Raw genomic sequence first — 144,179 nt, forward strand, 5'->3', positions numbered from 1 at the left:
GGGCCCTGGCAGCGGATCAACCTCACGCAGACTGTATAATCACAGGGGACTTCAACACCAACCTATTTCAAGGCAATACAGAAGACTGTGAAGGGCTAACTCCATTTTCATTTGCAGAGGTTAAAGAACAGTTTAAACCACCAAACCAAGGCTACTGCGGTCTGGGAGAACTCTGCGTGCTGCAGCTCCACAGCGCGGGATTTCTGGTAATAAATGGAAGATCCAAAAATGACACTCCTCAAAATTGGTCTTGGACGAACGGCCGCAAGCATTCGTATTTAGATTACACCATCTGCAACTCGGCTCTGCTGAAACACCTGGGCAACTTTAGTATCCACCCGCGAACAGAAAGCGATCACCGACCTCAGTCTGTAACTTTTAAAATAAATCCAGAGTCCCACAAAACTGCCCCAAACTCATTCACAGGAACGCACTGTGACAACTTGAAGCGCCTAAGATGGAGTGACGACATAATACCCCTCGTCAAGGAGGCAAGCCAGGCTTTTATCTCAGACTGTTCCGACCCGGGGTTTTCTTCAGCCGAGGCATGGTCGACGCTTTGTGCACAACTGATATCCCTTTTTCCAATTAAACACCACCATCAGACGGACTCGGCCAGTCGCCAGCATTCAATCTCACGAGAAACAAGGGCGCTAAAGACAGATAGGAATTGCGCACTGCGGTCTTTAATGAAGTCTCCGGGAGACGCCGAGCTCCATAAGGCATATAAATCTGCACAAAAAATGTTCAGGCAGGCGGTCAAGAAAGAAAAGCAACTTCAAGAAAATGAATTCTGGTGCAAATTACTTTGGGAAAGCAAAAACTGCAACACAAGAAAATTCTGGGCCTTAATTAATCGTCAAAACTCCAGCAACTGCAGCTTTGGGTCAGCTAACATTCAAGAAGCCAGTTGGTTTACTTTTCTGACAGAGCACTTTAAGTCCCCAGAAGGAACAGCGCTTACAGACACGCGTGCTCCCAGGTTGAAGCAAACAGGTTCTAGCAACAGCTGGAGCAGGTCCACCGGTGGCTGGGACTCATGCACCGATGTCCTTCAGATCTCCCAAGAAAGAGTCACTACAGCATTGTTGAAAGCAAGATCGGACGGAACCCCGGGCCCCAATGGCCTTCCACAGACTTTATTTAAATCAAATGTACCATTTTGGTCGGGTCATCTAACTAACCTTTTTAACTACTCTCTCAGAACCTCAGTTATACCGGACTCCTGGCGTGGGGCAATAATCCACCCAATTTATAAATCAGGCTCCCACTCGTCCCCAAATAACTATAGACTAATTGCTCTCTTGGACATTGAGGCCAAGCATTACGCCGGCATTCTCCTGAGTGAATTGAGAGCATGGGTGGACGTGAAAAATCTGATTCCAATGACTCAAACAGGCTTCACTGCTAAATCCGGGACCATGACCAACTTATTAACATTGGCCATAATTGTCGACAAAGTTTGCGCTACATCCAGGGCGGTTTTTTGCTGTTTCGTTGATTTTAAAGCCGCCTTCGACCGAGTCCCCAGGGCAGCACTATGGGAAAAGTTAAAGAAATGGGGAATCCCACAAAAACTACTGGAGGCAATTATCCAGTTACATTCTGACACATGGGTTCAGGTGAAGCTGGGGTCCGGCACACATCTCTCCCGGAAAATCATGACAACCAGGGGTATCAAGCAGGGTTGTGTGCTGGCCCCGCTTCTCTTTAATCTGTTTATAGCTGATTTGCCAACAGCCTTGGAAGAAACCAACAGTCACCCACCAAAGATGGGTGGAGCTCCCATAAGCAACCTGCTCTACGCTGACGATCTAGTGCTCTTTAGTCTCACACGAGTGGGGTTACAAAGGCTTTTAGCTAAATTATACAATTACACTACTGCAAATCAACTAGAGGTTAACCTAAAGAAAACACAAGTGGTTACCTTCGGTAAAAAAAGAAAAGCAGGGGGAGGATGGATGTACAACAACATGAGTATTGCAGTAGGAAGCACTTAGGGGTTAACCTCGACTCAAGGGGCAACCTTGCTAAACAACGTAAGGAGATATCAGTTAAAGCTGTGACCCTACAGGTGACCCTCTCAAAGCTCTCAAAAAAACTGGCCGGCCCAAGCCTAACACCTTTGCTTGAGGTAATGAGAGCAAAAATTGGCCCGACACTGGCATACGGCATTGAAACCTTCAAGGGTAAACTAAATAAGATTTTAAACCAACATGTCACTAAAATCTACAAAAAGGTCCTCCGCCTGCCCAAAAGTGCCTCTGCCGCTCAGATTAGGCTAGAACTTGGCTTATTAAACTATGAAGTCTCTAGCACTGGCACGTTTTTAAATTTTTGCCATAAATTGAGACAAGCAGATGCAGGCTCACTGGAGTCACTAGTTTGGCTAGATATCATCAAGAAAAACCCAGGGGGCTCGTATGGTCGCCTTTTTAAAGATTCCATTCTAGAACTTTCTGCGGGCGACCTATGGGACCTTAACCCCAGCGTGTCAGTATTCAAAAGCACTGTCAAGAAAAGTGTTAGAATGAGTTCTCTCATTACTGATAAAAATCTCCTTGCCAAACGTAGACACGCCTGGGCTATTATGAACTCGTACGGGCGTATAGGCCCCGCATCCTATCTGGCATGCACGTATTCTCTGCACCTAAAACTTAGTTTTTTGGCCATCAGACTCGGTGACTGGCAATTTTTAAAAGATCTGCCAGGCTGGCGCCGTACGTCCGACGTACTATGGTGCAGAGGGTGCGGAAGAACGGTTGAAACAATGGAGCATGTGATCTGTCTCTGCCCAGCATTTACGTCACTGCGCAGACTCAAATTGAAAGCGGAGTGGAACAGGCTGGGAATTCGGTCTTGCAGGCAAGCAATTATCGCAGCCCTAACCCCAGAAAACACAGCCTTAAACATAGGCCTCACAACCTACATTCGCCATGTATACCGCCTCCTGTCGATAACCTAAATCAAATTGCAAGATTTTTAAACTGTTAAAAACCCTTTTTACCATTGCATTTTCCCACAACCTGTTGCTATTGAACTGTCGCTGCTATTTTCATTCGTATTCATTTTTAATATTTGTAATTATTTGTTAGCAGTTGTTGGTTCACAAGCTCATTACTGCCAATCACTGGTACAACAACTTTCTCCCCTACTAAAGTTAGTTTAATACTATTTGGATTGCTTACAAAGGGGAGTTGTATAATGTTTCGGACCAGTACCTACCTGTCGCTGCTTATGTGCTGCTAGTTTTTAAGTTTCTCTTTTACATTGTGTATTGTTGTTGGTGTCTCTTTTAAGGATGTTATTTTTATATCCAAATAAAGATTGTATTATTATTATTATACTGTTCCTGTATTCATTTTTGCATGACTCACATCACTCAGGCTTTTTGCATGATAACATCTAGGAACCACAAAAGGCAAAAAAAACAACCCTGCTCAACCTGGCGTTGAAAAAACTGTCTCATTACAAACAAGATAAATGCTCTTAAACATAAGATCAAGCCTAGCTAACAAATACAATATTAAACCAAGCTAACAAATACAATTGATCTATAATATAATTATGGATCATATAACTATGTGCACAAACAATTATCTCTATCATAAGCAGATATATGGAATTAATTCCACCTCATTCACAGCATATATACAATTCCCTCTCTTTCCTTTAAATTCTCATACTAGGGCGTTCTTTTGAAATTCCAACCAAAACTCCTTTTTGAATCAAAACACATCTCTTCAAATGTATTCTCTTCCATAATTCTCTTGTTATATTCTCTGTTAAATTCACTCTCATATTAATTTTATCTACACATATTCCTAATAGTATTACTTCTTGTATTAATACTATGAAACCATATAACACCTTTAGTACTTTTATTTTCTCTCAATTTTATAATTTCAGGAAGACAGTTCTTAGGAATATCAAGATCTATATTAGCTTCTTCGAAATTGTTCTGATAATAAATCAATGAGTTATAAAATAGTCAATATGAGAGAGGAGATTGAATATGTTACACCTTTCGTAACAGAAAGTGGGTAAGTGACCACACATATAGCAATCTGCTTAATTCAATATTTTCCTAAAGTTTTTTAACTGAAATATGTAAAACAATTGAATTCATCAGCATAATCATCTACATATTCTAATCTATGACTATCAGTAGAATAAGCTCAGCTCAATAAATTAGGAGTTGGACAAATATTACAAAAATATTAATGTTTTCCACTAGGAGGAGATCTGTGCACCAAGAGACCAAATAAGGTAGCTGAAAATATAACTTTTGTAATTATTTGGAAAGCCATGCATATTCCTAATTTCTTAAACATTCCTCTGAGCACTATATCAATGTACAAAAAGTAAATCAATTAATTCATGATAATTCAGACTAATCAAGAGCAAAGTTCAAAAGGAAAGCTTCAAGCTTCAAAGTAACTGGATAACAGTTCACTTTACTTTTTCATCAGGAAACATTCTTTTTTTTTTTTTTTTTTTTTTATTGAACATTTTTTCACCAAATTTTACATACAGGGCACGGTAATATGTTACATCCAAACAAAATATAATATTAATTTCACTTTTTCTTCTTCATTAACAATCCAGTCACAATAAAATAGATAAATGTAAATCAATCAGAAGCACTTCATATCTTTCTAGTACTTACAGTCTAATACATTCTACCAGTTTATAATGATAATTGCTCAACAGACAAGGAAAAAAAAAATATATATATACAATTAGATAGATAAGTAAATGAAAATTCACATTATATGGTCAAATGTACAGGAAGGGGAAAACGAAGAAATCAAAACCAGGGAGCTCAGGTACACTGGGCAGCCGAAGATCCGAGTGCGAACCAGAACAAGCCCAGACCGCAACAAGCAGGACCAAGCAACCGGAGAACCTAATAACCAACCTCGCAACTAGACCACTAAGCACAGTCGAAGAATCAGTCCTGAATAAAGGCTTAGGATTTGTACCGACAGCAAATCTGGATAAATTCAGACTCCACTGTGAACTTTCATCTTTCTTTCGGAAACTCAGACTAAAAGCCTTTTTCGAAAAAAGGCCAATTACTGAGGAGAACCCTGATCCAAATGAAACAGGTCTGAGAACCAAAGCCACTTTCACCCCTCCGCCACACTCGATACCTGTGGAAATTTCCACATTCGAGCAGGCTGTTTTCAATGAAATTGAGAATACAAAACCTAAGAAACAATTTATGAACCTGACTAATCAGGAAAGGGTCGCCCTCGAAACCCTGCGGAACTGTGAAACAATTGTGATAAAACCTGCAGATAAAGGTGGAGGAATTGTCGTGCAAGATCGCACAGCTTACCAAACCGAATGTCTTCGACTTCTAGCAGATGACAACAGTTACCGGAGACTGCCAATGGATCCAACAGAAGACTTGAAAAGCGAGATAACATCTCTAGTGGAATATGGAGAAACAGAAGGTTTTATATCCAAACAGGAGGCAAATTTCCTTTGCGACAGCGAAGGGAAAATCCCTTACTTCTATACCCTCCCCAAAATACATAAAAACAGGACACCACCGCCAGGCAGACCAATTGTCTCTGGTTTGGGATCTGTCCTTGAACCACTATCGCAATTTTGCGATTTTTTCTTCAAAGCCATGGTGCAAAGAACCAGCACGTACCTAAAGGATACAAAGAGCCTCCTACAGATTCTTGACCAACTCACTGTGGATAACGACACCATCCTGGTGAGTTTTGACATTGAGAGCCTGTACACCAGCATCCCTCAGGATGCAACGCTGGAAGTACTAGAAAGAGCTCTAGAGAAAGAAACATGGACATCAAGAACACCCAAAAACTTCATTCTCGAGTGTGCAAGGCTAGCACTGAAAAGGAATTATTTCGAGTTTGAGGGCCAAATATTCTTACAGACGGGTGGGACATCCATGGGCAGTTCTTTTGCTCCAAGCATAGCGGGTTTATATGTATTTGATTTTGAAGAGAAATACATTCTGAGCGATACAAACCCCTATAGCTCCAACCTCCTGATATGGCGTAGGTACATCGATGATGTGCTAACCATTTGGAAAGGCTCAGAGGAATCACTAACCTCTTTTTTCAACTGGATAAACACTCGAGACAATCATCTAAAGTTCACATATGAAAAAAGCAGTGACACCCTGGTCTTCCTAGACGTAAAAATCACAAAAAAAGATGGGAAATTGACTACTATTACCCACTACAAACCTACTGCCAAAAATAACCTCCTCCGTTTTGAAAGTTTTCACCCCAGACCCCTACGCGAAAACTTACCATACGGGCAATACCTTAGAATCCGTAGGAACTGTAGTGAACTGGATGACTACAAGAGCCAAGCCAAAGATCTTTCTCAGAAACTTCAAAACCGAGGTTACCCAAACAGAATACTGCAGAAAAGCCAGAAGCGCGCTCGTAATCAGCCTCGCGCAGCACTTTTGGAACCAAACGAAAGGGTCCCGGAAGAGATCCCTTTGACATGTGTTACAACATATAACACTATATCCAATGACGTGTCGAGAATAATAAAAAAGCACTGGAACATTCTGAATACAGGCAACCTAAGATGGAACAAACCGTTATTCTCTTTCAAAAGAGCAAGAAGCATAAAAGATGCGGTAGTGAATACCAGACCCCTAGCGAAACACCCTAGAAAAGAAACACAAACTAATCTATGGGGTCTACCTAAGGTAACTGGTCACTACAAATGCGGAAGTTGCAGTGTCTGCCCCTTTACCACAAATACCAAAACATTACAGTTGGAACCTAACAAAGTGTGGACAATCAGAGGACAGACCAACTGCAATAGCGAGAATGTCATCTACAGATTGACATGCCCATGCAACTTGCATTACGTAGGAATGACCAGTAGAAAAATAAAACTTCGCATAGGTGAACACAGGAGCACCATCAGATGCAGGAAGACAAATACAAAGCTTACTGAACATTTTCTGTCAGCAGGTCACACTGCTGATGACATAAAGTGGACAATAATTGAACAAATACAACCCGGTACAAACCTAGACAAACGCCTATATGAGAAGGAACAGAGGTGGGTCTATAGACTTTCCACGCACAAAACCGGTTTAAATGATAATATTCCGTGGAACAATGTACTGAGATAGGATAGAATCTAGAACCCACCAGACGAAGTCATCTTATGGCTGTTCCTTTTCTGTCATACCTTCCAAACGAAAATATTTTCCTATGTCCTGAAAGTAATCTCTGCATACTAAACACCTTGTAAATATTGCCCATTTACTCCCATGTATGTGCTTAGAAAAACGATAAAAAATACCCCAGAACTACGGCTCAGCAACATGAGCGATGTCCGCCCGATCACTGCACCTGTTACCATGACAATGTACACTTTGCTTTACTCGGGCTAGTCCTACAATAGTGTTCACCGATGATTGTGATTGGCCACAACCAGATCACGTGCTCACCACACGTGACCCGGCCACGCCCAACAAGGAAGTGTTCACATTACCGGCAAACAGGCACCGGAGACACTCCACGGGGCACGCCGAGCAAGAACCAAGTAGGTTAATCGGTCTGATGAACAGAAGCGACAAGTAAGTACTCTTGAAAGACCGCAAAGCGGGAACGATTGCCTGCATTATTTACTATTTCTTCCAGGGGCAACACTCGATTGTCATTACGCTTTGATCACAGCGCTGACACTGGAAACTTGTTTTTTCACCTACAGGAGACGGAATCCTGTCCACTTGGTAACGCTGGTGCCTATGAAGCGAGAGTTTCGCTTTCAAGCGTAAGCACCTAATAACCAGCCGCTTCAATATTCATTGAGACGGTCTTTTTTCACGACTGCTCACATTTATTTGGCAGCCGTTCACAGCGCAGCACGCTAACAGGTCACTCTCCCATTTATCGACCCCTGATTTTCACGTATCCCAGACGCCAAACCATACCGACACCCCCCATTTGGCGCCTGCCCTTTGATTGAAAGGCACCTCCCGGCATTTTTCACTATAGTTCTGTTGCCAACCACGCAATAGATATGTTCAAAACCACGATAGTGATATGCTGGTATGATTCCACACGTGGATATTATGATTGTCCTAATAATCATGAATATATATGTTATATGTGGCACAATCCATTTTGTCTACCCCTGTGTGTGACCCCTTCCTGTTTTTTGTTTCCCTGTCTTTTCACAGGTTTTTTCAAAAGTGAAAAACGCACCTTTTTGCACGAGATCCCTATTTACGATCTCTAAATTGAACTAGGGCAGGACGCTCCTTAGCGTGGGCGGACCACCCAGTTCAAATCACCCACGGTCCTGACGAAAACCCTTGAATCCATGTTTGGGTTGAAACATGTAGACCTTTTAAAACAATAGTTTTGTATATTCACATTCACATAGCACACTTTCGCTATTTTTATATATTTTAACACGACTTTTTGACACCAAAGCCTTCCTAATTAGGCAAAGGTGCCACACTTTATTTTTACTAAGGGTTCAAGCGCTCAAGAATAAATACTTGAAGTGAGTAGTGTTGGCCCTTTTTTATACACAATCTTGATAGTCTTGTACACATAAAAAACGAAACCAGCTCCACTGTAATCAGGTGTCGCAGCACACCCTGTAGGCACTCGGCCTATGGGGTGGGACCCCGATGATGAAGCATGTCACCAACTAGGTTGGTGAGTGAGGGGTCTTCTATAAGGATATGCTTTATCCAGTAACAGGTTGGGGCAAAATGTGCTAACCAGAGCACTAGTGCTCATTGTCAGAGAGTTATTATTCTCCCTACCCACGAGGGGTTACTCCTCTATTGTTTTTTTCAAATGTACAGTAAGCCTATGCAGTTCTACTACTAAATATTTAGCATTTTAGTCTATACTTCCTTCTTTCCACCGAGTAATGGAATCCCATATTTGCTTACCAAGCTTCCTTCCCTTTTTCCCCTTCCTTGCATATATCTCAGTCTCCATATTATATATTGTAAGTAATTTAGCCAGCCAGTGATGAAATGAGGGTGGCATAGGGTCCAGCCATGCAGATGCAATGCAGAGTCTCATAACAGACATTGCTACAAACAAAAGTTCCCCCCACCCTGCAGTTGCCCCTCATTCTCCTTCACTCCTCAGAGAATTATCGAGGGAGTTAAGGAAATATCAGTTCCTAATATTTTATTTATAAAGCCCTCGATACCTTTTTCCAGCAACTGCAGTTGGGGGCATGTTGCAAACACATGTACCAGATCTGCATTTAAGTTTCCACACCTAAAACAATTAGTTCCTGTTATACCTCCCCACTGAGCTATTTTTGCAGGAGTATGGTAGAGATGGTATATAGCTTTATAATGTTGTGCCTGGAGGGGCGCTGAGCATAACAATTTATATCCCCTTTCTAAAGACAAATAAAAAGTTTCCTCACTAATATTCAAACTGTTTTTCCATTTTTTTGCCCATTTTTCAGTATCATCTTCCTTTGAGATTAACAATTCAGAGTAGAATCTGTTTATTGTACAATCCTCCCCTGCTTGGATCACTTCCATTATTGAATTTTTACTGAAACCTGATGGTTCTCCCTTTTTATTGTACAAAAAGCTCCTTATTTGTAAATATTTATAAAATTGTCTGTTGTCTAGGGCGTATCTTGCCTGTAATTCAGAAAACTGATAGACCCCTTGCTGTCCTAACACATCTCCTACCCTTCTAACTCCTTTCCTTTCCCATTCTATAAATATGGGGCCAGCAAAAACCTCCTCTGGCAGATTTGGGTTTTCTTTTAATCTGGTATAGAAATTATACCTCCCTAGTTCAGACCGTTTAGCGAAAGCTTTCCAAACTGCATGCGCCGCGGTAAGCGTCTTGAACCGTGTCCTTTTGAAATAACTAGGTTCCGTATATTTCAACAGTACATTCTCTGCTTCTGACCCCAATAAAAGACCGTATATTGCCAATGAACCAAACTCAGTCCTACCTTCAGATTCTGCCCCTCCCACCAGACCTACCATATTTTGCAGGGCTGCTGCCCAGTAATATAGCTTTAAGTCTGGCAGAGCCCACCCCCCCCTTTCCCGTGGAAGTGTCAGAAACCTGATTGCCCTCCTGGTTTTCCCCTTTGCCCAGATACATCTATTAATCAAATGTTCAATATTCTTAAACACCCTGGTCTCAAATAATAAAGGTATTGCTCTGAAAAAATAAAGGAACTTAGGTAGAACTAGCATCTTTACTACGTTCGTTCGCCCCAGGATAGTTAAGTGTAAATTATCTAACCTATCCAGGTCCTTCCGCACTTTATTAATGAGAGGGGTTATATTCTTTTCCACTAAGCTATCCAGGTCGGCCGAAATAATCACCCCTAAGTATGTTCCTGCCTGAATCACTCGGCTATCTGTACAGATAGTATGACAATTTTTGATTATCTGTGTCTTAGCAGTGTTAAGTTTATAGCCCGAGATTTCCCCAAACCTCAGGGCCTCGATTTCAATCTGGACAATAGCCTCCGTTGGGGTCGGTGTAATCACTGCAACATCATCGGCGTATGCTAGTATTTTACACTGACCAGTTCGCGTAGGTAATGGAGTTATTGATTCACACATCTCTATTCTACGTACCAGTGGGTCCATGTACATGGCAAATAGCAGTGGTGAGCAGGGACATCCCTGCCTCGTACCTCTCCTTACCCGCACTTGTCCCGTGGACACATTCATTGATCATTGCTCAAAAATGTAATTGCTCAGTGTTTGCTTGAAAATTTCAAAATGTTTGAGTTTGTGTTTCTTCATTCTGTCTTCTTGTTTCTCTTTTTCTCCCCCATCTGGATTCATGCATTAAACTCAAAGTTGTCTTTGGGAATTTACTATTTCTTCATCTGGAGCACACACTCTTCTCATGGGACATGTATGGGTCCACTTCAGCAAACCTCCACACCTCATAGCCGCATTTGTCAACAGAATGCCTTGGTAAGGTCCATACCCTAGAGGCTTCAAGCAACACTTTGCTACATGTTTCTTCAACAGGATCAGTTTGCCTTGTTTCAGATCATGCCACTGTTAATAAGACGCAGATAGTGTAGCAAGATTTGCAGGATGAGAGCTAGAGCATACCGTATCAGATAGACATTTGCAGTAATCTAAGAGCAAGTCAACCGTCATTTTTATCAAAGCTATTGATGGTACAACTGGAAGTCTCATTGCTCTTTCTGGACTCATTTCACCAGCACTTTGTGGGATGCATTTCATGTTCAACAACACTAAGGGAATTACCTCTGGCCATTTCAGTGAGGTCGAGACAAAACTTTGCTTTGTTTGCTTTTATTACACCATTTAGCCTCTTTATCACTCCTTATGCTTCTGGATGATAACTACAGTGGAAATTTTGATCAATATTTAAATCTCTGCAGACGCCTTTCGAGGATTCATTCATAAAATGTGTGCCCTTCTCTGAATCATTGGCAAATGGCATTCCAAATCTCAGAATCAATCCCCTCATAATAATTTTACAGCTGTCAGTCTATCCCATTTGCATGTTGGATATGCCTGAAATTATTTTGAAAAAAAAATGACTAAAATATATTTTAAGCAATTGCATCTTTGCATTTATAAAACAAAGTAATCTAATATGCAGTCTTGTAAAATCGACCATCTGTTTCTAACTATGTGGCTTGTTGCTATATGTGTCCTTTTCCTGACAATACTGTGTTGACATAAAATGCCTTTCTGGGGAAAACAATCACAGTAACAGATCTAAAATAAAGATTAAACAAATCTTCTGAAAAGCCGCATCATCCCATCAAGTCCTACATGTGTCGGGCCACGTTAAAGCATCAGCACATGCTGTAACAATGAATCTGACAAGACAAACCTCCCATCTGCACTTTTCCACAAATCATTTTCATCTAGTTTACGTCCTGTTTTTTCTAACTTTTTCTTTTCCTCATTTGTTACCTTGCTCTGGACATTCTTGGGTTCATCAATAGATTGCATTAACACAATTAAGATCAGTTTCATCTTTGTCACAGCAGCCCTTCATTGCAAATTGACAGCAAACAGCAAATCAAGAATGTGAGGTCGATTGTATATTGTGGTGCAAGCAGAATTCATGAATTCATGCTGTGACCACTATTGGCCAAAATCATGGACTATACCAAAACAATACTGACTTTGGAAGCAAATGGTAATACTCAAATAATTGGATATGCAACAAACTTTGGTAATGACAATCAATTCTGCTGATTGTGCCAAAGTTACATTACACAAATATGATGCTTCCAATATGCATATTACCATGCGAACTGTACATGGTGCTCATAAATTAACTTTGATTATCTGGTTAAACATGAACAATCGACAAAAGAAAATCAACTACATCAAGTTGTACATCCCGAATGCCAGCTCTTTGTTTGATGCAAAATTCAGTCACATCAAAGCAGTCATTGTTACTATTTTGATTATTATACCAGTCTGTAAAAATATTCTGAGCTAGCAAAAGAGTACCAGGAATCAAAATATTTCACCTTTAAATTTAATTATTTGGTGCTGCAAAAATAGCCAATTAATGCTTTGTCAATCTTGAATCAGCTATGTACTGTGTCTTAGCTCTCATTAAAGATTTAGCTACTGAATGGGACACTAACGCCATTCCACCATCAAGCTATGACCCATCACAATAAGGTCCATTTAAGCAATTTCAGTTGAAACTGCAGCAATGGATTTCAATCCCTCTGGGAGTGCAGTAGTGACTGGATGCAATAAGTTAAAAAATGCAATTGGTCTTTTATCATTGCCGTGTTGATGTACAACAATGGAAAGTGAGCACCCTTCTTTCTCATAACAGAATATAAATAAGTATTTCTCATAAGCAGACATTCTGGGAGCGGGTGTAGTACAGAAAGAGTGTCTCAGCTCTAGGGAGAATTGCAGGCAATCATCATTCCATGGTACTGTTCCCTTGCGTCACTGGGGGTTAATCCCTGTAATGTCTTTGAAAATTGAGCAAAGTTGTGAATCTATTGAGGAGAGTAACCTGTAGAGAGCCACACGGGCTCTCCTATACAATGTTGCCAAACCAACACGCATCCACGCATACCCCGGGGCGGGCTCGCACCGGGGTATAAATAAAGAGGGCGGCAGACCGCTCAGGGTCTTTCCGGCTAACCAGCATACCAGTGCATGTGTCCCTTATTGTGAACCCCCTCTACCACGTGTTAGGCCCCGACCTGACACTCCACACTGGCGACGAGGCTGGCCTACCTTCACGCGTGCCTGGCTACCTCTGTATACAGCTCCACGGTGTGCTTGCTGCCTGCCGCGGAGCCCACCCGCCTGAACTCCTGTATCGGCCCCGGCTTTGAGGCCCGCCCACGCGTCTCCCCGTCGGGATTGCCTTCAGCTGGCGGGACTTGCCGGTGGGTCTGTTCGTGGCTGGCTGGCCCCGAGAGGTGCGGGTGAGTCTGCTTTTGCCCGCCCGCGCGCCTCTGTACAGGCAGAGGCCTGGAAGTGCTGGCGCACCCGTTCGATAAGGGGAGGAGCACCGCGCAGCACAAGCAGCAGAGACACACGTGGTCACTGGGAGGCCCAAGGCTCGCCCCCAGTAGCGCGAAGGCCACGATCTACACCGGCAAGTGGGGACGCTGCCCCCTGGCTCCAACAAGACGGCAGAGAAGACTACACACTGCAAACAAGCACAGGCAAAGTCAAGAGACTGAAAGAACACTCCTGGCCTCATTCCTGCAGCGCCCCAAGCCCACACTCATATTGGGCCAGGAAAGGAAGCCCCAAAACAGGGGGGAAGAGGGTCAGCCTCAACATCAGCACAAAGCGAACAAACCTTGGCCAGCCCAACCACCCGCGCAAGAGGGTTTTGCGCGCCGGGACCAATGCGAAGGAGCACAAGAAGGCCTGAAAGGGACTGAGTCATGTCCAACACAGTGCCAGGCGCAGGCCAAGATGGCGCAGGGCAGAATATACCAGCAGCGGTCGCCCCACCACCACCTGTGATGATCGCACCGCCACCACCAGGCCAGAACCAGGCTGGAGCCCCGACACCACCCAGCCACCTCCACTCGGGCGCAGCGCCAATTCCCCCATTTAGCGAGGCGGCGGATCCTGCGACAGCGGCGTCAAGATGGAAGACGTGGATCGGAAGACTAAACCTCTACTTTAAAGGCACCAGAGAGACCGATGGGACAGTCAAGAGGTCGCTTCTCATCCTATATGGAGGTCCTGAGATCTACGATCTGTTTGAATCGCTCCCCAATACTTGACCCGAGCACGGCGACGACGCTGCGGTCGCTGCGCTAGGCGCTCATTTTGATCCCCAACTCAACAACGACTTTGAGAAGTTCAAATTCAAAAGAGCGTGGCAGACTGGGTCAGAATCTGTGGACATATATTACACCAGGCTGCGCCGGCTGGCCAGCACCTGCCCGTTCACGAGCCCGAGGGAAGAAGTCCGAGACCAAATCATAGTGGGCTGCCGGTCAAAGCTATTGAGGAAACTCATTCTCCACCAACCAGGCATATCGCTAGATGAGATACTAATTCTAGCCAGGTCACACGAGCTATCGGACGCGAGAGCGGAAGAGATGTAGGTTGCTCTACGTACCTCGGTAATTGCACCAGCAATTGCTAGAACACCGCCGATCAAAGAGGAGAAAGATGACGCTATCCAGGGGAGACCCCCACGAGCCGCACCTCCTGAGGGAGCAAATGCGGATATTGGGGTGAAGCTCACCCAGCAACAGCAACGTGTGGAGCGAAAGGAAAGACGTGTCTAAAATGCGGGCGGCTAAACCACTTTGCTGCAGTATGTCGAGGAGGAAAGTACAGACCAGCAGGTCCAAGGCCTAGGACAGTATCGCAACACATTCATCAGATGTCGCTAGACCAAGAACTACCTCCCCCAGATAGTCAAGCCCAAGATAGGCGACCTCGGTATGAAGACGACGAGGACGATGAGGTCTATGTCATCTCCTACGTCAGCAGAGCATCCACCAAAAGGAGGCCACCGCCCATGTGCTCAATATCCATAGAAGGCACCGAGGTAAAAGCCCTCATAGACACGGGGGCCTCAGTAAACGTGATGGACTCAGACCAGTACGATAAGATGGCTCCCAAGCCACCCCTTGCACCTTCCAACGTGAGGATCTATACCTACGGCGGCACCGAGCCACTACCACTGAGGGGAGTAATACAGACGACCGTTGTAAATGGCGATTACTCCACTGAAACACATTTTCATATCACGGAAGGGAAAAAGGGCACCCTTCTGAGCTGCCACACGGCAGAAGATCTAGGACTCGTGTTCTTTGCAAACCAGGTGCACCAGGCACATGCAGACACCCTGTTGAAGGATTTCCCAGCACTGTTCCACGGTCTCGGAAAACTCAAAGGACGGAAGTTCAAGTTGCATATCGACACATCAGTACGGCCAGTAGCCCTCTGACACAGACGGGTGCCGTTCAACCTGAGACCCCAGGTAGAGGAAGAACTCCAGAAGTTGGAAGATCTCGGAGTGATAGAAAAGGTGTCGGGCCCGACACCCTGGGTTTCCCCGTTGGTAGTAGCACCCAAACCCAAACAACCGGGGGCGATCAGGTTGTGCGTGGATATGAGGTTACCCAATGCGGCCGTTAAGCGGGAGAGACACATCACCCCCACCATGGACGACATAGTGGCCGACCTGAATGGGGCGAAATGGTTCTCGAAACTGGACCTCAACTCGGGTTACCATCAACTTGAACTGGAACCAGCGAGTAGGTATATAACTACCTTCTCAACCCATGTAGGACTTCGTCGCTACAGACGGCTGAGCTTTTGTGTCTCCTCCGCCGCAGAGGTGTTTCAAAATGCCATACGCAAAGTGTTATCCGGGCTGAGCGGAGTAATCAACCTCAGTGACGACATTCTAGTATACTCGGCGACGCTGGAGGAACACCCTGCACACCTGAGGGCAACCCTTCAAAGGCTCGTAGACAGTCGACTGACCCTACACCGGTCTAAATGCTCCTTTTATCAGGAGTCGATAGATTTCTTTGGCTACACATTCACGAGGGAAGGACTGAAAGTTGACTCCAAGAAGGCAGAAGCGATCAAGGCTGCGAGCACTCCAAAGAACCCCACCGAAGTGCGCAGTTTCCTGGGCATGGCCACATACTGTGGCCGGTTCATACCTAACCTGGCAGCGCTCGCTGAGCCCCTAAGAGCCCTCACGCGTTCAGACCACAAGTGGGAGTCGACAGCAGCAGCAAATAAAGCTTTTCAGGACATTAAAGCAAATCTCCTGGACACGGCCGTGATGGCCTACTTCCAACCTCGTCGCAAAACCGAGCTGATTGTGGATGCCAGCCCGGTAGGCCTGGGTGCAGTGCTCCTGCAAGAACATGGACCGGAGGTGTGGAAGCCAGTAGCATACGCCAGCAAAGCATTGTCTGACACTGAGACCCGGTACGCCCAAATCGAAAGAGAAGCCCTGGCCATAAAATGGGCATGTAAACACTTCCACCTATACCTGTGTGGCCAAGAATTCACTGTGGTGACGGACCACAAGCCGCTGCTGTCATTGTTCACGGGGTCCTCCAGGCTGGCACCCCCACGGATTGAGCGCTGGGCCATCCAGCTACAAGGATACAACTTCAGGATTGTCTTCCGACCTGGTGCGCACAACCCGGCTGATTATCTATCACGCCATCCCGAAGCCACCGGCCAATGTTCCCCGCCAGAGGAAAGAACGGAAGCAGAAGAATTCGTTCACATGATCTCGCAAGCAGCGTGCCCAGAAAACATGACGCTGAAGGAGATTGGGGAAGCGACCGCAACGGATGAGACACTAGCGAGAGTTCATCATGCTCTGGAGGGAAACCGCTGGGCCCATTTTCTAGATGGAGCTCAAAGCCTTCGACTGGAAGTAAGCCACTCGCGCCAACAGTTGTGGCAAATCCGAAACGAGCTGAGCGGGGGGGACGAAGGGGTCATTCTCAGAGGACATTTGATCGAAATACCTGAGAACCTTTAACAGAGGGTACTAGCACTGGCGCACATAGGGCACCAGGGAATGGCCAAGACGAAAGCCCGCCTGAGAAGCAAGGTATGGTTCCCAGCCATGGACCGTCTAGTTGACGAGATGATACGATCCTGCCATGCCTTGTAGTGTAGTTCCTATTATCCCAATAGGCTCTGCGCATTGGAATAATATCTTCAATAGTATAGACGTAGGACAGAGGTTAACTAGGTCTTCTACTGACGATATTAGACTTAAAGTTTTGTGTGCCAGATAGCTCAGAGTTCACTAGAAACTTTCTCGAATAGGCAAGGAGGAGTTTAACCTCCCTGGATAGACAAGAAGGGATTTAGTTTCTGACAACCATAGAACATGACAACTTTGCTCTCCCTAATCAAGAGTATATCTCTAGAGTTGTGTGAAAACAAAAGACAATTATTTTACTCAGTCAGTACGTGCATACTTAGTTTCACCAGATTGTAGAGAAAAGGAAGAGATGGGCGTGTTCAATAAAAAAGGTGTTATTTATTGATCAGTCTCTTTTCTCATACAAGAGAAATGAATCGCTATGATTGCAATACTTATAGTTAAGTAAAGTGCATACAGTAAAAGCAGGATTATAAAATAATACTGTAAAAGCATTGATATGGTTTCTTAGCCATATGATACTTTAAAATGGATAAAAGTTATACATACATATATACATTGACTAATCGTACTCAACTGGTGCTTCTAACTACGCCTACCCCGGTGTACCTGACCTAAGCCTAATACGTGGGAGGGAGTAAATAAGTAGCAGTTTAAGTTAAGTTTGCTTTGCCAAGGGTCTGACTCAAGAATTCTCTGTAAGGGGTTAGTCAGTTCAGTACCTGGGATTTAGAAGGCAGGAGGGCTGGTATCTCTCTCTCAGGACTCAGTATCCCAGTTACCCGCGAGGGCAAGCCGGAAACGCCGGAGGCTGGATTTCTCTGCAGTAGAAAAGACAGCGTCTCTCTCAGCGCGTCAAAAGGGAGGGGCAGCGTCCGTGGGATTCCTGCATCAGCTGGGCTCTCCGGCAAGTAGCGCTGCTCCAAGCTCATCACCACCGTGTCTTTGCTTAGGGCAGCGTCGGTATATTTATACCTGAAGGGTGCCGAGTTTGACGTAAGGATGGACATAAAACGTCAGTAAGGATGTCATAAGAACTGGTCGTTCTTACATTCTTTACAGGAGTTCTCGAACGAAATCAAAACAATAGCTGCGGGGGATTTCCCAGGTCTGCTGGTGGTTTGGTTTGTTTTGAGAACTCGATGTGCTTTCTAGGGGGCTGGAGGAATAGTGCTTGCTTAATGTGATAGCATGCGCTATGACTTAATCTGAAAGCGGGTTTCTGTGCCTTTGTATGGATATTAGTGATTTATTAACCGGACAAGGGTCAGAAATAGGAGTATCGATATAGGTCCCTATATAAACACACTACACCCACTCCACGCATTTATGTACTTATTTACTAACCCAAGCAGTAGTAAACATAACTAACAGTGCATGTGTATACCGAACCACCCCAAAATACATTTTTTTTTCTTTGCATTTGAAAAATGGCTTATGCGAAATACACGAAATGAGTATAGGTACTGTGTGCATTCAAGCAGTATAATCATTCAAAAAAGAGATGCACATTTTATATCAGCATGAATGATTTGCGAAAATTACACATGAAATGGCTCTTAATACAGAAGAAAAAGTGCGAGACCACTTCATCACATATAAATACAAACACTTGTAAATAAGCTAGAGGTTGAGGTAATGTAATGTTTCTAGAGTTCCTAAAAATAGAAGCTCTGTTCTCTAAGAATAGTTTTACTTTAAGCAGAAGATAAGTGCAAAAAGGGAAATATTTTTGGATTTGAAAAAGTTCTAGTTTGTCAGGGGAGAAGAGAAAAAATAGTTCACAGTCGCTTTGTTTTCACAAAGCTGAAGGCCAAATTCAGAGTTATGGGGACGCTGTGTACAATTTCGTTTAAAGTCACTCTCTCTGTTCTGGTGAAAACATCATTTCAGACAGACTCTCGAAAAAACAGTCTACCGCTTCTGGTGAAAGTTCAACCAAGTTGGAAAATGTCGCTATCATGCAGTCGTGCGCATTTTCGCTTTCAGTGATGTTTCGATCAGCATTGCTTACAGAAGGCCGTACCTGGTTGATGCTGCTCTCATCCTGTACTTCACTACCCTTCAATCGTAGTGGTGAAGTCTCCACGAATGCCGTCATCAGGATAGGTAGCCGCTGGGGACAGCACAATGCATGAGCCTTTACTGGACCCAACAAAGTATCTGCATCCAATGGTACTTCTGATTGTAGTGTAAGACAGGTGTCCAACACACATTCTTCGCCGCATAGCATGCACCTCAATACAGGCATAACACAATTCTGCCATATGGGTCTGAACGAAAGAAACCAGGTCATATTCAGATCTCGTAGCCGGGCTAATCCAAGGACTTTAGTTATGCGGTCCCGGTAGCGTATAGCTAGGATTGTTTCTTCCATTGTTGCTGGAGTCTTGTCTGTGACAGGGCTTGCCATAACGAAGCAAGAGTAGCAAAAATAAAATGCCTGCTACTAGTCCCAACAGGCGTGGAAGTCCGCCAAAGATGGAATGGACGAAATTAGGAAAAATACCCAGGACTGCTTTGAATGGTGTCAACAGTCCCGAAAAAACGGTCTTAAATACACTCGCGATACCACTTGTATCAGAAATGTTTAAGATTTCGTTTAGCATTTCTGCGAAGTGTAGGGGGAAATTTGTTGATAACAATGCATGTATCTCACCCGTTGTCCTTGCAACTTGGAGATCATACGTTTCTTTTGATGACGTCAAATGAGTTGGCGTCTGTAGGAGCACAGTCTTCATTCTGCTTAAAGTATCAATTCGAATAGAAGAGATATTCAAACTGGGCCAGATTTTTCCCTCCCTGTCTGGAGTGTCATTCGGAAACAATACTCTCTCACAACAAGTGACCATGGAGCTCACGCTCACTAGATAAGGGTTTCCTGGCAGCAAGCCACAACATCTGTGATCCACAATTAGAATGTAACTCCCGTTAGAAAGTCTTCTAAAGAATGGTTCTATTTTCGTTGCAGGTGTGCCGAGCTGGTGACATGAAAGGTTATTTGAAGTCCCCTCACAGGCCCCATGTAAACTTATACCCTGACACAGAAGTATACCACTTAGTGATTTTTCACAATTGTTACCACTAAGAAATACACTCTGTCCTTTATTACTGTAACATGTGTGTGTTTAAGGTAAGTTCCATGTTGACTTAATGTATCCTTTATCCAACCTTTCATACTGGCCTGCCTGTATATATTTTTGGCAGTATCGAAACTGGAAAGTCGTTATTGGAATAGTTATGATTCCGTGTATTATCCATTCAATGACAGGTCGTTCTGACATTGTCAATGGCAATCTCTCAAGTTTTTCAATGCTCAGAATTGTATAATCAGCACCCTTTTGTGCCAAGCTGATTTGTGTATCAGTAAGGTTAAAGATACTGAATAATGACGTTGTGTTGATTAAACGCCAAGGCACGTAGCCTGAACGCAGATTTTGTAACGTCCAGCCAAGCTGTACAATAGAACGTAATTGGGACTGACCGTGTTGCAACATCAGTAAGTCTTGCTCTATTATATCGATTGCAGATGATACAATACTGTCCAGTGAATATATTCTGGAAGTCATTAACCCATTGTCTACAACAGAAAGTGATTTTTCCAAATTAACACGGTCAATTTCCCGTATTCTCTCTGCTGTCTCAATTTGAGTTTCTTTCCAAGCTTCGTTGTAAGCTGCATATATAGAGGCCGCTATGAAACGTTTTTGACGCTGTTTGCGTGGTCCCAACCTGAAATCACGCAAGTCAGCACCTTCTTTAAGTAAAGTCAAGTGTTGCTTAATTTCAACCAGTGTGGATGTATGTAGCCATTCGAGGCAGAGTTTCCCTATACTGTAAGTAGTTACAATCCCTGGATGTTGTCTCTGGGAGTATCTAGGGTCTGGCCTGGTCAATGTGAACCCCTGTATTTTGTTCAGGAATCTATCTTGACAGTTATTTGTGTCTGTGGGCCAGATCAACCATTTTTTCCAATCTGGATTCGTTCTGTATTGGTTTAAAATACGGGATACGTCTATCTCAACATCTGTAGTGCTATTACTGTCAGGTGTTGGTTTTGGAATAGACGGTTTGTTTAAGTCTTTAATTTTGGCTAGGCCAAGACAGGTTGTCTGTTGAATTGTATCATTCAAGAATATAATTTGTTCTGGGATCATGCAGGCTCTAAATAATGATTCTATACCTTGCACTTGCCAATCTTTTGTACCCCAGATCGTTTTTGTTTCAATATTATTGTTCCAGAAATCAAAACCGAATGTTTTCATTTTTTCAAAAAATGTCTCTGAATAGAATAATTTTGTGTTTGTAAGCATGGTTTTCATTCCTGTCCTATTTAACAATTTGAAATAAAATGTTTCTGCATCACTCGTGTTGAACCCTGAGAAATGAGAACATTTTTCATAAAATGTTTTTGAACTGCCTTTTGGCGGAGTAGCACAATGTTCCCATTGGTTATAAATAAAAATATTTCTAGGTTGAGCAGATTTATGCAGATAATGGTGACCATAGTGGTTGTAACAATACATCTGGTCATAATTAGATGAACCCTGTAAATAATCATGTTCTGTAAATTTAGCTGACATCACTAGATCTGACATCATATCATTAATACTTTCAAAGTCCCAATCATCAGCGAATGTGCTTGGTTTCACAAAGTAACTCAATGAAATCTTGAATTGATGAGGATACTTCAGGAGCTCGACTGGACCATAGATTTCGTAATCAGTTTTGTCCCATGCTACCCCACCGGGTATAGGATTGGCTGTGAAGTTTACTGAAGAAAGTTCTCTTTTCTCGATGTGTGAAGACTTGTGTGGTTTTAGGACCAAGTTGATTTTCTGACTTGCTGTGTCCATTGTAACATATTTTCCCTCAATAAAATGTCCCAAGCATAGTACCATGATGAGCCAAAGTATGAGGACGAATACACCTAGTGCCACCCCAATTTCAATCCATGGAGATATCAGATAGGTTTCTTTTAGTTGATGAAAAAGTTCCTTTGCTTTGTCTTTAAAAGTTGTTGTTGTTGGCTGTTCCTCAGGTTCACTTGGATCCTCAGAAGAATCATCGAAGTTGATGAAGTAGCCTGATGCTGTTCTGTCAATTGTTTCAATTGCTTCTGGATTCCTTTTTGCTTTTGGAATTTGCTTTGTTTCATTAGCATAGTCAGTGGTTACATCATTGTAGATTGGTGTTTCTTGATGTAAGAATTTGATTTGGGTTTCAAGAGGTTTTAGTTCAATGGCTTTGTTGTATAGTCCTTGTTGATTCACTGTAGGTTTATCAAAGGTGATTAGTCTCTCAGTTTGAACCTCTGTATTTGTAGCAAACTTTGGTGTTCTGCTACTTCTTGGGAGTCCACTTGGCCTACTACTTGTTATCGGCCACATGATTGTGGTTTAACCAGGTCGATGGATACAACTCGGTTCTCCTTTTTACCAGCAAGGGGCGGTAATACTACTGATCTTGTCCCGTTGATAGCCAAGACAGGTACTGCTTTTCTGTAAGAAGGCCCAAATTCCTTCTTTACCGCGATCTTCTCTCTGACCAGATCCCCGATTTTTGGAATCCAGACAGGCCTTGCTGGGACAGGTGGTTTCTCTTCAGTGGTTGTTGGCTGTTGTTTCAATTTTATGTTGCTCAGGTCTTTTCTTTTTTCATTTAAGTCCTGTAAAATAGCCAAACGATCTTTGATATCAAAGCATTTTTCTTTAACCACTGAAGTTTGACTATCGAGGTCCTGGATTAACATTCTAGTCCCAAACAATAGTTCGTATGGACTGAGACCTCTCAGAGAATTTCTTGGCAGATTATTAAGACTACGTTGGACACTTATTAAATGCTTGACCCACCCAGCTCCCGAACCTAATACCTTTACCATTATAGATTGCTTTATGCCTTGGTTTTTTCTTTACACCATCCCGTTTCCCTCAGGAAGGAAGTGAGAAGAGTCCCGCAATGTAATGCCCATGCTGGCCCTACCCCCCTATAAGCTCGAGAGCTAAAGGCAAGACTTTGGTCAGAATGTAGCATGCTCCTAGCGTATATGCCATTATAGACTCGCAAATCTTTTCATAACAGTTCAGACGTCAGCCGAGAGCTGGGGTCTACATTATAAGTGAGAAATAGTCTCTATATGTTAATATGACACATTATTCATAATGGGTTTTATTGTTTAATCCAATCTGGAGCGAAATGCCATGGTAATATACCGTCTCGGTCGCCACTGCGATCTCTGTTGCAGTCTGGGCAGTTTTTTGCAAATATGTGATGTTCCAGGCTCATTCCTGGCCACCAGTATATTGATTGTAATTCTTCCAGAGAATCCTTAAGCTTAATGTGTCTAAGACCCTCACCCATATGTGCGTCTGCTATTAACAAGACTCTCCTGTTCGTGTTTGGAATTACTCTATCCCCCACTCCAGGGATTTGAGCTAAAGGAACGGAGTTTGCATCGATTATGTATGTATAATTGAGTGGATAGTTGATGGGTAGCGCTGAGTAGTCGTCTTTTGATGACGTTTTCACCGCCAGCATTGTTTCCCCGTCAATGTATTTTCCTGAACGCTTTTTTGTAGCTACGGAAGCCGATTTAGTTGCTTCCGCTGTGGCTGTCTCAGCCAATGAATTCCCTGCAACGTGAACGCCATCACGCTGATGACTCAGTGAGTGTATCACGTGAGTCTTTGGGAGTTCTTTCTGTAAAAGAACTACTTGTTCCCAAAGCGATTTTTGCTTGATTGTGGCATCTGTGTCATCTTTGTAACCGTTTTGAACCCATTTCTGTAAATCGTTATTGTATGATTTGACGCAGTAATACGAATCGCACACTATTAGTGTCAGGAATTCGCGATCGGCATTATCTAGCGCCAGTTTTAACGCTATTATTTCAGTTTGTTGTTCTGAATTATTTTCTACCGATTGTGATTTTGTTACCAGAGGTCTCAATTTTCCTCCGCGCCACACGTTTTTTAAAATCTCGCATGTGGCGTTATAGGCTAGTTTTCCCCAAACTGAGGGTTGAGCATGTCCGTCTGTATATATTACACAGGCGTACTGTCGTATGGGCAGAATGTCGATTGGCAGAGGATATTCTCTTTCATATTCTAGATTTTTAAATTTTTTCATGTTCGGGCCAAAGTAGTATTTTATTTTGTCTGTAGCAAGGGAATTTTCCCATTGTATCCATTTTGGATTTAATGCCATAGTAGGTAAATTACATGGGCTTGTTAATGCCTCAAAAGCTGATTCTGCTGTTATAACAGTAATCCTTCTGCCTTGGGCCTGGGCTCTTTCCTTTGCTATAGCTGTTTGGACCGCATGTACAATGTTTTCCTTTATACTGAATGTTTTTTTCAGCTTCTGTGTACAAATGGGATTTGTATGCTATTGGTACCGTTTCTCCCTCATTAGAGGTTAGGTATGTGAATCCGCATCTTCCTGGGATGACTCGAATCCCAAGGTTGCGTGTGTTATCGTGTGTTTGTAGTTTTGTTTTAACTAACATGTCCGTTTGTAAAGATCTCCAAATTTCTGTGTGCTTTTGAGTCCAATTGATTCTTTTAAAATCTGGTTTTATTAGGTCATAGAGAGGTTTAACCCTCTCTGCGTAATTTATAATGTAAGTTCTTCCAAAATTCAGGAAACCTAGAATTGATTGTAAGTTTTTCAGCGTTCTTGGTGCTAGGATTAAAGCACATTTTTCTAAGAAATTGTCAGCCAGGCTTTTGCCTTCACTTGATAATTCATATCCTAAAAACAGGACAGTCAGATGGGCAATTCTTGACTTTTTGAAGTTGAATTTGTAACCCTCTGCTGCGAACCCAAGTATTATGGTGTTCACTCTTTTCAAATGAGTATCCAAGTCATCATCTGTTAGATAGATGTCATCGACATAAGATAATGCCTCATCATCATATATTTGTAGTAACTCTGCTACTCTCGCTGAGAATAATCCTGGCCTGTTCTTGAACCCCTGTGGCAAACAACAGAAATTTTACTGCGAGCCGTTTATTGAGAACACGGTCAAATATCTGCTTTCTGGTGCTATATTTTGACAAAAGAATCCATGAGAGATGTCTAATGTTGTTTTGTATTTTTTGCGCACTATGCTATTCATTAGTGCTGCACTGTGTGAGTTTTGTACTGCAAAGGTCTTGCAACATGAGTTTAGGTGTCTGTAGTCCAAAACTAGACGATATGAATCATCTGGTTTGGAGACAGGAAACAAAGGATTGTTCATTTGTGAGGTGCAAGTTTCAATCACCCCTTGGTATTCAAGTTGATCTAAGATCTCCCTGACCTGTTTTTTAGCCTTTTGCTTAATTGGGTACTGCCTCTGTGCAGTTGGTTGAGATTTTAACTGGATTTTGTGAGGAGGAGAGTCCTCATCCCATCCCACATGATTTTTATATAGTGCAGGAGCCTGGGCTACTGCCCACTTTCTTGCAAGTGTATATTTTTTATGAATTGGAATATGATTTGAGAAGGCAGGCATAATAATTTCTTCGCTATGAGGGCACTCCCTGACAAACTCTGGTGGCCAGTCTTTTTCAGCTAGAAGGATGTCATAACATTTGGAGAGATTATCCCAAAATAGACCCCTTTTTTTCCTAGTCTTATCTCCCTCTATACGTAATGTTATTTCATATATTTTATGAGGTTTGCTAACTCTGGTATATGCAGTTTCCACTTGAATGTATTCATTCGTGTCCACTGTCTCCAGATGATTCATCAGGATCTTGTGAGCTATGCTGACTTCTGCTGCGCTGTCTAGCATTGTCTGAGCCCACTCTCCGTTTTTCAGTTGTGTCCTCAGTATCCTCGGCATGTTTGATTATTTTAATACTGGCTACCTTCTTCTTTGGAAATTGTAACTTTTTACTTTGATGAGCAGGTTCTTTGTCTTTGGACTTGACGTGCTCTTCCCTGTGTTCTGACCGTCCTCTTCTTTCCGATTTCTGCGAGGAAGTCTGAAAAGATCGAGAGGGACATGTATCAATATCTTGATATCTATCAGGTTTCTTCAAATTATCCCTATTTCTAAGGTTGTATTTTTTCTCAGAGGGCTCCCTCTGGGGAGACTTGTGTCCTTGGTTCGGAGATCTTTCTCTCCACCGAGGAGACCTTCCTCTGGACTGGAATCTTTTTTCTTTGGGAGTGGATTGTTTATTTCCATTCCAGCTCTTTTTTGGAGTGTTTAGATTATTTTTAATAAATACCTTTTCAGGATTTTCAGTTAGTTGGGGTTTCACTGGTTTCCCACCCAAACTATCTCTTCCTAGTTCTTCATAGGATTTTTCTATGATTCTGGCAAGTTCAAATGGTTGGTCTGCTATATCTGTTTCTTTCAACCTTTGACGGATCGCCACAGTTGCTGCTTCCCCCTTTATGTTGGCTAGTAATATTGCCGAGACCTGCTTGAAGTCTTTCAGTAATTTCATACCCAGAGTTAAAGCAGGTTCTGGACCGTATTCACTTTGAATCTGTTTTAGCACCTTTGGTATTACCGCTATGGACGGAACACCATGTGTTTTTGTATAAATGGAAGCAAAAACTGTGCCCCAAGTGTCACAGTCTTCCACATGTGGTGCGATCCCCATTGGAAGACAGATAGTCAGAATTCTGTGTTTCTCAACAAGGGTGGTATCCGGAAATACCGCCTCTATTTGAGTGATTTTTTGTGCTAACCAGAATGGAATTTGTTCCCTTTTAATGGGTACTTTACCTAGACAGGACTGTATGTTCTGTGGTGTGATTTTATTTGTGTTCCCCTGATGAGGGGTCAGCTGTGGAATTTTAATAGCTGTTTGGACTGTTGAAGTCCGCATTACATATTGGACTAATTGTCTGTGTATTTTAATCAGTTGTTTTAGCTGAGCTAAAAGTTCTGGTATTGACATTTTTTCAATGTCTGGATGTGGTGTGTATCCGGCTAGAACCGGCCACGTTGCTCCTGGTCTACCTAGTGGACCGAGCCTGGTGATGTGATCATTATGTTTTAGGGCGCCATTAAACCAGAGCAGGTGCTCTTGGTATTTTAGTGGTATTTCCACCTCCTCGAAAGGGGTGTACTCATCCGGAGGTTCCTCTATCTTGTAATAGTGGAATTCCTTTGTTACAGAGTTTGCTGCTGGAAAGTTTATCCATGAATAGAATACCTCTGTCTGCCGATATTCATGTGCCTCAATTACAAATATGACTGTACCACCTCTCGATGTCAGTCCGTTTTCTATAAGTTTTAAGGTTATAGTTTTTCTTATGTTGACCGGGATGATGATTGCACCCGGTTAATTTTCATTAAACCCTGTAACATCGAAACCCCGTTGATCTGCATTTACTGCAGTTTCCCCGGTTTCGTTGTTGTCGCCGTTAGTTGACATTGTTTTAATGAGATTTTGCAGAGCAGGTTTCCAAGGAAACAAAGATTAGGTGCACAATATTTTGGAACAGTGTATCCTTCAACGTTGAATAAACCAAAAACTATACATAGGAGTCTCCTCCTACTAAGTTTGGCGGATTTAACCTTTGACCCACTCCAGACGTCTTTGGAGTATTTATGGGAGAAAGGGTCTGTGTGAAAAAGCACGACTGAGTTACTCTAATGCCTTGCGTTAGATTTATCGTCTATCCAAACCGTTGGGCGCCATGTAGTGTAGTTCCTATTATCCCAATAGGCTCTGCGCATTGGAATAATATCTTCAATAGTATAGACCTAGGACAGAGGTTAACTAGGTCTTCTACTGACGATATTAGACTTAAAGTTTTGTGTGCCAGCTAGCTCAGAGTTCACTAGAAACTTTCTCGAATAGGCAAGGAGGAGTTTAACCTCCCTGGATAGACAAGAAGGGATTTAGTTTCTGACAACCATAGAACATGACAACTTTGCTCTCCCTAATCAAGAGTATATCTCTAGAGTCGTGTGAAAACAAAAGACAATTATTTTACTCAGTCAGTACGTGCATACTTAGTTTCACCAGATTGTACAGAAAAGGAAGAGACGGGCGTGTTCAATAAAAAAGGTGTTTTTTATTGATCAGTCTCTTTTCTCATACAAGAGAAATAAATCGCTATGATTGCAATACTTATAGTTAAGTAAAGTGCATACAGTAAAAGCAGGATTATAAAATAATACTGTAAAAGCATTGATATGGTTTCTTAGCCATATGATACTTTAAAATGGATAAAAGTTATACATACATATATTCATTGACTAATCGTACTCAACTGGTGCTTCTAACTACGCCTACCCCGGTGTACCTGACCTAAGCCTAATACGTGGGAGGGAGTAAATAAGTAGCAGTTTAAGTTAAGTTTGCTTTGCCAAGGGTCTGACTCAAGAATTCTCTGTAAGGGGTTATTCAGTTCAGTACCTGGGATTTAGAAGGCAGGAGGGCTGGTATCTCTCTCTCAGGACTCGGTATCCCAGTTACCCGCGAGGGCAAGCCGGAAACGCCAGAGGCTGGATTTCTCGGCAGGAGAAAAGACAGCGTCTCTCTCAGCGCGTCAAAAGGGAGGGGCATCGTCCGTGGGCTTCCTGCATCAGCTGGGCTCTCCGGCAAGTAGCGCTGCTCCAAGCTCATCACCACTGTGTCTTTGCTTAGGGCAGCGTCGGTATATTTATACCTGAAGGGTGCCGAGTTTGACGTAAGGATGGACATAAAACGTCAGTAAGGATGTCATAAGAACTGGTCATTCTTACATTCTTTACAGGAGTTCTCGAACGAAATCAAAACAATAGCTGCGGGGGATTTCCCAGGTCTGCTGGTGGTTTGGTTTATTTTGAGAACTCTGTGTGCTTTCTGGAGGAATAGTGCTTGCTTAATGTGATGGGAAAAACAGGACAAGGTGGCTGGACAGGATTATTCGCAAGACAATTCCCCAGACACACAGTCAATCTGTACCATGTGACCACTGGATTTAATTTTCCAAACGAATTTATTTTTCTTTTTTATACATTTATCAGCAAAAATTTATGAAAAACAGGCACAAACAGAACCACTGTCAGATCAAAAGTTTCATATATACAGTATCTACAAATGTACACATTTACCAATTTGCAACAAAGAATCAAGCAAAAGTGGTTTGACACACCAAAGAAAACCAATAACATAAATAATAATCCATATAAATGGTAATTATAAACAGTGCAAAGATTAGTCCATAAACAAAAAACAGGCACCAGTCCTAGGGATTGAAAAACCAAGTGACAGGCGGGATTGAGATCGAAAACAAGCCTGCCTGCCAGCAAAAGCCTGTGGTATAATGTTTAATAGGGTTGCAAGGCTAGGGTACAGAGTGGTGATATGATTTACATCCTAGCGGCACCCTTTGTTGTAGCCACAGGGTGGTATTGTCGACCCGTTTCGAACCTCAATATTCAAGGTTCTCTTCAGGACGGGGACTGGGAAAAGGATTCTGCAAAAAAGTACAGAATTGGTGTCAGAAAGGTACATTAACGTACTGTAAAGTGCCTACTGAGACTCCAGGAAGAGTAGAGAATATTTACCTGCACGAGGGCACAAAGATTGCCGCAGTGTAGGTATATCTTGGTTCGTATTCACACCTAAAAGACATATGCACAGGTGCTCAGTGCAAGGAGAATAAAGGAGTGACACTGCGGTTGGCAAAGGGTTTCGCCTATGTATGAATCATACCTGCAATTAGCGCAGAGCTGGACTTTGAGCGTGGTGTCAGGCTTCAGGAGCATTCAGGGATAAGAGCGGCTCACATTGTTTATGCGCGTGTTGGTCTGGATAGGTGATAAAAGATATATATGGAATGTATATATTAGCGTGGGTATGCAGAATATCACAGCCCCCACTCGCCAAGGTCTAATGGTGCGAGGTTCCTACCTGGCGTTGTAGACCATGGAGGGGAAAGCGACCGGTCACTGACCTCAATTCAGTCCGGCAGGCAGAGATGGCCCGCTAGAAAAAGAAAACAACCTTCTATGAGCGCCAGGGTCAAGAGGCAGCAGCGGAGCTGGTTAAAAACGCTGCGCATGAAATGCTTACTTCTATGTAGGAATTAATCCAGCCTCAGAAGGATCGGTGTAGCTCACTCCCTCACAGTGACAAGCAGTCTGTAGGTGGAGCGCCGGGACACCATTAGGTATTTTAAATCCGGTTCAAAGTCACAGGGGGTGTGGTCAGAAAACGGAGTAGAGCCATATGGAATGCTGGTATCTGTAGTTTTTAGGGAACCCGAAATAAGAACTTGTCAGCTGATTTCATGCTCGGAGGCTTGCCAGGAGCACTGTAAACTGGCAATTATACAGCTTTTTCACCAGACTAACGTGGCATTCCTCCCCGCGCCTGGGCATATTTACAAGGCTAATGAAATGAAAACATTTGTCAACAGAAAACGGAGTAAAGCCCTATGGAATGCTGGTATCTGTAGTTTATAGGGAACCTGAAATAAGAACTTGTCAGCTGATTTCATGCTCGGAAGCTTGCCAGGAGCACTGTAAACTGGCAATTATACAGCTTTTTCACCAGACTAACGTGGCATTCCTCCCCGAGCCTGGGCATATTTACAAGGCTAATGAAATGAAAACATTTATCAACAGTTAAAATGAGCAGCATTTTCACGATAGTACTACATGTCATCATACCGATTGTTTTCACTACAATAGTACATATCATCATACTCGTCAAAACATGAAAATTCATTTTACATTGTAATATTCGGAATGACAATTATTACACTTCAAGTTTGTTATCACCATGGACAACACCTTAGCTCAGTGTCCGGGCTGAATCAATACTAGACCTATAGAACCCAGCAGATAGTGTAAAAAGGGTGAGTGAGAAATGGAGGATAAATACACAATGAAAGTTATAATAATGCAGCACAGCCAAACTCACCAACATCAGTCACGGGCGAGTTCAAAGGTTGACAGTTTCAGACATCTCGTTCAAGCCAGAATTGGATGTATCAAACTTCAGGATAAGATACGCCTCTTTTTGAGAAAGGCGAAGGTCAGGATCTCCACTGCCACCCCTGATAACCGCCAAAACAGTCCATCTTATATCCTGACTAGAATGTTTCTGTTGTAGAAAATGGGAGACGAGAGGAGCAGTCAAGTTCTTGTTATTGATCCGTGAGTGGTGTTGAATAATTCTTTGGCGGACCTCCTGTGTGGTTTTGCCAATGTACAGTTTTTTGCACGGACATTGGATGGCATACACAGTGTATTTTGTCTTGCAGTTCGTATGTTCATTGTGGCGCCAGAACTTATTGCCATCTGTAAACAGAGATCCTTCTATTGTTAGGTCGCAGACCGAGCATGTCCCGCACTTCCGATGTCCCACAACTGGATTAGCTCCAAAGATCGTGCTTTGTAAATCCTTTTTTGGAGACTTAATCTGAAAGCGGGTTTCTGTGCCTTTGTATGGATATTAGTGATTTATTAACCGGACAAGGGTCAGAAATAGGAGTATCGATATAGGTCCCTATATAAACACACTACAGCCTCACCATCATCGGCAGCGACCCGGCCCTAGCACCAGTGATCACCGAAGACGCCCCACAGATGCCGTGGACCCACCTCTGCATAGATTTCGGGAGCTTCCCCGATGGCAGGCACACATTAGTCATCGTCGATCCGTTCTCCAAATTCCCGGTGGTAGAAGTAATATCCTCGACGGCGTTTCCCCAAGTCAAGAAAGCCCTGAATCGCGTCTTTGCCACCATGGGCCTCCCAGACAAAATCAAATCAGACAACGGGCCACCCTTCCAGGGGAGAGAATTTCAGAACTATTTCGAGAGCCTCCGAATCAAACATAGGAAGATTACCCCTTTGTGGCCCCAGGCAAACGGGGAGGTTGAAAGGCTAATGAGGACACTGAACCGAGCCCTAAGGATAGCCGTAGACAACGGAGTGGATCCCGAAGTGGCCCTTGATCAATTCCTAGGAGCCTATCGGCAGACGCCGCATAGCGCCACCAAATGTGCTCCTGCCCATGCACTATTCAAGAAAGCACCCCGAGACAGCATCCCGACGGATAGCACTTGGATGCCTGAAGACAGGAATGATGAAGCCATTCAAGCGTGGAGGCGCACCACCAACCAGAAGGCAAGTGAGGCACGTCATGCCAAAGACCCTAGCCTGCAGCAGGGTGACACGGTGGTCGTGCGAGATCGGCACCCGGGATGGAAGTTCCGAACGCCCTACAAACCCGAGATGTGGGTCGTAGACAAAGTCCAAGGGACCATGATCACCGCAAGGTGAAATGGGCACGTAGTAACACGCAACGTGTCCTGCTTCAAGAAAACGAGAGAACCGACTAGCAGGGGTGAAACAACGGAATGTCAGGAGACGGGAGATGATGGCGGTCTGGATCTCGGAGGATCATCCCCTGGGTCACCGGTGGTCAGGCAAAGCGGAGAGAGCTCACCCAGGACAACACCTTATAACACCACTGTCGAGTACAGCCAACCATGGGGGGTCCCAAGTGGCGAGAGTGAAGGAACAACCCCGGCCGGGGTTGCAGCATCTCCATCTGCCCGAAGCCAACGTTACAGCCTGCGATCCAACCAAAGACCCAGCCAGAAGCTGAGAGACTTTGTCTGGACATCTCCCTGAGACGAAGAGTTTTGATTAATGTAACGACAGACTAAATTGAAGGAGGGATGTAGAGAGCCACATGGGCTCTCCTATACAATGTTGCCAAACCAACACGCATCCACGCATACCCCGGGGCGGGCTCGCACCGGGGTATAAATAAACAGGGCGGAAGACCGCTCAAGGTCTTTCCGGCTAACCAGCATACCAGTGCCTGTGTCCCTTATTGTGAACCCCCTCTACTACGTGTTAGGCCCCGACATGACACTCCACATAACCCACCATTCCTAATTAAAAAATCTCCCCTCTCTCTGTGTGACTGGGTGTTTTATTCTCAAAATTGCAGAAATGATATTTTAGTAGTAAGCTTTATTTTTGGTCAATATAACCATAACAACTATGTATAAAAACAATTAAGTAGGAACTAAATATTCAAAGTGCATGTGTGTAATATACAAGTATGAGATTAAGAAAGAAAACCAGTGCATTATTAAAACAAATAAAACGCTGTAAACATTTACCCCCGCCACCAGCGCCCTTGTTTGTGGGTGTTAATCCCTGTCATCATTCACTGGTTTTATACCTGTGCATATTTAAACTGATCCCTTAGCCTTTTACCCCCCAAATTAAGAATCAAAGAGCTGAGCATAGTTCCGTATGCAATTTAGTTCACTTTCTCAGCCCCGGGCCAGACATCCTGCCCAGGACAGATCAAATTATTGATCAGATTTTGTCCTTGTTTATGGCATGGTGCGGTCACGATTATTAGACAAAGCTGGCGCCTGAGTTTATCAATAATTCGGCACATCTTGCCATGGCCCATGGCGCAGTATTCGTGAGGTGAATAGAGGATGCTTCCTGGTACATGCGCATTCCTTGAGCAAGAAAGGTCATTTTGAGCAGTAGTCTCCATTGGATGTCGAGTTTGGGGCAGCAGCTTAGCAAGTGCAGCCATGGTTCGTGTCTATACTTATATAGCCTGCATATCCCCGTTCCTCCTCGGCTGACCCAGGCTGAATTGAAATCTTTTATTAGTAGGCCTAAAAGTGTTTGCGTTTTTATGGCTTCCAGGAGATATGGTTGCGGTTTCCAGCCTGGTAAGGGGTCAATCAGGGTCTGAACCGGAGCAAAGTTATCTAGTGATGATAAGTCTAGCTCCTTTGAGATCTCCTTCAATTGCTGATTTATTGCTTTTTTCCAGGATACATATGGAACGTCCCATGTACAGAGATTCCTCTATTTGGAGGGGCCTAATAGTGCTCGTTAATTAATTGGACCACAGATTGCATGGGGTCTCAAAGATAAATTTCAGATGGGCCTGTAGTGAATTGGTCAGAGCCGTTGTTATACATACATCCACTCACTTATTCATGCAGATACTAACATATACTCACTCACCTATACAGTTACTGACACAAACACACTCTCACCCATACAGCCTTCTCACATTTACTCATTACACATAAAGTCGCTCATATAATCCAAAACTCACCTATACTGTCTTTCACATATGTAGTTACTCACTCATATACCACTGACACACCCATTCACTCACCGATACAGCCATACACACACTCAGTCACCCTAACAGCCTCTGACAGATGTGCTAACTAACCCATAAGACACTGACTCACTCATCCATGCAGGCAGTCATACACATCCTCACCCCACCACACAGACACTCATACATCCATACAGATACTCAGACAATAAATCAGTCACACACACAGCCTCCCATGTACCCACTCACCAACCCATACAGGCACATAAACACCAACTGACAGATTGGTACAGACATTCACAGAACCTAGTCACTCACCCATACATTTACTGGGACATTTAATAACTCACTCATAAAGTCAGTTACAACCATACAAGCACTCATACACCCACTGATTCACTAATACACCTTGTGAGGTCATAAGCAGTGCATTGCCGGGGCTCAATTTATAGTTAGCTCAGTTAACACTTGGGAGAGGCATGATGCTCTCATAAATAGCGTGGTTGACTCTTGCAGACCTCTTGCCTGAGCCACGGACAAAGTACTCCCCATCCACTCCAAAGGGGCAGTGATTGCTGCATTACGCTTGCAAGCCTCTCTCTCTCTAGCATACTTTTAGAATGGAATTAGCATTTTCACTGAACATTATTTACACGATCTGCAAGAGTCTATCTTGATTTTAACTTTATGAGGAAAATAGGAATTAATCATCTGCTCCTCACAGTACGTATCTCTGACACACTTTCCCTCTGAAACAAGCACCACAATATGCATTCCTACTAATGGAATGTATTGAGAACTCATCTACTCCTTTTTGCTATTCGCAATCCCTTGAGAGTCCGGGGAGATCGTAAACATTGGTTAAGCAACAATATTCGTTCATTTTCTTCACAGTAGTTATCCCTTAGACACCTCCTCTTTAAACTTAGGGGACAGCATGCCTTTCTGCTTCCCCCTTGTATAGCTTTTCTGTTTCATTTCCACAACTCCTCAAATTTATCAGCCGAAATGTAGACCATGGCAGGGAAAGGGAATGTTACAGATTTTGGGGTGGTGACACAGAATAAGGATGTAACAGGGATTGAAATTGTGACAGGTACAGCTAAAGAGACATATTGCTGGAGAGAGGATCCCATCATGCTCTGCTGCCCCATGCCTGATTCCCTCACTTGCTGAATGCCACATTGAGCTAGTCAAAAAAGTCAGTCAGATGTTGCCTTAGTTTTAAATCATTCAAAGCTTAGAAAGTGTGTAATAAACCCATATAAAATTTGAAATATCTCCTCAATGCTTTCATTTCTCCCTAGCCAATCAGCCCATCCTATCATTATCTATCTTCTAGGCCATTATCACTATCTTTCTTATCTTATTACCTACGGCACAGCCCACACATTAAAGCTCAGGGTCTCCGCTTAACCACCTATGCGGATGATACCCAATTGGTGTTGGCAATACACAAAGACGGGCCAGCTGTGGCGGCAAGATTTCAGGAAGGAATGAGGACCATCAGTTCATGGATGTCCAGTAATTGCTTAAAGCTTAATTCGGACAAGACATAGGTTATGACCTTTGGCAACCTTGCACCAGAATGGTCTTCCAGCTGGTGGCCCAGTGAAATGGGCCCACCCCAACCCCGGTTGCCAAGGTCAGAAACCTCGGTGTTGTGTTCAATAATAAACTGCTGTTCAAACACCATGTGAACAAGGTGGTCTCTTCATCATTTTTCATGCTAAGAAAAATTAGAAAACTGCTGCCGTACCTCCCGGCAGGAGCTGGGAAAACTATGATTACCACCCTTGTCTTCTCAAAATTGGACTATGGCAATGCCCTCTTTCTTGGCACACAGGAACAGATTCTAGCAAAAATGCAGTCCGTGCAAAATGCAGTGGCCAGAATCTTGCTTAACATCCCCAGTTGTCGCTCAACCACCATGGCTATACGCCATCTGCACTGGCTAAGAGTTAAGAATCGCGTAAAATTCAAAGCTCTCTGCATTGCTTACAAAGCTATTCATGACTCTGGACCAAAGTTCCTCAAAGATGCCTTTCGTATTTATAACCCACAAAGACATCTTCGCTCTGCTAGCACCCATCTTCTTGCTGTTCCGCGTACCAGGACTGCCAGCTGGGGAGACAGGCGTTTTCTAGTTGCCACCCCCAAGCTGTGGAACTCCCTTCCCCTGTTCATTAAAACCAGTCCAACCCTTACCACTTTTAGAAAACTCCTGAAAACTTGGTTATTTGACCAATAACTATAAGGCAGCTTCATCTCAGGAGTCCGATCTGCGCCGAGACACCCTCGGGTATTTGCGCGCAATAAAAATTTCATAAACATAAACTAGTCACACTGTCCTTGCCTTTCTCATCACCCTGCTCTTTCTCTTGTTTCTAAGCTCCCCATCAGGGCCGGACTGGCTACCGGGCTTTTGGAATGCTGCTGAGCTGGGGGCTGATTTCGTTGATGGGGACCTGCGTGTGCTGAAGGAAATTCGTTTTGCTTTGTTTATTTAAAAGCACACGCAGGTCTCCATCAACGAAATCAGCCCCCACCGCAGTGAAATCAGCCCCCAGCTCGGTAGCATTCCAAAACGCCCAGTAGTCAGTCCGGCCCTGCTCCCCATTCTTTTTCGTACATGCATATCCCCTCTTTGAATTCACTTCAGTTAGCTATTCTTCTCTCCACCAAATATGCATTTCTTCTCTAACATTTGATCGCCCTCATACCTCCTAATACTGTGTTCATGGATAAAGTGCTTACTACCGTGGAAGTCATTTGGTTTCCTCATAAACAAACAGATTTCACCATGCATTCTTTGAGTTTAGTGGTTGACTGTGAAATGGCCACAAACAGGCATGCATAGTGTTTAAAAGAACTATTATATAAGTAATGCTTCTATGTGTTTTGATCTCATATGGATTAGATTGAGACATCAGTTGGTGACATGCTTGTTGCACACATATCCCAGCAGACAGTGCTTCACTCAATGAACTGTCCTCCTTACTGCATCATTCTCTCTTACTTTTGCCACTGATGCATATCTTAATTCCAGGGAAGATGATTACATTATCAGATACAGTTGTTGACAGATGTACCAGAAGTAGAGATGACACTTGAAAATAAGACCTTTTCATGTTTGGAGATTATGACTGGGTCAGTAGCTGATTTTTTATTAAGAATGTCCGTAAAATCCCCTGTGTTCTTAATATGGAAATTCAGTCTTTATTTACATGCTTCATCATTTAAGATGAGCTTACACAACTTTAAATGTTTTTTTATGTGTCTTCAAGTTGTGTTTGCAATTCTCTGATTATATTGAAATGGGCGTAAATCAGTGTTTTATCTGTCTTACCGTAATTGTTAAATTATCTTCCCCGAAAACATTAATTGGATTGCATTGGATGCCCCACATTACATACTTTTTATTGCACAATTAATTAAAAACATTGCAATCAGTCCATATGAAAACAATATAAAGTGTATATATTCCAATAATATAAAATTGTCTATTATCTATTGTTCTGGAGTTTTAAAGTTGTAATCACCACTTTAGCAACTATAAACATGAAGCTCTAAAACAGTTTGCGCTGCGTTATGGATTAGAGTTCAGTGTGAATTCTCGGAATCCAAAACTGCTTTTACTGCCGTCAGGAATTTCATGGAGCGTGCCGCCAACTTCACTGATTCGTCTTTCATGCACTCGACCAGGGCAGCTTGACATGTCCGTATATTTAAAATACGCAAATTTCATGTTTGCACTTTTTAATTCTCCCACTAAGCCTCTTTGCTGTCGTCCAACCCCACTGCTTCCTCTTCCATCTGGCGATATGGAGTCTGTTCTGTTTTGGTTCCTTGTTGCACACTTTGTCATTGCTGACAATCTGGAATCAAAATTCACTTGATTATAAACTTCTGAGTGGCTGTCCTATCATGTTCCTTCTTTTCTTCCGCACTGCTTTCGTCAGAGAGGTTATATCTGCATCGAAGAAAGATGTAGGGGCTCTAGTTCAAAATCTTGTAAACATCTTTCGGGATGTTGTTACATTGATTCCAAAGCGATTATCACTTCAACTTCTCCTGCTCAGCTCTTTTGGGGCATATCAGTAAGGGATTTATCGCCGCATTTTTTGGCTTTAAAAGCCAAAAAAGCGGAGATAAAACTATCGCCCTATTTATTTTGCATGTTAGCACCCTTTTTTACTACACCTCCCTTTGCATCTCTAATGAGATGCAAAGTGGGCGTTCCTGCCGAAAATAACTGTAGAAGTGTCACTAACCGACATTTCTCTAATTATCAATTGGCACGCTAACAAGCATAGCGATAAGAAAAGTAGACCTAACGGCGGTTAACGCTACTTTCCTTACGCCTGCTTTTAGTTTGACTTAGCCATGATTTCCAATGGAAGGTAGATATCATGTTTAATTATGCCATGCCCTATCAACAACGTAGCGCCAAACATTGCACATTTTTCAGCTAACTCGGGTATTTTTATCGCTCTGGAGATAAGCGTCGCTGATAGCGCGCTATCTCCGTGGTAAAAACAAGCAATACCCGGCAATAATTATCCTAGCGCTAAGTGCGCTTAGCGATAATTATCGCTGGGTGTTGATGATATGCCCGTTTGTTCTTTTATACCTTAAAATTCTGTAACTATAAATTGTCTTATCTCTGTTTAGTCTTATTTACCAAAAGTATTTTCCAATTTTACTTTCTATCTTTGTGTGCTTTTTTTTTTTACTGAAGAAGCATTTTTCAGACTTTGAGAGTTGCTGCTCATAAAGACCTCTTGGCCTGATTTAGAGTTTGGCTGACCGGTTACCATGTCACAGACGTGACGGATGTCCTGTCCGTCTTGTTACAAGGGCCTTAGCATATAATGTATGTGTAAGAAGGCGGGCAGGATCTCCGTCACATTTGTGATGTGACTCATCCAACGAACTCTAATCAGAGCCAGATTTATCTTTCTTAATTAGCTGAATTCACTGAATCATCACTTCTTAAAAAATCCATAATTGCAAAATACTTAATTCCAAAGCAAATAGCTGCAAATATAACACACACAAACAGATGCTTTTTAAAGAATTTTACATAACAAAAAATACATTCCTGTATTTGTTTTGCTACAACTACAAAATATAAGAATTTTGCATTCGATCTTTATACCTAATTTCTCGAGGACTGCCTACCATTTCTTACAAAACAAAAACATGGCTAAGACTAGTCTTCCTTCCTCTTCCCTTATTCTGTTTGCTGCAGTACTTCACTTAGGTAATCCTCATCTCCTATCTTAAAATTCTTCCCTGGACATGTTCTTTCTAGCATTCCCAGATTTCCTTGAGGCACTTTTACATCTACATATCTCAGGGAACAATATTTTAATGAAGGCTTTTTTAAAGGCTGGGTGACATAAGGGATAAATAAAGGGATTGAGTGAGGAGTTAAGGTAAGTGAAGAGGTAAGTGGTGTCAGACCACTCTGTTGGAATACAATCTTGTTGGCATACTTCACGTGCAATCATAATCAAGGAGTAGGGCGCCCAGCAAAAGCAAAACGTGCCCACTAGAACGGCTAAGGACTTTGCAATTTTTATATCTGCAGACAGCACTGTAGTGTGTGTTGTAGGCGGAGATGTTCTTGGTGTCTTTCCTACACGGTGCTCCAAAACAACAGTTCTGTTGAAAGATGCATTGAGGTTCGTAAATAGTTTACTACGTTTAAAAAATGATGCCGGCTTCTCTTTCCTTTCTTGTTTCGAAGGCGAGTTTTTGTTGCCATTACAGTTTGGCAAATATGCAATGGTGAAAATAGGACTGGAGTCTGTGGTGTTTAGGACCAAAGATTTTTGTCTAGTCCTTGTGCGGTTTCTGATATTAATGTAGGTGCTCAGGTTAAAATAAAGAATGCCGACAAGGGGAGTAAAGAAGAAAATAATCGATGACCACAGCCGGAAGTACTGGTTGTAGAAGAACTCAGGATTACAATCCCCCTCTGGAATGTTGCTGTAGCCGGCTACATATTCCCAGAATATTATCACTGGGCCATACACAAGGAAGGCGAGTGTCCAAGCAACCATCATTTTCAAAACAGCACTTCCGATGTTATGTTGTTGTCCTCTGTAGCTAACCTTTAAAAAAATAATAGATAAGAACATTGTGTGCATTTAGGCACTAACACAAATATCACGGTCTAGATTACTTCGATCAAAATGACAGAGCTCCTTTTATGGGTAACATTTCAGGCCAGTCCTTTTCTGCTCCTTCCACCCGCTTTAGAATGTGTTTGTATAGGTGGTTAATCCACATTTGTGAAATGCTCTTATGAGTGGAAAAGGTGTTTCCTGTTTTGGAGCCATAGGGCAGTCAATCTGCAGGCACACGTTAAATATGTTCCACGGTCTGCAGTCACTTAATTTGCAAATGTACCATAACATTCTAATATGAGGCACAGTACAGGTGCATACTACTTCCACATGACTTAAAGCAAAACTCAGGAGCAGCCAGCAGTGGGGCGCCCGCATTAACTCTAAATCCTCACTCCATTCTCATATGTAAAAACAAGCACTGGCAACACCAGTGGGTCGGCCTTAGCCACCAGTGGTTTGGCTTTGCCAATGCTTGTTTTAGTTTGTTATTTCTTTTGTAAAACATTATTGTTAGGGGAGCTGTTCGGCACTCATCAATAGCTAAAAACAAACATATCTTTGGGTTTCAAAAAGAACACATTTCCATAGTACACCCTGGCAATGAACTGGGTGGGGTGCTTGTGAAAGAGCAGTATGATGTTATTCACAAAGAAGGTAGCCAATGGGTGAAGGGGACTGACCCTTTTCCCCATGCTGTACATTGTAGTGGGCAGAAGAAAAATGTAAATGGCACATTAACAGACAATTGGATGAAGAGGGCTGTTTGAAAGACCCTTTAAGCAAGCATTTTAAATATTTTATTTTAGTAAAATCAAAAGGTCATGGCCAACATCAAACCAAATAAACCATGTTTCAACTGCGTCAATCTAAAAACCCTATAAAACACTTTGAAAATGAATGTGGATGCTGAATCTCTAAAACTGCATGAGGGGCTGTCTTACACACAGTGCCTAGAGGGAGCAACTGCTGTGTGAATGAACTGTGTGTGCCCCCATGGCACTATTGCATTACAGGAGGAGCTGCACATGCTTTTGCAGCCCCATCTGTAATACTGATAGTGCTGGCACACTTATAGATTTAGCGCCATTTCCTCAGTGGGTTCCATTACTGACATGGGGCGGTGCCCCATACAAATGAGGGAATCACTGTGCCTCTGTACCCCTGCCATATTATTGACGAAGGTGCAGAGGCAAAAAAGGCCTTCAGGAGATGCACAGATAGTGTGCCCCAAACATTGGTGCACTGTGTGGACCCTCTAAGTGCAGCCTTCTGGGAGGAGCAAAGGAGGTCTGGTGCACCCCAGACATCCTCCGACAAGGATATCCCTGTTCCCTCTTTACAGCACAGGCAGGTTGCCATCTGCACTGTGAATTATCGAGCAACTTGTAATCAGTCTCTCTGTGTTTCACTGAATGTGCTGCAACCAAGGTAGCACCGAGTTCGAGGCAAACCTGGGGGCAGCACATGGATTCTAATAGGGAGCACTGTCCTTGTTTGCGCTTGGTGCACCTGTTTAAAGGTGCATCAAGGTGCAAACAGAGACAGTGCGCCCATTTTATAATACGGAACCAGGAGTGCAAATGAGAAACATCAGGAACAAGATGACAAGGTCAATTTGAGTGTGACTGTGTGAGAATGTCCTCCATATTATGGAATCTGAACATCTGCTGCCTCAAAAGAATGCAAATTCACTTACCTAATCAACGTAAGGACCCATTCTGATGCCACCATTTTTTAAGGAGGCATTATTGCACCAGTTAAGAAACAATAAAGCAAGTACAGTACTATTTACCTTGTGCAATATTATATTACAATTCCGAGTTGTTCCCATAATAATGGTGAATATGCAGTCATTCAATGTACATTACTTTTTCACTGTTCCTGCGGTGTTGTGTTTTTTCTTGCAGAACCTTCAGCAGGTCCTAACTCACAAAATTGGTGCAGACAGCACTCTAATCACAAAAAGGACTCCATTTTACCAGCTAGTGGTCAGTGGTGCTTGTTACCTAACTATGCCCAAGGAAGGGGACAAAAGAAGGAGGGGGGAAGAAATCTCCCTAGTGAAAGGTTGTACCTAACCCAAACATGAATGTGAGGAAAAAACCTCTTTTGTTATAATTACCCTCACACACCCTAGTGGTGTCAAGTTTCATCATCGGGTCACCCTGACCTCTAGAAGTCAGGGTGGGCTCAATCACAGTGTTGGGAGCTCTTTAGATAGACAAAAGACCAGGGGGTTTAAAGATAAAATACCTCAGGCAGATCCCCGTTTTCCCTTTTTTCTTGGGTCTGTCTGGGTAAATAAAAATATAAAAAAATTGGGTCTTATTGGAGTATTATGGTCCTAAGACCCTGGTACTGACATGTTTCAGTCCTGAGTTGCCGTAAAGGTCCTGAACTTTCTTCAGGACAATTGATAAACCCCTATGTGAGGAAACTAATAAGGATGGGAGGTCCCTATCCTATCAGTGATACACGGGCAGAGTAGCTGCTCCTCGTGGTGTGAAATATGAAGTGTGTGTCATCTGCCAGACTCCATCCAATTTGGGGAAGTTGAATGCTTCACACAGGACCGGAAGGGTAATGTGGGTGGTCTTCAATTTGAAAAGTCACCCGGCATCTCAACCTATTCAGGTTCCGGTCCTCGGCTCGTGCAATCCACCATGTACAGTAATTTCACTTACATTGTACAATTGATTTGGTTGCAAACTGCAGTTTGCGCCTGAATAAGGATTAACTACCTGTAGTAGCTCGTGCCATGTTTAGTTGGAATTTTCATCGGTGTAGAGCATCTGAACCAATCAAACACTCACACCCAGTCGGGTTGGGCTAAAGAACGGTGATGGATTAAACCCTGATCTTTTGACTGGGTGTGAGTGTTTGATTGGTTCGGATGCTCCGTCCATCACCACCCCCTTTTGTACCGCATTTGACCGCCATAAGTGTGGCAGGGTATGCTCAGACGTGAGTCCCTTACTCACTTTGCCACTGGATTCAAGCAAGCCGGGCTGAAGACGGCTGTAATGCCAGAAACCGGTCCTCGGAAGCTTGTTTCCGGTCCAGGGAAGGCATGGCTTGGCAGTTCGGGCTGGACTGTTCCCATGAGGCACAGGGTCAGACTGATTTGCATATAGCCATGTCTGAACTGGAGTGGCAGAGTTGGCTAAAGAACGGTGATGGATTAAACCCTGATCTTTTGACTGGGAGTGAGTGTTTGATTGGTTCGGATGCTCCGTCAATCACCACCCCCTTTTGTACCGCTTTTGGCCGCCATAAGTGTGGCAGGGTATGCTCAGACGTGAGTCCCTTGCTCACTTTGCCACTGGATTCAAGCAAGCTGGGCTGAAGACGGCTGTAATGCCAGAAACCGGTCCTCGGAAGCTTGTTTCCGGTCCAGGGAAGGCATGGCTTGGCAGTTCGGGCTGGACTGTTCCCATGAGGCACAGGGTCAGACTGATTTGCATATAGCCATGTCTGAACTGGGGTGGCAGAGTGGGCTAAAGAACGGTGATGGATTAAACCCTGATCTTTTGACTGGGTGTGAGTGTTTGATTGGTTCGGATGCTCCGTCCATCACCACCCCCTTTTGTACCGCTTTTGGCCGCCATAAGTGTGGCAGGGTATGCTCAGACGTGAGTCCCTTGCTCACTTTGCCACTGGATTCAAGCAAGCCGGGCTGAAGACGGCTGTAATGCCAGAAACCGGTCCTCGTAAGCTTGTTTCCGGTCCAGGGAAGGCATGGTTTGGCAGTTCGGGCTGGACTGTTCCCATGAGGCACAGGGTCAGACTGATTTGCATATAGCTATGTCTGAACTGGGGTGGCAGAGTGGGCTAAAGAACGGTGATGGATTAAACCCTGATCTTTTGACTGGGTGTGAGTGTTTGATTGGTTCGGATGCTCCGTCCATCACGACCCCCTTTTGTACCGCTTTTGGCCGCCATAAGTGTGGCAGGGTATGCTCAGACGTGAGTCCCATGCTCACTTTGCCACTGGATTCAAGCTAGCTGGGCTGAAGACGGCTGTAATGCCAGAAACCGGTCCTCGGAAGCTTGTTTCCGGTCCAGGGAAGGCAAGGCTTGGCAGTTCGGGCTGGACTGTTCCCATGAGGCACAGAGTCAGACTGATTTGCATATAGCCATGTCTGAACTGGGGTGGCAGAGAAGGCTAAAGAACGGTGATGGATTAAACCCTGATGTTTTGACTGTGTGTGAGTGTTTGGTTGGTTCGGATGCTCCGTCCATCACCACCCCCTTTTGTACCGCTTTTGGCCGCCATAAGTGTGGCAGGGTATGCTCAGACATGAGTCCCTTGCTCACTTTGCCACTGGATTCAAGGAAGCCGGGCTGAAGACGGCTGTAATGCCAGAAACCGGTCCTCGGAAGCTTGTTTCCGGTCCAGGGAAGGCATGGCTTGGCAGTTCGGGCTGGACTGTTCACATGAGGCACAGGGTCTGACTGATTTGCATATAGCCATGTCTGAACTGGGGTGGCAGAGTGGGCTAAAGAACGGTGATGGATTAAACCCTGATCTTTTGCCTGGGTGTGAGTGTTTGATTGGTTCGGATGCTCCGTCCATCACCACCCCTTTTTGTACCGGTTTTGGCCACCATAAGTGTGGCAGGGTATGCTCAGACGTGAGTCCCTTGCTCACTTTGCCACTGGATTCAAGCAAGCCGGGCTGAAGACGGCTGTAATGCCAGAGACCGGTCTTCGGAAGCTTGTTTCCGGTCCAGGGAAGGCATGGCTTGGCAGTTTGGGCTGGACTGTTCCCATGAGGCACAGGGTCAGACTGATTTGCATATAGCCATGTCTAAACTGGGGTGGCAGAGTGGGCTAAAGAACGGTGATGGATTAAACCCTGATCTTTTGACTGGATGTGAGTGTTTGATTGGTTTGGATGCTCCGTCCATCACCACCCCCTTTTGTACCGCTTTTGGCCGCCATAAGTGTGGCAGGGTATGCTCAGACGTGAGTCCCTTGCTCACTTTGCCACTGGATTCAAGCAAGCCGGGCTGAAGACGGCTGTAATGCCAGAAACCGGTCCTCGGAAGCTTGTTTCCGGTCCAGGGAAGGCATGGCTTGGCAGTTTGGGCTTGACTGTTCCCATGAGGCACAGGGTCAGACTGATTTGCATATAGCCATGTCTGAACTGGGGTGGCAGAGTGGGCTAAAGAACGGTGATGGATTAAACCCTGATCTTTTGACTGAGTGTGAGTGTTTGATTGGTTTGGATGCTCCGTCCATCACCACCCCTTTTGTACCGCTTTTGGCCGCCATAAGTGTGGCAAGGTATGCTCAGACGTGAGTCCCTTGCTCACTTTGCCACTGGATTCAAGCAAGCCGGGCTGAAGACGGCTGTAATGCTAGAAACCGGTCCTCGGAAGCTTGTTTCCGGTCCAGGGAAGGCATGGCTTGGCAGTTCGGGCTGGACTGTTCCCATGAGGCACAGGGTCAGACTGATTTGCATATAGCCATGTCTGAACTGGGGTGGCAGAGTGGGCTAAAGAACGGTGATGGATTAAACCCTGATCTTTTGACTGGGTGTGAGTGTTTGATTGGTTCGGATGCTCCGTCCATCACCACCCCCTTTTGTACCGCTTTTGGCCGCCATAAGTGTGGCAGGGTATGCTCAGACGTGAGTCCCTTGCTCACTTTGCCACTGGATTCAAGCAAGCCGGGCTGAAGACGGCTGTAATGCCAGAAACCGGTCCTCGGAAGCTTGTTTCCGGTCCAGGGAAGGCATGGCTTGGCAGTTCGGGCTGGACTGTTCCCATAAGGTACAGGGTCATACTGATTTGCATATAGCCATGTCTGAACTGGGGTGGCAGAGTGGGCTAAAGAACGGTGATGGATTAAACCATGATCTTTTGACTGGGTGTGAGTGTTTGATTGGTTTGGATGCTCGTCCATCACCACCCCCTTTTGTACCGCTTTTGGCCGCCATAAGTGTGGCAGGGTATGCTCAGACGTGAGTCCCTTGCTCACTTTGCCACTGGATTCAAGCAAGCCGGGGTGAAGACGGCTGTAATGCCAGAAACCGGTCCTCTGAAGCTTGTTTCCGGTCCTGGGAAGGCATGGCTTGGCAGTTCGGGCTGGACTGTTCCCATGAGGCACAGGGTCAGACTGATTTGCATATAGCCATGTCTGAACTGGGGTGACAGAGTGGGCTAAAGAACGGTGATGGATTAAACCCTGATCTTTTGACTGGGTGTGAGTGTTTGATTGGTTCGGATGCTCTGTCCTTCACCACCCCCTTTTGTACCGCGTAATTTTAAAATAAACAGCACTTACCTGTTCCACTCTCCCTGTGTTTTCAATCGTTACGACACAGTTTTGTTGGCGACGAGTGTTGGCCTTCTAAATGGACCTATGTGCCTCCAGGATGCGAAGAAAGCTGCTTGCTTGAAGTACTTGGAGTGCAGTATCCTGGGCTGATATTACAGGCGTCTCTACTGTGAATTTAGCTCAGATCGGGCGAAAAAAGAGTTGCGAAGGAGCAGTGAGAAGGAAAAGATGGTGTGCGTTTTACCAACAGTGAAGAGGATGACTGCGGCATGGTGACGTATACTGACAAGTTCACGGTGAGCCCAAGAATCTTTTGTTGGAACGCACGGGGAGATTCTTTACGTGAAGGCTCACAGAGAAGTGAACACTCTGCATTGTGAAGTGTTGTATCCATGGATATGGAGGCACAGAAAGACGCGCTCAGTATCCATTGTGACACGTGAAAAGCAGACTCCTGCTTTTTCATTGTTCTAGTTGTGTGCATGCCATAAAGACACAAAAAGACAATAAAAATATATAAAAAAGAAATTGTTATAAACTCTTTACTCCAGATATATTTACTGGGAAGAACTGCATTTTTTTATTGAAAATTTTAAGGGATATCTACAAAAAAAAGGACAACATCATTACAACAAAGTCTATGTTGAAATATTTACTGTGCAGAACTTCTAGTTTCATCTATTTTTCAAAAGAAAAAAAAATGAAATCAAGATGCAGACTGTATCCCCACCTCCACCTTTTTTGGAAAGTCCAGGTGAACCTACAATACAATGGAAACAGTGGTTCGATGGATTTCAGACAAATCTTGGTGCTATTGGTGCAATAAGATTTAGATCTGAGAGAAGGAAATACCTTCTTCATTCTTTGGGGTTTGAGGGAAGGGAGAATTTGAAACATCTTCCTCCACCTGTTTTAGTTGGTGAAGAGACCCTCGATGAGTATCAAGATACTGTCAAAAGATTACAAACTAGGTTTGATGTCCAGCCTAGCTTGGTGGTTTTGCGTCACAAGTTTTTTGGAGAGTCCAAAACAATGGAGAAGATGTTGACACTTATATAACAGCTTTGCGAAGATTAGTATCTGAGTGTCAATTTGAGAATTTTGCAGGCCAGCTGGTACGTGATCAGTTCATTTGTCACTGCACGGACAAGATGATCAAACAAAAGCTCCTCTCGATGGGTAACCCAACATTGGAAGAAACAATTAAATTGGCGAGAAGTATTGAAACATCTCAAATATCTGCAAAGGAGTTAGAGCTGAAACACAGTGAAGCAGTTTCGGCTGTCAAGATTAAAGTTTCGAAAGAGAATAAACAAGGAGACAAGTCACGATTCAGTGTTGGTGGAAAACAGAGTTCATTTTTCAACCAACATAATATGTGCTCTAGATGTGGTTACAGAGCTCATTTTAAAGGCAACAAGGGTCCGGCAAGGCTTGTTACTTGTAGAATTTGCAATAAACAAGGTCACATTGCTAAGGTTTGTCAAACTAGTAAGGGTATACAAACCTCATCAGTAAAATGTGTTTAGGATGACAACGTGTATGAAGAGGGAGAAGATTTTGTTACCAAAGACATGATTTCAGTTGTTCAAGACGAAGGAGTCAAAGTGGGTAATCCTGAAATCTGTGTCGATCCTTACATTGATATAATAGTTGGTGAAAAGGTTTTGAAGCTTTTAGTAAACTCTGGAGTGAGAATTTCGCTGATCACTCAATAACTTTTAGACAGAACTTGGCCAACTGGATCTCTGTTGCCTCCTAATCATGAAGCTATTTCATATGAGGGAAGGGAAATCGATTTGTCTGGTTACATTGAGTATATTATGGAGTTCAAAGGGGGGAACATTTCTGGTAAAGTTTATGTCACACACAGGGGTTTCAATATTCTCGGCTGGTTTCACCAGGGTCTTTTCGGAATGGTACCTAGACCTGGGACCAGTGAACAAATAGCTGTGGTGAGGGACAAATTGGATCTTGAAGAAATCATTAATGAATGTCCCCATGCTTTCTCTGGAGAATTGGAGAAGATTAGTGATTACCAACATGAGATCATAGTGAAAGAGGGTGCAAGACCTATTTAGCACAAACTCAGGAATGTCCCTTTTAGTCTTAGGCAAGACTTAGAAAATGAACTGAAGTCTTTGTGTGCAAAGGGGATTATTGAACCAATTAACTCGTCTTTGTGGTTGCCCCCTTAGTGGTTGCCAGTAAACAGAGTGGGGAACTGAGAGTGTGTTGATCTTCGTTGCCTTAACAAGGAAATTTGGGTGGATTCCCATCTAGTGCCAAACACTAATGAGCTTCTAGCAGGTCTCAAAGATGCAAAAACTTTTATAAACTAGACTTAGCATCTGCCTACCACCAGTGTGAGCTAGCTCCTAATTCCAGACATCTGACTGCTTTTGTTTCACCATTTGGCACCTACCAATATGTCTGCATGCCTTTTGGTCTAGCGTCAGCTGCGTCTGTGTTTCAGCGTTTAATGTCTGATATGCTTAAGGGAATTGATGAATTATCTGTTTTCCAAGATGATGTATTAGTTTTCGCACCAGATAGGTCTACCCATGATAATATACTTAAAAAAGTGTTATCTAGATTTCAGTTGAAGGGGGTGGTATTATGCCGGGAAAAGTGTGTTTTTTTCACAGATCATGGATGACTATTTGGGACACAAGATCACGGGACAAGGTATTCATCCCAAATCTAGTTTGGTAGATTTTATTGTGAAAGCAAAAGCACCCTTTGATAAGACTAGCCTCAAGTCCTTTTTAGGACTTTGTGAATTTTATTCTCGTTTTATTCAGGATTTTGCTACCAAATTGAGGCCTCTTTCTCAAATGCTTAAGAAAGGATTTTTATTTGAGTCGACTGCTGAGTGTCAGAGTGTGTTTGAATGGCTCAAGAGACAGCTTATTTCTCCCAAAGTTTTAAAACATTACGATCCAGATCTTCCCTGCACTGTGACTGTGGATGCGAGTAATGTAGGTGTGTGGGCTATGTTGTCTCAAACTAATAATGATGAAGTAAGAACCATTGATTTTGCTTCGAGAGTTCTTTCTCCTTCTGAAAAGAAGTACTCTGTTATAGAGAAAAAATTGTTAGCTTGTTGCTGGGCAGTGATGAAATTCCGTAATTTTATTTGGGGAAGAATGTTGTGTCTCCAGACTGACCACAAGACATTGGTTTTGTTTTGAGTGGGAAAAACGTAAAAGGTTTCACTCCCCACATAGCTAGATTGTCGTCTAAGCTGCTCCAGTTTGATTTTTCACCTGTGTATATTCCGGGAAATAAGAATGGGTGTGCTGACTATCTTTCTCATTCTTCTGACACTGTCGGAGATGAGTTTGTCATTGATGAAGAGGACAAGGAACAATTTATTGTTGCTTCAGTTGATATCCCTCAGAAGTGTGCTGTCACTGAGAAGGAGTGGTGCTGTGCTCTTAGCAAAGATGTGTCTTTGACGACAGTTATGAAGTATATGGAGTCCGGTTGGCCGAAGGAGAGGAACCTCAATTTTGAATTGAAGACTTTTGTACAAGTTGCAGACGAATTGTCTATTGAGGACGGTTTATTACTTAGGAGTGATAAATTGGTTCCTCCTGGTTGTCTCAGATCTGGTATTATTCTGCGTGCCCATGAAGGCTCATCTGGGAGCTATTATGACGAAAAAAAGTGTTAGGCTTTCTTTTTAGTGGCCTGCAATGGACAGGGAGGTAGATGAAGTGGTCATGGCTTGTGTAGTTTGTTCCAGCTGTGATAAAACTTCAAAGTTGCACACTCCTCTGTCTCCCATAGAGTTGCCTTCAGCACCATGGGTAAAGTTGGGGCTTGATATTGTTGGTCCTTTCCATGCGCTTGATCCCTCCTCAAGGTTTGCTTAAGTCAAGATGGACTACTATTCTAAGTTGCCTGAAATCAGGTTTGTTAAGGAAGTGACATCGAAGGTTGTTGTCGAATTTTTGAATGATGTTTTTCAAGAGAAGGTTTCCCTGAGTTTCTTGTGACGGACAATGGGACTCAATTTGTTGCAAGTGAACTTGGTGATGTTCTTATTTCTAGTGGTATTAAACATCTCAAGAGTTCCCTTTATCACCCACAGACCAATGGTCTCGTAGAACGCAGGAACAGGGTGTTAGGTGAATGTATACAGTGGGCCTTGTCCAACAAGTGTGTTGTTGCTAATTGGGTCAGAAGTATGCTTTGGTTCTATCGTACCACTTCTCATCTTCCACAGGGGTGTCACCTTTTGAGTTGCTGCGTGGACATAGGGCCAATACTTCCTTTTCTCCCAGTTGGATGAATAAATGGATCAAAGATGAAAAGTGGGCAGATGAGTGTGTTCAAAAACGGGTTGGTCCTACTCAGGATAAGCCAAAGGAGTACTATGATTCTAGGAAGAATGTCAAGGTGATTGAGTTGTTGGTTGATGATTGTGTTTGGGTGACTAAGCCTGTCCAAGTGAGGAAGGGTGGGTCCAAGTTTGGCCCTCCCATTGAAGTGGTAAAAGTATTTGGTGATTCTGTAAACCTTGCGAATGGTCAGTGGTGGAACAAGTGTTTTTTAGTAAAGTTCAGTGTGATTGATGAACCATCTTGTGGCAGTAGTTAAGGTGGTTTCTCCCATGATGGTCAGTCTGTTTTAAAATGTAGTCCTAGGATTAGGAAGCTTACTGCACGTAATAGAGTTTAATTACCTGTTTTAGTTTATTCTTTACATTGATTTTTAAGATGCTTTGATGATTGTCATTTTTGTTTTTCTTCCGTCTCTTCTAGCTCTGTTTTTCTTGTTCCTTACGCTCTGATTTCTCCCTGTTACTACTTTCTTCTTTTCTGTTCTCTTTTCCCTTTTCTCTGTTCTTTTCTTTTTTTCTGTTATATTTTTAGGAAAAACCCATGTAATAGCTTGTTCCATGTTTAGCTGGAATGTTCATCGGTGTAGAACCTCACTGCGTGAGTGTTCCACACCGAGTGCTGGAAAAGACAGTTGGTGGTTGCCGATGCCGAACCTGCTTTGCCCAAGATGGCTCAGCTGTAATTTTAAAATGAACAGCACCTACCTGTTCCAGTCTCCCTGTGTTTTCACTCGCTACGACACTACCTGGGAAGAATGAAGACCAAGATTCTTCAGTCCTATTTTTTTTACTGCATACATTTTCTTTGACTTCTTAATGTGAAAAATGGCACATTCAATTCATTAAATACACTTATCAATTATAGGTTTAAATAAAAAAAAACATCCTCTAACACTTATATGGCAGAGAGAACAATTCGCAAAATCATGAACGTTCAAAGATATAAAACAACAAGAAAAGAGAGGTCTGGTCAGTCAACAGGCTGCCAGGAATATGGAGCAAGGAGATAAGTGGGTTTTTCTGTTTGTACACAGTCACTCCGATTGAGTAGGAAAGCCCTCACACACCGACCTGGTCAGTGTCATGCTTCATCATCGGGCCCCACCGAAGAGACCGAGTGCCTCTTCGGTGTGCTACGACGCCAGAAAGACTGCGGAGCTGGTCGTGTGGGGAGGACGTGATGTGAAAATTAGAGACTTAAAAGTGCCTAACAGGGTATCAAAAAAATTTTTAATGAGTGATCCCTAAGACACGTGTAGGTGGTTTTATGTGTCTGAATTTACGTGCCAAGGTTATTACGAGTTGGAATAAATTCAGCTAAATACCACGCATTTGGAGTAAATCAGTCAACATGTTTCTGCCGTACTTGTGGTATATATTCACCAAGGCATTCTTCAGGACTATACCCCGGCGGTATGGACACTCTAATAGTCCACCCGGACCTGGGGGCGTGAAAGTGAAAAAGAAAAAAGGGTGAAAAAGTGCTTAAAAATTAGAAGAGCAATTGCTCATTCTAAAAAAGCCCCAAAATTCAGGGGTGTGTCAGCACCTGTAAGAGAAAGTATACGAACAAACAGATACAGACAAACATACAATTAGTATATGCCAGAATACACTTATCATAGTGCTCCTAAGATGGTGACAAGCTTTTGTGTGCACACAATAAATGATATCTTATGCACCATCCAAGTAGCCCTTAGGGATATTGTATACGCTAGGAGGTGGAGTGCTAAAGGTGGGTTTTATTTAAAAGCTACTGTTGTAGCAGGGGAAGTAAAAACACGATGTGAATTCTCCATGAGCAGGGATCAATTTGACCAGGTGGTCGGTGACCCCCCTAAGCTGGTAAATATGGAGAAAATCTCACTTTAAAATGGGGCGCTACTAGCACCATGGGTCTCGGGAGGAGGATTGGAGCGCGCCTGGCACATCCTATGGAGTGAAAGAGTTAAATGTCAGAATGACCCAAGCATACAGTTACTTAGCTCGTGATGATCGCAAAAAGTCGTTCCGCCGGAGATGCAGACTCACGCCCTCAGCGTTCGCAATCCGCTTCTAAACCTGCAAGAAGCCTCTAAACCGGACCCCGACGATAGAGAGCGGGGCCGGTAAATGCGTTTAAAAGCACTTTGTTTCTTGTTTGCGCGCCCGTTTCCTGGTTGGGCGTGTCTCGTCCAGAGCGAGGCCTGGAGCGCACACGCCCACCTGGGCGCGGTGCGCTTCATTTCAGAGTGAGGCTTGGAGTCGCGAGCCTATCTTCGAGCCATAATGCTATTAGATGAATCTTCATCTGAGTAGTCTGAGTTGTTGGTATTGCGTGCTGGTGGAGTGAACGAAACTGCAGAGTAAGGATATACTTTCTCGAATACAAACTTCTTTTGGTCCTTTTGAAGTTTAGTCACCTTAGATTGCATTAGGTTATCCTTATATTCGTTCATCTCTTTGTTTAGTTCATCCAGTCGTTTCTTGGACGGAGAGGCCGAGGCAAAAGGAGAGGAAACACCAGAGTAACCTGGCAAGAAGACGACTCAGTAGCGAACCAGCTTAGGGGGGTCACCGACCACCTGGTCAAATTGATCCCTGCTCATGGAGAATTCACATCGTGTTTTTACTTCCCCTGCTACAACAGTAGCTTTTAAATAAAACCCACCTTTAGCACTCCACCTCCTAGCGTATACAATATCCCTAAGGGCTACTTGGATGGTGCATAAGATATCATTTATTGTGTGCACACAAAAGCTTGTCACCATCTTAGGAGCACTATGATAAGTGTATTCTGGCATATACTAATTGTATGTTTGTCTGTATCTGTTTGTTCGTATACTTTCTCTTACAGGTGCTGACACACCCCTGAATTTTGGGGCTTTTTTAGAATGAGCAATTGCTCTTCTAATTTTTAAGCACTTTTTCACCCTTTTTTCTTTTTCACTTTCACGCCCCCAGGTCCGGGTGGACTATTAGAGTGTCCATACCGCCGGGGTATAGTCCTGAAGAATGCCTTGGTGAATATATACCACAAGTACGGCAGAAACATGTTGACTGATTTACTCCAAATGCGTGGTATTTAGCTGAATTTATTCCAACTCGTAATAACCTTGGCACGTAAATTCAGACACATAAAACCACCTACACGTGTCTTAGGGATCACTCATTAAATTTTTTTTTGATACCCTGTTAGGCACTTTTAAGTTTCTAATTTTCACATCACGTCCTCCCCACACGACCAGCTCCGCAGTCTTTCTGGCGTCGTAGCACACCGAAGAGGCACTCGGTCTCTTCGGTGGGGCCCGATGATGAAGCATGACACTGACCAGGTCGGTGTGTGAGGGCTTTCCTACTCAATCGGAGTGACTGTGTACAAACAGAAAAACCCACTTATCTCCTTGCTCCATATTCCTGGCAGCCTGTTGACTGACCAGACCTCTCTTTTCTTGTTGTTTGATATTTAACCGGGGACTAAGAGAGTGTCCTTACTTTCCCTACCTCTCTCTTTGTTGACATACGTTCAAAGATATAAACATCTAAATCTAAAATTCCAGATTCTCACACAAACAAATCAAAAGAGAGCAGGGGAAGTTTTGATCCATCGAAAGAAGGAACAAGAGATCTAGGTTGAGTAGGGAAGTGAAGTGTATATGTACTAATGGTGAGAGCAGCAAGTCATTTCAAATAGTGGCGCAACAATCCCTTAGGATACGAGTAATTATTAGTCCGCAAATTCACATGATGAAGGTGATTTTCATCATCCCACCTAGGCTATATTGCCTGCGGCATGTTAGTTTTTTGCTAGGCAGGCAATTAGTTGCTCTTGAAATACGGCATATAGTTACTCTTGACATTATTTTCGTAGCCTCCACACTTGACTCATAAACTATGGCGAAAAGAATGTTGCTTTTTCTTGCTTTTATAGTCTTCCATGGATTTAACGTTCGTGCTTATCCGACATATCCTAAGTTCATGTCAAAAGTGTAAACAACAAAAAGGTGGGAAATAGGTTCTTCATAGTCAGAGTTATGTTGGCATAGAGTAACATTCTTCTTTTTTATATTTGCTTAACTTCACCTGACAGGTGTTTGCTTCCATGAGAAGTGTTGCTGCTTTTTAGCAAGCACATTTCTTGTTTCCAAAAATTCTACCTAGATTATTCAGTTTTTTTTGTATAGGGAGTTTCCCCCAACCTTGTAGGCTTAAGTTGCTGCCCTAGCAGGTGCCGGAGGGCAGTATTACCTTTTCAACTGCTGTAACCTGATGACGGCTTGTTGTAGAGGGAAGTAAATGTGTGTCTATACACGTCATTGCCAGTTTGAACCAGAAGGAGCTCTTGTCAACCGGGTTGCAGTTGGAGGAAATATTCAAGAAAGGTAGGTACATAGAGAAAAGAGTAGCCTTTATAGATGTATTTTAAAAGCAGATTCACATGGGCATGGTTGATACTCTGTTAGGATTTTATCATCTGGCCACTAGGTGGCACTCACAAAGTCCCTCTAGGGCCCTGCCTTTACACTCCTACACTTTGCATTCTCTGATCCGCTTCAAATACCCATCCAGGCTTTTGCATTATTTTCATGATGCATCATAGTTCCTGTAGTCCTTTCTGTCTCCCAAGCCTGCCCCGATACAGTCATGGCGGTGGTATTCTATTCTCTATCTTGATTCCTGGATCCTAAATCTGACCTCTTTATACTTGCCTTTTGGACTTTTCACTCTCTTGGCTCTGACCCGCACTCCGTTCCTTGCTTTTCTGTGTTCTGTCTTCTGTTTTTCCCGGTCTTCCTCTTTCCAAGTCCCGGAACTGCTTTCCCTTCGTTGGAGGTTCCCAGATTCATTGCCCCTGGTGTATTCCTTGTACTTGGCTCTCTCCCTTCACCTGTGCTCCTCTACTGAGCCACCTGATGTTTCTGCCCTGTCAGTATAAGGGCTCACAGCTGACCCTGCTGTTGAGCCTACTTGAACTCTACTGACCCTTCTACTATACTGCAGGCTTGATTCCTGTTTTGATTGTTGTATGATTCCATGTTCCTATTCTGATTAGGTTTTTTGTAAACACATTTTATTGCCTTTTACATGTCATATAGCATATCCCCTTTCAGGGTGACAATGTGCAATAGGAAGTAGAGCACGACCAAGCAAAAGCATTTGTTATTGCCCCTACTTGGTCACATTTGCAAATGTTTGGCTATAACGGTCACGGCACTCCACATTGAGCCCTCTGCTTTTTAATGTCTATTTGACCCTCTTGATAAAGATGGCCGAACATCTGGGGGCCGAAATTATTGCCTATGCTGATGACACGCAGCTTCTATTTACGTGGCCTAGTGATGTTCTTGACACAGTGCTGATTCAGTCCTGTCTTTCCTCGGTTTTTAATTGGTTAGCTGCCTCACAATTGAAATGTAATGAGGATAAGACGGAAATTTTGTTGTATGGTCATTTTCCCCCTAGTTTTAGAGATTTACTTTGGCCAGCTGGCTTTCCGATGCCCTGTTCAGTTAATGTCCCCGCTAAGAATTTAGGGGTCTGGTTCGGAGAAGACCTCCGGTTCGAGGCGCACATTAAGAAACTGACAGGGGGTTGCTTTGGGACCCTTAAAGCGCTAAGGAAGTTTTTTCCTTATCTTCCTTCCACAGCAAGAGAGTCAGTAGCGAGGGCATTAATTCTCTCGCGCCTTGACTATGCCAATGCCTTGCTGAGCAGCTGCCCAGCCTATTTGGTGAGGCGTCTCCAATTAATCCAAAATGCTACCGCCACACTTCTATGTAACATTTCTAGCCGTGTGAGTGTAAAGAACCATTTGCAGAGATTGCACTGGTTGCCAGTTCCACAACGGATCATCTTTAAAATTCTTACACTGGCTCATAAAGCTATAAATGGTCATGGTCCTGCCTATTTGATGAAACGATTTAGCCGTTACTCTCCCAACAGACCTTTGCGTTCTGCCGCTCAACATCTGCTGCAGGTCCCACGTTTCCAGCGCTCTCGGCTGGGAAGGCAGTCGGTTGCGGTGAAGGCCGCTTCTGCCTGGAATGACCTTTCTACTATTCTTGCGAGCTACCCTGAACTTTGGTCCGTTTAAAAAAGCTTTGAAAACCCATCTGTTCAGGTTGGCTTTTTAGATTTTTCGTATAGTTTTCTCCTCTTTTTCTGTTTTCTTTTTCATTTCGCACCAGGATACTCCGGCAGTAATTGAGCGCGTAATAAAACAGCATAATAATAATAATATTAGCGGTACAGCATTCATACAAGAAATTCCCCCGCCCCTCCTCCCCAACAAGTAACTAAGCCTCCCCCTCCCTCCCCGCACTTCTGTCTCCTCTCGACCACTATTGAGCTCAGTTAGTAGACTCTCTTGCGCTAAAGGTGTGTGTAATGGTGCTGCGCCGGAGCCTTCCATCGCAACTCCTTCCTCTCCTGTGTGTCGATGCCATAGAATGCTCCCATCCCTCTGGCTCTACTGAGTGGTTTCTTCCTAATCTGGTCCCTGGGGGTTCTCCACAAGTAAGGGTCTCTCTGGGGTGGAAGCCTCCGATGTCCCGCTATCTCTTTTTAAGTTCGCCATCAGCCCCTCCCATGCCTAGGCTCGTTCCGGCTTGTCCACTCCACGCTGTGCATTCCTAAGCAGGACCCTGCCCTCACTACCTGCCCATTTCACCAGCTCTCCTTTCCCTCTGTGCACGTGGGGCCATCCGGTTTCTTCCAGCTACTGGTTATTTCTTGTTTTGCCAGGATAAATGCCAGGTCCTGAAATCTAGCTGTGGTTTTGATTTTGGCTGTGTGTGGGAACAAGTGGAGCAGCACATGGGCAGGTGTGCAGGGGAGCACCCTCTCCGTCACTCTCGCTGTCACATGTGTCACTTCCTGCCAGTATTGCGTTAAAGAGGCACAGCTCACACCATATGGGTAAAAGTCGCCCCCTGAGCATGACACCTCAGGCATCGAGCATCCGCGCCATCAAAGTAGCGGTTAATACCTTCTGGAGTTAGGTAAGCTTGGTGGAGTATACAGAAACTTATCAGGCTAAACCGGGCGTTTCTAGATACTTTGGCGGTTCATTCTAAAATATTGCCCCAGTCCTTGTCCTCTAGTGGCCTGTCAATGTCGTCGCCCCATTTGTATCTTAGTCTGTCCAGCGGTTGTATGGAGTCTTGCCCTATGGCTCTATAGAGGCTGGCCACGGCCTTGATGGTTCCTCCCGCCAAGCTTATGTATTCGTATGTGGTGTGTTGTGGTGTGTTGCGGTGGTTCCGTCATCCCCGCTCTCCAAAGTCGTCTCACCACTCCAGTGACCTCCCCATTTAGTAGGAAATGCCCCTGTGGTATGTCCCAGTCAGCACTGAAGATCCTCAAAGGAGAGAAGCTCCCCCTCCCAATCAGTGGAGAAGCGTGGCTCAGTGGTTAGAGGCGGCAGACCCGGAAGCTGAGATCGGCCGTGGACCAGGGTTCGATTCCCCGCCTCGGCGGGTCTCGGGCTCAAAAATTCCACGGACTCGACAATTCTCGCTCCGGTGCCTACTCGACTCACGGGGTCACACTCTGCGACTCTGGGCAATAGCTTGCTTAATCTCCACTTCGGCCCCTCGCGGCGGGATGCCTGGCTTTCACCTTGTGGATACCCTGCCGGGGTATCTCACAGGGGAATACCAGGACGGGTTCCCTAAGCAAGCGCTTAGATACCGTGTCGGTGATTTGCGCTATATAAATACATGTACATTTACATTTACATGTACATTTACATTTACATCCCGGAAAAGATGCCCTATCTTCGTCACTCCTGCTTTAACCCAATCGTCCAAGCCTCGCCACTGTCCTCCATGGGGAAGAGCTTCCAACATCGACAGCACCATCTCTGGAGAATATGGGCGCTTTGTTCTGGTTTTCTGCAAGCATCTGCCCCAGCAACGATTTATCACTCTAAGTTCATTGCTGCGGATCTGTTGAGGCCTGGCCGTCCTTAGTAGAGTTTGGAACACATCAGCCCTGTCCGGGGCAAAAGATGGCACCCTCATGTCCGGCTCCCTGCTTCCTGCCACCCACTGTGTGAACCTCAGCAGTTGTCCTGCGAAGTAGTAGGCCTCCATGTCAGGCACCACCATGCCTCTCCCCAATCTGTATTATTACTAACAAGAGCAACCCATATGTCCTTGCAAACTGGGTAAGTACATTCGTACCAAGAAACAACGTTCACAAGGAACTCATTTTAAATATAAATAACACTTTTGTGGCAAATAAAGTAATTGCAGTACTTAATAAACAATTATATATTGGTTATCTCTTATATATATCAATGAATTGATCATATAACCCTTTCGGACAAGCTCACAGAACATTCAGTTGGTTGTACCAAACTTCAGCCGAAGTAGGCACTTTTATTTATACAAAAAGTAAACAATTTAATACATTTTCACATAAAAAATATTTTCATAACCCCAAGTGTAGTGACAATAACCATATTTACAGTGAACATTGAGTGACATATTCAAACAAAAACGGTTATCAGTAAATTCAACAAAAAGGACAACATATACGAATAAAATGTTTGTCTGTTAAGGTTGTCTCTTTTCTTAATTTCGTAGACGGCGTTTCGACCCTCTCTAGATACCGGGTCTCATCAGGACAGTTTATCTGGGGACAGTACTTGAATGTAGTACAGTGGCGCATCCAACGATAGGCGGTCTCTTAGTCTGAGGCCGAGGATAAGATGTAATTCTTGTGTTGGTGTCCACTTCAATGGCTACACCGCTCAGTTACAGTAGAGCTTGCAGCGTGTGCTTAACTTCTTTTGCTCAAATTTGGGGAGAGAAGGAATATCACTCCCACGGAGGATAACGATAAGATATCTCGACCACCATACGGCTGCAGCAACCAGTGGTTGCTGCAGCCGTATCGAGGAGAAGTAATAACTCCTGACCCGTTCCACTATTGAGTGGTCGAGATATCTTATCGTTATCCTCCGTGGGAGTGAGATTCCTTCTCTCCCCAAATTTGAGCAAAAGAAGTTAAGCACACGCTGCAAGCTCTACTGTAACATTTAATAAGTGGAAACTTCCAATTAGGAGGCAATAGGACTGTCAAGTTTGGTGTCAAAGGAATTATCATTTTAAACCCTTTTATAGCAACCAGTTATGTCTAGTTGTGATAAGGTTCACACACTGTTTAATTTCAGCAGGTCAAATATGCCAGTTTATCTGAGGACAGTACTTGAATGTAGTACAGTGGCGCATCCAACGATAGGCGGTCTCTTAGTCTGAGGCCGAGGATAAGATGTAATTCTTGTGTTGGTGTCCACTTCAATGGCTACACCGCTCAGTTACAGTAGAGCTTGCAGCGTGTGTTTAACTTCTTTTGCTCAAATTTGGGGAGAGAAGGAATCTCACTCCCACGGAGGATAACAATAAGATATCTCGACCACCATACGGCTGCAGCAACCAGTGGTTGCTGCAGCCGTATCGAGGAGAAGTAATAACTCCTGACCCGTTCTACTATTGAGTGGTCGAGATATCTTATCGTTATCCTCCGTGGGAGTGAGATTCCTTCTCTCCCCAAATTTGAGCAAAAGAAGTTAAGCACACGCTGCAAGCTCTACTGTAACATTTAATAAGTGGAAACTTCCAATTAGGAGGCAATAGGACTGTCAAGTTTGGTGTCAAAGGAATTATCATTTAAAACCCTTTTATAGCAACCAGTTATGTCTAGTTGTGATAAGGTTCACACACTGTTTAATTTCAGCAGGTCAAATATGCCGAAACATAACTGGGACATGGCCTTATATTTACATGGACATGTACATTTTAGAGCAGTAAGCACCACATTCTGTATATTATTCTCAAATAAGTCAGATTAGTTTATAATTACCACACCTATTAAATTCAGATAATGTAGTAATTATTAAATTGGGCCTTCCTAAACCGGTTCCAAGATTTTTTCAGACCTAAAAAATTGTAATTGTGCAAAAGACTCCTCATCAAGTTCACAAACCAGAAACACACACCCATGTTGATTCACTATGGAAATAAAAGAGGAGACACAAAGCATTACGCTATAGACACAGAATGAGTAAAACCCTTTGATACATGAGGCCCATAGAAAAATATTCGTAGAAACACACATACCAAAGTACAAATAAATAGACAATGGAAAATTGTAGCCAAAAACGATAGATATTAAATAGTTACGTGGAAATACTTGGATTTGAAACCCATTGCACATTAAGCCCCAATTAACAAACATGAAAACTGCTTAAAAGCACAGTCACAAAGCCTTTGATTCAGAAGTAGTTTTCTGACTCCTAAAGTATACCCATTGTATCTAATTTGTTTCTGCAAGGTGAAGGGGGTCTAATATTAGTGGGATAGGATTGTTCAAATGCTACCGAATGGTCCTTTTGCACTGCAAAAAAAGTACTATTTCCATCGGAGTGAAAATAAATGTCAGGTTGCAAAGCATTCAGTAATCAGAGATAGCTACTGTTGTGCGTCTGTCTTGTACATTGGGTTCCCACTTCCACAAATGCCATGATAGATATGGAACATAGTCATTCCCTCTTTGTGAACCCTGCGGACAGCACACTTTAATATCAACTTAGTATCAACACGAGCATGTGCCTCTGAAACCATAAATGAAACTACACTTAAGCCTCAGTAGTCCTTTTTCTTAACTCTAGGCACATTCATTTTTAAAACAATTCTTTTTTTCTTTTTTTAAATAGAGTTTCCCTCACATGGCACATTAAAACATACACCTCTGTATTTTTTGTGTAAACCAGAGACTCTTTTCAAGACAAATCAACAACAATTAACATAAACACTATTTACATTACATACATATATATTACTAATGGCCAAAAGTGAATAATCACATATAAAAACAACATCAACCTTAATTGTAATGATATTTACAAAGTTGTCTAAGGGATGAGCTTCCTAACACGGAAAGAAAAAAAGAATTGTTCTAAAAAATGAATGTGCCCAGAGTTAATAAAAAGGACTACTGAGGCTTAAGTATAGTTTCATTTATGGTTTCAGCGGTACATGCTCGTGTTGATACTACTATATTGATTCCAAACTCTGAACTTCCTGAACTGACTCACTCCCCTTTGTTGTAATCACTTTAATATCAATAGCCTCAGAGACAATTATGCGTCTATTGCCACTATCTGAAAGCATATCTGTGTTTATTTTCTCTTTCACAAATCATGACCACCAATGTCAGGAATCACAGGTAATGAATGCAGGCTTGCTTTATGGCAGTGCGACCGGTGGGGCAGCACAGGGTGCTGACCTGTGGACGGGACACTGACCTCAAGGAGGTACTGAGTTTAGCAGTATCTTATGATTGGAAAGATGAGTAGCACTTTTACCCAGTGGTAGCGAGAGAATCTGAGGACGCAGTCATGGGGCGTGAGGGCATCAAAAACGATTGTTGCACTGGGCTCGCTCTGCGTTAAAGTCGCCCCTGAATGAATGTTTGTGCTTTCTAAGTTCTCTTAACCATTCTTTCATTCATTCAAACTAGAGCTATAAAGGCTAGAACATATTTTATATACATTGGGTATGTGAGACAAAGCTGCACTTGTGGAATAATGTAGCCTATGTGCCAGCAGGAATATAAAGGCTCCTTTTTAATGAGAAATATTCAAATCAGCAAGGCTAGCCCAAGAAATTATGACCAACCCTACGGAGTAGTTTGATTTTTCATGGCTGGTAGGGCTTAGACTGCTTTAATCTTTTCATCTTTTAATGCTGATAAAGGCAGACAGTAGCTCATATCTTCACAATGGGAATGGTCACCAGGAGGGGACAAATTCCGTAGAGTTCAGTATGCTGGCCATATTAACGCAACGTGAAGGGTCAGCAGGATGGGACTAAGTGCCCAGAGATCAGTAAAGATAGCCCAAGACATTGCAACCATCCTTAATGAAGAAGAGGGTAGTTTGATATTTCTTGAATGGCAGTGCTGACCATACTTTCACCTGCTAATGCAGATAAGGGCAGATTGTGGGCCGTATCTTCTCAATGGGAAATTTTAAAGTTCCCTAGGATCCCACAAGTCTTGCCTGAAATATTGCAACCAGCCTGGAAGTGGTTGGGGTGCTGTAGGGGCTCAGTATACTTGCATCTTCTAACGCTGGGAAAAGTAGATTCAGGGTCATTTCTCTGCAATGCGAAGGATCAGCAGGATACTACCAAGCTCCTTAAATTAGTAAGAGGTAGTCCATTTTTTCCCTATTTTAAAGTTTTTAAAATGTTTAATTTTGGATGACAAATAATTTTGAGTACTGAGAATTTGTATGATGAATACTAGTCCTAATCCAAAAATGAGTAATATTGCATTTAAAAGATTTGCTAATATACTTAGAAGTGTGTTCAATAAGTGACTAAGTTGTGCCACATTTTCTTGAGGCACCTGGATGTAGATTTCAGATGTTCTGCTCAAAATGCTCCTGTACAATCCCTCTCCCAATCAATGCCCCCTGTGTGTCATTTTGCCCTACTGTTTCTGCAGAGTTCGCAGAGCACAGAATTCTGTGACATAACTGGTTATTTCCTTCAAGTGCAATCTACTGTGAATACAACTTTGATTGTGTATTATATGTAATATTTTGAACGCTTTCTGCTGTAACTTCCTGACAGTGGGCCTGATAGAAGACACTAGTGTATGAGCTATTGATTGCCTAATATATCATAATGTTCTGCATCTCCAGACAACAACACCATAGAAGGTGCTGGAGACTCCTGAAAACGTGAGCAACACTAGAAGAAAAAATAAGCTCGCTCCTCCCTAACAGCACTGATCACCTCTCAACTGTTGAACTTGCCTCTCTTTACCACTCCAATATGTCACTCACCCTAGACAGCCTTGAGCCTCTGAAACTGAATAAAATCCAGGAGCATTCCATCCAGATCATGGTTCTCCACTGACATCAATGAAAAAAGAAGACATCTAAGAGCCTCAGAAAGAATCTGGATGAATAATCCCACTGCCCTTCATCGTGACCAACTCCAAGCAGACCGCAGGAACTACAAAAGGCACATTAAGAACAAAAAGACATCTTTCTTCTGCTCTGCACTAGACGCCGCCAAAAAAACGACCCAAAGAACTCTTCAATATCATCAGGACTCAAAGCTCTAAGCCAGCAACATCCTCAATTAAGGCATCTGATGAACGTTGTGAAAACTTCGCCATCTTTTTCAACGACAAAATTGCCAAGATCGACCTCGCGTTTGGCCCAAATCTCATCCCCTCCGCCCTGACCCAAAAACAATGGTTCTCTTTCACTCCCATTCAGGAATCAGAGATTATCAACCTAATCTCCAATGCTAAACCCTGATCCCACGCCCTGGATCAACTTCACCCTCAAGGGACCAAGGACATGAAGCTCGTCCTAGCTCCGCTATTGTGCAAGATCATCAACAGCTCACTGAGTTCAGGAGTCATTCCTGATTGCCTCAAAGTTGGCCAAGTCACGCCACTGCTGAAAAAGACTGGGCTAGACACTGATGATCTTAACAACTTTAGACCGGTATCAAACTTACCCCTTCTGTCCAAAATCCTGGAAAGATGTGTACTCCCTCAGCTAACCCAACACCTGGACAACACCAGTCTCCTAGACCCCCACCAATCTGGCTTCAGAAAGGGCTGCAGCACTGAAACTGCAATCCTTAATGTCATAGACGATCTTCACAAATCACTGGACTCGGACCAATGCTGCCTTCTCATCCTCCTAGACCTATCAGCTGCATTCGATACAGTCGATCACAAACTGTTCATCAAGACTCTACAAGAAAGGGCAGGTTTAGAAAAGACAGTACTTCACTGGTTCTCTTCCCTTCTCCACAACTGCTCACAACGAATACAAATTCAAAAGATCGAGTCCGACCTCCACCCCGTTAACAGGGGTGTTTCACAGGGATCAGTGCTCTCCCCTCAGCTTTTCAACATCTACATCGAACCCCTTACCTCCCTACTCAGGAAATCTAACATCCCTTTCCACCTATATGCGGATGACACACAACTCTACCTGGAAACCTCCTCCATTGCTGACTTCCAGAGACTCAATGTCACGCTCAGGGAGGTACAAGACTGGCTCTCAAATAATCACCTAAAACTCAACCAAGAGAAAACAGAAATACTCCTCATCTTCAATAAAGACGAAAACCCAAGAATCGTGGAATGGCTCAAAGCTATTGATGCCCTCAATGGCAACCTCATCCTGGCGGAGTCGGTAAAATCTCTAGGTATTACCTTAAACCCGAAACTAAACATGAAAAAACATATCTCAAAATTCGCAAAAAGTGCCTTCCTCAATCTGAAATTACTGTACAAAATCAAACCCTTCCTCCCACCCAAAGACCTGCAGCAAGCCACCCAAGCACTAGTGCTCTCCAGAATTGACTACGGGATTGCAGCCCTGACTTGGACTTCAGACTCTCACCTCGCCCCCCTGAAAACAACGTTAAATGCAGAAGCCAGAATGGTCACTGGTACTAAGAAGTTTGATCACATCTCCTCTGCACTCAAAGAACTCAAATGGCTCCCAATTGAATTGAGAGCCAGCTTCAGAAAAGCCTGCTTCACCCACAAAGCCCTGCACACAGGCAAACCGGAATACCTGGCTGCCAAACTCAAAAAGGCCGGCCAGTCCAGAAACCTCAGGAGCTCCAACATTCTGCTACTCATCCCACTGAAATCACATAAGCAGAAAAACGTGACATAATCGTTTGCCGGAAACGCCCCAAAAATCTGAAACTCCATCCCCCCTACATCAGAACGATACCCTCATTTCCCAAATCCCAAAATCTGCTCAAAATCCTCTTCCTCAACCGCTCTTGAACGAACCGATAGAAGCCAAGAATGCACTCCAGCCTGCACTCTTTCTATCCTTATATTTTGACCACTGGCACTGACTCGGATCAAGAAAATCTTTCTGGACTCGCGTCCGGTGTGAACAAAGCAACCTTTGGGGTGGCACCCTGTATGAACTGCATCCTCCTTGCCCGCCCGCGCAAATGCGCCTTTGTTCGTCCTTTTCTCGGCTTGATCCACATGTTTGACTATACCCTGTACTGCATACTTGCTCATAATTTACTTGCTGAAAAGCGCTCTGATACCCTCGGTTCTAACTAGCGCTATATAAAACACCTAAATGAAATAAAAATACAATAATATGGGATTTAGTGACGTGTTAACACATGATTTGTTAGAAATGTGTTATCACTAGTCAGACCACTGTTAGTTTGCAGCTTTTGCTCATTACTTATGTTAGAAATGTGTTTAAAAAAGCCTGGTTTTGGGGGTATGCCAGAGAAATGTTCTTATTTCTTCTCAATACTCTGTCCATTTGTTTAGGGACTTTTTCCATGCTACTTGAGATTCTGTCAGGTTACTTTGAGCTATGACTATTATAACTAAGATGACGTCTACTTGCTACTAGGGCCTCTGTCCATTTCTCTACAGATTTTGCTGTTCACTTAGGATCTATAAATATTCGGATTTCTGTTGATGTAATCTGTAATTATGTCTTCATGGCATTTAATAATGATTGATAGCTGAGCACAACTCCTAAAAAGTTTTCAAAAGAGTCCAATATTTACGGTTACCAAGTCTTGTTTGCGGTTGTGTGTAAAAGTACTGACATTTATATTACCTTGTAGAAAATCTATATCTCCGGAAACCTCTGGTGGATTTTGTTCACGTTGGACTCTAAAATTCATAAAATAAGATCTGTTTTTATAAATTGTTTTCAGATTTCTTTCATATTGTGTGAATTTATGATTTAGTTTTGCTGCTTCTAAATGCTTTACACTCATTTCTTTGTTTAAGCCATGCTGCTCGAAGCCATAGCTACCCAGAGTTGATCTTAAGGATTACAAATGAGCCTGATTGACCCCAACACAGTTTTTGTGAGTGAAAACAATCACTGGGGCAAGGTTATTGGTTGCGCAAACCTAAAGTATTCCCATGTTAATATCACTTTATCTTACGGTGCTCCAAAGGGAAAAGAGTGGCCAATAACACCCCAACCTCATTGAGGGTAACATCCCCAACTTAAATGAATTAGTAAGAAGCCTGAGAAGCCCACTGTTCAAAATGTCAGTACGTATGTGCAGTGGTGTTTCTTCACACAAGATTTAGGTAATCTCAATACATTCTTTAGCCACTTTGGTCAATCCAGAAGCCAACACGTGTTTCATCATTAGGTACATGCACCTCTGCCTTCATCAGGGCTGCACTTTCATATATCCTACTTTTAATTATTGTTGTTGTCAACACATTACAGTCCCAAGTGTATTCATTGAGCAGTCATAAATAGTAATAATCCTCTTTAGGCATGTATGTATGTGCATACAAAGCAAGCCTCACAACCTACAAAAAATTACTTCAGGAAGCAGAAAAGGCCTATTTTTCCGAACAGATCACTGAAGCTAAATCCTCTGCGAAGGAGCTCTTCAGAACTGTGACCAATCTTATAAGCCCCCCAAACCGATTACTCACAGCAGTCCAGCTTTCTGTGATGCTCTAGCCTCTTTTTTTCTGAATAAAGTAGAGGTTTATCTTCTCCTCATTCAGCAATCAACAGGATGAGGCCATGGATCTGGCAGTCGGGATAAAGGTGATCAACAACTCTCCCACGTTTAACCGTTTCACCCCATTTGAGAACAGGGAGGTTAACCGCATCGGTGCGGCGCTTATTTCCGCTGTGCGCTAAGCGCAAACGGAAACCTATGCGTTCATGAGGAGCTCAGCTCGTCATGAGCGTACGAGAGGTGTACCTCATGACGAGCTCAGCTCGTCATCAGCGTCGAAGGGGTTAACAATCTGCTGATGAGATGCCACTCTGGTTCCCCTATGGACCCTTGTCCGGCAGCAGTAATTAAAAACTTCCAGCCGGTTATTTCTAACACCCTAACCCCTTTATTGAACCTCATATTGGAGGCAGGTCATTATCCTACAGCATGGAAAACTGCCTCAATTCTGCCACCGATTACAAAACACCTAATCTGGAGCCTAGTGATCCTAACAGCTATAGACCCATTCCCCGACTCCCTTAACCAGCGAAAATATTGGCGAAGGCTATCAACATACAACTAAGTTTGTTCTTTGAGAACAACAATACGATGGATCCTTCTCAGTATGGGTTCCGCGTGGGACACAGCACTGAGTTAGCATTGATCAAAGCCACGGAGGAGGTTCTCAAGGCGGTGGACCAGGGAGGCTCAGCCATCTTAATCATGCTAGATCTGTCTCCAATCTTCGATACGGTCTATCACGATGTGCCGATGGGCCATTTATCGAAGGCAGGGGTCCAGGGAAAGGCCTGGAACCTACTGAAGTCATTTCTGGCTGACAGAGTACAAACGGTGGATCTAGGAACTGACAGATCAAAACCATTCTCCCTTCCCTGTGGGGTGCCGCAGGGGTCTTTCCTCAGTCGGACGCTCTTTAATATATATGTGAGCCCGCTGGACGCCCTCATAAGATCCGTTGAGTTACTAATAACTTCTTATGCAGACAATACCCAAATGGTGCTGTCACTTCAGTGGGGCAAAGAAGCTGAAAATGCCCCTAGTTGTCATGACTACATGTTAACAGTAACTGGCTGGATGTCTGCTAACTGCCTGAAGCTGAATGCTGGCAAAACAAAGGTGATTATATTTGGGAACAACCCCAACCTCTGGTCTCCAGCATGGTGGCCTAGTGATATGGGCAATACCCCACTCCCTTCGTTGAAAGTCAGGAACTTGGGGGTGATCATGGACAACATATTCACATTTGGTGACCAGGTCAGCGGGGTGGTGTCAACAAGTTTCTTCATCCTGAGAACCCTGAGGAAAATAAAATTCTTCTTTGCTGAAGGTAGTTGCAGAACAGTCGTCTCAGCCCTCCTTCTGTCCCGCCTGGACTATTGTAACAGCCTATACTTGACTATTCATAAGAAACATCTCAACAGATTACAGATGGTGCAGAATGCGGAAGCCAGGCTGCTCACTGGCACTCCAAGGTTTATTTCTGTTAGAATTGGCCTATGTTACCTTCATTGGCTCCCGTTAAAACAACAAGCTCAATTCAAAGCTCTTTGTACTGTTTTTAAGTCCATGATGGGGATCGGCCCAGAAGACTTAAAAAAGCGCATTCAATGGTATGTCCCTGGGAGAATGCTGCGCTCAAGGGAAGCAAAGCGGGTGATCGTTCCTAGAGCTAAAAAGGCTAATTTGGGTGGAAGGAGCTTTGTCCAAGGAGCCACCAATGCCTGGAACAACCTCCCTTTACATCTAAGGACTGCCACAGAGCTTCTTTTGTTCAGGAAATGTCTGAAAACTTGGTTGTTCTCAGTTTAGTCTCAATCTGGGCTCAGGGGTTGAGGGTTCAAGCTAGATTGTGCTCAGCGCTAGGACACCCTTGGGTAACAATCCGTTTTACAAGCCTAAATAACATAACATAACATATGTTTGTTTCTATCAATATTGTGTCAACACCTGTATCTTGGTAACCATAACCAAAGGAGAGTACTCCTACGTTGTATGCAAACCTGAGTGTGAGTGTATTATACGGTAAGGTCTCACAACCATACCATGTAATACCCCAAAAAATCTGCCAAGTCGACATTGTGAATTTTCTAAAAGTTTTGCCAAGTACTGTATATCCAAGGCGCCTATTTCCAGTACTTACTGATTAGGAGTAAGAAGTCACAAATTTGACTACAAGTTTCTCAAAATTTAGTAAAAGGTTTTGCAAGGTCTTCAGGAATGGAAAACATGAACATTGACTTGGCAATCTTGCCCACACTATGGGTCAATGATTTAAGGGTGTGCAAGGCTAGAAAAATCAGCCCAGGCATCACTGCCAAGAAGTATAACCTGGAGAAGGTCCTCAGAGCTTGGGATGATGCCTGGAGAGCCCTCGCCCAACTGGCAGAGGAGATCACCTCTGTCAGTGAGGGTGAGGAGGATAGCAGATTTCTCTTTGATAAGGTGGGCGACAAAGAGAGTGTGACCCCACAGTTCATTCAAAGCATGACTCCAAATCTGGAAGTGAATGAGCTGCACTTGAGTAAGGAGACCCAAGGACCTAGAAACCCAACTCTGTATCTAGCTGGCTCTAGAGGAAAGGAAATTGGCTCTAAAGGAGAAGAGTGTCAAGCTGGGGCAGGAACCCCAAGGACATGGTGTCAGCAACAAAGATGCATGAGGTGCCTTTAGCCCTAGGTTGCCCAAGGGTATTGTTCCTAAATATGTAAAGGGGCTGACATTATATGAGAGGGCTCTAAGGATGAGAAGGGTGGGTACCCAGCATTGGGGGTCCGTTTATGGAAACTAGTTCCAACGGTAGGGAGAGATAGATGGCGGACACCAGAAGATGAGGTGGCAGAGTCATACAATCACATGAATGGGGCACTCATCAAGCTATTATGTTTAAACCCAGAAAAGTATAGACAAAGGTTCAGGAACAAGCACAAGGTGTCAACATAAGACATGGGTGTTTTTGTGGATACCTCTGTAAAGTTACTGGAAGGCTGGATAAAGGATTACAAAGTGCATTCCTATGAGGGGCTCTACAGCCTGGTGGTTAAGGAACTTGTACTTATCAATTGCACCTCCGAAAAATTACACTAGCATCTAGTTGATTCTAAGCTATCTAGTCCTAGAGAATTAGGCAAGATAGCTGATGAATGAGTATACATTAAGGTGTCCAAAAAGTCCCAAATTGGTGATCATTAGAAAGGAGGACAGTCCCCTTTCATGTGAAGAATGGGGCCAAGCATAACAAGTCAGAAACACCCAGAGAGTCCCGAAAAGGTTCCAAATGGAGGGAAGACAGAACCACATCCCATTCAAAGTGGAGAGGATACATGGGAAAGAATTTTGATCCTGCAAAGGCTGTGGGTGTGCTTCGACTGTAGGCATCCAAGGAACAAGAGGGGAAATTCTGCATGCACCAAGAAATCACCCACTGGTGACCATCTCAAGTGCATTGCCAGTGTAGGGATGGGGTGGAAGTTGTCCCTCTGGGTCGCAAGGGACACACTGAAGCCACCTTAGTCTCAATGGGTGGGGAGGAAGTTGAACCCTTGGCTCACTTGCCTGCCAACATGGTAAAGTACAGGTAGTGGCCAAGAACCAATGGGACTGAAATACAGGCTCTGAGGGATACAGGAGTCACCATCACTAAAGGGATGGCTTAGCTGGTTTCTCAAGGGCAGACAATACCCAATGAGCTGCACCAGATAGTTAACTTTGACAATGTTACAAAGTCAAATCTCATGGCAATAGTGGACATTGAGTGGGGAGGGTTTACTGGCTCCTAAGAAGTATATGTGTCCCCTGACATCCCAGTGGAGTTTCTACTGGGTAACAACCTTGAAACTACGACCTAAGCAGAGGTGAAGAAAACTCATGCAGCAATGCTGGGTCTCCCTGAGTGGGTATGTGTCTCCACTAGAGCACAAAAGACCTTAAGGGGAAGTCAAGGTACCTTGTAGCCAGGAAAAATGGTATAGAGCCCTAGTTGCGAGTGGAAGGACAGGAAGAAATGCAAGGCCACTGAATAATTTTCAAAGACCCAGGAAGAGCCTCACCCACAAGAGGAAGGCCAGTTGTCTGAACAGGAGACTGCTTCCTTGAGAAACTTGCTTAACTTGCAGAGCTCCAAGGAGCAGGTGGACACTCCAGAGAGGACTTACACCTGAAGCAAAACTCGTGTCCCACTCTTAAGGGCCTGAAACAGCTGGCTGTCAAACTGGAGCAGGGAGATGTTAATGGTACCCATAAGGTGTGCCAGGAGCAGGGAACCCTGAACACTAAGGCAAGGGACCCAACACCAGGGGACAACCAGGATAGATGTGATCCTGCAACAGTGCAGAGAGTTCCTCTTTAACGTGGCCCATGGCATCCCCTCAGCTGGACATGCTGAAAAGGGCTGGTCAACCACATTTACTGGTCCCAAATGTCAGAAAAGGTGAAGGTGTTTTGTTGCTCCTGTGTCACCTGTCAAGCCAGTGGCAATGCAGGTGGCAAGCCAAAGGATCCCCTTATACCATTGCCTCTGATGGGGACTCACTTTGAGAGGGTGAGAATCAATATTGTTGGCCCCCTAGACCCACCTAATGCCTCTAGCAATAGGTTCATCTTGGTGGTAGTAGTCCATGCCATCAGATACCCTGAAACTATTGGTCTTAGGACAGTTCCTGCTCCTTCAATAGCTAGAGCCCTGCTTGCAATCTTTACCAGGGCTAGGTTGCTTAAGGGGGTCATTTCAGCAAGGTCGCATGAATTACATGTGTATCTGAAAGTTACAGGGATGAATTACCATGCCCAAGGAAATGGTCTTGTGGAGAGATTCACATAGACTATGAAGGACATGGTTATGAGGTTACAGGAGAAAATCAGAAGCAGATTGGATGTTCTGCTGCCATGCCTGCTGTTTGCATACATGGAGGTTTCTCAGAAAGGAGCCGTTTTCAGTCAATTTGAACTACTCTGCGGACACATTGTAAGAGGTTTGTTGTATCTTGAACCTCCTGTACTTCCTTACCTTTCCTCTATCTAGTATTCTCCTATAGAATGTCGGCCTGTTGCTTAGTAGCCCTGTCATATTGTTCCATGATTCAAACTGTTGTGGAGCTGTTGGAGTTGGATGTCAGCCACCCTGGCGCTCCTGTCTGCTGTGTAGCCTGTTTGAATTAAACTTGATCTCCAGAACCTACTGTGTCTACTGAGTCGCTCACTAGAATTTTGTGGCGTCGATCTCATGCAACACAGTCACACGCTGGACCCTGCCTGCATCTGATTGCCTCAAATGTGTGCTCTCCTGTCTTCAAAATTGCGGTAAGACTGTTCTGTGATATTCAGCATTTTCATTGCCCACCGTGCCTGTCTCTTGACTTCAACTCTACTCTTCCACTACAAGTCTCCTACGTCTGCACGCAAATTTAATTACCTTTCTAAGGTCCGACTTGGAATGCCCTCAACGATCGGAGACTTCCGCTGCTTCCCGTCATCCATTTCACCTTTCTGACTTTACAGGCGTGTGAAGTCTTCCGCTTATCTCTTTTCACATGCACACTGTTGTCTTCAGTCAGTTTCCTTGTTTTCGCTGATTATACTGCTGCATTCTATGCACGGTCTTCTGCGGGACATCACGCTCTGCTTTCCACGCTTGTAAGCGCTCATTCGTCAACAGTTTTCTCCGACTTACATCAGCCAATCACGGCGATTGGCACGTCAAAATGCGTTAAAATTTGCTTGTATTTCAGAGGATCTTTATGTGGTTGCCTAGTGACTCAAAAATCAGCTGATCATCACGACGATCAGCACATCTTTAAGTACATTATTACATGCGATGACCAGCACGTCTTACAAACTCAGCTGATCACTACGACGATCAGCACGTCTTTATCCATATAAAGCTCTGTGCTCCTCTTCAAAAAAGATATTTTTAAACATCTATTTTATATTTGACGTCTGCCAATCATTTTTTTTTATTTTTACATTTTATTTTTATACAGCTTTTGTCGAGCTGGTCACACAACTCCTTTCCACATCTGTTTTTAAGTGTATTTTATCGTACTCTACGTTTTTTAACACTTATTCAGCTATTTCTTCAAAACAACTCTTACCTGCATTTTTTTTTATCTTACTTTATTTTTCTATATCTTAATCTTTCTCCCTAGTTTACTCTCTTTTTCTTTTTCCTCTGTCATTACGCAGTCTGTTGCTCCTCCTCCCTCATTTTTAGAATCTCCTGGGAAACCATCTGTTTGATGGGAGGTTTGGTATGATGCCTTTCAAACCTACCTAGGTGCTATTGGAGCTTCTAGATTTTCCAGCGAAAGGAGAAAATATCTTCTTCTTCATGCTCTAGGTTTTGAAGGACACTCTATATTGAAGCATCTCCCAGAAATTAATCATCTTCCTGATGACATTGTTGATGTATATCAAGACACTATAACCAAACTCAAGTTGAGGTTTGACAAACAGCCCAGTTTGATGGTCCTCTGTCATTAATTCCTCAAAAAACAACAGAATGAAAGTGAAGATGTGGATTCCTACATTTCGGTGCGATGTAATTTTGCCTCCTTTTTCCAGTTTGAAACATTCACTGACCATTCGATCCGTGATCAGTTTGTGTACCATTGCAAAGACAAATACATTTGTCAAAAACCTCTCTCTCTTGCAAATCCATCTATCAATGAGACTATTAAAATTGCCAAAAGTATTGAGACATCCTTGATATCATTAAAATAACTGGAGGAGAATACTTCTAATTCTGTCAACGTTGTCATTAGCAATGGTACAGGGAAACAAAGTATTTCTAAGACTTCATATTCAAAGAACAGCACACGGAAAGATCTGAGTCAGGGTAGCAGTGCATCTGAACCTCATGTTACTAGATATATGTGCTACCAATGCGGAAATCCTCCTCATCAAAAGGGTGCAAAGTGTCCTGGAGCCAATGTAACGTATAACTACTGCAAAAAATAGGGCGCTTTACGAAAGTATGTTTGAAAAGGAAAAAACAATATAAACCTGTTGCATGTGTTCTTGAATCAGATCAGGAATCTGACCCAGAAATCATTTCTATTGTCACTGATAGCCAGGAGACTGTATCTAATGTGAATAATTCATGTGAGTGTGAAGATCCCATTGTAGAGACCATCATAGGAGGAACATCTCTTAACATGTTAGTTGACTCAGGTGCCAGGATAACGATGTTAACTCAAAAAAAATATTTTTAAACATGGGGAGATAGACCTTTGCAATACCCTGACCACTCCCCAGTCTCTTATGAGGGATGCAAAATGTATCTTCTGGTTTTTTCGAAGACAAACTTGTTTTCAAAGATAGAAGAATCAGCCGAAAAATCTATGTCGCTGTAAAAGGGTTTAACATTTTAGGGTGGTACCACCAAGGTTTATTTGGAATGATCCTTAAACCTGGTACTGATGAACAAGTTCTTGTTGTCTCAGAAAATCAACAACTGCGCAGGTGGAAGGAACAGTGTCCTTCTGTCTTTGGGGAAAGCTTAGGAATCATATGGGGTTTCTGACACAAAATCATAGTCAAGGATGGGGCCCTTCCTGTTAAACGTAAAATGAGGGGTGTACCCTTCAGTGTGAGAGACGACCTTGAGAGAGAACTCAAGTCCTTATGTGATCAGGAGATCATGGAGCCTACGGAGTCTTCACTCTGGCTCTCTCTCTTGGTGGTCGCATGTAAGAAATGTGGTAAACTGTGTTTTGTGTGGACTTGAGGTCTCTCAGTAAGGAGATCTGGGTCGACTCTCACCCCCTACCAAAAATGTATGATCTTTTTTCTAGTGTTAGGGAGTCTAGATACTTTTCAAAGCTGGATCTGGCCAGCGCTTATCACCAGATTGAACTGGACCCGTCTTCTCCCCCCCTCACGGCCTTTGTGCCACACCTCAGCACATTTCAGTACAAACGGATGCCTTTTGGGCTTGCCTCTGAGACTTCGGTATTTCAAAGGGTGATGCAGAACATGTTGGGAGGAATTAGTGGGGTTCTTGTTTTTCAAGACGATGTTTTGATTCACTCCAAAGATATCCCAACACACAATACATTACTTAGGACAGTGCTTGATGTTTTCCAGATTCATGGTGTGGTAGTAAAATCTGAAAAATGCAAGTTTCTCTGTGATGAGATTGAATATCTGGGTCACCTGATCTCTAGGGAGGGGATCCGACCTAGGTAAGGCCTGTTAGATGCCATCACCCAAGCCTCTGCACCATCTGATAAGACAGGAGTCAAGTCTTTGCTGGGATTACAGGAATACTATTCCAAGTTTGTTCTGAATTATGCTACTCTGGTACATCCGATTAGTACCTTTCATTGCAAGGGGGTAACGTTCGCATGGACTGATGAGTGTGAGTCTGCTTTGTGTTGTGTGAAGTCATCACTCACCAACAGTGGGGCGCTGAAACCTTTTGATCCCAATCTTTCCTCTTGTATTACAGTTGACGCTAGTCAAGTGGGTCTGAAAGCTGTCTTAACTCAAGACACTTTTAATGGAGAAAGTACGGTCGCTTTTGCATCTCGAGTCTTGAGAGACACTGAGTTACAGTACTCTGTAATTGAAAAAGAACTACTGTCCTGTTTATGGGCGATTGAAAAATTCTCCCCTACATTTGCATCAGACATTTTACATTGAAAATTGACCATAAGCCCCTTGTAAGCATTCTGGGTTCTTGTACTGGGAAGACATGTTCTCCCCGTATTCTTCAAAGTGTTTCTCAACTCATGCATTATGAGTTCGATGTTGTGCACATTTCAGGTGGTAGAAATCTCAGAGCCGATTATCTGTCACACTTTCCCCTAGACATTATCAAGGGTGAGGGTACTCTTTCCGATGTTGGGGAGGAAGACTCTGATCATTGTTTTGTGGAGTCTCTTGACCTTCCTGAGCATGGTCTTGATTCTGTTGAGGGGTGGGTAAAGGCTCTCAGTGAGGATGAAGTGCTACAACACGTTTGTGGGTTTGTCAGGTCTGGCTGGCCCAGAGAATGTGTCCTTCCGCAGTCCTTACAGCCGTTCTGGAAGGTGGAATCTGAGATTTCTCTGTAGGGTGGTGTGTTACTACGTGGTGATAAACTTATTGGCCCTCAAAGCCTCAGGAGAAACATTATCACTAAAGCACACAAGGGTCATTTAGGAACCACGCTTACCAAGCGACGGGTTCGCAAATATTTTTGGTGGCCCTCAATGGACATTGATGTGAATGAACTTGTTGATTGTTGCTCCATTTGTCATTCAGCTGACAAAGGTTTGAAGGTGACCGCTCCTCCTCTACTGCCTATCGAATTTCCTTCTAAACCATGGTCTAAGGTAGGGTTGGACATCATGGGACCTCTAGAGATTTTGCCATCGTGGGTGTCGTTTCATCTTTGTCTTGATCGATTATGCATCAAAATGGCCTGAAGTCAAACTTGTTAAGGAAATTTCTGCTGCTTCTGTTGTTTCCTTTTTGAAGAATGTTTTTATGCGAGAGGGGTTTCCTGATACTGTGGTTACGGTTAATGGTACACAATTCACCAGTTCTGGCTTTGAATCTTTCCTACGATCATGCCTCATTAAACATGTCAAAAGCTCCCTCTATCACCCACAATCCAATGGGCTCGTACAGCATATGAACAGGGTTGTGGGGGACTGCATTAGGTGGGCAAGATCCCGAAATTGTGATATTTCCAGCTCTCTTGATAGTATGCTCTTGTTTTATAGAACCATCCCACACTCCACAACCAAAGTCTCCCCTTTTGAACTTGAGGGGAAGAAGAGCTAATACACATTTTAAGCCTGCCTGGATGACCAAGTTGTTAAATGATGTTCCTGGTGTTGACAGTCTTATGAAGTTGGTTCAAAAGAATGTTGCAAAATTACAAGTTAAACAAAAGTCTTGGTTTGACAACGAAAACAGTGAAAACTGTCCCTGTTGTCATAGAAGATCATGTTCACATAAAATCTCCCTTCATTGTAAAGAAAGGTGAGAGTAAGTTCGGTTTCCCCATTCTTGTTACCAGGGTAGGAAGGAATGCCGTACAAGTTGAAGGAGGAATGTATTGGAATGTCAGTAAAATTGTAAAAGTTAAGAAGGTCACTCCATCCGCTTTAACTATGAATGTTTCTCCTTCCATATCAACCTCTCATGTTGTTGAACATGCAAGACTGTCTGGTGTCTCCCTTGAAAGGAGCACTAGATCAAGGTGTGTACCGTACAGATACCGTGATTGAAACGTTAACCATTTCTTTTAGTATTATACTTTAGATACTGTCTTTGACATTTTTATTCTTTTCATCATTTTAAATGTTAACTATGTGAAAATATTATTGTACCTTTTAATATTATATTTGAATTACTTTTGTTCTTAGCCTCCTTCCTTGTTTTCTTCTCTTCTTTCCCTTCCTTCGCTTTTTCACTTCTTACCCTTCTTTTTCCTTCAGTTTCTTTCTTACATTTTATTGAGAAGAGAGGATATGTTGTATCTTGAACCACCTGTACTTCCTTACTTTTCCTCTGTCTAGTATTCTCCTATAGAATGTTGGCCTGTTGCTTAGTAGCCCTGTCATATTGTTCCATGATTCAAACTGTTGTGGAGCAGTTGGAGTTGGATGTCACCCACCCTGGTGCTCCTGTCTGCTGTGTAGCCTGTTTGAATTAAACTTGATCTCCAGAACCTACTGCGTCTACAGAGTCGCTCACTACAAGGTTCTTTGAGTTTGGTGAAAGAAGGCTTGGAAAGACCTATCTAGAAGCCCAAACAAGACATTTTGGACAGTGTTCTCGTCCTTCGCTCCAGAATGGTTGAGTACATGAAGAAAGCAAACAGACATTTAAAGACCAGCCAGGAGCTTATCAAGCACAGGTACAACCAGACGTCCTCCATGGTTGAATGGCAACCTGTACAACTGGTGTGGGTCCTGGAGTCTGTGGCCCCTAGAGCCCTGCAAGACAAGTGGACTGAGCCTTACCCTAACTTGGAGAAGAAGGGTGTATTGCCGTATATGGTGCACTTGGGAATCCCCAAACACCCCTCTAGGGTGATGTGACTAGGCTCAAGCTCCATCACAATAGAGCAGATATCACACTACTCATGGTGACAGAAGGCAGTGAAGAGGAGAGTGAACCTCATCCCAGCCTGCTGTCTACCAATGTTAAAGATGGCTCAGTGGAGGGAGTTCTCTCTTGCACTTTGATAGAACAGAAGCAAAAGGACTGTTGAAACCTGCTCAGTCAGTTTGCTGATCTCTTTTTGTTGACCCCTGGTTTAACAACATGGTATGCCCATGATGTGGACACCGGGCACAGCTTGCCTGTCAAAAGTAAAATTTACACTGTGTCAGACCAGGCCAAACTATCATTAAAGCTGAGGTTGCAAACATGCTTGAGTTAGAAGTGATTGAGTCCTCTAGCTGTGCCTGGGCTAGCGCAGTAGTTCTGATGCCTAAGCCTCTTTCCAAGGGAGGAAAATCAGAGGTCAGATTCTGTGTGGACCATAGAGGCTTGAATGCAGTCATCAAGACTGACTGTCTCCCCATACCAAGAGTTGATGAGCTCAATGTTAAGTTGGGGGGCTACCTTGACACCTTTCAACTGACTTCATGTTAATGACAGATAGCCATCACAACAGGAGCCAAGGAGAGGTCTGCTTTTTCAACTCCTGAAGTCCACTTCCAATTCAATATGATGATCTTTGGGTTGAAAAATGCACCTTCCAGAGGAGAATAGAGTGCTCTGAGGGTGGAAGAAGTCATTGCAGCTTATCTGGATGATATTGCTGTGTTTAGTTCCACCTGGGAGGATCACATGGTCCACTTAAGGGGAGTGCTGCAATTCAGACAGCAAGCAGATCTGACTATCAAGGCAAGTAAATGCCAGATAGGGCACAGTTCAGGTGGAGGCCATGTACATCTTCTCATGCTCAAAATCCTTTCAATTGTGACCTGGGAAGCTCCTATGACCCAACCCCATATCAGAGCATTCCTTGGCCTGATTGGGTGCTGCAGGAGATTTGTTAAAGGGTATGGTACCATATTGGCACGTCTGGCAGGGCTAACCTCCAAGAAACAGCCAGGCAAAGTTATCTGGACTGACTAATGTCAAAAGGTATTTGACACCCTTAAGGAACCTTTGTGCTCAGTACCTGCCCTAAAGGCACCTGATTTTAGGAAGGAGTTGGTTGTCTAAATTGATGGCTCAGAGTATGGCATTGGGGCAGTACTGTTACCGCTAAATGACCAGGTGCAGGATCAACTGGTTGCCTTCATTAGCAGACGACTCCTCCTCAAAGAGCAACAGTGAAATGTCATTAAGAGGAACGCCTTTGTCATGGTTTGGGCACTGAAGAAACTGAAGTCCTACCTGTTTGGGACCCACTTCAGAGTTCAAACTGACAACAGACCTCTCAGATGGTTGATGCAGATGAGAGGCACGAACTGTTGAGGTGGTCCATTTCCCTACAGGATATGGACTATTCAGTAGAACACAGACCATGGACTGACTATGCCATTGCAGATGGCCGTTCCAGGTTCGTCCACTTAGATGATGAGAACTACCAGGACAAAGGTTAGTTGCTCATGACTTTTATCTGGAGGGGGTAATGTTTGGAAAGGCTTCTTTTTGCATGAACATTCCCACAATTTTGGACTGATGCTGTTCGTTTTTCTCGCTGAGAGTGCACTGAGTCCTGCTAATCAGACCTCAGTGCCAGCCTTCTCAGTGTACCCAGTGTTCTAACAATTACAAAAGGTATATTGAGTTGGCTATGCCCAATTGGCATATACTGACTTAGTTGTAAGTCCCTAGTACATGGTACACAGGGTACTGCCAAAGACATGTAAGACAGAGTGTCCACCCAGACCTGCAACACTGGTTGTGACACCATGTGTGTGAAAAGTACAAAATGGGTCCCAGCCTGCAACTGCAGCCTGAAAGAACAGTTTTAAAACTGCTTGTCTGGCTTTGCCATTTAAACCAATGGTAAAACCCCCACTTTCCTTAAAAACATATGTAACCTTCCCTTAAGGAAGGCCCATTAACGCAGGGAGCTGTATATTATTATTAATTGGGCATATATTTTTAATATGTCCTAACAGCAAAACGTCCAATTGATGTGGAAGAGTTACTAGCCCCATCGGCTAACACAGAGTTACCAGCTGACCCCTCAGCCTGGCTAACTTCTGAATGGGACTACTAAAACTGGTACGTTGAGGTTTCAAATTAATCATGGCATTAAACCCAAGTCGAATTTAATGCCACTTTTAAGGAAAGGCAACTTTTAGAAAGTTGTCACTCTATTGCCCAGTTCATCCAGCTGTTGGCCACCAGACAGACTTCTGCCCTCCTAGAGAGAGGTGCAAACAACTCCCAGGTGCATGAAAATAAGATCCTTCTGTGGGGAGAGGTGGCACCTCCCCCTTGCAGGAAGCCACTCAGGGCGTTCGCCAAAAAGACGAGCTTCCAAGGTGTAGCCATCTTTGGTGGGCAAATGACGATCACAATCCCGAGAGGTTGCCTCTTTGTTCAGGTAGACAGGTTGGGAGTGGGAACAGAGGGAGGAGACCAAGCCAGTTTTCCTGTGGACATGTAGCCCACAGGTAGCCACATCTCGAGGGTAGGCTACCGAGCTCTTAACATCCAAGGAGGGGTTCAGACATTTTGGGAGTGGGTAGAAGATTGCACTTTGGGATTGCAAGATGCCACACATAGCCAAGGTCGTCATAGGGTGGGAGGGATCCTGGTAGGCGCGTATCAAGAGAGAGAGAGAGGACTAGAAAGGTAGTCCGAGTCCCCGTAGTTTATATGTGTTATCAAAAGAGACTAGCTTAAATATGACCAATATTGTTAGGACTCTGATTAGATTTGTCATGGGCACCTCGTTGGTGAGTTCATGAAGCCTAATTATACACAAAAGAATATCTAGGAGTCTAAAAGTGAAATCAAATCACAACCAACTGTTGACGTGACAACTACGAGAGGGGTGACAGCTACATTAACCAATTGCACCACGTGATATAATATCACCACATTCACGTGAGGCACATACTCAAGGTGAGAATGTTCCCATCAGTTGTCTACCTGTACCGCCACTTTTACATCATTTGGGTTCTCCTTACCCAGGAGTCAGTGCAATCACAGTCACACAAAACGGAAAAGAGGACTGTGAGAGTAAGAAGGCCCACCGTTCTTGTCTGGTGAGCGGTATCAGTGTGATAGGACAACTGAAAAAAGCAGTGCAAGTGAGTGATTAGTGAAAATATAAAATTAGGTGAGACTGAGTAGAGGAAAGACTTTTAATGTTTTCTCTCAGCTCCCTAACTCTAAAAGCAAAAGTGTGATAACAGATTTAACAGAATATCTGCTCAGCGAGTGGTCAACATGTTTCTGCATCAAACGGAAGTGCCTATGCATTCATCAGGACCTAGTTGGTGCTACTGCTGTAAAATTAGTGACAAGAGGAAAAAGGAATCATATCACCTGATTGTCAGGTTCAGATGCTCCACCACAATCCAATTAATGTGGGGATAGCGCCTCACCTCACCTGGCTGCAGCTCAGGTAAATGAGGAGCACCGCTCTCTCCGTCGGTGTCTTCAGGCGTTCCTCTGCGCTGGACTTGGGGACGAGGACGGTGCAACAGGTACAAGGCAGGCTCTGACCAGAAAAGCTGGTCAACCCCTTACCGCTTCACTCCTGGAAGCATTGGCTGCAAAACCTAAGCGCATATATGAGAAGGGAATCCCCCCTCTCACACTTAGAGAAACACCTTAGTGAGTGTAACACATAGCCTGGATTACACTCCTTTTTAACCTGCACTACACTCTATTTTAAAAAGGTCCTGAGGAAAGCCAGATTTAGTTTAAGGCACTGGCGGAAACATGTCGACCAACTGATGGATGTAGGAGGTAGTAACTCGCCTCCCTTAAACATCCCCAAGCCTTATTTTAACCGCTGACAGGGGCCCAGTTATTAAAATTTAATTTACCCTCGGGTACTGGGACCCTCGCCAAGCCGTTTTAACTCACACTTCATTTTCCACCTCACACTGCACTCTCAGTAAAATACCAGCTCCGCTGTAATCAGGCGTCGCAGCACACCCGGGACACATTAGGTGTCACTGGGTGGGCCCGATGATGAAGCATGCCACCAACCAGGTTGGTGGGTGAGGGCTTCATGAACTCACCAACGAGGTGCCCATGACAAATCTAATCAGAGTCCTAACAATATTGGTCATATTTAAGCTAGTCTCTTTTGATAACACACAGTGATCCTGGTAGCCCATTGGCTGGTGACTGCATCATTCAGAGATGGCACTTTTTGAGCATAAATATGGAACACCAGGCACCTTGAACCTCAGATCAATGTGGAACTGGAGAAAGTACTGAAGAAGGACTGCCCTGCTTACCCCTGGACTTGGCAAAGAGACGCTGCACCGTCTGCTGGACTCCACCTACCACACCTTGGGCTAGCAAAGAGGACTGTGGCTCCAGGCTTGAGGAAATGTCGCTTCTAAGCCCTAGACCAAAGAAATGACTCTAAGGGTCAGTTGGCTGATCTCCTTGAACTGGCACCAGGGCCATCAAAGCTGAAGTAGCCCAACTCGGCAAGTCAGTAGCCACTTCTGGAAAATCGCCGCTCACTGACATCAGTGAGCGGCTATCCTTGATGACCAGAGGCCAGACCCGGGAATGTCATCTGAGTCCATATTGGTCACCCAGAAGGGACTCTAACCTCCACCAAATGATACCGCTGGACCTGCCTTTGGATGAAAACAGGTAGCCCAGCCACTGATGACCTTCTACTGGCTCAATGAGAACTTCAAGGGACCCCGACATCTGCAGCCAAAGTCACGCCACTTGATTTGCAGACTGAGGATTACCCACAAGGACACTCCTTTTGACCTCACAGCACCATGAGCATCCTTGAGCATCGTCCATCTCCTGCTTACCCAGCATCAGAATGACTCAGTGAAAGTCTATTGCAGTCATGATGTAAAGCTCAGAACTGGACTGGAGAATGCTTTGGTAACCAGATAACTCTCCAAATGCTCCCTAGTGGCCCTCCTGACCTTCTCCATGCCAAATCTGATTGCCATGTTTGGGCTGGAGTAGCCGAACACAACTCGTGTTAACTTTTCAAAAGTTTCCAAATTTTACAGTTACTAATGCTCGTTTGCGATTGTGACTAAAAGTACTGATATTAATACTACCTTTGAAAATCTATACCTCCGTAACCCTCCAGTGAATTGGATAATTTTGGATTCTAAAAATTCATACAAGCTTTCTTGTGTTCCTTTCTTATTTCGTTATTTGATGTTTTTAAATAGTTTACACTAAATCTTTTGTTTCAGTTTTGCTGCTCGAAGTCTCAGCTACCCAGGATTGAGCTTAACATTTACAAAAGAGCCTGACTTGGGCCAAGACAGTTTTTCCGAATGTATTACACTGAATTTTTGCACAACCATACCATATATTATGCCCAAATCCTCACGGTCCCTTCTCTTTTACATCACCTGAATCCCATTTGTGGGTTTCTGTGATGTCTGTCAGTGTAATGTTGTTTCTGAGAAAGTACCATAGTTTTTGTAAGCACTTATGTAGATATTATTGGCGTTCATGAAATCTAGTTGTTAATCTTATTGTTGTGGGTTCCTTTCGATGACTTTGGGTGGGTAACAGCGTTGATCTATTCAGCTGTCTGACCTCAGCATTTTTTAAATGTTTTTGTTACATATCCTGGGTCAAAGAAGCACTTAAGTAGGTGAAGGTGGGGAAGACATCATCCTCACTGCGGTTTCGTCTTGTTTTCAGAAATTCATAGTTTGATATACACGGAATGAGGGACTTTGGATGGACAGCAATAGGCTTAAAGAACAGAGGGGCACATTACCGAGGTGTGCGTTGCAAAACGCACAACGCACATCTCCGTATCGCCGGCTGTCGCCGGATTTCATCGCCTAATTAGCGCGCAATTATCAATGCGCATCAGGCAGGCGATTAGAAATCCGGCGATAGTCGGCGATATGGCACATTAGCGCATGAAAACAAACGTTGTTTTCATGCGCTAATGTGGGCCTTGATAATATGGGGGGTGGATTCAGCTTTATGATCCACACCCCCATGATAAGAATGCCTAACGCCTGGTCAGAGCAGGCGTTGGGAAACCTGCGATAAATGAGTTTATCGCAGGTTTGTGTCTCCCAACGCCTGCCTTGGTAATAGGGTGTTCCCACCTCCAACCACATTTTACATGTGGTTGGACATGGGAACGCATGTCATTAGCGATGTTTATCGCCGACATGCAAAGTGGGCTCGGCCCAGGCTTTAAAGTGCCCTTGGTAATAGGGCTCTAGCTGTATCGCCGCTTTCTCGGCACAATTCGCCGAGAAAGCGGCGATACTAGCCCTTGGTAATATGCCCCAGAGTTCAAAGTTGCTGGTTTTCATTGACGTTTTGTTTGCAGTCAGTATTATTGCTATAAATGGTGGCCAAAAACCCACTTGTTCTTTAAAAATCTGCATGGTTGATTTGGTATTGGATGGATTTTTTTCATTAATGAGACAGATATCTGTACTTGTTCCTGTTTCCCTATCAAATTCAGAGATTGTCATCAATGACTCTCCCCCAATATAATACAAGTTGGATGAATTCAGTGACATTCTCATCACAGAACCATTGTCATTCTACTTGTTCCACGAAGAGAAAGGCACAGGATAGAGTATTATTTTGCTTCTACTGCTGTTCCGTGAGTTGGATATAGGTTTCATTGTTGAATGTACTAACCTGGTGGCTAGAGTTTTTCCAATCACTTCTAGGCCATCCTATTTGTCAATGGACATAGAGAAGCTTACTATTAGGAAAAATCAGGTACTTTGCTAATCAACACATATTGGTAAACATTCTCCTAATTTTCCCTTGTGTGCTGTGGCATCTCAGAAATGCTGATCAGCAATCGACTGACCATTGGTTATGCCCGTGCACCCGATGGAGGTTCTGTAGTTCCATGGTTGGTATGGGTTTGTTCAAGCAGTTGAAATCCAAATCTTTGGATTTATTCATGCAAGGCATTCGTGACCCAGGGCTGGATGCAGACTGCTTGTCTTCCAGAGAATATGTTGATTATGGCCATGTTTTTACAGAACACCAACAGGAGTGCTCCAACTTGATTGCTCACTCTGTATCCTCGAGGCTGTTTTCTCCTACTACATCTCTGCTGTTGCCTGTCTTGGTCTGCTTGATCTGCTTGTCTAAGCTTCTGAGATATTTTCTGGTCTCAGTTTCATCGCTGGAAACTAGGTGTTTTCTCAAGTCTGAATTTCTTTCACTCTCTTGCTTCAGTAGTTAGTACATTATCATTCAGATACAAGGAATTCATTATGTATTTTCTTACCAAGCACGGGCACTCGTCAATGACTACACAACACACGGAGAGTAGTTATTCATGTCTTTATTCTTCAGCGTGTAAGCAAGAAATCCACGTTCTAAATCCACATTCATTTCATTACCATCCAACACTCATGTCACAGGTCTACGGAGTCCATCAGGAACCAAAGGAGTTGTGTCATTCTTTATTTACACAACACTACATCTCCCTCTTCGTTAAATAAAAAGTAGCAACTTTTCCAACAAATAAATAAATAAAGTAATACATACAGAATTACATACACACATAACTTTTCAAATAATCTTTGTGGCGCTTGAATCAAACGTACTGATCGGATCTTTGGAAACCAGGAGCTGGCAGTTAAAGTGTCAGTGATTTGCGTAGGTGAGGTGGAAAAAACAGTATTTGCAAGATCATTGACTCTCTGTCTGGACTCAGTCTCTACTGTAACATCAATGTTTGGTTAGTGATGAGCCACATGTCTGAAGTGAGAAGAATCTCTAGTAAGGGATTCCCAGGACGTTGGATAGTCAATATATAGCCTTTTTGGGTTGCAACAGTATAGGGCTCAGTCACGAAAGAGGCATCAGATTTTCATTTTCTGGATTGTCAAACTAGCTCTTTATCTCCTCTCTTAAAAGTGATATCTTTCACATCAAATCGCTTGTCAGCATAGATTTTCATTTTTTGTTTGTGACCAGAATCTTCAGTGTAAATGTCTTTCTTAGTCTTTGATCTGAGGGTTGGTCCATTGAGTTAACTTGGTCTTCGCGGCTCTTCCAAATATTAAGGTGAGGGGTTGATTGGTAAGCTCGAAGAGTGGTATTTGAAACAACCCTGAAGTCAAGCTTCTCTAATGCAGTATGCTGAACAGCTTTCTTTAGAGTACTTATGAATCGTTTTACAAGGTCATTGGCCTAGAGCCAAAGAGGAGTGTTTTTCTGATTCTTTATGTTGAGATGGCAGAGAAAGCCTCTGAACTCTCGACTATTGAAGGGCAAGCAGTTGTCAGATTTCAAGATCACAGGGCACCCCATGTTGCAAAGATGACATCTAATCTTTCAATTACCTTTTCAAGAGCGATGGATGAAAAGTCTTCTACCAATAGAAAACGGGAGTAGCCATCAACAATGACCATTAGATAATGCCCATTCTCAAGAGGACCAAAGAAATCAACAGCAATTCTCTCCCAAGCATGGTTAGCCAATTCTGACATGTTTAAAGGGTGCTGAGTAATGTGTGATGAGAGGCAGTTGCATTAGTGACAGTCTTTTAACTCTCATTCAACCCTTTCGACGAGATAAGTAAATCGACTCTGCCTTGAAGAGCTTTCTTTTTGGCAACTATTTCTCAGTGTCCCTCATGGGATACTTCAATTACTTGTTGTAGTAGACTCTCTGAAATGACAATGAGTGTATCTCATAAGATGAGGCCTTCCTTAGTTACAGATTTTTCATCTCTCACATTTCTGAATTTTAAGTATTCACTGGTGAGCGGTTCAGATTACTGTTTCCAAGATTGGTGAGCAATGATGTCTCTCAATTATACAATGAAATTTATGTTGGCTTCAGCCCTCTTAGATGGGGTACCATGGCATTGTAATGGCACTCATAACAAATAATCAGCAGGATGCTCATCTTTCCATGGATGGTGAAAAATTGGGTAGTTGTATTCTTGTAATCAATACAAAGAGACATCTGGGTGTTAGGATGCCAAATACTGTCAATAGTGCTTGATGATCGCTAACTACTGTGAAAGGCTTTCCATATAAGAACACCTGAAAATATTCACAAGCCCACACCACTGCTAAGCTTTCTTTATCAGCTTGAGAATAAGCATGTTTAGTTTGTGACAAGATTTTACTGATGTAAGCCACAATATGCCTTCGGGCATTTGGCTGTCCATTGTGCTGTGCAAGAATAGTGCCTAACCCCACAGGGCTAGCATCAACTTTAACCTTGGTATGATTCTTGGGACCAAAGTCGGCCACTTCAGCAGCATTTTTTTATGGCTTGCTTGATTTTTCTTTAACTTTCATCACACTCACATGACCACTGAAACACCATATTCTTTTTCATCAACTCTCGTAACAGTGCACCGATCATGGCAAAGTCTTATATGTATCTAGAACATTAACTGGCCATCTCAAGGAATGAACGTAACATATAAATGTCCTGTGGGGGATTCGCAGTAGATAGCACTCCACAACCTACACACACCATGCAATGTATACCCTCACACACCACAAAAACCGACCTTCGGGTCCGTCAAAACAGGATGCCGGTCTGTCACGGTCAAGGTGCAGCAGGTAAGGGGGGACCTGGGTGAAAGAGTAGAGGACAAAATTGCAGGCTGTACCCTGAAAAAAGGGTGAGTCTTCACTCCTTTTCATCCCATTCAGCCAACTCAAAGTAGGAGGATTCCTGAGGAAATTGCCTTCGAAACAGCCCACATCCACATCTGGAGGGTGGGATTCCTGGCTAGAGTCCAGCCGCCACTTCCTGCAAGCCATCCCACCATAGATGCAAGGTTGAAATCCTGGCAGTGGACTTCTCTACCATTGCCAGCCAGCATCTAAATCAGGTGGACAGGAAGACCGCCCAAATAAAAACCACTGCATTGCAGTCCCACTAACATTTAAATCAGGCCCCAAGTCCGAACATAGAAATCTTCACCACAACTTTTTCATGTGTTTCGTTGGCACTTTTACTATTTGTGTGCTTCATAAATACTTTACATATTGTCTCTAAATTTGGCATCACTGCTTTTGTGCCAAGCTACAAGATTGTTAAGCACATGTTAACTTAGTGACTTTAACTGTTCACCCTGACAGGACTTGTGGCTGTTGCTTGAACAGGGTTTCCACCCCACTCAATTAACAACCCAATTTCCCATACTATGTATCTGAACTGATGCCGGGGTAGTATGTCCCTGCACCCTTATTTACGTTGACTTGTTTCATCCCTTGCTAGAAAAAGGCCATATGGGTCCTGGGCTGTCTTCAGGAATAGGTGCATGCCCCAGGAAAAACTGATTTATTGCCTACTGTTGTCATTAGTCATCCTAACTCAGTCAGTCTGGACATACAGCATAAAACTTTGAACATTCAAAGGGACTACTCGCTCTAATGCTGAGTTCCCCACTCTGGATTCCTATAGAGATCAAAATAACCAAGGGTAACATACTATTATACCTAATCAGCATCAGACCAAATTGTCATTGAGTCAGTGTATCCAAGTATATACTCATGCAACACACCACAGTAAAACAGTGCACAGCGATATGCAAACATATCATAATTTAAAAAAAACATTTGAGACATTGGTAGTTGAGACACTTTCATTTGGACATAAATAGAAAGTAAAAACAACATAAAAGATGCAATCACACGTGTTGTTCACTGCAAGATAAAAACCCATGTAAATGAGTGTTTGTGTTGTCCATAGTCACTAGTATTTTACCCTAACTGAGGGTCCATGTAACTTAAAATACATAGAATGGTATCCAGGAAAGTCAAAATAAGAATTAGTGAACACGTAATGAACATTCATTAGCCAGCAGTATGAGTTTGGTCTGACTTTGCTTTGTCACAAAAGCTATGCATTGGTGTTTGGGAATGGTCTGTCATTGTGGCAGCAGATGTTGCTCACTGCTTGATGTTATGCAGGTGAGTTTCATAGCACTTGGCTATCATGATGGAAATGTTACCATTTTGTGTGGTATTCATACTAGGGCCGTCTGGCCTGAAGGGTCCTCCTTCATGTCATGTCGACAGATCAATCTAAGAGCCAGATTATGATTTTAACGGTGCGGCGGCAAGTCCACCCCACTTCTTCACCACCAAACATGTGTTCAGGCCACCTGCCAGATTATTATCTTTTTTGGGCGTTCCCATGGTGGTGCCTTTAAAAATAGGCACTGCAATGAGAATGCCAACAGCATGCCATGCAGGAACGTGCAGGAACTGATGTGCATGCACACAGGGGGGCACTAGTTGTGCCCCCCTGTTTGCATACACAGGCTCGTGAGGGACAAGGGGACCCTATTTTTTTCCCTCTCCACCAGGGTTTTCAAGGAGCAGGAACCGCCATGAAAACCCAAGCAGTAAGGAAACTCGCAAAATGTTTGGTGAGACTATGATGGTCCTGCCAAGCATGTTGCGGCATCTCGACCACAGTGCCTCCTCCAGGAAATCCCAGTTCCCTGGTGAGGGTCCCATGGCGGGTCGACCACCTGAGTCATTATCGGGTGGTTGGGAGCCCGCCACTGCTGCTCAACATGAGTCTGGGGGTCCTCTGGCCGCCGGACTCGTAATCAGGCCCTTAGCATGGTGGATGCAGGCAGTCCAATGCACCTACAGAAATTACAACATCAACAATGATTCAGCACTCCAACATGTGCAAAAAATAATATTTTTCACAGGTTTAGACAAAATAAAGAGATGTACATCAATTCAGCAGGTTCCGGTTTCTTTGGTTCTTTATTGAAAAAATTATTCATAAAAACAACTGTAGCCAACGCGTTTCGACCTCAAAAGGTCTTCTTTAGGGCAATAGCAACAACAGTCATTTATTTTGGTCCATTACATTTCTTTACTCTATTTCCACTCGGTCCCTTCCTCTGGCTAGGAGAGCCAATTGGGCCTCTTATTTATTAACTCCACCAAAGGTATAGTCGCTTGTTGTAAAAGGCTTCTTAATGCCCTAATCCTAAGTCATTTCTATCAGTGTGGGCATGGATATTTCAGCCCATGTATATTTGTTTTACGTATGAACCGCTCCCCGAATCGTAGCCAAAATCGTCACATGTAGACAGTGGGGCACTAATTGTGCCCCCCTGTGTGCATACACAGGCTCGTGGGGGACTAGGGGGCCCTATTTGTTTTCCTCTCTGCCAGGGTTTTCAAGGCGCAGGAACCGCCATGAGAACCCAGGCACAGAGGAAACTCGTAAAATGTTTGGCGTGACCACGATGGTCCCGCCAAGCCTGTTGCGGCATTTCGACCGCTGCACCTTCTCCAGGGAATGGCGGCTCCCTGGCGGTGGTCCCATGGCGGGTCGACCACCTGAGTCATAATCGGGTGGTTGGGAGCCCACCACTGCTGCTCATCATGAGTCTGGTGGTTCTCGGGCTGCTGGACAAGTAATCAGGCCCTTAGCATGGAGGACGCATGCAATGCACCTACATAAATGACCTCTTCTTAGAGGATGGCTTGATATCATGGCTAAACTGTAAACTTGATAATCCGTCATCTGCTAAAATCTAAATGGTCCCTTCGAGTTCTAATACCACAAGTAATCTAGAGAAAAAAGTATTGTAAATCATCATTATGCAAGCAATAAAAATCCAATGTTGAAGAAGGTGGTAGTTGCAAGTTTGTTTAGAGGGACGAACACACTGTTTAAAAACGATGAATACTTACAGCTTTGGTAACAGCCAAAAATCGGTCATAGCTGATCAAGACAATATTATAAATTGAGCATTGGCATATCACATAATCTATGGCCAGCCATGCTTTGCAAATATACTTTCCAAGAATCCACCTTCCATTCATAATATAGTTTTTCATGTAGAGAGGGATAGAAAAAGTACCTGAACAATAGTGAAATGCAATTGATTAAAAAACAGCAACTTGCTTTTTAGATCATAAGCCTATTTAAATGTGAATTAAAACAAAGACTCATTATATACTTTTTCTAATTGCTTTAAATATCAATATACAACTCATGCGCGTCTATTACAATTGTCCTTATCATATTTACATGCTGCTACTTGAAACTGACCCTACATGTCCATCATACTCAATTACCTACGTATACCTTTTTTTAGTTGGCGGAATCAAGAAGTACCTATCATTTTTGCAGCAACCACTGCCACTGTGTTTACTGCTAAAATGATTTAACCGTCCGTCTAGAATTCAATGATTGTTCAGACCTAGGTCAACAAGGAGTACAACAAAGTAAATAAAAAAATTATTTACCGATGCAGAAGTCGCAGATCGCTAGGTTCAGAAGGAAGTAATTGCTCTGAGTTCGAAGGTTTGCATCTACAACAAAGCTCAGAATCACCAGCGCATTCCCAGTCACAGTGACACCGATCATTAATGCCATCGCTACATCCTTGATGAGTCTTACGTTGTCTGACGTCTTCGCTGCGTCACTGGAAAGATTGGTATCGTTGATAGTAAGAACTTCTCCTTCAAATGGCAGTGACGTGTTTATCGAAGTCATTGGCACGTTGGTCATAATAACGTCTGTGTGTGTGCCTACAGGTTTTTTAAAGGCAAGAAATAAAAAACAGCATTGTAGGACCATTATTGGTGTGTTTTGTTACTTCTATCAAGAATTAGGTGAGGTATGCTGCAGAGCAATTAGCTTTATAAATACCTATGGGCCTGTATTCCTTCCCTAATGCTAAGCCCTTAAGCAGGTGCAGTATTTTAGTCTCCCAATTAGTTTTGCCTCAAATATATAAGGGACAGGCCTCAAGATGTTTGCCATTTCTGAAAAAAAAACTGATTTAGAAAATTCTATTAATTTTATAAAATGCACCAGCAGTAGGAGAAAGATTAAACAATGTGTTGGTTTCTTATATTTTGTGTTTTGCTTCAAGTTACTTTATTCAGTCTTATAAAGTAGTACAGGGTAACATTCTACCAGAAATATGCAACACAATGATTTTAAAAGAGTATCATTTTAGAATGACTCCAGAACCAAGCACCCGCACATCCCCAGCCCCGCAGCTACCATGAGACCCCTTTCAAGTAACTTCATTTCTAGAAAACTCACAATATACACTACAGCGCAGGAAATACGAATCCCCTCCCATGTACACCTCCTTCCACATTCCCACAATTTTAGTCAAACTATAAAGCAAACACCAATTGCTAGTACAGTTGTTTGATCAAATTTTAAACAAGGACATCAGCATTTCATATTGGGACTTTGTTGATCTTGGGCAGTGGAACTCGGATCCCCGATGGTGATGGTTTGAGGTCTCTCTTTGGGAAAGGCAGGCTCGGGCCGGCCGGCAGTGAATTCCCGCAGGTCCTCTGGGGATGCCGGTCCGGTCCGATGGCAATAAGTATCGCAGCACTTCTGGACATGCTGTTGATCGAAGCAGAGACCATGGCAACTGCGGGACACACAGTCACTGGGCAATTTCTAACTAAGGTCTCAGGCTGCATGAAGCACACGCACACAGTGTCGCTGAGACTCACTTGAGCTCTGGGTGCACACGATCACAGGGCAATCCTTATGACGTCTCAGGCTGTACGAAGCACACGCACACAGCGCTGCTGAGACTCACTTGGACTCCGGGTGCACACAATCATGGGGCAGTTCTTGCGAAGGTCTCAGGCTGCAAAAAGCACACGCACACAGTGTCGCTGAGACACACTTGGGAACTTTTATGTTCCTGAGTTTCCACAACAGGGAGCCAGCTCTCTTCGGGCCCTTGGAGACACGTTACTTCGGGACACAACGCACAGCAAAGTCCTTTCAAGCAAGGGGACACAGCACACAGCAAAGTCCCTTAGCCTTTCCTTAGTTAGATCAGCCAACTGCAGGCCAGCCCCAGAACACACAGCAAGGGTCAGTCCTTCTCTTCAGTCTCTTCAACTGTTCTTCCTTTGGCACTGGTTCCTCTTAACCACGAAGTAGTTTCAATCCTTTTCAGTTTTGATCAGTCAAAAGTCCAGGGGTTTCAGCTCTCATTGATATACCCCTAAATGCCTTTGAAGTCTTTGTGTACAGGGGGGCACTGACCCCTGTCCAAACCAGTTCTGGGTGTCTCCCTGCCAGTGACACCTTCTTCCTTTGATTAGTGGGGGTCTGTATCCTCAATCACTCAGCAGGAGATGGAGCCATTGTTTTATGGCAGCAGCCCAGGCCCCTTCACCTCCAGGGGCTACTCCTCCCCCTTACACTCCTGATGCAGGACAGCCCATTGCTGTCTCACCTCCTCCCCTGGGTCAAGACATTTCCCAGATCCTATCACATTCAAATCCAGACAGTCAATACACAACCAGGCAGAGACACACAGAATTGTTAGAACACAGAAACCAGCCACTTCTGAAAACGTGGTTTCTAAACATACAATTCAAAAACCACCTTCACAAAAAGATGTGCTATTAAATTATGAGTTCCGGCACACTAAACTTCACCTCTCCGTCGCAAGCCTATAGGAAGATAGGCTGGAAGCATATTACACAGCCTCCCCCATGTTGTCCTATGGGCAAGATGGCCTTGCTACAGTAAAAAACAAATCGGGCAGTTTTTCATTGTCAGGACATGGTACACACCTTAGTACATGCCCTACCTTACACATACACTGCACCCTGCCCAGGGGGATACCTAAGGCCTACCATAGGGGTGTCTGATGTGCAAAAAAAGGGAAGCGTAAGGCCTGTCAAGTGGGAGCACTTGTTGGGACAACAAGGCAGTTTAACAAACTGCGTGCAAGCACTGCAGTGGCAGGCCTGACTTCCCTCTTTAGGGCTAATTGTGTGGGTGGCACTAATTAGTGCTGCGGGCCCACTAGTAGTATTTGCATTACCAGCCCTGGCACACATAGTGCACTTTACTAGGGACTTTACTACTAAGGCAAATATACCAATCATGGACAACCAATTACCATTACACTTTACACAGTGAGCACTTGCACTTTGACACTGATCAGCAGTGGCAAAGTGCCCAAAAGCATCTATGTTGACAACACCATGTAAAAAAAAAGGTCCAGGGGGAAGGCAAAACGTTTAGAAAATTTAGCCAAAAAGGGCCAAGTCCAACAATACATAATCAAATGAATGAGTCGGAATGGTGGTAATTAAGCATTTACAGTGAAATCAAGACAAAATTGCTTAAACTCCTATTTGGTCCTTGAGGGCTCCAAGCTTGTTAACTTATTTTGCTCCTCAGTCAAACACACTGCTTCCTTCTTTTTTAAATTTCCTAAATTTACCATATTCATAGAAATAGGCAATAAAACTCAGACAAATCTACAAAAAAAGTAATCTATACTTTACAGGCTAGTTCAAGCATCTCTAACTGATATTTGCCATGACAACACCAGGTGTATCTCCTTCACTTTTTGTGATATGTACCAATTGATCAATGTGTCCTAACATGAATTCTGTATTTTTCGCTAAGAATCATATCATTCTCTCGAAGAAGTACTTACACTTACCATGATATTCCACAATGCTATTTAGCATCCCTTCTAAATGCTGTAATGTCATTATAAATGCAGGAGCTTCCAAACAATGTATGCATCACTCACTTTAAGCCTAGTGCTGCTGTCAGCATACGAAGGGGCAGCTTAACCAACATTTTGCACAAGATTTGTGTTACTAAAATAATGCACTGGAATATAATGTTTATTTTGAATATACTTTCCATCACAAAACGTGTTTTGCATTGGAACATTGCCTGAAAGTAAACATTTCCACCAAAGGGGGCTTCCATCGGTGGTACATGGGAGTTACCATGCAGCCACTCATGGTTTTTGATTCAAAACTCAATCTACTAACAATAGTAGAGAGGGTTTTTCACATAAAAATAATGTCTCTCTGAGGCAGGAGAAAAAAGGAAAAATGTGTTTATTTCACCAAAGTTTTCAGGCTTTGCATGTCTGGTGCACTGTACCGCACACACCCAAAGTGGCAAATGTTTTACAGTTTGTCTAAGGTTAGTATTATGTACTGGAATTAGGCCAGGGAACACCTGGTCTTAAACAGGTGCAACGAGGAGAAACGTTTAATTTCTCCTTGTTTTTCTGTTTCTATGCATGTTGCTCTGTGCAGAACACATGGAAACAGCAAAAGGCCATTGATTGTTTATGTGCAGGAAAAAAAAATGATGTTTTGAAACGTCTTAATCTGTTGCATGAAGCAGCACACATAGAAGTTTCAAAATGCCATTTCAGATTGTTTATGTGCAGGAAGGGAGACCTTTCTGCACATAAACAATCATCTCCTACAACACAGGTACCCTTGTACTATGGTGCAAGTGTGTCTGCATTTGCGCTAGGCAGCTAAAATTAGTGCCAGCGCTGGACGAAATGCAGGGCTGCACCGCATCCTTGTAAATACGGTGCAGCCCTGCGTTTTGAAAGTGGTGGAGTGGAGTGCAACATTAAGCCAAGGGAGCTAACGCCATGCTCCGCCAGTCCCTCGTGAATATGCCCCAAAGTCTTTTGATTTAACTCGTTATCTTTCTCTTTTGCTAACAGCAATATTCAGAACTAGAAGCTTCAAGGTGGGTGGTCACATAGGGTGATGGCGATCCTAGGCAGTAGGCAGATAGTGTACTCGTGTCTGTATTATGTGAGCGGTGCAAAAAGGGGTAGGGAGAACCACCCTTCTACCTTAATTGTGGCTAAACCACTAAGCAAAATAACAGCATAATCCCTTGCACACCCTAAACAGTATATATATACCAGGTAGGTAATAAAGAGAGAGCAATCTTGATTCGTATCTCGATCTCGCAACACAAATTGTTTGTTCTTTACATGGTCAAATGAAATAAAGTCTTAGGCAACACGTGTTTTGACGCGTTTTGCTGCTGTAAGCAGCAACTTCTTCAGGGCTAAGAAACATATGTAAGCAATATGGGAATTATAAGTACCCAACCCAGATTGTTCCTGTGAAAAGAGCATCAAAAGACACTTCTATTCATGTAGCTTACCAGAACCTGTGGAAACCCATGCTAATGTACAAAACAGTAAAGCAGTCTATTACTATCTGGTGCATTGGTGGTTCACAAGTGATGTATGCACATATTATGTAGAGTCAGAGTTTCTACGGAATTGCATCACACTTGTAATGTCATAGTCAATGGAAGAAAACATACACATAAAATTGTGGTCTAGTGCACGCAGGGTGAGTCTATTATTGTTAATACAAAAAGTTGACATCCCCTTAAAGTTGCCTACTATCAATATAGATGAGACTATTCAAAAGAATTTGCCTTTCTGAATTCAGACAATAAGTAATATATAAGTAAAGCTTGTTTTGATCTTAGAGTTGAAATTGTGCTCATACACTGCTATCACATGATGGTTGATTATTGAAGTACACTTTCACAGGTCAAATACAAATAAAAGCAGTTGGTCTGCATATTCTGCATTTTTGGGGGGTGATTACCAAAATAAATATATATATATAAGAGGGTGCAGAATATTTTCAGCCATCTACATGCATGTCAGGATCTTAGCATGTACTATTATACTTTCATTATACATATATATATATATATATATATATATATATGGGCCCTTCTCCGAGGAAAACAGCTTTATTCAGGGAAAGCGGCACAGGTAAGCTTCCATTCACCTACATGTTTCGGCGATTAGCCTTGCTCACGGACAGGAAGATAACCACAAAGTGCATTGGTGCACGCCTTTAAATAAGTCTTGACATCACGTGACATATCTCGGAACACAAGTCCCATAATGCACCCGGAGCTTATACTTGAATACTTGATTTACACAGAATAATTCTTGTTTTCTGGGCACAGTACATGTTGCGCTCACTTGCAAGAAGCCGGTGCATTACTCAACAGTCAAACTGGAATGCTCTTTGTCACGGAGTTCACAATACAGGCATATTGCTCATTTCTGTTGACGCCCTGTCCAAAGCTCGAGTCCTCTGAGCGATTAATGCAGGGTTTAGCCCACATTAAATCCCTTCCAGCGCTGCACGTTGATTGGCAAAATAGCATACCTCAGTGGGTCCGCAGTGCAGCGAGTGGGTCATGCTCCTTTAATTAAGTTCCACAAAGCACCTCCGATTAAGGAGCCTCCAACCCTTCAGGGCGGCCTCTGACAGGCGGGCTCGGAGAAGCCCGTCTCACCATCTCGCAAATGAACCAAATTACAGAGGCCCTTCTCCGAGGAAAACAGCTTTATTCAGGGAAAGCGGCACAGGTAAGCTTCCATTCACCTACATGTTTCGGCGATTAGCCTTGCTCACGGACAGGAAGATAACCACAAAGTGCATTGGTGCACGCCTTTAAATAAGTCTTGACATCACGTGACATATCTCGGAACACAAGTCCCATAATGCACCCGGAGCTTATACTTGAATACTTGATTTACACAGAATAATTCTTGTTTTCTGGGCACAGTACATGTTGCGCTCACTTGCAAGAAGCCGGTGCATTACTCAACAGTCAAACTGGAATGCTCTTTGTCACGGAGTTCACAATACAGGCATATTGCTCATTTCTGTTGACGCCCTGTCCAAAGCTCGAGTCCTCAGAGCGATTAATGCAGGGTTTAGCCCACATTAAATCCCTTCCAGCGCTGCACGTTGATTGGCAAAATAGCATACCTCAGTGGGTCCGCAGTGCAGCGAGTGGGTCATGCTCCTTTAATTAAGTTCCACAAAGCACCTCCGATTAAGGAGCCTCCAACCCTTCAGGGCGGCCTCTGACAGGCGGGCTCGGAGAAGCCCGTCTCACCATCTCGCAAATGAACCAAATTACAGAGGCCCTTCTCCGAGGAAAACAGCTTTATTCAGGGAAAGCGGCACAGGTAAGCTTCCATTCACCTACATGTTTCGGCGATTAGCCTTGCTCACGGACAGGAAGATAACCACAAAGTGCATTGGTGCACGCCTTTAAATAAGTCTTGACATCACGTGACATATCTCGGAACACAAGTCCCATAATGCACCCGGAGCTTATACTTGAATACTTGATTTACACAGAATAATTCTTGTTTTCTGGGCACAGTACATGTTGCGCTCACTTGCAAGAAGCCGGTGCATTACTCAACAGTCAAACTGGAATGCTCTTTGTCACGGAGTTCACAATACAGGCATATTGCTCATTTCTGTTGACGCCCTGTCCAAAGCTCGAGTCCTCAGAGCGATTAATGCAGGGTTTAGCCCACATTAAATCCCTTCCAGCGCTGCACGTTGATTGGCAAAATAGCATACCTCAGTGGGTCCGCAGTGCAGCGAGTGGGTCATGCTCCTTTAATTAAGTTCCACAAAGCACCTCCGATTAAGGAGCCTCCAACCCTTCAGGGCGGCCTCTGACAGGCGGGCTCGGAGAAGCCCGTCTCACCATCTTGCAAATGAACCAAATTACAGAGGCCCTTCTCCGAGGAAAACAGCTTTATTCAGGGAAAGCGGCACAGGTAAGCTTCCATTCACCTACATGTTTCGGCGATTAGCCTTGCTCACGGACAGGAAGATAACCACAAAGTGCATTGGTGCACGCCTTTAAATAGGTCTTGACATCACGTGACATATCTCGGAACACAAGTCCCATAATGCACCCGGAGCTTATACTTGAATACTTGATTTACACAGAATAATTCTTGTTTTCTGGGCACAGTACATGTTGCGCTCACTTGCAAGAAGCCGGTGCATTACTCAACAGTCAAACTGGAATGCTCTTTGTCACGGAGTTCACAATACAGGCATATTGCTCATTTCTGTTGACGCACGTTGATTAAAGGAGCATGACCCACTCGCTGCACTGCGGACCCACTGAGGTATGCTATTTTGCTATTTTGCCAATCAACGTGCAGCGCTGGAAGGGATTTAATGTGGGCTAAACCCTGCATTAATCGCTCTGAGGACTCGAGCTTTGGACAGGGCGTCAACAGAAATTAGCAATATGCCTGTATTGTGAACTCCGTGATAAAGAGCATTCCAGTTTGACTGTTGAGTAATGCACCGGCTTCTTGCAAGTGAGCGCAACATGTACTGTGCCCCGAAAACAAGAATTATTCTGTGTAAATCAAGTATTCAAGTATAAGCTCCGGGTGCATTATGGGACTTGTGTTCCGAGATATGTCACGTGATGTCAAGACTTATTTAAAGGCGTGCACCAATGCACTTTGTGGTTATCTTCCTGTCCGTGAGCAAGGCTAATCGCCGAAACATGTAGGTGAATGGAAGCTTACCTGTGCCGCTTTCCCTGAATAAAGCTGTTTTCCTCGGAGAAGGGCCTCTGTAATTTGGTTCATTTGCGAGATGGTGAGACGGGCTTCTCCGAGCCCGCCTGTCAGAGGCCGCCCTGAAGGGTTGGAGGCTCCTTAATCGGAGGTGCTTTGTGGAACTTAATTAAAGGAGCATGACCCACTCGCTGCACTGCGGACCCACTGAGGTATGCTATTTTGCCAATCAACGTGCAGCGCTGGAAGGGATTTAATGTGGGCTAAACCCTGCATTAATCGCTCTGAGGACTCGAGCTTTGGACAGGGCGTCAACAGAAATGAGCAATATGCCTGTATTGTGAACTCCGTGACAAAGAGCATTCCAGTTTGACTGTTGAGTAATGCACCGGCTTCTTGCAAGTGAGCGCAACATGTACTGTGCCCAGAAAACAAGAATTATTCTGTGTAAATCAAGTATTCAAGTATAAGCTCCGGGTGCATTATGGGACTTGTGTTCCGAGATATGTCACGTGATGTCAAGACTTATTTAAAGGCGTGCACCAATGCACTTTGTGGTTATCTTCCTGTCCGTGAGCAAGGCTAATCGCCGAAACATGTAGGTGAATGGAAGCTTACCTGTGCCGCTTTCCCTGAATAAAGCTGTTTTCCTCGGAGAAGGGCCTCTGTAATTTGGTTCATTTGCGAGATGGTGAGACGGGCTTCTCCGAGCCCGCCTCTCAGAGGCCGCCCTGAAGGGTTGGAGGCTCCTTAATCGGAGGTGCTTTGTGGAACATATATACATATATATATATATATATATATATATATATATATATATATATATATTACCTACTGGCGGTCGCCAGTAGGTATATATAGTTAGGATTTTTTCTCTATGGGATTTTTGAAAATTCTATGTCTAATAACTTTGGCGTTTGTGGACGGAATTGGCTGAAATTTGCAGGAAAATGGAACATTATGTTTCTGAGCAGCCACTGAAAATTTGGGGGGGGTTTGTCAAGGGGGGGCTGAGAAAAAAGGGGGGTCCCAAAACGTGTTTTTAACATTGAGTTTTCCATAGGGCGGTTGGCCTCACTTTTAGCCCGAACGGCTGAATGGATTTGCACGAAACTTGGCAAAATTGTAGGGACTGGTAGCCCGATGTACCTTTGCTAGGTCTCAATATATGTGCTGCAGTGGATTTTGAGAAATTAACGTTCAAAAAAAGATATATATCTGTAACAGCGGACCGGGCAGCGCTCCAGTTCGCGTACTTTTCGCGTTACGGAGCGTTGTGAAGCGAAGCTGATTGGTTCTCCGGCGTCTGTAAACATTCCAAACAGTCCGTAGCGGCCGCCATCTTGTCTCTCGGTAGGATCGAGAGACAAGAGGAGGCCAAAGTGAAGGGGCAAATGACCATAAGGGGGCATAGTAGATCCTCCCTGACCCCCTAGGTTTGATGTGGAGGTTTTAAAAGGGCCCCGCGGGGCAAAAAAAATAAATAATAATAATAATCGAACGGCTGAATGGATTTGCACGAAACTTGGCAAAATATTAGGGACTGGTAGCCCGATGTGCCTTTGCTAGGTCTCAATATATGTGCTCCAGTGGATTTTGAGAAATTAACGTTCAAAAAAAGATATATATCTCTAACAGCGCTCCGCTTCGCGTACTTTTCGCTTTACGGAGCTTTGCGAAGCTGATTGGTTCTCCGGCATCTGTAAACATTCCAAACAGTCCGTAGCGGCCGCCATCTTGTCTCTCGGTAGGATCGAGAGACAAGAGGAGGCCAAAGCGAAGGGGCAAATGACCATAAGGGGGCATAGTAGATCCTCCCTGACCTCTTAGGTTTGATGTACCATTTTGCCAAGTTTGGTGTAATTCCGTTCAGCCATTCAGGCTGTAGACGTATCTAAATGTCCTATGGAAAATTGCATGGGGAAAACACATTTGAAAGTGTTGAAATTTAGAACCAATTAAAATGTTACTTTGGTTTTGTATTTGTGTGTGATGAAAGTTAATTGGTTATGTATATATCTAAAATGAGAGGAAACCACAGCCATTTTGTGATACTACTGTCTGAGGTACATTTGTGAGGAATTTTTGGTGCTCAATTTCTGGTGTTTGATTTACACAGTACTAACACTTCTCCTACTTTTAAAAAGGTGAGTTGTTAATTTGTAAGGGGAACTATGTTGTACACTTTAAGATAATTTGAAAAATGTTTTCTGTTATTTATTTACAGTCCTTCTGTTATACTAAATACTTGATAAAGTTAGTTTTATATTATGTATTACTAAAAACGATAAATGAAAGTGATTATTTTTTTCTGCAATTTACAGCAAGCAATTTCAAAATAAAATGGCTCACAATGAAGAGACCGTGGCAATTTCTTTTGAATTATCCACTACATTTATTGAAATTGACAGCACCAATAATGAAATATTCTCACAAGGAGGAGATGACTTGAATGATTTTTTTGATCAATCTCTTGATGGCGAATTTATCGAATGTTTGGAGACCATAGAGTTACAAGAATCATCATTGCAGACTTTTCATGAGGAGATTCCTGATGAGTTGATTGACGAGGAAATTCCTGATGAGGACATGTTACTAGTTCTTTCAAATTTTGAAAATTCAGAAGATTAAATTGATATTTAGAAATCAAAAATTGTTTGAGACATTATTCATTTTTATTTTTAATTTATGAGGTTGTAGCGAAGTGATTGTAGTATAAAATGAGACTTATAGTATAGAGTGCAACATTTTTATGTTACATGGTAAGTTTACTCATATTTACTTTCCTTTTCCCACTATATTATCTCCAATGTGTATTTGACATCTCTTCTTCATCTCCGGCCTCCTTTCTCTCACTGTCTGTGTCTGATGCATCTTATCGCTGCCATTTTGTGTAATTACAGAAGAGAGTAAAATAAAATAGTTCGGAACGTGAAAAGGGGGCAAAGTAGAGTACCCCTCACCCCCTAGGCCTTCTAAGGCGGTCCCAAAAGGATCAGTTTCTGTTTTCCTGAGAGATTATGGTATGAGTTCCATATACCACAATAACTTGCATTACAACATGCAAGATATCTATCTCCTATTACCAACTTTTGGAGATATTCGCGCTAAGCGCGAATATCTCCAAAAACTAACACCTGCCCTGAGCAGTTCTTAGCCATGTTATCCAATGGGAGGTGGATAACATGGCTAAGAGCATTAGCTCGGTAATGCATGAATATCGCTGACTTTTTAGCGATATTCATGCATTGCGGCCGTTTTTTATCGCATTTGCGATAAACCTTGATAATAGCAAGGTTTATCTGCGATAATTTCTGACGATGCTTAGCGGTAAAAAATTTGTTGCTAAGCATCGTTAGCGATAAATATCGCTTAACTTTGGTAATATGCACCAACGTCTGTTAACGTTCGATTCGAAGGAAATGAGGAAGTGTTGAAAAACATTGTCTGCGCCATCTTGCCTTTTTTGAAATGCCACACTTTTGTCGTGCACGGCAGCCATTTTAGATGCCTTGACCAGACCCACTCTCTACACGCTGTTGATCCGTAGCATGGCTCCCCACCCTCGCAAGCATCTTCCCCAGGCACTGGTCACCCCCGCTCTCTGTCTTATGCATCGGCAATAAACCTCCCCCATCTGCGCTGCTCTTCCCTGAGAATCACACTCTGTGCCCGCCCGACACCTCCCTTTCGCCCTATTCACTACCGCACCCTCTGACACTCCTCTTCCTCTGTGTCCGATTGTCCAGGCTATCAGCTAACCCTGCAGATGTAGTTTATGGCCCCAGCTGTAAAGAATCACCCCTCTTCAAAGGAGTTATAGTAGATCAAGGCCCACACCCGAGGAGATCCGTCAAACCACACGCGTTCCTACTATCTGAAAACCATCCTGTATTGTGACTGGGGAGGGGACCGAGCCTGAAGCGGAAGATTCCAGGGATGACTCTTTGTACATCAAAGTTTTTACAATTATGTGTCACATTAAAAATATATAGCACTCCAACAAAGTAGTAGGAATATAAAACTTTAATAACTTATAAATATATACAACAAAACAAAAACAGTAAAAACATTTAAACAATGAAGAGACCGTGGCAATTTCTTTTGAATTATCCACTACATTTAATGAAATTGACAGCACCAATAATGAAATATTCTCACAAGGAGGAGATGACTTGAATGATTTTTTTGATCAATCTCTTGATGGCGAATTTATCGAATGTTTGGAGACCATAGAGTTACAAGAATCATCATTGCAGACTTTTCATGAGGAGATTCCTGATGAGATGATTGAAGAGGAAATTCCTGATGAGGACATGTTACTAGTTCTTTCAAATTATGAAAATTCAGAAGATGTTGCCTGGGTGCCGCACTGATTTGGGTATCCGGCGTGGGGCGTCCCGGGGGGTGGGTTGTCAGTAGCGGTCTGTTGTGCGAATAGTTCCAAGGCAGCAGAACGCGCTGAAATCTGGATGGCACGAAGGTGATGTCTAGTAAGTTGCCGCCCAGCAAATAACGGCGTGGGGCGCCGCGGGGGGGGGGGGGGAGGCAGTCCAAAGTTCCGTTAAAAGGGCAAAGGAAAGGATCGGTGGTTTGAACCATCAGTCAAAAAGGGGAGGGGGTGCAACAATTTTTCCTACCGGGTCACACTGTGCTTTCACCGGAACTGAGGTCTGCAGGATTCTAGTCATTCAAACTGAGGCTGGCGCCAGCATGGGAGCGCCGACGTCCCGCGGCTACAGTTTCGTCACTCCACGGGCGATCATGGCAGTCATTCCCCATCGGGGGTGTCTGCGGGGGTCGGGGACTCCCGCGGCTCCTCTAGAATCTTCAAGGTCGTGGAGGACTACGGTGGTGGAGTCAACCAGTGACCGGGCCATTTCTTGATGCTGGGCCCGCTCTTGCCAGGTCGACCACCATTTTGAGAGTTCGGTAGCTACTGGCGATCGCGGGGTCAAATGAGCGGACGGGCTCCACCCTGCCGGGCGAGACGTTGCAGCATCGCCACAGTGGAAGAACCCTTTTCCGGGTGCCTGGAGCGCTGAGGGTGCAGCTGGGAAGCCTCCATCTGGGGAGGCGGGAGAGGCCTGTTCGCACCGTCTCTCCCACCCAGTGCACCCCACGGCGTCTCGCTTGACATTTGTTATGGCCGGACCAGGCGATGAGGACGAGGGGGGGGGCGGAGGCATGTGCAAGACATCCCCCCCCAGTGTTGTCGCAGCCATTATAAAAGAAAGAAGAAATGTCCCGTCCGTCTTTGGGCCGGACCTCCGGTGGATGGCGGCCGGACGCCCTTTGCTCTGGCCCCATGAACGGGTTCCTTGGCTCATCCGGTGGGGCAGGCCTTGGCGTGTGGTGCCTCTCCTGGGCCTTTCGTGCAGTGGCCTCTCCACTCCCAGGCCCTCCATGGATGCTGGCCCAGACTGGGAGAGAGAGGGTCTAACCTGCAATTCTCCAGGGTTACCGCCACCGCGGCCGGATCCCGTCGGCCTCGGCCTCTGGTTGATGGTGGCCGGACTGGGAGAGAGAGGGGAGGGTCGAGGACACGGACATTCCCCCCCCCTGCAACTCTCCAGTGTTGTCAATCCCCCTGGCCGGGTCCCGCTGGCCTCGGCCTCTCCTCCGGCTACACCCTACGTGATGATCTCCTGGCCGACGGTTGGCAGCAGGACCCGCCTTATATGTGTTGCTTCCGGTTGGGCGTAGCCGCAAACCTGTTGCACTTTGGAAGTTTCCAGAATGGGGCGGATGTCTGCTGACTTGTATCTTTCCCAGTTTGCCGTTATTTGGGCGTGGCAGGCGGTGGGACAGACACGTTTTGGGGCAGTGAGGGGCGATGAAGCCTCGTTGCCTTGCGGCCGTTGCAATGTCACACTTGGTTTCTCTTACTGTTTTCAGGTTTCTTATTACGGGCTTACTTCTAACGTTTCTTGTTTCTAGGAAAATAATAGGTTTTATCATTACGTATTGTTATCGTTTCTTTGTTTGTTATTTAATAAAAAGTTAATCAGTGGCCTACTGATTTTCGTTTTCCTATTCCTTTCTTTCCAGGTTGTTTCATGCTAAAGTTTCTGTTAACAGGATACAGTGATCACTTCGTTATTATTGCATATGTCCTTTTCACTAGGGGTGCTCTCTGGTCGGGCCAGATGACCTATCTCTAGTAAATGGTCCGGGTGAAACAGGTGCATCAATCAGTGGGGAGTAGATAGGCATGACAGATTACAACGGGGGACAAAGGTCCGCATTACCTACCCTTTCACTACTTGCAAAGATTTTCCTACGTTTATTTGCAAACAGGGAATACCTCCAAAAAGAACCAATTCCCAAACAGTCAATGTTCGGGCAAACAATCAATCAATGAGGAACGAAATAGGCACGACGTGTTAAAGGTTTGCGTTACCTACCCTTCACTATCTGCAAAGGGAGAGAGAATATTCCTATTCTTCCTCGTTTGCAGGCAGAGAAGATCCTTAAGAGAACTAACTTCGAACAATTCAATGCTCGATTCAAACAATCAACAAGGGGTACTGTGAACACAAATGAACGCCGCTTATGTACATACACATTGCTATTTTCAACAGGTTGTTCCTAATGTTTCTATTTTAGCCAGGTCAAAAAGAGATCCCATTAGTGGCCTACTGATTTTGCTCGATTCCTTTTGTTTTTTTACACGATTTTTCGCTATCTGCAAAGACTAAACAGAGTATTGCGACTCTGTGCTTGTTTGTAAATAGAGAATGAACCAAAGAGAACAATCAATCAAATGGAGAGAGAAGCAGGCACGACGGATTACAACGGGGGCAAAGGCCTGCGTTAACTACCCTTCACTATCTGCAAAGAGAGAGTACTCCTAATAGAAATAATGGGGGGGGCAGCATTCAAAGCAGATCAGTGTGCATAAACACGAAAATGTTTTTACTTACCACGTACTTGACATTCGACAGCTTATGATATTTGCTATTAAAAACCATTGAAATTCACTGAAAAAACCATAGGTTATAGACCATATATAGTTAGGAATTAGCATTTACAAAACCTTGAAAATTCACTGAAAAAACCATAGGTTATAGACCATATATAGTTAGGAATTAGCATTTACAAAACCTTGAAAATTCACTGAAAAAACCATAGGTTATAGACCATATATAGTTAGGAATTAGCATTTACAAAACCTTATTTTACTCACACAAAACCATTGAAATTCCATATATAGTTAGTTGCACTAACTATATATCGCGCACCCGCAATCCACTGCTGATGATGTCACATATTACATCATTCATGACATGGTCAGTGACATCACTGATGACATCACTGATGACATCTCAAATGACATCACTGATGACATCACTGATGACATCTCATTTGACATCAATGACCACATCCCTGATGATATCATTCATGTGACAATACAATGCATCTCCTCACATTTTAATATAACCTCTGTTTCACCCAGTGTTAAATACAGAGTATAATTTTTGAAACCATTGACACACCAATACTAGTTACTACATACGCACTCACTGATTCGTACGTCTACACACACATTCACTCATTCACCCATACAATCATTCATACATACAATCACTCATCTTTACAACACTATCATATGCACTCATACACCTATACAGACACTCACAATCTGCCACTCATCCATGGAGTTACTCACACACCTAGTCAGTCCTGTAAAGAATCAATCACACTTCCATTTTCTAATCTATACAGTTAAACATAGAGCACCTTACGTTTTCAACCATATACTAACACATACTTACTCTCTTATACAATCATTGATACAAGTACACATTGATCTGCACAGAGTCACACACCTCCCAGCCGTCGTGCCTGCTTCTCTCTCCATTTGATTGATTGTTCTCTTTGGTTCATTCTCTATTTACAAACAAGCACAGAGTCGCAATACTCTGTTTAGTCTTTGCAGATAGCGAAAAATCGTGTAAAAAAACAAAAGGAATCAAGCAAAATCAGTAGGCCACTAATGGGATCTCTTTTTGACCTCGCTAAAATAGAAACATTAGGAACAACCTGTTGAAAATAGCAATGTGTATGTACATAAGCGGCGTTCATTTGTGTTCACAGTACCCCTTGTTGATTATTTGAATCGAGCATTGAATTGTTCGAAGTTGGTTCTCTTAAGGATCTTCTCTGCCTGCAAACGAGGAAGAATAGGAATATTCTCTCTCCCTTTGCAGATAGTGAAGGGTAGGTAACGCAAACCTTTAACACGTCGTGCCTATTTCGTTCCTCATTGATTGATTGTTTGCCCGAACATTGACTGTTTGGGAATTGGTTCTTTTTGGAGGTATTCCCTGTTTGCAAATAAACGTAGGAAAATCTTTGCAAGTAGTGAAAGGGTAGGTAATGCGGACCTTTCTCCCCCGTTGTAATCTGTCATGCCTATCTACTCCCCACTGATTGATGCACCTGTTTCACCCGGACCATTTACTAGAGATAGGTCATCTGGCCCGACCAGAGAGCACCCCTAGTGAAAAGGACATATGCAATAATAACGAAGTGATCACTGTATCCTGTTAACAGAAACTTTAGCATGAAACAACCTGGAAAGAAAGGAATAGGAAAACGAAAATCAGTAGGCCACTGATGAACTTTTTATTAAATAACAAACAAAGAAACGATAACAATACGTAATGATAAAACTTATTATTGTCCTAGAAACAAGAAACGTTAGAAGTAATCCCGTAATAAGAAACCTGAAAACAGTAAGAGAAACCAAGTGTGACATTGCAACGGCCACAAGGCAACGAGGCTTCATCGCCCCTCACTGCCCCAAAACGTGTCTGTCCCACCGCCTGCCACGCCCAAATAACGGCAAACTGGGAAAGATACAAGTCAGCAGACATCCGCCCCATTCTGGAAACTTCCAAAGTGCAACAGGTTTGCGGCTACGCCCAGCCGGAAGCAACACATATAAGGCGGGTCCTGCTGCCAACCGTCGGCCAGGAGATCATCACGTAGGGTGTAGCCGGAGGAGAGGCCGAGGCCAGCGGGACCCGGCCAGGGGGATTGACAACACTGGAGAGTTGCAGGGGGGGGAATGTCCGTGTCCTCGACCCTCCCCTCTCTCTCCCAGTCCGGCCACCATCAACCAGAGGCCGAGGCCGACGGGATCCGGCCGCGGTGGCGGTAACCCTGGAGAATTGCAGGTTAGACCCTCTCTCTCCCAGTCTGGGCCAGCATCCATGGAGGGCCTGGGAGTGGAGAGGCCACTGCACGAAAGGCCCAGGAGAGGCACCACACGCCAAGGCCTGCCCCACCGGATGAGCCAAGGAACCCGTTCATGGGGCCAGAGCAAAGGGCGTCCGGCCGCCATCCACCGGAGGTCCGGCCCAAAGACGGACGGGACATTTCTTCTTTCTTTTATAATGGCTGCGACAACACTGGGGGGGGATGTCTTGCACATGCCTCCGACCCCCCCCCCTCGTCCTCATCGCCTGGTCCGGCCATAACAAATGTCAAGCGAGACGCCGTGGGGTGCACTGGGTGGGAGAGACGGTGCGAACAGGCCTCTCCCGCCTCCCCAGGTGGAGGCTTCCCAGCTGCACCCTCAGCGCTCCAGGCGCCCGGAAAAGGGTTCTTCCACTGTGGCAATGCTGCAACGTCTCGCCCGGCAGGGTGGAGCCCGTCCGCTCATTTGACCCCGCGATCGCCAGTAGCTACCGAACTCTCAAAATGGCGGTCGACCTGGCAAGAGCGGGCCCAGCATAAAGAAATGGCCCGGTCACTGGTTGACTCCACCACCGTAGTCCTCCACGACCTTGAAGATTCTAGAGGAGCCGCGGGAGTCCCCGACCCCCGCAGACACCCCCGATGGGGAATGACTGCCATGATCGCCCGTGGAGTGACGAAACTGTAGCCGCCGGACGTCGGCGCTCCCATGCTGGCGCCAGCCTCAGTTTGAATGACTAGAATCCTGCAGACCTCAGTTCCGGTGAAAGCACAGTGTGACCCGGTAGGAAAAATTGTTGCACCCCCTCCCCTTTTTGACTGATGGTTCAAACCACCGATCCTTTCCTTTGCCCTTTTAACGGAACTTTGGACTGCCTCCCCCCCCCCGCGGCGCCCCACGCCGTTATTTGCTGGGCGGCAACTTACTAGACATCACCTTCGTGCCATCTAGATTTCAGCGCGTTCTGCTGCCTTGGAACTATTCGCACAACAGACCGCTACTGACAACCCACCCCCCGGGACGCCCCAAACCGGATACCCAAATCAGTGCGGCACCCAGGCAACATCTTCTGAATGTTCATAATTTGAAAGAACTAGTAACATGTCCTCATCAGGAATTTCCTCTTCAATCATCTCATCAGGAATCTCCTCATGAAAAGTCTACAATGATGATTCTTGTAACTCTATGGTCTCCAAACATTCGATAAATTCGCCATCAAGAGATTGATCAAAAAAATCATTCGTCATCTCCTCCTTGTGAGAATATTTCATTATTGGTGCTGTCAATTTCATTAAATGTAGTGGATAATTCAAAAGAAATTGCCACGGTCTCTTCATTGTTTAAATGTTTTTACTGTTTTTGTTTTGTTGTATATATTTATAAGTTATTAAAGTTTCATTATTCCTACTACTTTGTTGGAGTGCTATATATTTTTAATGTGACACATAATTGTAAAAACTTTGATGTACAAAGAGTCATCCCTGGAATCTTCCGCTTCAGGCTCGGTCCCCTCCCCAATCACAATACAGGATGGTTTTCAGATAGTAGGAACGCGTGTGGTTTGACGGATCTCATCGGGTGTGGGCCTTGATCTACTATAACTCCTTTGAAGAGGGGTGATTCTTTACAGCTGGGGCCATAAACTACATCTGCAGGGCTAGCTGATAGCCTGGACAATCGGACACAGAGGAAGAGGAGTGTCAGAGGGTGCGGTAGTGAATAGGGCGAAAGGGAGGTGTCGGGCGGGCACAGAGTGTGATTCTCAGGGAAGAGCAGCGCAGATGGGGGGAGGTTTATTGCCGATGCATAAGACAGAGAGCGGGGGTGACCAGTGCCTGCGGAAGATGCTTGCGAGGGTGGGGAGCCATGCTACGGATCAACAGCGTGCAGAGAGTGGGTCTGGTCAAGGCATCTAAAATGGCTGCCGTGCACGACAAAAGTGTGGCATTTCAAAAAAGGCAAGATGGCGCAGACAATGTTTTTCAACACTTCCTCATTTCCTTCGAATCGAACGTTAACAGACCTTGGTGCATATTACCAAAGTTAAGCGATATTTATCGCTAACGATGCTTAGCAACGAATTTTTTACCGCTAAGCATCGTCAGAAATTATCGCAGATAAACCTTGCTATTATCAAGGTTTATCGCAAATGCGATAAAAAACGGCCGCAATGCATGAATATCGCTAAAAAGTCAGCGATATTCATGCATTACCGAGCTAATGCTCTAAGCCATGTTATCCACCTCCCATTGGATAACATGGCTAAGAACTGCTCAGGGCAGGTGTTAGTTTTTGGAGATATTCGCGCTTAGAGCGAATATCTCCAAAAGTTGGTAATAGGAGATAGATATCTTGCATGTTGTAATGCAAGTTATTGTGGTATATGGAACTCATACCATAATCTCTCAGGAAAACAGAAACTGATCCTTTTGGGACCGCCTGAGAAGGCCTAGGGGGTGAGGGGTACTCTACTTTGCCCCCTTTTCACGTTCCAAACTATTTTATTTTACTCTCTTCTGTAATTACACAAAATGGCAGCGATAAGATGCATCAGAGACAGACAGTGAGAGAAAGGAGGCCGGAGATGAAGAAGAGATGTCAAATACACATTGGAGATAATATAGTGGGAGAAGGGAAGTAAATATGAGTAAACTTACCATGTAACATAAAAATGTTGCACTCTATACTATAAGTCTCATTTTATACTACAATCACTTCGCTACAACCTCATAAATTAAAAATAAAAATGAATAATGTCTCAAACAATTTTTGATTTCTAAATATAAATTTATTCTTCTGAATTTTCAAAATTTGAAAGAACTAGTAACATGTCCTCATCAGGAATTTCCTCTTCAATCATCTCATCAGGAATCTCCTCATGAAAAGTCTGCAATGATGATTCTTGTAACTCTATGGTCTCCAAACATTCGATAAATTCGCCATCAAGAGATTGATCAAAAAAATCATTCAAGTCATCTCCTCCTTGTGAGAATATTTCATTATTGGTGCTGTCAATTTCAATAAATGTAGTGGATAATTCAAAAGAAATTGCCACGGTCTCTTCATTGTGAGCCATTTTATTTTGAAATTGCTTGCTGTAAATTGCAGAAAAAAATAATCACTTTCATTTATCGTTTTTAGTAATACATAATATAAAACTAACTTTACCAAGTATTTAGTATAACAGAAGGACTGTAAATAAATAACAGAAAACATTTTTCAAATTATCTTAAAGTGTACAACATAGTTCCCCTTACAAATTAACAACTCACCTTTTTAAAAGTAGGAGAAGTGTTAGTACTGTGTAAATCAAACACCAGAAATTGAGCACCAAAAATTCCTCACAAATGTACCTCAGACAGTAGTATCACAAAATGGCTGTGGTTTCCTCTCATTTTAGATATATACATAACCAATTAACTTTCATCACACACAAATACAAAACCAAAGTAACATTTTAATTGGTTCTAAATTTCAACACTTTCAAATGTGTTTTCCCCATGCAATTTTCCATAGGACATTTAGATACGTCTACAGCCTGAATGGCTGAACGGAATTACACCAAACTTGGCAAAATGGTACATCAAACCTAAGAGGTCAGGGAGGATCTACTATGCCCCCTTATGGTCATTTGCCCCTTCGCTTTGGCCTCCTCTTGTCTCTCGATCCTACCGAGAGACAAGATGGCGGCCGCTACGGACTGTTTGGAATGTTTACAGACGCCGGAGAACCAATCAGCTTCGCAAAGCTCCGTAACGCGAAAAGTACGCGAAGCGGAGCGCTGTTACAGATATATATCTTTTTTTGAACGTTAATTTCTCAAAACCCACTGGAGCACATATATTGAGACCTAGCAAAGGCACATCGGGCTACCAGTCCCTAATATTTTGCCAAGTTTCGTGCAAATCCATTCAGCCGTTCGATTATTATTATTTTTATTTTTTTTTGCCCCGTGGGGCCCTTTTAAAACCTCCACATCAAACCTAGGGGGTCAGGGAGGATCTACTATGCCCCCTTATGGTCATTTGCCCCTTCGCTTTGGCCTCCTCTTGTCTCTCGATCCTACCGAGAGACAAGATGGCGGCCGCTACGGACTGTTTGGAATGTTTACAGACGCCGGAGAACCAATCAGCTTCGCTTCACAAAGCTCCGTAACGCGAAAAGTACGCGAACTGGAGCGCTGCCCGGTCCGCTGTTACAGATATATATCTTTTTTTGAACGTTAATTTCTCAAAATCCACTGGAGCACATATATTGAGACCTAGCAAAGGCACATCGGGCTACCAGTCCCTACAATTTTGCTAAGTTTCGTGCAAATCCATTCAGCCGTTCGGGCTAAAAGTGAGGCCAACCGCCCTATGGAAAACTCAATGTTAAAAACACGTTTTGGGACCCCCTTTTTTCTCAGCCCCCCCTTGACAAACCCCCCCCCCAAATTTTCAGTGGCTACTCAGAAACAAAATGTTCCATTTTCCTGAAAATTTCAGCCAATTCCGTCCACAAACGCCAAAGTTATTAGACATAGAATTTTCAAAAATCCCATAGAGAAAAAATCCTAACTATATATACCTACTGGCGACCGCCAGTAGGTAATATATATATATTTATATCTATATATATATATATATATATATATATATATATATATATATATATATATCTTCTCAGCTCCTCTGCCAGACCAAGGTCGACAAACCAGCACACCCAGTAAGTTAAACCTCAATTATGTTTTATTGCACAAAAAAAGTAATACGCGTTTCAGCACTTGCCTTCGTCAGTTATATGTATTTCTTTTATTCTTTTCTTTTTTTATGAAAGTATAATAGTATATGCTAAGATCCTGACATACATGTAGATCGCTGAATATCTTCTGCGCCCTCTTTGGTCTGCGTGATCACGCATCTAAAACCTCTGGATAAAAAAATGAAGGTCTTATAAATAAATCTACTAGGGAAGAAAGGTCCATGGTAAAATGTCCTGTAGATATTTTGAATGAAAGGACATTGTATGGTAGAGTTTGTCACAACAACCAAACAATATGATTGTTGTAGCAAATGAAATGAACAGTAAGGTAAGTAAGTAGTTGTTCTTTTGAGATACAAAATGTATAGGGACCTTCAAAAAGCCATTGATATCACGGGCAGATGTACATACAATTGGTTACAAAACACTGGACAAAATTTGTGATCAGGTTTTTTGCAATCAGTAAAGAATTTTAGAAACCAATCTATATACTAATAGGTTGGTTCTTAAAATTCCAATTGTGTGATTCTTATTATGAGCTGTCTCATGAATATTAATTTTTTTAGGTCTCAAATACAGACTCACTGCAATTGGAGGTCATCACTTGGACGGTGGCCTACTGGGGTCAGCAGACCACCATATCTGTGATTGCCTTTAAATAAATGATACTGTTTTTTACAATGCAGTACATTTTCATTAAAAGAAATGGGGCTGCATTTAAAAAGAAAATGTATTTTTTTGTTTGAAAGTAGACTGAGGCACTGCCTCTTCCTAAATAAAGGTTCATTTTTAATTCACAAATGGCAACGGGTCTCTCTTGTGAATAGGATATTACCTACTTTGAGGTTTCAGTACATTTTCAAAGTATTGCAATTTTGATATCAAAACATTGATACTTAGCTTCTCAATTCAATGTTCAGCGATGCCTACATCACTGCCTTTCCAGATATAGAGTCGGTGCACAATTGTAATTAAATTTTAGGAATTGGAACAACCTTTTCTGACACCTAAAATGGGATTAGCATATCTGAAAAAGCATTTTTATAGTTGTAAAAACCAAATCAGAGAATCGGAGATCATAAAAATGCTTAGTGCATTTCACCCCTACTTTCTGTCACGTATGTCATATACCTTATGTCGGAAAATGCCTCTTTTTGCATGACAACCCTCATTTTTGGGGATTGATGCTGCTTGCCTTTTTGACTCCTTTCACTGGGGCTCTGCTGACCAAGTCTCAATGCATGTGCTTTGACACATGCATTGAGACTTGGTAAACATGTGTAAACTGGCTATCTGTCAATTGGCATATTGTCAATTGGCATATTGAGCAGTCCCTAGTGCAGTGGTTCCCAATCTGAGTGCTACGGCACCCTTGTGTGCAATCAAAACTAGTCAGGAACCCTGCGCACCAAGCACACAGTTTAGGAAGCAGTGCCCTAGAATATGGGTCCAAGCATACTCAGGGCCTGTACATGAAATGTCACTAGTGGACTGCAGCACCCATTGTGCCACCCACTTTAGTGACAGTGCAAACATGAATGGAAGGCAATTTACTGTAGCCTGTCTGTGCAATTTTAATACCACAAATTCAACTTGTGAAAATAACTCCTTTTAACAATCCTAAAACCAGTTTTTTTGTCACCCCTAAGAAAGCTTTCTTGTCCAAAAGTAAGGGTTATGGCATTTATAAGAAGAACATGTAAATGTTTAATGTTAAACACATCCTCACAGTAAGAAGGCCCCAAAAACTATTTTCACTGTAGCAGAGTTGGTGTTCCATAGGAAAAAATTGGGATTCAATATTAAATTCAATAATTTTATCTCCATCTACAAAACAGCTACTAACTTTCTTCTTGGACTTTTACAAATAGGTATTACAAGCCTAATTCACTGGTAAAGCCAGATTTATAACACATATTTTAGAAAATGGACATTTAGAAAGTCACCTTTTCTGTGCCACAAACCTCTAGAAGGCCAGCTTCCAACTGTCATCCAGGAGCTGGATAGCCGCTCTCTTGCAAACTTGCTCCCATTGCTTAGATAAAGGTCTTTGGTATGGGGTGGTGTACTGTTCCTCTGGCAGGATGACCATCTGGGCTGAGCCCAGGAGCTTTCTTAACTTCAGAGAGGCATACACTGTCACAGGCAAATGTCAGCTGACACCAGAGCAGGGCCCTCTTTTGTCCAGGTAGTCAGGCAGGCACCAATCCCAGTGGGAGAGAAGATGCCCCCAGAACCGGTTTCCGGTGACCACGGGGAAGATGTTTCCCATTTTCCTGGCCACACTTCTGGGGTAGGCACAAGAGTACTGCACAGGGAAAGAGAGGTTCTCCTTTCTTGGTTTTAGGTAGGGAGGGGTACTGTGGGATTGTTTGCAGCAGGGCACACAATAACTGCTTAAAATGTGGGTTGGGTACCCCTGGTAAACCTTTTCGCTATTGATTGAGGGGGACCATGAGTCACTCCCCACCCATAGGCCAGTGCCAGGCATAAATGTGGCACCCCTTGACAACCTCTTCTGAACACTGCTGTACCAGTGGAAAACAGAAAACAGACTTTACATGCTGTTGAGACCTGTGAGGAAACATGAAAGGCTGGATCTGTTCCCCTTGGACAGGACAAAAAAGGAACTCCAATGGTCCTTTGGCTGGGACACAACAAGATGCTAGAAGACCCTAAGAGCTTAGTTGGCCAGTTCCAACTGGACCTATCCTGGACCCTGCTGGAGTGGGTCTAAAACTGCATGTACTGTTCCTGAGGTCATGGGGCCCTTGACTGCGTCCAAGTGTACTCCTCATTTTTTGGCTCCAAAGAACTCCAGAGCACCAGGACAAACCTGGCAAGTCAATCCAACAAAGGTACATGGACAATGGGCCAAAGATTCAGATTGCTCTAGCTCAGAGCTCTTCCACAGCAGCAAATCAATTCCCGCAGGACATTGTGGAAAGAGTATACAACCTCTTGGAGTCCTGTTCGGCTACATTTTGCACCCTTGCACTGCTGGAGTGATCTGAACATAGAAATCTTCATTGACAAGGTGCGTGAAATATCTGGCCACCAAGGGACGCCTCTGCAAATTTTGAATTTCTCCGTCGGAGCTTTCCTGGCAAAAGTCAACGGTTTCACTGAAACCTTATCTGGTGGTTATCCAGCCTCTTGCAGCTCTTCTCAAACACAGCCTGCTGCCTTGCACTGCTGAGCATTTTTTGCTTCCATTTCAGAGAATAAGTAAGAAGGTAAAACTTTGTTAGAAAGTGGGTTTCTGGTTGGCAGAGGTATTCATCATGTCCAAGCAGGAACAACAATCCTAGTCAGGGTAAGTCACTGCATCAATAATTTATGGAGCTGAACTCTGGGGCTTTAAAAATGTAGTTCCTTTAGTCCATGCTCAGAACAAGTTTTTGAGGGCATTGACCAGCCTTCCTCAGTCGACACCACTTAGACTCTTACTTTTAGACCTGGGGTGTATTTCCTTTGAGGAGGCAGCGGGTTATAGACCTCTCGCCTATTGGCGAAGGCTTTGGGCCACCCCAGAGCTAGCTCCTTACGCGCAAGCTGTTAAGCATATTAGAGAAGCTGATAAATCCAATAAAATCTCATGGCTACAAATGATTAAGGCTACCTTATTGGATATGGGCCTCAGCCACTTGTGGTTGGACCCAGAAGGGAATTATTTCCCCTCAAAATCAGAATTTAAAGCCTTATATAGGGATATGGTCTGTCAGAATTCTCTTTCTCAGGTGAATGGCGACTCCTTAACAGGTTACTTTCTGGGTCACAAAATTAAACATAGATTGGAGGCCTATTGGGAAACCATTACCAGCCCTGGGGATAGGAAGCTCTATCACCAATTTAGAGTGGGTACTCACCCCATAAAATCGTTTACAAAAAAGTGGGGGAATGTTCAAGACACAAATTGTCACTCGTGTTCATGTGAGGAAGAGACCTTGTCGCATATTATTTTTGTTTGCCTTGCATATCAGACCCCTCGCCACAAATGGCTCAAGACAGTTTGTGCTAAAATAGGAACAAGATCCTGCCAAACGGCTTTGCGTATTTTAAAAACTGACACTAGCAAAGTCATAGTTTTTGCTATGGCTAAATTTTGGAGCTGGACGTGGGCCCTTAGAAGGAAAAGGTTGCAAGGCACTATGTAACTATATAACTATGTAACTGATTTCAATGAGTTATGGTGTTTTTAGTCTCTTCTAATCTAATCTGCTCATAAGATTGTGTTTCTTTTTAACCTAAACCTGTGTAAATATGGTTATTCCTTTTTCTCTAGGAATTCTTATCTAGTCTTAAGACAAAAGGTTTTGTGACATGTATTATGAGTTTGATACGTTTTAATGGAATTTTATTGGATTTTATCATGTGACACTAATTGTTTTAAAAAGTTATTTCTTGATATTTTATCTTGCTGTTTTTATGTGTCTTTTATGATTATTTATGATTGAATAAAGACTAATTGAGTAAGGATAAGTCAATCAAACTATGCTTAGGGGGGAGAGCACATGCATTTTTGCACTGGTTGACAGTGGTAAAGTGCTCAGAGTTCTAAGATCACCAAAAAGAATGGAGCAGAATTGGAGACAAGCAGGCAAAAGGTTTGTGGGAAGATCAATCTTGCTTAAGTCCCAATCAAGCACAAGCAGATTTTCATGGTTGGAGCTTAATTCCTGTTTGGTGCTATTTTCATTCAAAATATTTAAACTTTACATCTTTTGTTATCCTTATTGTTTTTTGTTGTTTTGGTGCAATTGAATTAAGTAAATATATTGTCTATTTTTATAGATAAGAGTGGGATCTGATTGTGTTCTGTGTTTGACTTTTAATGTTCTTAATTTTCCTTAAGTTAAGCTTATCTGCAGTTGAGCTCAGGCTTGAATTGCTGAAACCTTTACAGGACCTAAATAGGAGTAGTGCCATTATTACTTGTTGTGAATGGCCATCCACCCCAACTAATAATCAGTTTTCTCACACTTGTCACAGATCCTTGTCAGGAGAGTGTGTTGAAGCATTGGACCAGTATGCACAGAAAACCTCACCCAGCTAATGCTAAGAGCTCTCCAGTAGATCTGCATCAGAACACTATTGTAGTGTATGGCGCCTTAAGTGAGACAGACGTTTCTGCTCCAACCATAGATACTCACTCTCAATGTGTGATATGGCTGTACGAGACAACACGCTATGTATAAATAGTGGACGAGGAGGTGGTGGCTTGTATTGTATTGTATTGTATGGCGTTTTTGTAAAGCGCGTGGTTACCAGAAGGCATCCCAGTGCTAAGATAGAGTGAGACTCAGATGGGGGGCGTGGAAGGAAAGGGGGGGAATCATTTGGGAAAGAGGAGAGTTTTCAAAGATTTCAGAAAGCGGAGGAGACCGGGTTCAGCGCTAAGTTGCAATGGGAGAGAATTCCAATGGGAAGCCGCGTTGACCGAGAAGCGGCGGCCTCCGGTGCGAGTTTTCTTGATTCTAGGCACCGTGGCCAGGAACCCATTGTCAGAACGCAGGGGTCTGTTGGGTTTATAGGGGGTGACCAGGTTTCTCATAATCGGAGGTCCTTTACCTTAGAGGATTTTGTGGGCAATGCATAGGGATTTGAAAATAATCCTCTCTCGTACGGGGAGCCAGTGAAGTGCTTTGAGAGCAGGTTTAGCTAATGACCTAAGGGGGATACCCATTAAAAGCCTGGTAGCGGCATTTTGGGTTTGTTGAAGCTTGTTGATTGTAGCTTCCGGGGCTCCCAGGAAGATGCATTGCTGAAGTCTAGTCTAGAAAGAACTAGACCTTGCATCTAAAGCCTCCTAGAATGCTGCGGGAGGAGGGGAAGGATTTTGCGGGCGGAACAGAGTAGGCCGAAGCAGGTACCTGCTGTCTTTTTCGCATGAGTCTTAAGCGAAAGGTCCTGCTCAAGCCAAACCCCCAGACTTTTGATTTCCTTTCTCGGGGTGGGTGGGTCCCCTAGACAGGTCGGCCAGATGGAAGAGGGCAGAAAGGCCGACTTGTGGCCTAACATCATGATTTCAGTTTTTTCTCCGTTAAGCTTAAGTGAGGAGTCACACATCCAGGCATGGATCTTAGTCAAGCAATGATGGAGATTGTCAGACCATTGGCTAAGCTGTGAAAGTGAGACGACCAGTTGGGTATCATCGGCATAGCTTATTATTTTGATCCCGAAAGGGGCGACCACCTCCTCCAGGGGGGCCATATACACATTAAATAATGTGGGGCTCAAAGATGAGCCCTGCGGCACACCACACTGGAGGGGAATTAAGGCAGATTGTGAATTGCCTTCCCAGACTTGGAAGGTGCGATTCGAAAGAAAGGACGATAGCCAGGTCAGAGCAGACCCTCGTATTCCGACTTCAGCCAGGCGGTGGATGAAGATATGGTGATTCACCGTATCGAAGGCCGCACACAGGTCCAGGAGGATCACTGCCACTGATCCTCCTGAATCCAGAATGCGCCTGGCCTCCTCGATGACAGTGAGGAGAGCGGTGTCAGCGCCTTGGCCTGGGCGGAATCCGGTTTGGGAATCGCGCAACCGATCATTGGACTCCAAAAAGTGGGAGAGTTGGTAGTTCACCACTTTTTCCGTGATCTTACTAATCCCTGGGAGAAGGGAGATCGGTCTGAAATTGGCAAGCTCTAGAGGGTCGAGATGAGGTTTCTTAAGAAGGGCCTTGACAATGGCCCCTTTCCAACTGGGAGGCACAATGCCCTGAGAAAGAGAGAGATTGATGAGCTCAGTTGCCGGGGTGGAAATAGTGGCAGCTATCTGTTTTAAGAGACGCATCGGGACAGGGTCACTAGGAGAACCACTCTTGATGCTGGATAAGATTTTGAGGAAATCCTCCTCAGAGATTAAATTAAAGGTGTTCAACTGAGGGGTTATGTCCGGGGGCGAGATCTCATAGTGTGAGGGGCTCTCCATTTGGGGTAGGATGGAAATGATATTTTTGATTTTCTGATCAAAGTAAGTGGCTAGTTCATTGCATTTAGCGCCTGAGGGATCTTGGGGTAACGGTGGATCAGGGATCTTCAGGAGTTCTTTCATGATCATGTAGGTCTCTCTCGTTGAGTTAGAGGCATTTTTGATTCTGGGATCATAAAATGTTGTTTTGGCATTTCTGAGGGCGACTGTGTACGCTCTGATCGAGTCGCGATAGGTGTTTTTGTTGGCCGTGTCCCAGTTTCTTCTCCAGATACGCTCAAGCCTCTTGCAGCCTTGCCTAAGGGTTCTGAGCTCAGGAGTGTACCAGGGGGCGGAGCCAGTTCTGGCATGCTTTTTCCTCAGGACTTTTTTGGGTTGGACTAAGTCCAGTGAATTAGAGAGCCAGTTTTTGAAGTTAATATCGGCCACAACGGGGTCCAAAGCGGGGGGTGGGAGGGAGCAGTCTAGGATGTCAGTCCACTTTTCCACTGAAAGTTTCTACCACATTCTATCGTGAGTGGAGGTACTGGGCGTATGAACAGTTTTGCGCTCGACCTGCCACGTGAAAGTCAAGAGAAAATGGTCTGTCCAGGGGAGGGGAGACGGGGGGCTGGTTTGAAGTGACCCGATATTAGAGAGTATCGGATCTAAAAGGTGACCTTTGTTGTGTGTGGCTCCTGTATTTCTGAGATAAATCTCATAAGATGATAGATCAAGTAGCAAGTCAGAGGCTGCTATGTCAGAGGGTTCGTTGAAGTGGAGATTCAGATCACCTAAGATGGTAAAGTTAGGCTTGGAGGAGGCTAGAACGGTAAGCGTTTCTAGGAGGGAGCTGGTGAAATGACCGGAGTGCCCGGGGGGACGATATACTAAAAGGCTTGTAAAGGAGGTAGTAGGGGAAAGTTGGAAATGGAAGTGACAGTTTTCGGAATCCGCGATTCGGCCGTCCTTCATCCTGCAAGTTAAGCGGTTTTTATATAGAATAGCCAGTCCACCTCCTTTGCCCGAGGTTCTGATCTGTGAGTAAAGAAGGTATCCTGTAGGGAGAGTGCTAACAATGTCGGCCTCGGAGTTGGCAGAAAGCCACGTTTCTGTGAGAAACAGAATATCCAGGTCATGATCCTGAAGCAAAAAGTTAAGCTCAAGCGAATGTTTCGGGAGGGACCTACAATTCAATGAGGCCATACGAAGGTCCGTAGTGGCTGGGTGATACTGCGTTGAACCTGACGGGTCTGTGCTGCACAGGTCGCAGCGCGTGAATATGTGCTCAGATGTATGCAAATAGTGACAATGTTTATTCTTGCGGGGTCTCAGGGCAAGAAGCTCACTTCGGGAGTAGAGAATGGAGCTATCAGTGAGATCGGGCATAGGTTCGCGCCCTGAGCCCGGCAGAACGGACGGGCCCCGACGGGCTTGCCTCTGGCGCGCCTCCGGCGCGCCATCGGCGTGGACTGAAAGCGGGATCCATTTTATCGTGCTCTGGCCCCAAATCGGCCTTTGCACTAGCGCGCTATCCTCTCCCTCACCCAAGATGGCGGCCGCTGTCTGCGCCTGGGGACTAGGGGAGTGAGAACCTGCTGGGCCCGTAGATCGGCCAAGAAAGGACGGTAGGAGTCCCAAGAGGGAATGAGTCCTTAAGTAAGTACAGTCAGGGAAATGTTTTCTCGTGCCCTAAGAGATTACAGTGAGAAAATACAAAAACTGCGATTTTAAAAAATTGTAGATTAACAGTTCAGAAGTGCATTAATAAAACAATTCAGTATCTATCTCCCGGCTTCCGCCTCAGGAGTGACCTCTATCAATGGTGAGCTGTTTTTTCGCGCTTCTTTCATTGTGCTCTGGCCCCAAATCGGCCTTAGCACTAGCGCAATCGGCCTTGCCAGCCTTGGAGAATTACTGCTTTCTAATCATACTCCTTTCATCTAGATCACTGACTAGACACGTCTTCCTTTTTATTATGCACATAAGGGTGTTGTGCAACATTTCTAAACATTGGATGACATTCAGTGCTGCAGCTCAGATGTGTTTTGATGTAAGCAATCTCATCTCAAAAGCCCAATGACCAGTGTCCTCTGACTCTCATATGCAGCTGCACCTGTGGGCTGCCAGCTCCCATCCACTTTGTTGTTGTTGTGGATTGGTATATTTTGTATATTTTGCCAAGGAGCTGTTTAGGAGCCTTTTAGTACCAGGTTGATTGGCATTGCTAACGATCCAACTCTGAGCTCTGTGACCACCCAATATCTTTGAGCTACTTGACAACAAATTACATGAAAAGAGGTTTCCATCTTAAGGTCCCTCTTTTTTCTTGATTTAGCACATACAATTAATTTGCCACATTTTTGGTGACTCAGACAAACTAAATTCAATGTGTACCTTATTCATTGTATACATCTGCATTCCTCAATGTCTAATTGAAAGGGCCCTGATACATTTCCTGTCCCATGCATTGAGCCACATGGACTGCCTTGGTGTGTATGAAGCTCAATGATGTTTGCTGATATACCCTTTGGTTTACTATAAAGCGTTCATGCCACTGGATACACTGCACTTTGTTAGGGCAATTTAATGTGTAGGTTAACCATTAGACTGATGCATCGTAGCAGTGAAATGGGTACCTTGTGACTGTGCTGTTTAAATTGGGTGAAAGGTCCCCCCCTGAAACAGGAACGAAACACATGTCATCTTAGTTTGGGAGCATGAAACACTGGTTATAAGAAGAAGGTGCCATTTTAGATTGGGAACTATATTAAAAGCCAAAGACAGCGACAGTGCAGATTAAAAGGCTTATGCACTAATCCCTGCCAAACTACACTCATTAGTGGCGTGAATACCGGAATGCCATCACAGCTCTACTGGCTGGTGCCACAGAGAACAGGGCCACTCTGACTTGCACATCAAGAAGGTAAAACACATTCTTGCCATGAGTCCTGCCACTGAGAAACATGTTACCCCCGAGCTTGGGAAGAGCAGCTGGGATGTCTTCATCAGCATCCCTCCTCGTGGAGCTCCAGGCTTCCTAGGATGAATTCAGTAGAATTTATTAATCAAAATAGGGGTGTGAATCACTCCAGCTGATTCCTAAGATTGGTCATAATTTGGGGATCCTTTCACCCTTACCAAGAACGGCATCTTTCCATGAAAGAAGGAAGAATACTCAATATCGGAGACTTCATATTCTAGCTGCCTACTAACCTTTACAGGTGGAGGTAGAGGCATATTTTTAGAAACTCATCTTGAGCATATGACTTTTACTCGAGACACATAAAGGGTGGAATGAATTCACCAAGTAGGAGGAAGTCTCATTAGACAGTTACAGAATACATTTTATGAACAATGAAAAAAATCCCCAAACATAAAGCTTTGGCTGGAAAATAGAGGGTTGACAGCCAAACTTTTTCACCAACTTTATAGTCAGGTTTCTGTTGTCTATGCTTGTCTGCCTGCTTTTTCATCTGAGTCACGGCCACACCCAAATTCTCAGAAACCATCCTCTTCACCTCCATTTGCTGCTGAACAAGTGCAGCTCTTTTCTTGAAAGGTGGTAAATCAGGGATAAAATCTGTAACCAAAAATAGCCTAGGTCCTGGAACTGAAGGTATTGGTTGCAATATGCCTATTGGTTTCTGATGCAGGGTTTTTATTTGAGAACATACAAGGCAGGATTTAATATAACACTGTATATTTTGCTTCAAAGAAGGGCGCCAATCGTTTTGTGTTGTTCCAAGGTGTTTCTTACTCCTCGATGTCCAGCAACTAGGGTATCATGAAAACGTTGTAATGCATTCTTTAGTAAAGTAAGACATGGAATGAAGAGTGCTTGTTGGAAAATATTTAAGCCACTCCTTAACATTACATTTTGGTAGTCCTGAATTTGTTAATTTTTCCCACATTGTATTGTTGTTCTGCAGCTCTTACTTACCATTGGAGACAATGTGACTTGGGAGGAATAAGAGTCAATATTTTAGGTCCTGCACCACTAAAATATCTCCGAGATATTGCATTTGCTACTATATATTGAGTTCCATGAATATAACTGATACAAAAATAGCAGTCTGAAAAAATACACACACTGTGCTTGGTGACTGTTTGTGCATGAAATCAATTTTCATGCTTGTAAATGTTGGTGTCAAGCTCTAATTTCAAAGGTGTATTTGGCCTCGAATAGAAGATGGCTCCATATCGAACACATTTCCTCATCAGCAGTAATTTTCATTCTAGAATGCAGTAGTTTCTCTCTACTGGGCATGGTGCAATAAAAGATATGAGGTTCCTTGTCACCCTCTTGTCACCGCAGCAAAACCACTCCAATTAGCACTGCTGAAGCATCACCATGACTAGGAACATATTTGAAGGGTCAGGGTGACAAAGAACAGGAGCTGTCATAAAAGCTGATTTTTATGCTTGAAACACTCTTTCAAATAAATATCACAGAGACAAAACCTTTTGTATCTAAGAACAGAACCAGGGTACAATCTGAGAACTAACAGGATGGCTCCATGGTCTCATTTGTTTACAGGTGTGTGTCAGGTATGTGGACTCACTGTTACTTAAATATCATGCAACACAAGAATTACAGAGGCCTTTTCCTTTTAGAAAGCTTAAATTATATTCTCCTTGATATACACCAGCAATGATGTGACTGACAATGGTGCAGTGCTCAAAGGGAGTATGTTGTGCCAATAAAACAAGTGAACTACACACTCCATAGTCTCATTTGCTTACAGGTGTGTGACACATATGCGGAACCACTGTTACTTAAATATCATGCAACCCAAGAATTACAGAGGACATTTCCTTTCAGAAAGCTTACATGATATTCTCCTGATATATACCAGTAATTATGTGACTGACAAAGGCACAGTGCTCAAAGGGAGGATGTTATGCCAATAAAACAAGTGAGATTCCTAGTATTCACACACTCAGAATTGTACATTATTTCCCCAAATTACCAGTCCAGTCATGCTGATCCCCTGAGAATATGCTGTTTTTTGGAAATCAGTCCCTGAGTTTAGTTTGTTTCAATCCTATCCACCAATGATATGAATCAAATCAAGATGCCAAGCATGCTGTCTCTCTTTTGCACCTAACATACCATATTCAATACCCTGGAGGGGGAGGTGTCTTCTATGACGCTGGTGTATGTTAACCGGGTTGCAGTCAAAATTCAAAACAAATGACCAGTGCTGAATCCGCAAGATCAACCAGGACACGCAACTGGTACTCTCTCACTCGCATTCAATCTTTAGGTCTGCATATGTGGCACAGACCTATAAGCAAATGAGACCTATGAAACTTCTGTTAGTTCACTGAAATGCTCTTACAGCACAAATATCCCTATTACATACATCCTTGAGTTGTCCTTTTTTGAGGATTATTGTCATTTTGCTGGTGTAACCAGACAGAATCTTTATGAATTGCTGATAACACTTGATGAAGACAAAAAAGCGTTGAGTTTTTCTCACTGTAAAAGTAGATGGTCAGTCCAATATCGCATATATATTCCTGTCATCATTTGTTAATCAGTAAAGTGTCAGTAAAAATACCATGTATTCCACTTCACTAATTCCAAAAGGGCATTTTTCTGGTTTACATGTCAGTAGGTTTCTCCGAAGTCTCTGTAATACTACCTGAACATGTTCCCTTTTATCAGCTAATGATTTAGAAAATATCACAATGTCATCCATATAGACTATGACAAAAATGGCCAGCTTATCAGAAGAGTTAATTTCAATGAAATTTAGGGAAATAAAAGGATCTAGAGGGCATTATCATATATTCAAAATGGTCATATGGGGTCCATAAGATAGTCTTCCACTCATAGTGACTCCTCATATGCAGTAAGTCAGAGGCTCCCTTGAGATCTAATTTGGTAAAGAGTGGAGTCTAGCAAACAGCGTCCAAGATGTCCTTGATTAAAGGAGGAGTGTGTCTATTCTTTATTGTTCTTTCATTCAATCCCTTTTTATCAATACAGAGGCTCAACTGATTATTGTTTTCCAGGACAAACAATAATGGGGTCCTAGTTGCAGAAGAAGTAGGAACTATTTGTCCCTGTCCCCAGCTTTTATCCAAATTCAGTTTTAAAACCTACTTTTCCTTTTCAGATAATGAATACATCAGCTCGTAGAGAACTTCACAATTAGATGGGAATTGACAGACTTAGATTGGACACAAATATGAATACATTATTTATGCTGATCTGGAATTAAACTTAAGGAATATACCCAGGGAGATATTCCTATGACTGCTGAATGCCTTTCTTTCACTACTCAAGTAGTTGATCTTAAGAAAAATAGACTATAATGCTTGGAATTGAGACAGATAGTCAGAGTAGCCCAGTATATATACAGGTTGTGACAATATAGCCAACGAAATCCAAGGATTACCGGATGGTTAAGTGACTTCAATTCAGTTATGTGACTTATAAATTAGGGTCTCTTGATGATTACACATGGTTACCATGAAAAGCAAAGTATACTCCCTGACTTGTCCTGAGATTAAAGGTGTGTCTTTGATCGTATGTATGACTTCAGTTGTTTGCTTGTTATGTCTTGGTATTTCATTACAAAAAGCCAACTTTGAGTCAATGAATATTCCAGTGGCACCAGAGCCCAACAGTGCCATTAATGGAATGTTTTGCCATCGTTCAAACGAAAGGTCACAAGTAGTAAAAAATAAGTGGCAACTCTTTTCAGAGTCAAATTGATAAGACAAGATTCTTAATACCCAACACCTCCTTCCCAATGAGGGTTGTGTTCAGGCATTTCCTAAATTCTTAGTCGGTCAAACAAGGCATTGGCAAATGAGAGGTCAACCTTCTTCACAAAAACAGCATATCCCCTTCAGCCATATCTTTGCCTCTCACTTTCAGCTGGGGGACCTCTAGAAGAGCCTATTTGCATAGGTTCTTCTGTCGCTACTGTGCCCTTTGTTTCATCCACTTTCCTGGATTGAATGTTTTTTTATAAATGAGGAGTACTGACCAGAACCTCCTAACATCTTTTCCATACTACTCTCCTTTGGTATATGCTTGATATGTAAACAGCCTTCAAAGTCTTCATTAAAGAATGAGAACGAAGTACAGGAACAAACTCGTCTCTTATCTCATCTTTCAGAACTCTTCTGAACATAGTTAATAAGGAATTGTTAGACCTGACAGCTTTTGGGTTGTCTTCCCCCCAACTTTATGCCTTCCTCTGTCACTTTTTCTGACTCTGTTGTTGCTGGCTTTTGGACTCTGAGCAGTTTACAACTGCTAACCAGTGCTAAAGTGCATATATTCTCTCTCTCAAATGTTGCAATATTGGCTCATCCCCAATTGGCATATTCAATTTACTTGTAAATCCATAGTAAAGTATACCACATGTGCCCAGGGCCTGTAATTTAAATACAACAAGAGGGCCTGCAGCACTTAAGCACTTATTGTGCCACCCACTTGTGTATCCTCTCACCATAGCTCAGGTCTGCCAGTGCTGAGCCAGAGTATGAAGTTTACACTACCATTTTGACCATGCAAGAAAATCCTCTTACCAGGCCCAAACCTGCCTTTTTACACACATAAGTCACCCCTAATGCAGGCTCTGGAAAACTCAAAGGGCAGGGTGCAATTTATGTAAAAGGCAGGATATGTACTTTTAAGGTTTATATGTCCTGGTAGAGAAAAACTCTCAGATTTGTTTTTCACTAATGCAAGGCCTATCTCTCCCACAGGTTAAAACTGGTCGTACCTTATTCCATTGACGAAGTGTAATTCCCTATTGTGAAGAGATAGAATTTTCACATTAGGTGTTGTCTCTAGAATCCTAATTTAAAAACCCAACTTACATTGAAGGTGGATATTAAATTGCCAAAAATGAAACTCTCACTTTTAGAAAGTTGACAATTTCTTACTTTAGCCATTTTGTGCCTGCTGTCTGTCTCTGATCACTTGTCTGGAATGAATGGCAGCTGGGCTTTGTGTGTTACCCCTAGACAGCCACGCACAATGGGAGCTTAGGTGTGACTTGATGGGCCATCCTGGGAGGATGGGAGGGAGGATCCGGAGCCAGCTTCACTTACACTAGAATATTCTGTGCCCTGTGCCCACACAAAGGGCTGCATACCCCCTTGTAGAGAGTCTGGAGCCAGTGTAAGAAGGGAGGACCTCAGTGCACTTCGAAGGCATGTCTTTGAAGTCTCTCCAACTTCAAAGACACAATTGGGAATAAGTTCCGGACCTCAGGCACCACCACTTCAGCAAACTTTTTGACCTGTGAATACTCTGCCAGGAAGAAGGACTGCTGTGCTGCTGAAGTACTCCTGCCTTGCTATAATGGCCTGCTTCCTGCTGCCTGCTGCTACCCTGCCTAGGAGAGAAAGACTGGAAATGCATCACTTGAACCAGAGTGATTCCAAAGGCTAGCTGGCTGGCCTCCTGATCTGAAGTCTCAGGGACATAAAATACTTCCAACCACCTTGCTTCTGCACTTAAATTCAGCCATCTGTGGGTCTTTGCTGCCAAAGGGGGCCACCTTAGTCTTGGACACCTGGAAGTGGGTCTAGCTTGTTCCAGTGGAACCAACACATGCGCCATCAAACCGACACACTGCTGCATGGATCAGAACAGACGCATCACCTCTGCTACATGGATTGGCACCGATGCATCACTGCTGCTGCATTGATCAGACTCGTGGCATTGCCTGTGGTACCACCACTGTGTATGCTCTTCTTGGTGCGAGGTCCTCACATCTCTGTCGACAGCAGCCTCAACAGGCAATGCCAAACTTCCACATCACTGCTCACCGCTCATTGGAACCAATGCCTCGCTGCTGCTTGCCGTATCAGGACCAGCACATCACCACCACTACATGGATCGGCACCGACACATCGCCTCAACTGTACCATACATCCCCAATGACTAGGCACACAAGATTAAGGTACGTATGTTTAGCTGGCCTCACTGGGTCCCTGTATCCAACTTGCGCTTTATTGCGTTGAACCTGGACTTTTGACTTTGGGTCCGGCATGACCTGATATCCCATATAGCGCTTGCTGCTTCCAGGCACTATTTGTACTGACAAACTTTAAAATTCAATATCTCAAGTTCTATTTATTTGATTTTTGTTGTTCTGGTCTTGTTTTATTTAATAAATTAAGTTCTATTTTTATAATCTGGTGTGGAATCTTTTTGAATGGTGTTTTCACAGATTTACTGTTTGAAGTGCTACACAAATACTTTACACATTGCCTCTAAAGTTAAGCCTGACTGCTCTGTGCCAAGCTAACAAAGGGGGAGCACAGGTTAATTTAGAGTGTATTTGTGTCTTACCAATCCAAGGACTGTGGTTACTGCTTGACCAGGGCTCCTACCCCTGTCAACAAAGAACCTAATTTCTAAAAGAAACGTTCCACCTACTGGGTCATGACCTCTGCTGGCTTTCCCAAAGAACCACTTCAGGAGAATATACAGGTCTTCCAAACATCTGGTGAAACTCATGAGGAAAATGATAATAATAATTTAACCTGGCACCTGAGGAGGTTATCATTGACATAAGGCACAGTATTGTTATTATTATTAAATTATTAAAAATAAGGCACTAAAAATGGAAAGCAAGCATTAAAAAACAGGTTGATTAGATCTGTATTGATCTACTAAAAGCTGCTGTATATAAAGAGTCTAGAAAAGTTCTGGCAAATAACCACCACACTACTGGGTGAAGTATAAGGCCAACAATGTGTCCAATCTCAGGTAATAAATGGTTGTCTTATATTTAGAACCTTTACTCTGCTAATCACCCACAGTACTTCCTTTAGCGGTTACCTCCTCTAAAGCGAAGACTTAGTAAGCCCTTCAAGAGCCCAGATTAAGGTGAATATACTTAATACATGACCTAGGGTGCTAACGGCCCGGACCAAGTCCCAATCTCTTTCATAAAATTGGAGGCAGACCTTTGGTCAGGGTATTTGGCAGCTCTCTTTAACTATTGTTACTGGCATAGGTGAATTCCATCTTCATAGATGAGTAGTATCATTTTACTACTAAAGAAGAAGGGCTCTATTGCCTCGCTAATAGCTATAGGCAAATAATGCTCCTTGAATTATCAGAAAGAAGTTCTAAAGCAATTTGTTCTCAAAATGAAATACCATCAGTTAATAACATTTGAACTGGAAAAAAAGGAACAATCAGCTTCACAAAGAGCTCTGAGGGGCGTACTTTCTATAAAAAAAAATTCCAGTAAATACAGCATGAACAATCAAGGAAGGTTTTCTGTATTTGCATGTTGCCGGTGTGATAGTATCTCACATAATGCTAGATCGGACAAGTATCCTACTCGATCAGTAAAGTGCTAAGAGGGTGGTATTACATCACATTTAACTAGGGTTTGTAGTAAAAAAAGAAGAAAAAAAACTGCAAGGTAACTTGCCTATCAGAAACTGATTCAGATTTTTCTGGTAAAGAATCAGAGGATTACGAAGAGTTACTGTCTGGGAAAGGAAATAAAAAGAAAATTATTGTTCTCAATATTAATGTTCATGATAGAAGTAAACCCTTATGTGTTATCAACTTTGGAGGCATTCCTGTGCAGGTTACTGCTGACTCTGGATCTCCGTTTACTATAAAAGTTTGTTCTGTTTGGGAGAGTAAATTTGTAAATGCAATTAATCCACCCCTGCAGCCTACTGATGAAAAAATAAACAGGTTGGGTTATGCTTTGCTTAATTTTGAATTCAAGGGTACAAAAGCAATGTGCAAGTCATATGTTGCATCAGATGGTCCTTCAGTGCTAGATTGGAAGGATCAGAGAGCTTTGCACATTATTCTTGACCCCAACAGTCCTGAACAAGTCCTGGTTGTATGTGAGAGTGAAAATGTAGTGTAGTTCCTATCTTCCCAATAGGCTCTGCGCATTGGAATAATACCTACAGCAGTAAAGGCCTAGGCCAGACGTTAACTAGGTCTACTACTGTCGATACTAAACTTAAGTTTTGGGTTTCTCGAATGTTCAAGGAGGAATTAACTTCCCTGATTAGACAAGAAGGGATTTAGTTTCTGACAACCATAGAACATGACAACTTTGCTCTCCCCTAATCAAGAGTCAATCTCGAGAGTCGTGTGAACAAAAGGCAAATTATTTTACTCAGTCAGTACGTGCATTCTTAGTCTCATCAGAATGTAGAGAAAAGGAAGAGACGGGCGTGTTCAATAAAAAGGTGTTATTTATTGATCAGTCTCTTTTCTCATACAAGAGAAATGGATCGATATTATTGCAATACTTATAGCTAAGTAAAGTGCATACATTAAAAGCAATAGTATAAAGTAATACTGTAAAAACATTGATATGGTTTCTAAGCCATAAGATGTTTTAAAATGAATAAAATATATTTACATACACATATACATTTGACTAAACGTACTCAACTGGTGTTTCTAAATATGCCTACCCCGTGTACCTGACCTAAGTCTAATACGTGGGCGGGAATAGAAAGTTACAGTTTAAGTTAAGTTTGTTTTTGCCAAGTGAATAACTAAAGAATTCTCTGTGAGGGGTTATTCAGTTCTGTACCTGGAAGTTAGGATGAATGAGGAATGGTATCTCTTTCTCTGGCCTCGATATTCCAGGCTGCCTGCGAGGGCTACCCAGAAACGCCGGGGCTGGATTCTCGGCAGGAGAAATCAGCGCGTCTCTCAGCGCGTCAGGAAGGCGGGCTGCTGCCAGCGGGGTCTGCTCTGCTCTCGGCTTCGGCAAGTATGGCTGCTCCGTCTCGTCACCACGCGTGTGTTTGCATATGGCAAGATCGGTAATATTTATACCTTTAAGGTGCCGAGATTGACGTAAGGATGGACATAGATACGTCAATAAAGATGTCATACGATTTGCTCGTTAGCACATTCTTTTACTAAAGTTCTCGGTGAAATCAAAACAATGGCCGCAGGGTTTTGCCCAGGTTGTCATTGGTTTGATTTGTTATGAGAACTCCGTATGCCTTATCAGGGGCTGGAGGAATATCGCTTGTCTAATTAGATCGCAAGCGTTATGACCTAATCAGATAACACGTTCCTGTGCCGTAGTGTGACTGCGTCAGATAACGGTATCTGCATCATGGGGGTTTTCTGCCTCATGGGCTGACTGCTAGTTAACTTGTTGGTTTGTTTAACTAGAATAGGGTCAGGAATAGGGGGATCGATTCAGAACCGATAGGAATACATGACACCCACTCCACGCTAACTATGGACATATTTACTAATCTAGGCATAGTATAACATAGTACAACATACTATAGAGTAGTGTGTATACCTTACCACCCCAAAATACATAAATGCATTTTGAAATTTTCAAATATACTGAAAAAAATTGCAGACATATATATATGGTATGCACTCAAGCTGTAGAAAAATGCCAAAGTAATTGCATTTGTATACATTATTGCTTATTTGGTATATGAGAATTACACATGAAATGGTTTCTGACAGAAAAAAGTTTCGAGACCATTCCATCACAGAATAAAATATCTTTATGAACATGCCAGCGGGCAGCTAATGTCTATAAGCTATCTAAAATTTAGAAACCTTAGTTCTCTAAGAATAGTTCTTACTTTAAGCAGAAGATAGTGTCCCGAAAAATATGCAAAAATATTTGGGGCTGCTGGAAAAACTGCTGTCCGTGAACTGGAGTGAAAATGTTCATGTGACTTTATTTTTAAAGTTGAAGGCCGAATTCAGGGAACGCCGTGTGCGAGCTTGCTCAAAAGTCTCTATTTCTGTTCGGGTGAGAACATCATATCATTTAGGCTTTCGAAAAGACTGTCAACAGCTTCCTGGGAAAGTTCCACTAACTCGGAAATAGGTGTAATCATGCATTCTTGCGCATGATTGTCTCCATTGACATTCTGATTTGCATTACTGACAGAAGGTCGTACCTGTTCGATGCTGCTTTCATCTTGAACTTCACTACCCATCAATCGTAGTGGTGAAGCTTCCACGAATGCCGTCATCAGGATTGGTAGCCTTTGAGGGCAGCACAAAGCATGAACCTTGATCGGGCTCAACAATGTTTCTGCATCCATCGGCGCATCCGATTGTAGCGTCAGACAGGTGTCTAACACGCATTCTTCTCCGCATAGCAGACACCTCAATACAGGTAAAACACATCTTTGCCACATTGGTCGAAATGATAGAAACCAGGTCATGTTCAGGTCTCTAAGCCGGGAGAGTCCCAGGATTTTTGATATCCGGTCCCGGTATCCAATGGCTAGGATTGTTTCTTCCCTTGTCGCAAGAGTTTTGTCTGTGACATGGGTTGCCATAACGAAAAATTAGGACTAAGAATAGGATTCCTGCAATTAGTCCCAGGATCAGGGGAAGTCCGCCAAAAATCGAATGGACGAAATCTGGAAAAATACCCAGTATGGCTTTGAATGGTGTTAATGCCATCGAAAATACTGTCTTAAATACCTTTGAGACCCCATTGGTATCAGAAATATTTAAGATTTCATTCAGGATTTCCGCGAAATGTACGGGGGAATTAGTTGATAATAATGTATGTATCTCTGCAGTCGTCCTTGCGACTTGTAGATCATACGTTTCTTTTGATGACGAGAGCCTGGTAGGCGTCTGAAGAAGGACTGTTTTCATTCTGCTTAAAGTATCTATTCGAATAGAAGTAATTTTCAAATAGGGCCATGCCCTTGCCTCCCTGTCTGGAAAGGAGCTGGGGAACAATGAGCGTCCACAGCACTTGACCTTCGCAGTCGTAGTTACTAGATAAGGAGTCCCGGGCATAAGACTACAACATCTGCGGTCTACAATAAGAATGTAACTCCCATTATAGAGTCTTTGAAAGAATGGTTCTATTTCTGTTGCAGGTGCGCCTTGCTGGTGACATGAAAGGTTGTATGAATTCCCTTCACAGGCTCCATGCAAACTAATTCCGTTACACAGAAGCGTGCCGCTTAGTGACATCGCACAATTGTTGCCACTAAGAAACACTTTCTGTCCTTTATTACTGACACATGCATGTGAATAGGGCAGGTTCCATGTTGTTTTAAGGTACCCCTTTCCCAATTTCTCGTACATGCCAGCCTGTATATATTTTTGGCAGTATTGAAACCTGAAGGTTGAGATTGGAATATTTATGATTCCATGTATTATCCATTCACTGACAGGTCGTTCTGACATTGTCATTGGTAATATTTCTAGTTTTTCAATGCTCAAGATTGTATAATCAGCACCCTTTTGCGCCATACCGATTTGTCTATCAGTAAGGTTAAAGATTTGGAATAGTGACGTTGTGTTGATTAAACGCCAAGGCACATAGCCTGAACGCAGATTTTGTAACGTCCAGCCAAGCTGTACAATAGAGCGCAATTGTGACTGACTGTGTTGTAATAACAGTAAGTCCTGCGATAATATATCGATTGCTGAAGACACAATGCTGTCCAAAGAAAAAATTCTGGAGGACAGAGTCATTAACCCATTGTCCACTACAGAAAGTGATTTTTCCAAATTAATACGGTCAATTTCCCGTATTCTCTCTGCTGTTTCAATTTGAGTAACCTTCCAGGCCTCATTATATGCTGCATATACAGAGGCTGCTATGAAACGCTTTTGACGCTGTTTGCGTGGTCCCAAAGTGAAATCACGCAAGTCAGCACCATCAGTAAGTAAAGTTAGGTGTTGCTTAATTTCTGCCAGTGTGGAGGTCTGTAGCCATTGAAGGCATAATTTGCCCACACTGTAGGTGGTTATTATCCCTGGGTGATGTCTTTGGGGATATCTAGGGTCTGGCCTGGTCATTTTGAACCCCTGTGTTTTGTTCAGGAATCTGTCTTGACAGTTATTAGTATCTGTTGGCCAGATCAACCACTGTTTCCAATCAGGATGTGTTCTGTTTTGGTTTAATATATGGTTTACGTCTATCTCTTCATCTGTAGAAGTGTTGCTAAACATAGTTGGCTTTGGAATAGACGGTTTATTTAAATCTTTGATTTTGGCTAGGCCAAGACAGGTGGTTTGTTGAACAGTGTCATTTAAAAATATCATTTGTTCTGGGATCATGCAGGCTCTAAACAAAGCTTCTATACCCTGTACTTGCCATTCTTTTGTACCCCAAACACTTTTCAATTCAACATTTTTGTCCCAATAATCAAATCCAAAAGTATTCATTTGTTCAAAAAATGAGTCTGAATATAACAATTTTGTGTTGGTTATCATGGTTTTGCTTCCTGTCCTGTTCGACAATTTAAAATAAAATGTTTCAGCATTACTTGTGTTAAAACCTGAAAAATATGAATATTTGTCGTAAACGGTTCTTGAGCTCCCTTTTGGAGGTGTTGCACAATGTTCCCATTGATTATAATTTAAAACATTTCTAGGTTGTGCAGATCTATGTAAAAAGTGGTTACCATAGTGGTTATAGCAATACATACTGTCATAATTTGTAGAACCCTGCAAATAATCATGTTTGGTAAATTTAGCAGACATTACTAAGTCAGACATCATATTATTAATGCTTTCGAAGTCCCAATCATCAGCAAATGAGTTTGGTTTTGCAAAGTCACTCAAGGAGATCTTAATTTGGTGTGGATATTTCAGGATCTCGACCGGACCATAAATTTCATAGTCAGTGTTGTCCCAGGCTACCCCACCAGGTATCGGATTGGCTGTGAAGTTGGCTGAAGAAAGTTCTCTTTTCTCGACGTGTGAAGATGTGTGTGGTTTGAGGATCAAGTTGATTTTCTGACTTGCTGTGTCCATTTTAGCATATTTTCCCTCAATGAAGCGTCCCAATGTTAGTATCATGATGAGCCAAAGTATGAGGATAATTGCACCAAAACCCACCCAAAATTCAATCCATGGAGAAATCAGATATGTTTCTTTCAGTTGTTTCAAAAGTTCCTTAGCTTTGTCTTTAAAGGAGTTTGATGATGGCTGTGTCTTTGATTCACTGAGGTTTTCAGAGGAATCATCGAAGTTTATGAAGTAGCCGGATGCAGTTCTGTCAATTGTTCCAATTGGTTCAGGATTTTTGTTTCTTGCATTTTCACTTGGTACTTCAGTATAGATTGGTGTGTCTCTGCTAAATGTTTTTATTTGGGTTTTCAGAGGTCTGAGTTCTATTGCATTGTTGCATAGTCCTTGTTGTTCTTCTGTAGGCGTTTCGAATGTGATGAGCCTCTTCGTTAGGACCTCTGTACTGGTAGCAAACCTTGGTGTTCTGCTACTTATTGGGAGTCCACTTGGCCTACTGTTTGTTATCGGCCACATGTTGTGGTTTTACCAGGTCGATGGATACAACTCAGTTCTCCTTTTTACCAGCAAGTGGCGGTAGTACAACTGATCTTGTCCCGTTGACAGACAAGAGAGGAACTGCTTTTCTGTAAGAAGGCCCAAATTCCTTCTTTACCGCGATCTTTTCCCTGACTAGATCCCCGACTTTTGGAATCCAGACAGGTCTTGCTGGGACAGGTGGTGGTTCTTCAGTGGTTGTTGGCTGTTGTTTCAACTTTATGTTGCTCAGGTCTTTTCTTGTTTTGTTTAAGTCCTGCAAAATAGCCAAACGGTCTTTGATATCAAAGGTTTTTTCTTTCGCCACTGAAGTCTGACTATCAATGTCAGAGATAATCATCCTAGTTCCGAATAATAATTCGTACGCACGGAATCCCTTCAGAGAATTTCTTGGCAAGTTATTGAGACTACGTTGGACACTTATTAGATGTTTGACCCACCCAGCTCCCGAACCTAATATCCTTTCTGCTATAGATTGCTTTATGCCTTGGTTTTTTCTTTACACCATCCCGTACCCTCAGGAAGGAAGTGAGAAGATTCCCGCTGGACTGTGCTCATTCGGCCATGTTTCCCCCCAGGCTGGTGGGCTTGAGTGAAAACAATGGTCGAACGTAGCATGCTCTTAGCGTATATGCCATTTAGACTCGCAAATCTTTGTATAACAGTCCGGACGTCAGCCGAGTGCTGGTGATTTACATTATAAGTGGAAACTAGCCTGTATATGTTAATCGCAAGCCATTCTTTTTACTGGTAATATTATCTGCTGTAATACGACGAGGTATCAAACTGTTTCTCTCCCCACTGCGATCTCTATTGCAGTTTGGGCAGCGTTTTACAAACATGGCGTGACGCAGGCTCATGCCTGGCCACCAGTACCGTGATTGTAATTCTTCCAGAGAATCTTTTAATTTAAGGTGTCTGAGACCCTCGCCCATGTGTGCGTCTGCGATTAACAAGTTTCTCCTGTCCATGTTTGGAATCACTCTATCCCCCACTCCAGGGATTCGAGCAAAAGGGACGGAGTGTGCATCGATTATGTATGTATAATTGAGTGGATAGTTGATCGGTAACGCTGAGCAGTCGCCTTTTGATGACGTTTTTACCGCCAGCACTGTTTCACCGTCAATGTAGTTTAATGTACGCTTTTTTCGAACTACGGGAGCCGATTTAGTGGCTGCCGCTGCGGCTGTTTCAGCCAATGAATTCCCTACAACGTGAACGCCATCATGCTGATGACTCAGTGAGTGAGTCACGTGAGTCTTTGGTAGTTCTTTTTGTAAAAGAGCTATTTGTTCCCAGAGCAGTTTCTTCTTTATTGGTGCATCTGTGTCATCTTTGTAACCGTTTTGAATCCATGCCTGCAAATCGCTGTTATATGATTTGACGCAGTAATATGAATCTGACACTATAAGTGTCGGGAATTCGCGATCCGCATTATCTAGCGCCATCTTCAATGCTATTATTTCAGTTTGTTTTTCTGAATTAGTTTCTACTGAGTGTGATTTTGTTAATAGAGGTTTTAGTTTACCTCCGCGCCACACTTCTTTTGTAATCTCACATGTGGGGTTGTATGCTTGTTCTCCCCAAACGGACGGTTGAGCATGTCCGTCTGTATAGATTACACAGGCGTAATGTCGTAAAGGCAGAATGTCGATTGGCAGAGGATATGTTTCTTCATATTCTAGATTTTTTAATTCTTCTAGTTCTTAGAAAATTGTCAGCCAGGCTATACTTGATAATTCATATCCTACGTACTGGACCTTCAGATGGGCAATTCTGGATTTTTTAAAGTTGAATTTGTAACCCTCAGCTGCGAACCCAAGTATTATGGTGTTCACTCTCTTCAAGTGAGTATCCAAGTCATCATCTGTTAAGTAAATGTCATCGACATAAGATAATGCTTCATCATCATATAGTTGTAGTAATTCTGTTACTCTCGCTGAGAATACCCCCGGGCTGTTCTTGTACCCCTGGGCTAACCGACAGAATTGTTTTTGAGTGCCATTTACTGAGAATGCAGTTAAATATCTGCTCTCTGGTGCTATGTTTTGACAAAAGAATCCATTGGAGATGTCCAAGGTTGTTTTGTATTTTTTGCGCACTATGTTATTCATTAGTGCAGCACTGTGTGAGTTTTGCACTGCAAAAGTTTTGCAACATGTGTTAAGGTGTCGGTAATCCAAAACTAGACGATATGAATTGTCTGGTTTGGAGACCGGAAACAAAGGATTGTTCATTTGTGAGGTGCAAGTTTCAATCACCCCCTGGTATTCTAGCTGATCTAGTATTTCATTTACCTGTTTTTTAGCTTCTTGCTTAATTGGGTACTGCCTTTGTGCAGTAGGTTGTGATTTTAACTGGATTTTGTGAGGAGGAGAATCCTCATCCCATCCTACATGATTTTTATATAAAGCAGGTGCTAGAGCCACTGCCCACTTTCTAGCAAGTGTGTATTTTTTATGAATTGGAATTTGATTTGAGAAGGCAGGCATAATTACTTCTTCGCCATGAGGGCACTCCCTGACAAACTCTGGTGGCCAGTCTTTTTCAGCTAGAAGGATGTCATAACCCTTGGAGAGGTTATCCCAAAATAGTCCCCTTATTTTCCTAGTCTTATCTCCCTCTATACGTAATGTTATCTCGTATATCTTGTGAGGTTTGCTAACCCTGGTGTCTGCAGTTTCCACTTGAAGATATTCATTCGTGTCCACTGTCTCCAGATGATTCATAAGGACTTTGCGAGCTATGCTCACTTCTGCTGCGCTGTCTAGCATTGTCTGAGCCCACTCTCCGTTTTTCAGTTGTGTCCTCAGTATTCTCGGCATTGTTAACTACCTTGATACTGGCTACCTTCTTTTTTGGAAATTGTAATTTCTTTTTTAGTTGAGCAGGTTCCTTGTCTTTGGACTTGGCGTGCTCTTCTCTTTGTTCAGATCGTCCTCTTCTTTCCGATTTCTGCGAGGAATTCTGAAAAGATTGAGAGGGACGCGTATCAATGTCTTGATATCTATCAGGTTTTTTAATATTATCCCTATTTCTAAGGTTATATCTTTTCCCAGAGGGGTCACTCTGGGGTGACCTGTGTCTCTGGTTCGGAGATTTCTCTCTTCGCCTAGGAGACCTTCCTCGGGACTGGAATTTCTTTTCTTTAGGATTGGATTGTTTGTTTCCATCCCAGTTCTTTTTTGGTGTATTATTATTAAAAAATATTTTTTCTGGACTTTCAGTCAGTTGCGGTTTTACTGGTATTCCACCTAAACTGTCTCTACCTAGTTCCTCATAGGATTTTTCTATGATTCTGGCAATTTCAGCTGGTTGGTCTGCTATATCTGTCTCTTTTAACCTCTGGCGGATCGCCACGTTTGATGCTTCACCTTTTATGTTGGCTAATAGTATAGCCGAGACCTGCTTGAAGTCTTTTAGTAATTTCATACCAAGAGTTAAAGCAGGTTCTGGACCATATTCGTCTTGAATTTGTTTTAGCACATCTGGTATCACCGAAATGGATGGAACACCGTGCGTTTTTGTGTAGATGGAAGCAAAGACTGTACCCCAAGTGTCACAGTCCTCAATGTGTGGTGCGATTCCCATTGGAAGACAGATAGTCAGAATCCTGTGTTTTTCTAGCGGGGTGGTGTCAGGAAACACCGCCTCTATTTGGGTAATTTTCTGTGCCAACCAGAATGGTATTTGTTCCCGTTTAGCCGGTACTTTACCTAGGCAGGATTGGATGTTCTGTGGTGTAATTTTATTTGTGTTCCCCTGGTGAGGGGTCAGCTGTGGAAGTTTAATAGCTGGCTGAATTGTTGAAGTCCGCATCACATACTGAACTAATTGTCTATGTATTTTTATTAATTGTTTTAGTTGTACTAAAAGATCTGCTGCAGGCATTCTTTCGAAGTCTGGATGTGGTGTGTATCCGGCTAGTACCGGCCACGTTGCTCCTGGTCTACCTAAAGGACCGAGCCTGGTGATGTGATTATTATGTTTTAGGGCGCCATCAAATAAGAGCAAATGCTCTTGGAATTTGAGTGGTACTTCCACCTCCTCGAATGGAGTGTACATTTCAGGAGGTTCCTCTATTTTGTAATAGTGGAAGTACTTTGTTACAGCATTTGCTGCTGGAAAATGTATCCATGAATAATATACCTCTGTCTGCCGATATTCGTGTGCCTCAATTACGAATATGACTGTGCCACCTCTAGGTGTCAGTCCATTTTCTATAAGCTTTAAGGTTATAGATTTCCTTTTGATGACCGGGATGAGTATTATCTCCGGGTCAGCGTCTTGTAGTGCAGTATCAGCTGCTGCTATTTCAGCTGCTAATCTAACTGCCTCTCTTTCTTCTTCATTGTCTGACATTTTACTGTCAGGATGGTTATTTTGTTTGTTTGCAGATCAGGTTTCTTATGGAAACAAAGATTAGATGCACAATATTTTGGAACTGTTTATCCTTCAACGTTGACTATACCAAGAACCATACATAGGAGTTCCCTCCTGCGAGGTTTTGGAGGATATAACCTTTCACCCACTCCAGACGTCTTTGGAGTATAATGGGAAAAGGGGTCTGAGTGAGAAATCACGACTGAGTTACTCTAAATGTCTTACGTTAGTTTTATCGCCCTTTCCAAACGCGTTGGGCGCCATGTAGTGTAGTTCCTATCTTCCCAATAGGCTCTGCGCATTGGAATAATACCTACAGCAGTAAAGGCCTAGGCCAGACGTTAACTAGGTCTACTACTGTCGATACTAGACTTAAGTTTTGGGTTTGCCAGCATAGCTCAGAGTTCGCTAGAAACTTTCTCGAATGTTCAAGGAGGAATTAACTTCCCTGATTAGACAAGAAGGGATTTAGTTTCTGACAACCATAGAACATGACAACTTTGCTCTCCCCTAATCAAGAGTCAATCTCGAGAGTCGTGTGAACAAAAGGCAAATTATTTTACTCAGTCAGTACGTGCATTCTTAGTCTCATCAGAATGTAGAGAAAAGGAAGAGACGGGCGTGTTCAATAAAAAGGTGTTATTTATTGATCAGTCTCTTTTCTCATACAAGAGAAATGGATCGATATTATTGCAATACTTATAGCTAAGTAAAGTGCATACATTAAAAGCAATAGTATAAAGTAATACTGTAAAAACATTGATATGGTTTCTAAGCCATAAAATGTTTTAAAATGAATAAAATATATTTACATACACATATACATTTGACTAAACGTACTCAACAGGTGTTTCTAAATACGCCTACCCCGTGTACCTGACCTAAGTCTAATACGTGGGCGGGAATAGAAAGTTACAGTTTAAGTTAAGTTTGTTTTTGCCAAGTAAATAACTAAAGAATTCTCTGTGAGGGGTTATTCAGTTCTGTACCTGGAAGTTAGGATGAATGAGGAATGGTATCTCTTTCTCTGGCCTCGATATTCCAGGCTGCCTGCGAGGGCTACCCAGAAACGCCGGGGCTGGATTCTCGGCAGGAGAAATCAGCGCGTCTCTCAGCGCGTCAGGAAGGCGGGGCTGCTGCCAGCGGGGTCTGCTCTGCTCTCGGCTTCGGCAAGTATGGCTGCTCCGTCTCGTCACCACGCGTGTGTTTGCATATGGCAAGATCGGTAATATTTATACCTTTAAGGTGCCGAGATTGACGTAAGGATGGACATAGATACGTCAATAAAGATGTCATACGATTTGCTCGTTAGCACATTCTTTTACTAAAGTTCTCGGTGAAATCAAAACAATGGCCGCAGGGTTTTGCCCAGGTTGTCATAGGTTTGATTTGTTACGAGAACTCCATATGCCTTATCAGGGGCTGGAGGAATATCGCTTGTCTAATTAGATCGCAAGCGTTATGACCTAATCAGATAACACGTTCCTGTGCCGTAGTGTGACTGCGTCAGATAACGGTATCTGCATCATGGGGGTTTTCTGCCTCATGGGCTGACTGCTAGTTAACTTGTTGGTTTGTTTAACTAGAATAGGGTCAGGAATAGGGGGATCGATTCAGAACCGATAGGAATACATGACAAAAACACTAAAGAATGGGTCTTAAATGAATTTCAAAATGTATTCAGTGGCAAAGATGGTAAACTCAAGGGGCTCACTCACCACATTTGTGTTAAACCTTCTGATATTCTCAAAATAGGTAAAGTGCGTAATATTCCAATGATTGTTAGAGACAAGGGCAAACTGGAACTTAAGAAATTACAAGATTCAGGGATTATTGAGCCCACAGAAGCGTCTGAGTGGATGTCTTCATTGATTATACCTCGACGTTCTAATAGGAAAATTCGCCTGTGTGTAGGTCTCAGGAGTTTGAATTACAACTTATCAGTGGATCAGTTCCCGCTGCCAATAATTGATGAGATGCTTTCACTAACCAGAGGTGCAAAGAGGTTTTCCACCATCGACCTTTCCTCAGCAAATCACCAGACCGTTTTACATTCCTCTTGTCGAAGTGTAACCTCTTTTTGGACCCCATTCGGGTGCTATCAATTCCGCCGAATGCCTTTTGGTTTGGCATCTGCAGCCGCTGTATTCCAAAGGTTAATGTCGTAATTTTTTGTTGATATGCTGGAGATTGTGTTTTTCCAAGACGACATCCTAATTTTTTTTGTTTGAATATATTTTATTGGTTTTTCGGCATTTATAATCAGTACATAAGTATGCGGTGAGCAAAAGGAAATAACACACTTATTTTACATGGTAACATAGCGACAATATAGTACAATGATAGCACATAACAAGATAATCATAATGCATCACAATCCGTTCAGTAGAATAGGCGGAACAATATGGTTAGTGATTGGGGCCGCACTGAGTGTGATGTCGCTCTGTACTGATATTAATATGGTCTGGGGTTTTGAGAGATGAGATTTGGTGGGAGGCGGCATGCTCTAGCAGTTATGCACCTTCCCCGAGTCCCTCCCGACAGTCAGTGAGTGGTGTGTCACCCAATGTATTGTGGTATCAGGAGTGCTGAGTGCCAGATGGTTATCGTCAACCAATGCAATATATACAGCTTTATAACAGACGTGTCGATGGGTAAACTACCATGACGTCTTAACGAAACCATTAGGGGAGATACGAAATGGGACAAAACAGGGAGAAGAAAAAACTTCTCCAACATTATGAAGTGATGAGGGGGAAGATCAAAAATAAAATTAATGGTATGAGGAGAATAGGATGAGGTGAAAGGCCTGGTGTGTCATGAAGAGTGTCAATGTGTGGCCGCGAAGGTAAGTGTCC

The 144,179-nt window shown here is 43.3% G+C and overlaps 1 protein-coding gene across 1 annotated transcript; it reads right to left on the minus strand.

The window, feature by feature from the left end:
• Positions 1-39,449: 39,449 nt before the first annotated feature.
• Positions 39,450-92,118, minus strand: LOC144828063 (histamine H3 receptor-like). The gene is made up of 4 exons (XM_078686200.1): positions 91,854-92,118; positions 91,296-91,465; positions 39,715-40,335; positions 39,450-39,608 (listed from the first exon to the last, which is right to left on the minus strand). Exons 1-4 carry the CDS (start codon positions 92,116-92,118, stop codon positions 39,450-39,452), a joined length of 1,215 nt encoding a protein of 404 aa, XP_078542326.1.
• Between the last annotated feature and the right edge of the window lie 52,061 nt (positions 92,119-144,179).

Source organism: Lissotriton helveticus, chromosome 4_1 (genome assembly GCF_964261635.1).
Source record: "Lissotriton helveticus chromosome 4_1, aLisHel1.1, whole genome shotgun sequence".
NCBI classification, from domain to species: domain Eukaryota; kingdom Metazoa; phylum Chordata; class Amphibia; order Caudata; family Salamandridae; genus Lissotriton; species Lissotriton helveticus.

Bases quoted from the DNA above. Each gene is read 5' to 3' on its own strand.
- LOC144828063 (XM_078686200.1), bottom strand. From the start codon at position 92,118: ATGACCAACGTGCCAATGACTTCGATAAACACGTCACTGCCATTTGAA. The intron at 91,466-91,853 runs GTAAATAATTTT...ACTATTGTTCAG, and splicing joins GATCTGCGACTTCTGCATCG to GTACTTTTTCTATCCCTCTC. The intron at 40,336-91,295 runs GTAAGTATTCAT...ATTTTTTTAAAG, and splicing joins TTTTGGCTGTTACCAAAGCT to GTTAGCTACAGAGGACAACA.